The sequence below is a fragment of the Chiloscyllium punctatum genome, chromosome 19 (genome assembly GCF_047496795.1).
Source record: "Chiloscyllium punctatum isolate Juve2018m chromosome 19, sChiPun1.3, whole genome shotgun sequence".
Taxonomy (NCBI): Eukaryota; Metazoa; Chordata; class Chondrichthyes; order Orectolobiformes; family Hemiscylliidae; genus Chiloscyllium; species Chiloscyllium punctatum.
In genome coordinates this window covers 78,954,795-79,098,973 of record NC_092757.1, presented here as the reverse complement: position 1 = coordinate 79,098,973, position 144,179 = coordinate 78,954,795, and the positions used below count along the sequence as shown (strand labels likewise).

The window sequence follows — 144,179 nt, the reverse complement described above, 5'->3', positions numbered from 1 at the left end:
GAGGGTACACTGGGGAGCTCTGATCAGCAGCCTCAAGGGAGAGGATACAATTAGAAGATCCTTTATCCGGACATCCAAAAATCAAAAATCTCCGAAATCCTAAAGTTTTTTTTATGAAGTTTTTTTCTTATTAACAAGGTTGTTTGGCGAACAAACAGTTAACCCAAGTCGACACCCACTCAATGTGTGTCACTCAGATGTGACATGGGCCGTGGCCAAGCACCGACAGGCCTGGGGTTTCTCTGTGAGCACCCCCACTTCGGCACCCACTAGATGAGTGTCACTCAGATGTGATGTGGGGGGTGTAGCCAAGCACATTTTTACTTAGAAGTCAGCTCCTCCGGTAAAATTTTTCAAAATTTCACCATTAAACTGTCACTATTCTGAAAACCGAAAAATTCTAAATTCCGAAAAACAGCTGGTCCTGAGCATTTCGGATAAAGGATCTTCTATCTGTAGCTCAGTAACATCATTTCAGTCTGACATCCTAGGATCAGCAAATTCTCTTACGCAAGACTGTATGACAGTCTGCTCAAGACATCAAGTGACAGGGTCAACCCTGAGACCCACAGAAAGTGCAACATCTTGGTTGTTCCTGTCCTCTAAGGAAGTCTTAGACAACAGCACAATGGACAAGTTGGACCAGCTGTTATCTCTGAACCAAGTCCCTTGAGTCCTTTGAAAAGAATAAAACTCCTGGAAGCAATGGCTTACTGGCCAAGTTGTATTCACGTCAATGCAACTTGATTGCCAGGACCTGCTGGAGGTATATGACAACATGCTCCTGGCAAGGAGCATATTTAAATCCATGAGGAAAGTTACCATGACTCTCATCTACAAGTGGAAGGGGGAGAGGGAGGAAATTTGAAATCGGCGACCAATTTCAGTGTTGAATATAGATTACAAAATTCTGTTTGAAATCTTCTCCAACCAGGTCAGGTCTGCTCTGGAGTCAGTCTTTCACCCTAACCAAATATATTCCTGAAGAAGGGCTTATGCCCGAAATGTCGATTCTTCTGCTCCTTTGATGCTGCCTGACCTGCTGCGCTTTTCCAGCAACACATTTTTCAGCAAATATATACTGTACCAGGCAGGAATATCTGAGAGTCTCATGCTCCTCAGGGATATGATTGCTTACATGTAATACAGGAGGTTGAACCCCTGCCTCATCTGCCTAGAACAGAAAAGCCTTTGGCAAATATTGCACACCTACATGTGGGATATGCTGTCTAAAATGCCCATTTTCTGTTGCCTTGTTCATGTGTTACATAGAGGCTTTTTCTGAGTTCGTTAAGAAGGAGGTGAGCCTGAGAGAGCAGACTGTTCCTGGCAGTTGAGACCTGCAAATCATAGACTTTCATACGTGGATGACATTGCCGTTTTCTGCTCTGATCCATTGTCAATGCACAGACTTGTAAAGGTCTGCAACCAGTTTGAACTGGCTTTGGGAGTCAAAATGAATTGAGGCAAGAATGAAGCCATGTTCTTTGGGAACTGGGCCGACCAATCCTTTAAGTGCTGTGAATATGCAGGGTGTGCACCAAAACTTGGAAGGAACATATCGCTAATGTGAGGAAGAGATTGGGCAGATGGGAGTATCATTCCCTCTCCATTGTGGGTAAAAACCTGGTAATCAGGTTTGAGGTTCTCTCAGTGTTGTAAGTGGTGGGGGTCTACCCCATTCCCCAAACTTGCACCACTGCAGTCACCCAAGACATCTTCCACTTCATCTGTATATCAAAGATGGATATGTCTGCGGGGACAGCTGGTACAAAGCTCTGGATAAGGGCCCTGGGGGAATGGGAGTTCACCCAATGCCGCACTCATCCTGATGGTCAATACTGTGTGCGGCTACATCAAGCAACCACCAAGTGTCACTATGTAATAAGGTTCCTGTTCCCCTTGTTCCTGATGTTATGAAGGATTGGCCTGGCCTTATGGCCTCAAAATTCTCCCAAGTAACTGGACCCTTAGTGGAAATATTTGCAAAGAGAAATCTCTTTGACCATAAGTCCATCTGGAGTGGTCAACACATAATGTCATTGAAACCCTTCAGAAAAGGAAAAGGTTGACCCTGTCACACGATTTCTTGAACAGACTGTCAAAGCCATTTGGCAGAATGCCTCATTGCCAGAACTTTCCACCAAGAACCAAGACATCACTTGGCTGGTAGTGAAAAGGACACTGTCAGAACTTTCACTTGAGCCTGGACACTGTGCGCCACTGCATGCTGCTCACAAAGTGGCTGTCAAACATCTCCTTTTGGAATGTGCCTTTGGAAAGAAGATCCGGAGAGAGTTTTTTTTGCGAAGGGTCATCTCGAGTAGCTCCGTAACACAGGACACTGTGTTCTATGTGCAGTTCCCAGGACACACAGTGAGACAAACATTGAATGCACCTGGAGGACCATCAACTTGGTGAAAGGTGCTCTTTAAACTGCCTGAAACATTTTAGTCTTCTAGTGTAAAGAGTTGACTTCAACCAAGTGTTGCACTCTGACACATTCCAGGATTACTTGCTGAGGGATGCACGAAAGCTTGAGCCAGCTGCTGCCAAGGCGCAGGGGGGAAAGACCATTGTCGAAGATCTCTCTCTGCAAAAGTACAATGAGGTTCTATTCAGATGTCAGACTTTCTTGTTGCCTCAAATTGTATGTAAGTAGTATCCTGTATGAGTACGAAGTGCCTTTGTTTGCAACCACCAGGAATGTCAATTTCAATGTTTTGTTTTCTGTTTGTGTTATCTTAAAGACTGCACAGAACTGTTGTATTGCTGTGTGTTTGTGTCCATAAAGATTTTTTAATGAATAATATATATTTTTGCAATAATAAAATAAATCTATTTCTTCATGGGTCTTCTGAATAACACAGGATAGTATGATCCTAATTTGACCTGCAAATTGTATTAAAGTAATTTTGGGTGTTTACAGAGTTTTTCTAAAAGCCTGAGCTGACTAAAAATGCATCATTGGTTTGCACCCTAAATTGCTATACTGTGTAGTGATTTCAAGTTGAAAAATGGAAACTGATACTGAATGAGACTGTTGCAGTTAGAGGTGATGCCACCTTCACTACAATAAGCAAAAGTTGCAGCTCAAGTTATGTCCTATCACTATTAGCTTCATGATAGCTACAAAGTAAATTTACCACAGTTATTTCAAATATTTAGTTTTGTTTTAATAATGTGATTCTAACAGTTAAGCTCTCAAAGTCTATAAATCTGACCATTTTGACAATGTGTGAATTGCAAATCATCGTCATTAATTTAAAAGACGCCAGTGTCCTTGATATTGATGTCAAGATAACGATGAGACTAATGCCACTATTAGTTATAATCAACTATTGTAGCAACTTTAGCTGAGGGACAATTAAACCTAAAAACCAACAAGTTATAGTCCAAGTTTAATTACTTCAATATTAATTTCATAATTATTGAAATTACTGACCACAATTATTTGCATTATGCAGTATAAAGTTGCTGTATTTACACAATAGCGTTAATTGCTGTCGACTAATCTCCTGTGTGCCAAAATTGAATTTAAAATATGGAGTTTCATTTCTTCAGCTCTTAATTGAAGAGATTTCAAAAACATGAATTTTAATATTTTTCCATTTCATTTGTACCTTTTTAATCTCTTTTTCTTTCTTTTCCTTGATTTGTTTCTGTTCTCTCCATCAAATTTGACTCAGATGCATTGAAGCCAATTGTAGTACCTCAGATCTTTCTGTACCTGAGAGCTAAATTAACTGGTATTGGGTATAAACATGGTCTGTACAACACAGAAATGATGATTTTGCCCTGAAGCGCTAACTCACTTACCCTAGTCTTTGTGCTGTCCAGTCCAGTATACAGACCACTTCAGAGATTTGACAAGTCCTAGCTGTGTCTCTAGTCATTTGAAGGTGCTCACTAGCTTGAGGGGATTCATTCTTTAGCTTTCTGTTTCATTGCTGCCTTTCTGTCCAGGTATTTAAACCTGAGTGCTGGAATACTATTCACTATTCATTCGCTACGAGAAAACAAAATAAATTCAAATAAATAATCTTTAAGGATTGTGCATTAAAATTCAGATCTCTCTGAACCTTTGCAGCACAACACATGAATAAGCAAGAAAAATAGGCACAATATTACATCTGAGGAGTTTAAATTCCATTGAGATAGTGAGAACATGGTCACACCATCAATCCTCAGAATACCTAGCTTCTCAAGATTGCCTCAAACCTTTAGAAATGTATTTCAATGTAGACTATCTGCAGAGCTGTCAGAAAGACTGCAGAAATGATATCTCAACAATCTTTTGGTGAATTTGAAACCTCTGGATCAAAACCCTGCTTAAAAGATGTAAAGTGCCCAAATATTCCTCTCATTGCATTTTACTTGGAAAAGATATATTCTCACCACTTGAAAAGACATCAAAGTATACTTTCTGCATCAGAGTGATGATATTGTTTGCGTGATACTTTATGGGAATGGAAATGGAAATAAATTTGATTCTCATGTAGACAGAGTAGGAGAGTAGAAAAAAACTTCTTTGGGGATTACAGCTGACAGTTTGTTCATTCTTTATGGTGTTCACAATATTAAGATTTCATTCAGAGACTGCTGTTCCAGATTTGACTCTTCCATAGAGACGGGGACAGACTGGACTGGATTTGACTATTATAGTTGTTTATATTGTAAAGCCCATCACGGTGGGCGGCACGTTGGCTCAGTTGTTAGCACTGCTGCATCACTGCATCAGGGACCTGGGTTTGATTCCAGCCGCAGGTGACTGTGTGGAATTTCCACCTTCTCCCCATGTCTGCGTGGGTTTCCTCCGGGTGCTCCGGTTTCATCCCACAGCCCAAACAAATGTACAGGTTAGGTGAATTGGCCATGCTAAATTGCTCATAGTGTTCAGGAATATGTAGGTAGGGGGTATTAGTCAGGGGTAAATGTGAAATAGTAGGGGAATGGGTCTGGGTGTGTTACTCTTCGGAGGGTCAGTGGGAACTTGTTGGGCCAGATGGCCTGTTTCTGCACTGTAGGGATTCTATGATTTCTATGATCACCACCATCATTGTTTATTTATCCATGGTGGGTCAATCACTCCAGAACTATAGGAAGAGTGCCCTCGTTTGGGAGAAATAGTCAAAATGAGCACCCAACGGCCCTTTCAGGTGGACTTAAAAAACCTATGATGCATTTTTGACGAAGAGCTTGTGGTAAGGGTATGCTCACTCATTACACTGTATGAGGTGCTGCTCATGATGAAGATTCCTGTCACCATTTGTAGGAAACTACAATTGTTTTCATTGGTAGAGAAAAACCACTTCCTTGTCCAACAAGAAGAGTCTCTTGTAGTTAAGATTTATTTTATTGCACGTTAACTGAATTACAGGCTACAATGATACATTATATATATTTACAGATATTTTAAAGAGGATCAGATGTTAGGAAAGCTTTTTGCAGAACACCTTTGTTCTGCCTGCACTTCAACACACCACTCTGTTCCCAAGTCAATATCTCTGTGTCAGGCTTGCTGCAAGCTGCAGTGAAGCTCAGTGTAAGCTGGAAGAACAACACTTCATCATCTGCTTGGGGACCCTGCAGACTTCTCGACTTATAAGTTCAATATCCTTAGGGCTTGAATTCTCCTATGTCATAGCCCCCATCCCAGCACACCAGGCCTAGTTATAGCACAGTGTGCTGTTACTCATTGCTAGCCACTAACTATCTCCAATAATAGCTATTCACCCTCCGAACCAGATCGTTATCCAATCCCTTGTTGGTCCAACTTGTTCCTCTCTCTCTTTGGGCTCCACATATCATTTACTCCTTACCCCATCCCCCCCACCCTATCTTCTGCATGAAAACTAGCTACCATCAGTTCTGAGGAAAGGTCATCAGACCCAAAACATTCACTGTGATTTCTCTTCACAAATGCTGCCAGACTTGCTGAGCTTTTCCACCAATTTCTGTTTTGTTAGATCTCCCTCCTTTGAAATCCTTAGCTGTTGAGCTTGCAAGTCCATATGGAACGATCATGTTGTTTGATGCTTATGATGTTTCTCAGTATTAACCCTTTCAGATCTGAATAGAATAGCTGGTGAGTTATCCCTGATGTCCTGCTCAATTTTTAACATTTAATCAACATCATATATAAACTCCAAACTAGCCTACTTCCACCAACTTCATTTAACTCTACCAACAGTTCCTTCTATGCTCTTCCACCACCCACATTTATCCAGTTTCCCCTTAACTGCACCTCTGTAATTTACCATCCATTATCATATTTCCATTTATGGCAACTTGCTAGGTATATATTGGCTATCCTGTTAACACAGTGACTACAATTTTAAAAGTATTTAATTGACTGTAAAGTGCTTTTGGGGCATCCTGAGGCTATAAAAGACACAACACAGATGAAAGCTTTCGGTTTTTAAAAATATAACCAGATTTTGTTTTTCATGAAGACATGAAATAACCCACAACTTTGCAGATATGTCATATTGTCTAATTTTAACCTTCACCTTGTGGGTAATTATTAAAATTATTTCACCCAGCTATGATTTATCCTGAAACAATTGTGCTTTTACAATGTTTATAAATATTTGTACAAAAAGTAATTGAGGTAAATAACAAAGGTGCAGTTAAGGGGAAACTGGATAAATGTGGGTGGTGGAAGAGCATAGAAGGAAATGTTGGTAGAGTTAAATGAAGTTGGTGGAAGTAGGCTAGTTTGGAGTTTAAGCAATGGAACAGATCAGTAGGACTGAATGGTCTGTTTCTGTGCTATTAATTCTGTGTGGAAGACACAGTCACTGCTCTCTAGCTGTGTAATCTTGTTTGTTTCTCCCAGTGTAAATGTTAATTTTATTTATTTCATGGCTGTGCATAGTTAATGTTATTGCGCATCATCTGTGTAACCTTGTTTGCCTCTTTTTAATCTTTTTGTCTTGTAAGTGGTCATTTATCAGCAAGTGTACACTGTCTTGTCTAGCCCATGACTTAAGCTAATAATTTTGTCAGTGGTATAACTTTTATCACTATATATATATCAATGCTGATGAATTTTAATAAGATTTCCAGATTTCCAGAATACACCCGAACAAATAAGGCAATTCGCCAACCAATTTAGCTAGGTTATTTTGAATCATACTCCACTAAATGATACATAGAAATTAATTATGCAGTGTAAATACAGTGTGCAATCTATGTATAAAACCACAATTCTAATGTGACACTGAACTATATCACCTCACTTATCCATTCTGACAATGCAGTGACATTTAACTGTGCCAATGCTGTCTGAGCAGTTATACAATGGTCTCTTAAACCACCATATTGTGTTATGATGAAAGCTAATGCTGCCTGTTTTAGGAACTAATTGGTGAGAATTTTTCTGGGGCAGTACATTGGCAGTTTAAATATACTATACTGTATAGTTGTCATACTAACTATTCCTGCCTACTCTGAAACTCAGAAGTCTGCTGTTTATGTACAGGCCAACACGTGTCAAAAATGAATTGAGTTTTAGATTGTAACACAAAACACTAATGTTTCTGAATGCAATACAGTTGACGGATTAAATGTAACAATTTCATAAATCTTTGATATTAAAAACGGTTTATAAATTCTGTGAAAACAATGCCCGGCATCATTATTGCCTTGAACATACTTTTATAGTGTGCATGGTGCAATGAAGGGTGAGCCATTAAGATGACAAACCTCCACAGCCCAAGATTATGATGTCAATTATTCTTCCTTGCTGCTGTCGCTGATGTTGCCTAACTTGGTCCAGACTGAGAATTAGAACTTGGAATCCTCCTGATCTGCCTTAGATGGTGGATAGCTGGGACTTTCTTCCCTGGAGTGTGGGAGATTGAGTGGTGACCATATAGAGGTTTATAAAATCATGAAGGGCTTAGATAAGGTGAATGGCCAAGATTATTTTCCCCAGGATGGGTGAGTTCAAAACTAGGGGGCATGTTTTTAAGGTGAGGGGAGAAAGATTTAAAAGAGACCCGAAGACAACCTTTCTCACAGAGTGTGGTTCGTATGTGGAATGAACTGCTAGAGAAAGTGGTAGATGCACGTACAGTTACAACATTTAAAAATCATTTAGACTGGTACATGAACAGAAAAGGTTTAGAGGGATATAGACAAAACTCAGACAAGTAGGACCAGTTTAGTTTGGGAAATCTGGTGGGCGTGACTCTATGACGATGCCTTTATCCCCAAACCTTTAGTTCAGCCACATATTCTTTGTATTTTTTTGAAAAAAAGGTAATAATATACTTCAAACTTTTGATTGGATTTTTCATGCCCCATATACCTAGGTAAAATGAAAAGTTTTGATTTTGTTTGCAATATAGGTAAATCATATCATACAAAGTACGTAAGGGTATGAGAACGGAGTGAGAAATATAATGTTATGACTGCAGAGGAGGTGCAGAAAGAGTGAGATCAACATTAAATTTAAAACAGTATGAAAATTCTCAAAAGGTTTATTTCTGTAAATTACAGCAGTACTCTTGACATTGCTTGATTGCATTTTGAGACTTAATGTGCCATTTGAAATCTTAGTCAGAAGTAATTATAAGGAACAATGCTTTGGTATGTTCAAAGATGGGCTGATAAACAAGTAAATTTAGCAACAATCTGGCCTTGGGCATTTATTTTTGTTGAGAACAGATGCCTGATATAGTGTGACTTATATGTATTAAATGTAATTCAACCCATTCTTTATTGTATGAGTAACTCTTTGAGTACTAGTTTCTCTCTCCATTTCTAAGAAACATGAATTTTGGGTAATTCAATAGTTTTAAAAGTAAGTACCTGTGAATTTTTAATATAAAGCAAATTAGAAATTGAATTATTGCAACACTAGCCTCGCCCAGAGTTTGTAATTGTTGTTCTTTGAACATAGTTGGGAAGAGGCAAAAAGAAAATAACTTTATACAGTGCCTTCTATCACAAAGTGATTCACAGCCAATATTCGCCAAGCAGACACTCCACTGCCAGCTCCAAAACGGTTTACCTAATTACTGGTCTAAGACTGTCCAAAGCAGAGGAGAAGCATCCAGAAAGGCATCAAGCACCTTGAAAAAGGAAACAGTGGAAGCCAATTGGAAACAGCATCAGGCACATGCTGCCACACCACCTCACCACCCACCTCTTCTGCCCCAAGTGTAACAGAGCCTGCGGAAGCTGGATTGATCTGTACAGCCACCTATGGACTCACCCTGGGAGTGGAAGAGAATCATCCTGGTCAGCGACGGACAGTCGATGATGATGATGATGATGATGATTCGCCCAGCAAACTCCCATAAACATCTGTCTTGGTTATGTTGATTTGAGGGAGAAATGTTAACAAAGATCTCAGGAAAACTGCTCTGCTCTTTCTTCTACTAATGCCATGGGATCTTCCACATCCACCTAACAGGGAGTGTGGGATTACATTTTTAACATCTTATCCTAAAGCGAGCATTCTGAGAGTACCTACAAGAAGACCAACAACAAACCAAAGCTCAACTCTAAATGGTTATCATTCCATAAGTGACATATCAAACAGAATACAGCAATGGCAAGTTTCAGGCAGGTACCATTTACAGAATATGACATAGAGTCATAGAGATGTACAGTATAGAAACAGACCCTTTGGTCCAACCCATCCATGCCAACCAGATATCCTAACCCAATCTAGTCCCACCTGCCAGCACCCGGCCCATATCCCTCCAAACCCTTCCTATTCATATACACATCCAAATGCCTCTTAATGTTACAATTGTACCAGCCTCCACCACATCCTCTGGCAGCTCATTCCATACACGTACTACCCTCTGCGTGAAAAAGTTGCCCCTTAGGTCTCTTTTATATCTTTCCCCTCTCACCCTAAACCTATGCCCTCTAGTTCTGGACTCCCCGACCCCAGGGAAAAGACTTTGTCTATTTATTCTGTTCATGCCCCTCATAATTTTGTAAAGCTCTGTAAGGTCACCCCTCAGCCTCCGATGCTCCAGGGAAAACAGCCCCAGCCTGTTCAGCCTCTCCCTGTAGCTCAGATCCTCCAATCCTGGCAACATACTTGTAACTCTTTTCTGAACCCTTTCAAGTTTCACAACATCTTTCTGATAGGAAGGAGACCAGAATTGCACACAATATTCCAACAGTGGCCTAACCAATATCCTGTACAGCCACAACATGACCTCCCAACTCCTATACTCAATACTCTGACCAACAAAGGAAAGCATACCAAACGCCGCCTTCACTATCCTATCTAGCTCCAAGGAGCTATGAACCTGCATTTAGACGTATTTTGGGAAGTCATCCAACTCCTCCCCATCAGGAATTGTACATGAGGATTGGTTTTCTTCTTGTTTTAGAAACTGCAATGACTTAATATCTTGCTTATAAAATACTACTTGGAACATATGACTTCAGCCCTAACCTTTAACAAAGAATGGCTTTGTAAGTGGTTATTACATTCAATGATTCGAACAATGGCCGAAATAATTTGGGTGTGTGATAGTCAAAATTGTTTAACTATGGAATTATAGTACATAATGAGGCCATTTGGCCTGACAGATTGCATTTGCTCAAAGATCAGCCTGACCATGGCAACACGACGCCTGGAGGAAGAGTGACTCATCTTCCGCCTAGGAACCCTCCAACAACAAGTGACAAATGCAGATTTCTCCAGCTTCCTCATTTCTCCTCCCCCCACCTTATCTCAGTCCCAACCTTCGGACTCAGCACGGCCTTCTTGACCTGCAATCTTCTTCCTGACCTCTCCGCCCCCACCCCCTCTCCGGCCTATCACCCTCACCGCAATCTCCTTCCACCTATCACATTCCCAACGTCCCTCCCCCAAGTCCCTCCTCCCTATCTTTTATCTTAGCCTGCTTGGCACACCTTCCTCATTCCTGAAGAAGGGCTTATGCCCAAAACGTCGATTCACCTGCTCCTTGGATGCTGCCTGACTTGCTGTGCTTTTCCAGCAACACATTTTTCAGCTCTGATCTCCAGCATCTGCAGTCCTCACATTCTTCTGAGTGTAGTTGTTTTCTGGAAAGGAAAATATTGTTTAATTGATTTATTAGAGTTTTAAGAAAGTAACAAGCAAGGTGGATAAAGAGGAACCTGCAATAGTGGTTTAGTTTGGATTTCAAAAAGGCACTGATAAGCAGTCTCTACTAATATTTGTAACTGCAGGCAACTTGCATATGCACAATTCCAGATGTACTACATTATTTCAGTGATAGCATACACATGCTCCCCTGTTCACAGCCAGATCTCCCATCTCTCTGTTCACAGCAGCATACTGCTTCAATCTGAACTCATTTAAATGCGCATGCGCGCAGTATCAGTGGAAATTGTCTCTTTGATAAGGTGCTGCATTGGAGGTTACTGCACATGATAAGGACATATCATGTAGAAGTAATGTATTAGCATGGGTACTTTATTGGTGAGCTACAGGAGGCAATGTAGGGATAACTGCACATTTTGTAGGTTGACTAATTAATTAAATGCAACAAGGATTAGTGCTGAAGCCTCAACTATTTATAATTTCCAGCACTGACTTGGATGTAGCAATTAAATGTACAGTTGCTAATTTTGCCAATGCCATCAAATTAGCTAGCAAACTGTTGTATGAGCAAGTTGTATGAGCATTTAAAGAGTTTTTGAAGGGATATAGATAAGAAATTTTAGCAAAATTTGGTATATGGTGTATATTATGGACCAGGCCAGACCCCTCAAAACATTTCAAGAAAATCCCAGACCCTAATTTTGCTAGTTGTTTTAAGCAGGTAAAAAGCAGATATTCCAGGAGTAATGCAGCTGGTCAAACCACTTAGTTTTAAAGAAAACAATTTATTTACAAGATTACCAAATGAAACACAAACAAAAGAGAACGAAATATAGAATAACTGAACCTATCCGAAAACCCAGCAGATTATCCCAATGTAATGATGCTGTTCCAAATACTTGGAACAATCACCATAAACACCCCTTTGCAAAAAAGGAAAAGTCAAACACAGGGTCTTACAGGAGAGAGGGAGGATCAGCATGGACCTGCTTCTTTGGGTCCAGCAGCTTCACAGCGATTGACGACTTTCAATGAACAGCCAGACTACTCAAACCAAACCAGAGAAAAACTAAGCTGGGAGAACTAGCCACTCCCCTTTCATTGTACAAGTGGGTTTTTTTAAACTTGAAAGCCTTCTGCCTGAGGCAGTATCTGTTAGCTATCATCAAACTGACCCTAAAACCCTTCAAACCTAGACCTCTTTTACGACCTATCTGGAAAAAAAAGCCAAGGACAGCATAACCTCGTTAAAGGAGCAGCATCGTTGCACCTTCCCCCTTAAAAATAAATGAACCTTCAATATTTTAAAGCCTCTTAAATTGTTAGTACACTACAACACACGTATACATTACATTGACTATGATTATGCAAAGATGCATTACTGCATTTCGTTTCAGTCTGTTTTACTTCTGCCACTAAATGCCTCTGTTTCTCATTCAAGTCTCGACAATACGTCGACAATCACATTTTCTCATCCTGATCATGCTGTAACAAGAAGCTCCATCTAAACAGTCTGGCATTGTTGTCCTTAAATTTCTCCACAAAGATCAATGGGTTATGATCAGTGTACATAGGAACCTCGAATTTCCGAATATTAATTATCTGAATTTTGAATTATCCAAAGGGGATCTCAAGGTCCAGACACTGTCACTAAATGACTGACCTCCTGCCACCTCTCCCCCCACACTTTCCCTGGAGTTCTACACAGTAGTGTACCCTAAACCCCCCTTCGCAGATAATTGAATGCTGTACAGGTTTGAGCAACTGAATGATTAGATTACTTACAGTGTGGAAACAGGCCCTTCGGCCCAACAAGTCCACACCACCCCGCCGAAGCGTACCCACCCATACCCCTACATCTTCATCGACATCGACCCCTTACCTAACACTATGGGCAATTTAGCATGGCCAATTCACCTGACCTGCACATCTTTGGACTGTGGAAGGAAACTGGAGCACCCGGAGGAAACCCACGCAGACACGGGGAGAACGTGCAAACTCCACACAGTCAGTCGCCTGAGACGGGAATTGAACCCGGGTCTCCGGCGCTGTGAGGCAGCAGTGCTAACCACCGTGCCGCCCACCTCTCTTCATCATTGTCCTCTACAGGGCAGAGGTGGAACCTGTCAAAACGTTGTGTGTGTGTGTGTGTGTGTGCGCGCGCTGTTTGGAGACTTACCCCACAAAGGCAGCAGTAGTCTTACTGTTGGTGTTCAGTCCGACTGCCTCACAGGGTGGGGGCGTGCAGGGTTGGGGTCCGGATTGTGGGGCGGGCAGGGACTGGGTCTCATGCACAGTGTTCTTTTGCCTAGTCTCCTGAATGGGGAGTAGACTTCACAGACAACTCCGACCGCCAGAGGAAATCAATTAACCGAATAATCAATTATCTGAACGAAATAGTGCCCGACCATCTCGAAGTTCCTTTGTTTGTGATTGTCTCAGATACATTATTGGTAACATAAACATTGAAATATTGTAACGCCAACACTAAGCTCAAAGTCTCCTTCTCAATTGTCAAATATTTCTGCTGATGAATGTTCAATATCCTGGAGGAATATCCCATAGGTCTTCCTATCTTGTCATTTTCCTGTAAGGGCATAGCACCAACACCCACAACACTTCCATTGATAGCCACCTTGAATGGCTTTGTGTAATTAGGTGTGGCTAATACTGGGGCAGTGATTAACACAGCTTTCAGGCTGTCAAATGCTTTCTGACAGTCCACTATCCACGGAAATTTCTTGCCTTTAGCAATTCAGTGAGTGGAGCAGTCACACTGCTAACAATTGGTATGAATTTTCAATAAAATCCGTTCAATCCCAGGAATCATAGTACTGTTGTTTTTGTCGATGATATGGAAAACTCCCTAATTACCTTTATTTTTGCCTCCCATGGGGCCATTTGTCTGTGTCCAATAACATGGCCCAGGCAGGTGACTTGGGCTTTGGCAAATTCACTTTTAGCAAGGTTTATCAACAAGCCTGCCTTCTGAAATCAATCAAACAAGTCTGATAAATGTTGTAAATGTACCTTCCAGATGTGTCTAAAAATCACCAGTTCATTTACATATACGACACAATTGGATAATCAGCAATGACCTTATTGGTTAGTCTCTGAACTGGAGTTGGCATGTTTTTCATACCAAATGACATGACTTTAAACTGATAGACTCCATTCGGTGTTATGAAAGCCAAAATTGCCTTCGCTCTTTCTGACAAAGGTAACTGTCAGTATCCTCTGAGCAAGTCCAACTTAGAAATATAAGTTGCTTGTCCCATCTTTTCAACAGTTTTCCAAACGCGAATTTGGATATGCATCAGTCTTTGTAAGTGCATTGACTTCGCGATGGTCCACACATAACCGTTGGGTACCATCTGGTTTTGGCACCATTACCATGGGTGAGCTCTAATCACTGTAACTCATTTCAATTATGTCAGCTTGGAGCTTGTGTTCAATCTCTTTTTGAACCTAAGTCAACTTTAGAGGGTTATGTCCACAAGGATATTACTTAATTGGAACAGCATCTCCTATATCTATGTCATACATAATTAGACTAGTACCTCCCAGCTTATTTCCATATATCTCCCCATTCAATAGTAATAACTCAGTTTTGCTCTGGGAGGTAACTCAATAATTTATCCCAATTTTTGACAGCTTCCTCATTGTCCAATTTAATTTGAGGAACATCAAATTCAGAATTCTCTGAACTTGGTTCTTCACTTTATGTTGTAACCAATAACACAGTCTCCTTTGGCTTTCCTTTCCTGTCAAAATACCTTTTGAGCATATTCACATGACATATTTTGTAAGATTTCTTTCTGTCTGGAGTCATTATCAAATAGTTCACCTCACTCCATTTCCTTTCAACTTGATAAGGTCCACTAAACCTCACTTTTAAAGGTTTACTGGAAGTAACACTAACAACTTGTCCCCGATAGCAAAATTGTGAGTTTTTGATTTCTTGTCTGCTTCCTGTTTCCATGATATACTGTAATGCTTTTTAAATGCTATCTAGCCAAATTCCCTGCTCTATTTAATCGTTCCCTAAAATTTGACACATAGTCCAAATATATGGTCTCTGAATAATGACTTACCAATTTCTCTTTAATCAATTTTAGTATTCCTCTCACTTTGTGCCCAAAAAACTAATTCAAATGGACTGAATTTGGTTGATCATTTGGTGCATCTGTAATCACAAAAAGTGCAAACGGAATTCCCTTATCCTAATCATTTGGATAATCTTGACTGTAAGCCCTCAACATGGTCTTTAATGTCTGATATCAACTTCTAGCACTCTCTGTGATTCTGGATGGTATGCAGTAGGTTTGAATTGTTTTATGCCTAAGCTGTCCATAACTTCCTTGCATAATTTTGATGTGAAGTTTGACCCTTGATCTGAATGTAACTCTGTGGGTAGTCCGTATCTAGTGAAAGATTTTGAGTAATTCCTCTCTAATCCTTTTAGCTGTAATATGGTATAATGGAATGACCTCTGGAAATCTAGTGAACACATCTATTATTGTTAACAAATACTGATTCCCACTTCTTGTTTGAGGTAGGGGACCTAGGCGATCAATTAAGACTCGAATAAAAGTTTCCTCAAATGCAGAAATAGGTATTAAAGGTGCGAGGCTTATTACTGCCTGTGGTTTTTCAATTACTGATATGTATGGCTGGTAAAATTCAACTACATCCTTGTGCAGTCCAAGCAACTAAAAATGTTTTTATATCTTAGCTTGTGTTTTTCTCACTCCTAAATGACTGTGTGCTACCGCAACACCTCCTTTCTATAACCCAGTGACAATACGACTTAGATTAGATTAGATTAGATTACTTACAGTGTGGAAACAGGCCCTTCGGCCCAACAAGTCCACACCGCCCCGCCGAAGCGTAACCCACCCATACCCCTACATCTACATCTACCCCTTACCTAACACTACGGGCAATTTAGCATGGCCAATTCACCTGACCGGCACATCTTTGGACTGTGGGAGGAAACCGGAGCACCCGGAGGAAACCCACGCAGACACGGGGAGAACGTGCAAACTCCACACAGTCAGTCGCCCGAGGCTGAACTTGATGAACCTCTGCCCATTTTTCATCTGCTTGAATATGTGATGGTTTCTAGTTCCTCCTTAAGACATCATTTTTAAGATAGTAGCATTTGGGGATACATTTGGATTCTTGTTCCTTGTATGCCTTTTGATACAATTACTTTTAAGTTTTCATTTTATCTTTCTCAGTTAATTTATCTGAGTTAAAGATGTCTGCTGTGTCATCTATCTGCTCCAGGCTTGTGTCAACCATTTGCTCAAACAGAGTCTCTGCTAATTCCACTTCAACTTCCTTACCTATATTCTTTGATCTCTCCTGTTTCAACTAGTGACTTTGTGACCTTGTTACCACACAGTCAGAAAAATCCGGGATATGTGCCCTGCAATAGTTCAGTTGCCTGGGTTTTCACTGGCATTTCAAACACAGTAGGCAGCATTCCTGCCTGTGAACCAGCTATATCATTGGCAGGACAAAGTGAATTCCTGGAGCTGAGAATTGGTCCAGTATTCATGCCAAGACTTCTCCAGTCTTCACTGGATACTCTAACCTCACTTTACATAATTGAGTGCTTCTTGACTCCCTGTGAATTCCCGTTACTAGCACTTTTTGTGGCAATAGTCCTTTGGAGATATATATCTCACCTTTCAACATCACAGTTTGAGAAGATCGTGTATCTCTTAATATTGTAATCTCTTTACCTGCTGCTCATGGCCTATGCAAGTAAACTTTACCTTCACAGGTTTATGGTTTAAGAAGATCTGGTACTTCCTCCTTAACCAACCTCTGACCAGGTTGTACATTCTGGTGCAGCTTTCTAGTCTCCACTGTGCTTTACGTTACCACGCCAACAAAAATCACTGCTTATCCTGTTTTCCTATATCTGGCTTCCCAGTGCTTTTCCTAGTCCACCAACATTGTGATTTCATGTGACCTACTTTATTGCAGTGAAAACACCAGAGCTTTTTAATTTCTCTTTCCCCTTCAAGTGTTTCCTTTTTACCATGTAGTAGGTTATCCATATAGTCTTCACTGAGATCTACCTTTCCCTTTTCATGTGAAGATTTTCCTTTTCCCCAATTTCTATACCTCACAGATTGAAATTGATTTTGAAAGCCAAACTTTGATTTATGGACCACCTCATAATCATCAGCCATTTCAGCTGTAAATCTTGCCATTTTAACTCTCTACTCTTCCACATGAGTTCTCACTACGTCAAGAAGTGAATTTTTGTACTCCTGCAAAATAATTGTCTCTAGGAGCGTCACAGGTTTGCTCTGTTTTTAATGCTCTTACCCACCTATCAAAATTACCTTGTTTGATCCTTTCAAACTCAATGTAGGTTTGACCATGGTCCCTTCTTAGATTCCTGAAACGTTGTCTGTAGGCTTTTGACACAAGCTTATGTGTACTTAAGATGGCTTTCTTCACCTCCTCATATGTCCCAGATACCTCCTCTGATAGTGCTGCAAATACCTCACTAGCTCTACTTACAAGTTTTGTTTAGATCAACAAAACCCACATGGTCACTGGCCACTGCATTTGTTTAGCCACCTTTTCAAGTGAGATGAAAAAGACTTCGACATCTTTCTCATAAAATTTAGGCAATGCTTGAATATATTTAAACAGTTTCTCACCTATGGCTACCATGGGTTTGCTCATCCTCACTGTCTTCCTCACGAAGCTTACCTTCAGCCTTCATCATCATCCTTTTAAGCTAACTTTCTTGTCTAAGTGCCAATTTCTGAAGTTCAAACTCCCTTTCTTTCTTTCCTCTCTCTACTTTTCTCTCTCTTCTCTCTCTATGTTTAATTGTAATTCAAACTTTCATTTCTGTTGCCCTTTCCTTGTCTTTTGCCTCTAACTCAAGCAGCTTCATTTTCAATTGAACTTTAGCCATCTCTAAACATTCTGATGGCACTTCCAGCAAATTTAAATGCTAAGCTATTGCTGTAATTATCTCCCTCCTTTCTTCATGGCAGGAGGCAGCTCCAAGTCCAGCTTGTCTGCTAATTCAAGCAGCTTGGCCATAATCACCTTTTGAAAAACTCCCAAAGTCACTTCTTCCACACCCAGAAAACTCTTGGTGACTGAAAGAGCCATTGCTATCCCAAGCACTGTTTAAACCAACCAAACCAAACACCAACTCCTATCACTTGCTGCCTTCGAGTCCAGCAACCCTAATCCCAATTTGGAACTATAGAACAAATCCTGCAAAGAGCCCCAAATCTGTTATAGACCAAGCCAGACCCCCTCAAAACATTTCAATAAAGTAGGCCAGACCCTAACTTTGCTAGTTATTTTAAGCAGGTGTATAGCAAATATTCCAGGAGTGATGCAGCTGATCAAACCACTTAATTTGAAATGAAAGAGTTTATTTACAAGATTACCAAATGAAACACAACCAAAAGAGATCAAAATATAGAGTAACAACCTATCCGTCAACCCAACAGATTAATTATGTTGTTCCAAATACTTGCAACAATCACCATAAACACCCCTTTGCAAAAAAAGAAAAATCAAACACAGGTTCTTATAGGAAAGATGTCAGAGAGAGGGTGGATCAGCATGGACCTGCCTCTTTGGGTCCAGCAGTTTCACAATGATTGACTTCTTTCAGTGAACAGTCAGATTGCTAAATCCAAACCAAACCAAACCAGAGAAAAGCTGAGCTGGGAGAACGAGCCACTCCCCTTTCAGTGTACAAGTTTTCTTTTAAAACTTGAAAGCCTTTTGCTTGAGGAGGTATCTGTTAGCTATAATGTTCAGGGATGTGCAGGTTAGGTGCATTAGTTAAAGGTAAATGGAAGGGAATGGGTCTGGGTGGGTTACTGTTCGGAGGATCGGTGAGGACTTGTTGGGCCAAATGGCCTGTTTTCACACTGTAAGGATTCTATGAACCTATGATTCTAGATAATCAAACTGGCTCTAAAACCCTTCAAACCTAGAACTTTTGGAATTGCGGGTTTTATGATCTTGCTGAAAAAAAAATGCCAAGGCAACATAACCTCGTTAAAGGAGCAGCATTGTCACACGTATAATGTGAATAAGTATGAACGAGTCAATTTTGACAGGAAGCATAGAAAACAATATGATATTTAAATAGAGAGAGATTGCAAAACACAGAGGGGTCTGGGTGTCCTGACACATGAATTACAAAGGTGAATGTGTAGGTGCAAGCAGAGACTAAGAAAGCAAATGGAATGGTGGTGTTGTAAGGGGAATGGAATATAAAGTAAATAAGTTTTTCCACAGCTGTAAAGGGTTTTCCTGAGGACAATTCTGGAGTACTGTGTACAATGCTAGTTTCCTTATTTGAAAAAGGATACAATTACAATAGCAGAATTTCAGAGGCAGTTCACGACTCATTCCTGGGATGGGGGAGTTTTGAAAAATGATGAACAGGTTGGACTTGTACTCATTAAAAACTGGAAGAATGAAAGGTGATCTTATTAAACGTGTATTTCTATGGGGATTTGATGGAATGGATTCTAGGAGAATATTTCTACCTGTAAGAAAAAGGAGACAAGGTTTAAGAATGAGAGGTCTTCCTTTGTTTTCTCTTAAAGGGTAATTATAGAATATCCTTCCCCAGAAAGTAGTGGTAGCTCGGTCACTGAGTTAATTTAAAGGTGAATTAGCTGAAGTCTTTTTTTGACAAGGGTGTCAAAGGTTACTGGGGTGTGGTAGATGGGAGTTGTGACCATAACAGCTCAGCTATGATCTTATCATGCTTGAAAAGCCATATGGCCTATATTCCTCATGAGGCCATTTGATTTGACCCAAAATTGACCAACCATTTTCTTCACTAGGAGGTTTTGTGTTACAGTTGCTATCATGGTTCTGTTCATTTTATGGATATAGCTTCTGTGGTGCAATAAATTTTGCATACTACTCTTTCTCTTCTGGAGCTAGATTCCAATTTGGACCAATTGGATAAAGTCTCTGTGCATAATCTTATAAGGCCCTGAAGGAAGTGGGCTATGGCAAAAGAGGTTGCAGAATTATGGAAGAGTTTTACAAGGCCTATTTCGATGTTGGGAACAACTCGCACCTTTTAACTAGTTTACGTGCATAGAGATGAGCTTCTCACTAGTGGATTATTACACGTTAAGGACCTTATTATTTGCAAATTTCCCCCCATTAATATTTAGCTTCCTATCTTACCACCCTCATGAGCAAACCAGACGCTGAGAATTCTTAACCTGGAAGTCAGAGTAAGTACGTGATGACTTCAGCTCGCCATTTACTCCATAGGACCTCTATGTTGGACACTAGTCATCATCACCTCATGGAAAGCTCCATGGGCATTGGCCGCATGTTCCCCATGTCCATGAGCATCCAACATGTGCAGGCCTCTAAGAATCCTCATTCACATCTCCAATCCATTTACAGTACACATCTGCACATCAATGCTGCACCTCAGATGGCATCAGCAACTATCATTAAAATGCTGCAGCAAAACAATTTGCATTCAGGGATACACCCAGATCTTGGACTAGATCAGGCTGTATCTGCAGTCAATCATTTTGCACACACTCATTCTGAGCCTACCTGGATGCTCATAATGTCCCTGCCATGCCTTTGGGAGGTCAAGATGTTGCAGGTAATAGTAGAACATGAGCCTTGCTGGGAAGTGGGTGCAGAAGCAGAGACAAAGTGAGTATAAGGTATTGGAGAGTAAATGGTGGCACTTAAGCTAATGGAGTAGAGAAAGTAGTTGACCTTCTAGATTGCTATACATACCTCCATATAGCTGACATTGCACTGACCTGGGGCAACCTTGCACCTGGCTGGCATGCTATGTATGGTGTCCTGAGCTCTGGGTGCACAGTAGCCTTTTAAAGATGGCATCAGGGCCTGGGATGACTTTAATTCTGTGAGATCTTTGGCTGAGGCGACTTGTTCTGGGAATGGTGCTTGGGAGAATGGAGCTATAATTGGGCCAGAGGGGAGCCATGGGGCAGATTAGTTCCTTAATTAAATGGGTTTAGTCAGATACAGCGAGAGATCTCGCAAGATGTCACTGTGAGAAACCATCCCAAATACATGACGAAATTGACACTTAGTCAGGTTCGGTCCATTGCCTTGATCAGCTATGAGGTCTCCTAATGAAATTAATTCTGGTATTCAATTGTACAGGGCTCATTATTTGCTTCAAATGATCAGTTCTGGTGATGTGTGTGTAAGAAATAACATTCATCCTGCTGGCTACCTGTGTATTGATTTATTTCAAACTTTCAGTATGTGTATATTTTTACATTAATTGCTTAGTGAATCAGAAATTTGGTTTGCAGAAACCAGCCTGATGATTGTATGTAGAAATGTGCATTTGTATTTGTATTTGAGTGCAATATTGTAATAGACTTTGTTTTCGATTGTACCTAGCTCTTGTATTTGAATGTGTTTAAAGTGGAAAGTAAAGCACACATGGCCCTTAATGAATTGCTAAATTCCTCTTACAGAAAACAGAAGTGTAAAGTCTCACTCTTTAACCTCAACTCTAATCAGCAGGTTCCTTCCAGCTTTGATATTTTCCCGAGTTTTATTTAGATGCCTTTAGTAGATCTTGAAAGGGTTCAGAAAAGATTTACAAGGATGTTGCCAGGGTTGGAGGATTTGAGCAACAGGGAGAGGTTGAATAGGCTGGGGTTGTTTTCCCTGGAGCGCGGATACTGAGGGTGACCTTCTAGAAATTTATAAAATCATGGGCATGGATAGAGTAAATAGACAAGGTCATTTACCTGGGAGGAGGAGTCCAGAACTAGAGGGCATAGGTATAGGGTGAGAGGGGAAAAATTTAAAGGGACCTAAGGGGCAACTTTTTCACACAGAAGGCGGTGCATGTATGGAATGAGCTGCCAGAGGAAGTAGCGGAGGCTGTACAATTAGAACATTTAAAAGACATCGGATGGGTATAAGAATAGGAAGGGTTGAAAGGGATGTGGGCCAAGTGCTGGCAAAAGGGACTTCATTAGGTTAGGGTATCAGGTTGGCATGGACGAGTTGGACTGAAGGGTCTGTTTCTGTGCTGTACATTTGTATGACTCTATCTGACAGTAAGGACTACATATTCAAATCTCAGTCTCTCTTGAGTTAAAAGTTTTCTGATTCTTATTGTTATCCAGGATCTGCTGCTGATCCCAGTATGTATGAGAGTGGGATAAGTTGAAGCATGGTCTTGACTTGTCTGTCATTACCCAAGAGTGGAACAGCCCACTGACATGTGCAGTCAAAGCTCATACATGTAATGGCAAATATTTATACAGGTTTCTGATGCTTGTTTCCCTTCTAATATGGAGTTGCCATTCTCAGATTGGAGGAGATTAATTGTACTAGGACAGAAAAAATGTGAAGATAGCACACAGTCTTTAAATGTTATTACTTTTTGACTGTCTTGTATCCATATAATTGCTATAGATCCACAGATTAAAGTACTTTTCATTCTATTGTACTCAGAAACAAATGTAGTTGGAATTGTATCACAGAATTTCATTTTATAGCATGGACTTGTTGAAGAAGTTACAGAATTTAAAAATGCCTGTAGCTTAATTTTACCTTCTAATCTGCTTCACTTTACTTTTAGTGTAGCAGAGACCAAACCAACGGTTGCTTAACAGTGAGACAATAAACCATTATTTGTAACTACAAGTTTGAATGTTTCATAGTGCGAATAAATTCTTCCACTTCAACTAAATGCATCAACACATTTAAGATATCAATATCAATTGTTAAAATTCAGTTTGATTCTGTGGGCCTCAACTCTTTGATCATTTACAAAGTGCTGGACAACATTGTTGTGAGATAAATAAGAAATTCTTCATATGCTGACAGACGCTGCGTTGCCTCAGATTTCATATCTGATTACAGTATTGTATTCAAACAAGATTATCCTGTTTCATATGGTCTCAGACAGAATTGATGTGGTTCCTTGCTGTCAGTGATCAGTATTTCTTGTGTGGAGTTTGCTTGTTTTCTTTATCCTCAGAATGATTGCTCAAATTTAAGTAGTTTCAGCAACAAGCTTTAATTTAAATAATTTCAGAAGAGATCTTTTTCATGAGTGTTTTTTTAAAGAAACAGGTTATTTATTATCCCACACGTTTCCTGGTGTTTAATAATGCAACATCTCACTCACTTGACTGACACACACCACCATCTGCCAACAGATTAAATATGTATGAAAAAAGAAACAATTCTATTACAATTTCTCTTTCATGGCAGGCGTGAAGTTTCTTGGATGTGTTGATGCTTTTAGTTGAAGTGAAGGTCTTTTGCAACAGAGGATTCACAATGGGCTGCAAGCTCCTTGTAGTCAGATTTCCAAGAGGTTGTTTCTCAAGTGAACTTCAATTCAAGACAGGTTAAGGAGAGTGTTTCTCCCACTTTCAAAATATGGCTGATTACTACCTTGGCTGCATAGTCAATTTGCAGCTTATTTGTGGGCTGTCTTGTGAATTTCTAAAGAACTGTGTTTCCAAGCACCTTTTGTTCTGTTTTAAAAGCGTACTGAAAGCATGGCTGGCTTATTATGTGACCTCCATCAATTCAGTCCTTTTTCTAAATAAATTGAATAATTTGGTTGATTCTGCATTCTTTATAGTGTTTCAAATTCTTAAATTGTGAAAGCCAGTCAGGGTCTTTGTATATAAATGACTCATTCAGTTTGAAATTGCCCTCTTCAGGAAAAGATATTGAGTCAACATGAGTCTGGATGTTTCTTTTTATTTCCTTTGGAGATACAGGAATGTTTCAATCCACAACAGAAGTTGACTAATCTGAGGCAGCCATATTTTTGCAGCTTTCTTATAGCTTGTTTTTAAAATATAAAAATTAGTTTGAAGTTTAGTGTGTATTAGGGCATGACAATACTTATTTCTGGATTAGTGGTGCTGGAAGAGCATAGCAGTTCAGGCAGCATCCAAGGAGCTTCGAAATCAAACCTTGCTATATAAAATAAAACTTTCCAAAGCTGCTTTTCCTTGCTTGTCAAGTTTAAGGAGGAAATGTCAACCAGCATTTGCTCTGATTCGAATATTGCCATAAACACAGACATGCAAATCTTCAATGATCACTTGGCACAGATATATAGGGCCTTTGGTTGAACATCTCATTTTAAGGACAAGATCTGATGTACAGCACTCCTGTGTTACAGACCTGGTGCTGCTGGTTGGTTTTATGAACTGAGTAATTTTCAAACCATAATGTTCTGACCCAGAGATGGTGGAGCAAACTCTCCTGTAGGAGCAGAATATTTAATGGATAGGTCAATGAAAATTGAGTTTTCTGACCTCATGCCAGCAGACTCTACATAACTAACAAGTACAGGATGCTGATGATTTATTTAGCGTCTTAATTTATGGGATATATTCCAGGTTATACACAATTGGAAATGAAAATTAATGATTTGTGTAAGGCCAAGAAAATTACAAGTTAATTTCCATACAAAACTCCGGAAGGAATCCAGGTGATGAATGCCAACTAAAATATGGGTTCAGTGAATCTACATACAGAAAATATTTTTATCTGAATACAATGTAGAAACATGTGTTGCTTAAGGGTTAATATCTGCCTGATGCCAATAATGAAAAGAAATATAAAGCATAGCTTTATTGTGAAAATGTTGATTACCTTAAGTTACAATGATTCATATTGATTAAGAGCAGAACTACTGCATCTATCAATGCGTTTCTAGAATCATATCTGGTAAGCATAAGGCAATTTTTCAGATTATTTTTACAATAGAAGGCAAAAGCCTCAGGTTTAACACATCTTGTTGGATCTGGGCAGGATTGGTCTTTGGATGGTCAGTCAAGACTCAATGGGTCGAATGGCCTCAATCTGCACTTTTGGCATGCAATGATTCTACCATTAGATCATTGTTTAAAGAGAAACAATGTGCAAGGGTTTGGGGTAAAGGCAGTAGAATGGCACTAAGTTATGATGCTCATTTGGAGAACCAGTGCAGACACAATGGGCTGAATAGCCTCCTACTTTTGTGATTACATAATTAACACAATCTTTCCTCCCGTCTAATACTCATTTTACACCTAATTTGATTTTAATTAACCTTGTTCCTTTTCTACTGTTCCACAGTTTATTTAACAGAGAAAGAGAGCTTTTGACCCTGTTTTTCAAAAAGGTCCAAATTGTCCCACTGAACCTTGCCACATCATTGTCAGCCCATATGTGCAGCAATTTGTGACGCAAAAATGTTTTGAGTTGAAGAGTGTTGAGATAAAATTCATTTCACATAGAAACTATGTGTAGCAGTAGGCTATTTGGCCCTTAAAGCCTGCTCCACCATTCAGTACAATCATGGCTGATCTTCTATCTTCATGCCATATTCCTATTTTCTCTCCTTACTCCCTGATTCCCTTAACATTTAAAAATCTAGCTATCTCTTTTTATGAATAGATTCAGTGATCTGACCTTTACAGCTTTATGGTACAAATTTCCATGGGTTCACTTAACCTTCGAATGAAAAAACTCAGTCTCATATCCTGACACTGTGATTTCTGGTCTTGACTCCCTAACCAGGAAAATATCCTTCCTACATCCAGCATTCCCTCTAATTTTCTTACCAGCTATGGGGGAGTGTGAGGCCTGTGCATAGCAGTTACTTGGAGAATTGATGTCCCAATGCCAATTGTCCTGTACATGTGCACAACCACACAGTTTACAGGGAATGTTGCCTGTTCCTAGTTTGTGCAGCCCTGTTAGACTTGTATGCATTTCAATGAGATCCCCTCTCATCCTTCTAAACTCTAATGAATGGGAGCCCAGCCAAACCAATCTTTCCTCATAGGACAATTTTTCCATCCCCAGCATCAACCAAATAAACCTCCATTGCATTCCCTCTTTGGCAAGTATATATTTTCTTAGATAGGGAGTCCTGAACTGCACCAATACTCCAGGTGTGGTCTCACCAAGGCTTGCAGTCGATATTTCTCCTTCTGAACTCAAATCCTCTTGCAATGAAGCACACTGTATCATTTGGTTTCCTACTTGCTAGCTGCACCTGCCTGTCTACTTTAATTGTCTGGTGTAAGAGGACAACCAAATCCCTTTGTCCATCCACCTTTCCCAATGTATCACAATCTAAGTATCACAATCTATTTGCCGTACTGAAGTGTATAACTTCACATTTTGCCATATTATGCCATGTTTACAGGGCCTGTCATGAGCTATGCCCCACTCTGAAAAGCACATTAGCCCAAGATTCCCTCTATGGAAATGGACTGTCCTCATGAGACGATTTACCTAGACTCTCCAGGTACAATTCCTCCAAATGCAACAATAGAAGCTGATGTTTTGGATTGTGCTAGATAACGGCATGAAGAACACTCAATAACCAGTTAAAAGAAAAGGAGGTCTTGATTTGATTTGACTTATTACTGTCACATGTACTGAGATACAGCAAAAGTGTTATCTTATGTGCTTTACAGGCATATCGTACCATACAAGTGCATTAAGGTAACAGAACAGAGTGCAGAATACAATAACTGAATACAAACAAAATTAGTTATAATGAACTCACTCCTCCATGATAGTTACATAATGATCTTGTGTATAAGACACATCAGAACAAATCTTGCATCATGCATAAATTGACGCTATGTGCTCCGGCATGGGACAAACAGCCAGGTGACCCTAGAAACCTGAAGTGTTATACTGATCAAAGACTTTACTAAAATACAGTGATCAAAGAGTGCATTGAATTAAGGCATGCTATTAAGTGCCAATGTTTTGTTTCCATTAGTGAGTGTTTCCTTCTGCCTTAGACATAGTCTTAGTAATAGACTATTAAATATGTTTTCAGCAATAGTGTTAGAATTGTCTGAAAAGATATTGGGCTGTATTTTGTAAAATAAGGTAATGTAAACATTTTTCCAAATGCTCCTAATGGAATGATCTTTTGAAACACAAAGTAAAAATAGATTGATAGATTGTCCAGTGAAGCTGTGACTCCCTAATATAAAGAAGATTCTATTAGATTGCGTCAATTGGAGGCAGTGAGGCACTTTTACATTTATAGGACTGTGGCTTACAAGACACCCAAGATATTTGTTTGCACTCTGTAGGATAAATAAATTTGCCCCTCCTCCTGCAGAGGTCATTGCAGATTTATAAATGTACTGTTAAATTAAGGCAGCCGGTTTCAGGAAGGTAAAGCTGGAGATTCAGGCATCCTGCAATTTCATTGATCTCAATCTCTACTTTACATATGGCCCATGAAATTGGCACAAGACTTTAAGAGAGGCAGAACATTTGTGCAGAAGTAATTCTCTCTAGAGAAAAGGAATATAGAGTTCTTGCATTGTGTGTGAGTTGGTGCATATTTTAATGTCCCTGCTGTACTTTTCCAAGTATGATTCTCCTTTATTGATTCTTTTGCATCCTCTTCAATAGTCATAAGTGTAAGAGACGACCATTCAGTCCAATGTGTCTTTATCAACTGTTTGAAAGAACTATGCAATTAGACTTATCTCTCACACCCCTACAAATATCTCTTGAAACTTACCATCGAAGCTGCTATTACCACCTTTCAGGCAGTTTAAATGAGGCAATTAAAATCTTGTTTCCTTCAATTTTTCTAATATAGAGTTTCTCTGCATAGGACATAGTGCAGTATAGCACAGGACCAGGCTCTTTGGCCCACCATGTTTGTGCTGACTATAATGCTATTCTAAACTAATCCCAGCTGCCTGCACATGGCCCAAGCCTATCCATTGTCTGCCTGTTCATGTGTCTATCTAAATGCTCTTAAACTTTGCTGTTGTATTGCTTCTATCATCTCTCAGGCAGTGAATTCCAGACATCTATCATCCTCTGTGTGAAAAGCATTCCTCACACATCTCCTTTAAACTTTACCCCCTCTCACCTTAAATCTATACCCCCTATAATTTGACATTTCCACCCTGGGAAAAAGACTCCGACTCGCCATCCTATCCACTCCTCATAATCTTATATACTTTTATCAAGGACATGAAATAGCTTTGTCAAATAGAGTTAAGGAGAATTCAAAGGGTTTTTACAAATACTTTAAGGACAAAAGGGTAACTGGAGAGAGAATAGGGCCCCTCAAAGATCAGCAAGGTGGCCTTTGTGTGGAACCACAGGGGATGAGGGAGATACTAAACAATTATTTAGCATCAGTGTTTATTGTGGAAAAGGACATGGAAGATGTACTGTACTCACTTTATACCCATGACTGCGTTGCCAAATACCAGACTAATTCCATTTACAGGTTTGCTGATGACACTACCAAACCTCAGATGGTGACGAAACAGATGATAGATGGGAGGTAGAAGACCTGGAAAAATAGTGCACTGAGAACAACCTAGCTCTTAATGCCGGCAAAACCAAGGAACTCATTATTGATTTTCGGCGGGATGTTACTCATGCCCCCTACACATTAACAGCACAGAGATGGAACGAGTGGAGAGTGTCAAGTTCCTGGGAGTGGTCATCCACAACAAGCTTTCTTGGACTCTTCATGTGGATGCACTGGTTCCAAAGGCCCAACAACATGTTTTCTTCCTCAGGCAGCTGAGGAAATTTGGCATGACAGCGAAAACCCTTGCCGATTTTTATAGGTGCACCACCGACAGCATTCTGTCTGGATGTATCACTACCTCAAATGGCAACTGTACCATTCAAGATCGGACACGGTTACAGAGAGTGGTGAACTTGGCCTGGACAATCACAAAGGCCAACCTCCCATCTATAGAATCCATCTACCAGGCACGCTGTCAAGGAAAGGCCGCTAGCATTCTCAAAGATCCATCCCAGCCTGACAATGGTTTTTTTGCAACCTCTACCATCAGGAGAAGGTACAGAAGCCTGAACACATGCACCAGCCAGTTTCGAAACAGTTTCTACCCTACTGTTGTTAGAATACTGAATGGACTCACAAACTCTTAACATTCTCCTGTACCTGTGTTTTTGTTTTTGCTGCTGTTTACCTATCATTTACTTATCTATGCTACTTAACTCTGTGATCTGCCTGTATTGCTCACAAGACAAAGCTTTTCACTGTGTCCCGGTATACATGACAATAAATTCAATTCAATTCAATGTATAGAAAATAGATGGTGACATCTTGGAAAATGTCCATATTACGGAGGAGGAAGTGCTGGATGTCTTGAAAGTCATAAAAGTGGATTAATCCCAGAACCTGATCAGGTGTACCTTAGAATTCTGTGGGAATCTAGCAAAGTGATTCCTGGGCCTCTTACTGAGATACATGTATCATCGATAGTCACAGGTGAGGTACCGGAAGACTGGAGCTTGGCTAACGTGGTGCCACTGTTTAAGAAAAGTGGTAGAGTTAAGCCAGGGAACTATGGACCAGTGAGCCAGACCTCGGTAGTAGGCAAGTTGTTGGAGGGAACCCTGAGGGACAGGATGTACATGTATTTGGAAAGGCAAGGACTGATTAGGGATGGTCAACATGGCATTGTGCGTGGGGAATCATGTCTCACAAATTTGAGTTTTTTGAAGAATTAACAAAGAGGATTGATGACGGTAGAGCGGTAGACGTGATCTATATGGACTCCAGAAGGCATTCAACAAGCTTTCCCATGGGAGACTGGTTAGCAAGGTTAGATCTCATGGAATATAGGAAGAACTAGCCATTTGGGTACAGAACTGGTTCAAAGGTAGAAGACAGTGGGTGGACGTGGAGGGTTGATTTTCAGACTGGAGGCCTGTGACCAGTGGAGTGCCACAAGAATCGGTGCTGGGTCCACTACTTCTCATCATTTATATAAATGATTCGGATGTGAGCTTAAGAGGTATAGTTAGTAAGTTTGCAGATGACACCAACATTGGAGGTGTAGTGGACAATGAAGAAGGTTACCTCAGATTACAACAGGATCTTAATCAGATGGACCAATGGGCTGAGAAGTGGCAGATGGAGATTAATTTAGATAAATGCGAGGTGCTGCATTTTGTATTGTATGCAGGACTCATACACTTAATGGTAAGGTCCGAGGGAGTATTGCTGAACAAAGAGACCTTGGAGTGCAGGTTCATAGCTCCTTGAAAGTGGAGTCGCAGGTAGGTCAAATAGTGAGAAGGCATTTGGTATGCTTTCTTTTATTGGTCGGAGTATTGAGTACAGGAGTTGGGAGGTCATGTTGCGGCTGTACAGGACATTGGTTAGGCCACTTTTGGAACATTGCTTGCAATTCTGGTCTCCTTCCTATAGGAAAGATGTTGTGAAACTTGAAAGGGTTCAGAAAAGATTTACAAGGATGTTGCCAGGGTTGGAGGATTTGAGCTATAGGGAGAGGTTGAAGAGGCTGGGACTGTTTTTCCTGGAGTGATGGAGGCTGAGGGGTGACTTTCTGCCCACCCCCCAACCCCCCTCTCATTTATCTATCCAACCTGCAGGCACCCTGCCTCTATTCCTGATGAAGGGCTTTTGCCCGAAACGTCGATTTTTCTGCTCCTCGAATGCTGCCTGACCTGCTGTGCTTTTCCAGCACCACTCTAATCTAGACTTTGTTAAAACTGTGTTTATGGAATATGACAACACTTTCACTGCATGGATTGGAGGCAGTTTGAGAAAGCTGCCGGCCACTGTCTTCTCAAGAGAAACCTGATGAAAAATGTCTACATCTGGAGAATTAATTAGGAAAATTAGTGGTGATCCTGCATCAATTCCAGCAGGGAGAGGGGAAATATTATCCATTTGAAACAGAAAATTTTAGATCTACTCATCAGCACAGGCAAGAGCAGGAAAGGTGAAAACAAGCTAGTATTTCACGTACATCACAAATTGTCAGAGATTAGAAGGAGACCGTTCAGCTCATTAAGGGACTTTATCTCATAAGACATGGTAGCAGAATAGGCTATTCAGCTTATCAAGTCTGTTCTGCCATTCAATGAGATTATGGTGCTCTGATCAGTTCTCAACTTCCACTTTCCCACCTTTTCCCAATAATCCTTGATTCCTTTACTGAGCAAAATTTTGTCGATCTCAGCTTGAATATATTTAATGACAGAGCCTGAATGGTTGTGTGAATCCACAGATTCATCACCCTCTGAGGGAAGACTTTCCTCAACTCTCTCTTAAATGTACAACCCTTTCAGATAATTATTAATTATCTTATTATGGCACATTGCTGGAGCAGGTGGGATTTGAACCTAGGTTGTCTTGCCCAGAGGTAGGGACATTATGACTCTGTCAAAAGTCCCACATTTGAGGTATTTTTATATTTATTGGAGTGTGATGTACAAGAGACCCAAGATCTTTGTTTGCACTCTGCTGGATAAATAGAACTAAACCTTATCATTTCATACACCACTCTGAAACAGCAAAATAACCAGAGCCACTCTCTTCCCACACCCCTGCGCATTCTTCCTGCACAGATAAAATAATATGACATTATACAGAATGGAAACAGACCCTTCAGTCCAACTCGTCCATGCCAACCAGATACAATAAAACTGATATCGTCCCATTTGCTAGCATTTGGCCCATGTCCCTCTAAACCCTTCCTATTTATGTACAGATCCATATGCCTTTTAAATATTGTAATTGTACCAGCCTCCATCACCTCTGGCAGCTTGTTCCATACACACACACACACCATCCTCTGCGTGAAAAACTTGCCCCTCAGATTCCTTTAAAATCTTTCCCCTCTCCACTTAAACCTATGCCCTCTAGTTTAGGATTCTGCTACCCTGGGGGAAAGAACTTATCTGTTCACCCTATCCATGCCCTTCACGGTGTAATAAACCTCTATAAGGTCGCCCCTCAACCTGCAATGCCCCAGGGAAAACAGCCCCAGCCTATTCAGCCTCTCCCCATAGCTAAAGCCCTCCAATCCTGGCAAAATCCTTATAAATCTTTTCTAAAGACTTGCAAGTTTAAAAACACATTTCCTATAGCAGGGAGACCAGAATTGAATGCAGTATTCTAAAAGTGGCCTAGGCAGAAGTGGGTACAGCAGATGCTGGAAATCAGAGTCTAGATTAGAGAGGTGCTAGAAAAGCACAGCAGGTCAGGCAGCATCCGAGGAGCAGGAAAATCGATGTTTCGAGTAGGAAAATCAGGAATGCCCGAAACCAATGCAACATGATGTTCCGACTCTATACTCAATGCAATGACCAATGAAGGCAAATGTGTCAAATGCCTTCTTCATCAACCTGTCCACCTTCGACTCTACTTTTAAGGAACTATACACCTGCTACCCTTGGTCTGATTGGCAACACTACCCTTAGTCTACTGTTAACTGTATAAGCCCTGCCCTGATTTGCCTTTCCAAAATGTAGCACCTCAACCAATGGCCCATCTGATCAAGGTCCTATTATATTCTGACATAACCTTCGTCACTGTCCACTAAACAACCAATTTTGGTGTCATCTGCCAACTTTACTAACCATACCTCCTATATTCACATCCAAATCATTTATATCAATTACATTATGAAGTGTGTGTCAAATTTTGTTTGGTAATTGATCCTGCAAAGCATCTTGAGGTACAAGGTATGGTGGCTCAGTGGTTAGCACTGCTGCCTCAAGTGCCAGGGACCTGAGTTTGATTTCAGCCTTGGGTGACTGTCTGTGTGGAGTTTGCCTGGGTTTCTGCTAGGTGCTCTGGTTTCCTCCTTCAATCCAAAGATAGGCAGGTTAGATGGGTTAGATGAGAAATACAGAGTGATAGGATTAGGGTTTGGGTCTGTGTAGGATGATCTTCAGAGGTCAGTGTAGACTTGATGAGCTGAATGGTCTCTTTCTGCACTGTGGGGCTTCTATGATTTAAGAAACTATAATGTGTTCTGATCTGCAGTATTTTCTGTTTGTCTCAAAATTGGCAGTATTATGATTTTATATCATCTATCAATGTCGATGGGCTTAGCTTTCACCAATCTTTTCCATGATAGGCTTACACAAAAGGCACTTTAAAAGTTGCTCAGAAGGCCCTGGTGGTGTAGCAGAATAATCCATCGCCTTTAACCACTATTTGTTTTTTTGTTCAGATGTGAAGCTGAAAACACTCTTTAATAAAGCCCCAAGAAAGCATTTTCAAATTGCATGATTGTTGTGATTGAGAGTTCAGTTTTGTAATATTGTAACTCACTGCTTACCGAGGATGACGGTAGTAACAATGGTCAATGATTTCAAAACGAATTTGAATGGGTCCTTGCAGCGTGTGGGAAATGGGATTGAAATGCTCTAGAGAGACAGTATAAACATGATGGGCCAAATGACCTCTTTCTGTGCCCTATCGCTTTATGAGTGTTAGTTTTTTTTTCACAATACCGATTAAATTGAACTTCAGTTTTAACAAATGTTGAGAGGTTCAAAGGATCAAAGTCAGGTTAAATGTCTATCTTAATCTTAGCAAATCGGACTCCAAAATTAAAACCTGAGCGATGCGGACACATACTGCACTAAAAAAAAGCCGCCACCGTGGCAAATAATACACGTGTGCTTTGTAATTCCTGAGGACGCTGTTGACATATTTAAAACGGGTTTAGAAAAAGATCTCCACCCTTTCAGTAAACGCCTCGATTATTAACACTTCATTTTAAACCACTTATCTGTGAAAGGCGGTTCATTGTGTCCCTTGAATAGTGTTTGATTAGACCCACTATCCACCTCTTCTCAGTTCAGTAGCACCATTTCCAGTGGAGTGGCTGCACATTAATAACTCCGGGGAGGTGTGTACGTGAGGAAGTTTAATAAAAAAAAGAACAAACGCGATGCTGGATCGGAGTCCGTTTTGCATCTTTTATGAGGTGCTAACTGTGTGTACCTACCTACTTTAAAAATGTATGATCTGCGCCAGGAGCTACACAGAGTAAGTGCTGTTCGAACAAAACGTTCAGTGTTAAATCCAGATCATTAATCACATGTACTCCGTTTTTATTTAAACCTTCATTGTAAGATCCCAGTATTCAGCCTACCACGTGTGGTTATCTAACGAGCAATAGACATTAAGATACATGTATTGAAAAGATTTTAATTTGTCTTCAAGCTGTTTATCTCGAATTAATTATTGTTTAAGCCTTGTAAAGACAATTAGTCTTTTAAAGGATATTGCCTTTATCCTTGCAGAGAAAGAATGCCGCCTTGTGGCCAGTTCGCGACAGTGTACCTTGTGAAGAAAACATTCTAGTTCAATGATTAAAGGTCTTGTGGTGCAGTTGCATTGTCTCCACCTCTGGGCCAGAAGATCTGGGTTGACAACCCACCTACTCCCAGAGGTAAGGCAGAGCATGCCTGTACAGTTTGATTTGAAATACATACAATGGTTGCTTTTGCACCAATTATAAACCATAGAGCTTTGTGCAGTCATGTGGTGAAATAATTACAATAATTACTTTTTTTCTGTCAAATCGTCAAAATATGTAATACTTTTCTTCATTATCTGGTGACCCATTAAAAACTGACAGTGTGCAGACAATTCAGCACCAAGGAATAAGAAACAGCAAAATTGGAATCATACTTTAACCTGAAAATTACATTCTGGGGTTAGGCTCACAATCATTAGATTAATGTGGATAGCTATTATACTAGTCCAGTTTTCTGATCCGGGCCTCAAGCAGTTGAAGAAGTCTATACCAGAGTGTCTGCAGTTTGTTTACCAAGTTTCCTTTTAAACATTAAGTAAGACCCAATGGGCCCCATATTTACCTCCTTATTTAAACAATCACTGTCACATCTTGGAGTATAAGTCTTATTATTACTTTAAACATCAAGTGGTTTGAAAGAATTAAAATTAATTTGACATAAAAATGTTCAAGCAGTCTGTGTTGAGATAATTTTTGACTAGCATTATTGGACTTGAGGTAACTTGTACAGCTGGTGCAGAAGTGTACTGGGTTAATGATGATACTCATTAATCTTCTGATTAAAAAGCCAATCCTATAAATAAAGGATGTAAGTACACAGCTAGTTGATCACTCTCTGTAATCTAGAAAGGATCTATGATTTATAAATAACCTGGTATCTTTTGGATTTCACAGATAATTAATTAAGCTCTGATGTACACTTGCTGAAAATGCAAAGGGAAACAAGGCAGCCACCTTGTATACAGTAAGATCTACAAACCACAATGTTATCTAATGTGACTGAGTTTGTAGCACCCTTGTCTACATTAAATCTTTGTGAGTTCCAGTCCCATTCCAGTGGCTAATCTACTCTAATAGTTTAATAGAGTATTTTAAGATGTGCTGCCTTTCAGTTGAGTTTTTAAAACAGTTGCCCCCTTTGATGTGAAAAAGTCCTCTTGGCAATATTTCAAAGAGGCGCAGGGATGTTGTTACTGTTGTCTAGGTCAGTATGTGCTCAAGTAGACTATCGAGCCATTATCTAGCCATTATCATTTTGTTGCTTGTGGAATCCTTGTTGCCCAGCTACTGCCTGCTGCGTTCCCAACATTGCAACAGTGACAGTGCTTTGCAATGTACTTAACAAATGCAAGATACTGTGGAATCTGAAAGGAAAACAAAATGTTGGAAGTAGTCAGGGCAGGCAGCATCTGAGAAGAGACAAATAGTAAATATTTCAGGTTGATGACTTTTGTTCACAACTAGAAAAAGTACTGAGGCAGTAAAGGGTTTGGCGGGTGGGGAGGAGAACAGAAATGACCTGATAAGAATGGGAGGGGGTAGATTAGATTAGATTACTTACAGTGTGGAAACAGGCCCGTCAGCCCAACAAGTCCACACCGACCCTCTGAAGCGCAACCCACCCATACCCCTACATTTACCCCTTACCTAATACTATGGGCAATTTAGCATGGCCAATTCACCTGACCTGCACATTTTTGGACTGTGGGAGGAAACCGGAGCACCCGGAGGAAACCCACGCAGACACAGGGAGAATGTGCAAACTCCACACAGTCAGTCGCCTGAGGCGGGAATTGAACCCAGGTTTCTGGCGCTGTGAGGCAGCAGTGCTAACCACTGTGCCACAGTGCCGCCCTCTAGATTTAGGGTAGAAGAGATTTAATAACAAAAATTGATTTGCTTCAAGTACAGTACTTGAATTTTGATTTAAAGAAAGATATGTAGAGTTATAGAGATGTACAGCATGGAAACAGACCCTTCAGTCCAACCTGTCCATGCCGACCAGATATCCCAACCCAATCTAGTCCCACCTGCCAGCACCCGGCCCATATCCCTCCAAACCCTTCCTATTCATATACCCATCCAAGTTCCTTTTAAATGTTGCAATTGTACCAGCCTCCACCACTTCCTCTGACAGCTCATTCCATACACGTACCACACTCTGCGTGAAAAAGTTGCCCCAGAGGTCTCTTTTATATCTTTCCTCTCTCACCCTAAACCTATGCCCTCTAGTTCTGGACTCCTCGATGCCAGGGAAAAAACTTTGTTTATTTATCCTATCCATACCACTCATAATTTTGCAAACCTCTATAAGGTCACCCCTCAGCCTCCGACGCTCCAGGGAAAACAGCCCCAGCCTGTTCAGCCTCTCCCTATAGCTCAAATCCTCCAACCCTGGCAACATCCTTGTAAATCTTTTCTGAACCCTTTCAAGTTTCACAACATCTTTCCGATAGGAAGGAGACCAGAATTGCATGCAATATTCCAACAGTGGCCTAAGCAATGTCCTGTACAGCTGCAACATGATCTCCCAACTCCTGTACTCAATACTCTGACCAATAAAGGAAAGCATACCAAACTCCTTCCTCACTATCCTATCTACCTTTGACTCCACTTTAAAGGAGCTATGAACCTGCACTCCAAGGTCTCTTTGTTCAGCAACACTCCCTAGGACCTTACCATTAAGTGTATCAGTCCTGCTAAGATTTGCTTTCCCAAAATGCAGCACCTCGCATTTATCTGAATTAAACTCCACCTGCCACTTCTCAGCCCATTGGCCCATCTGGTCCAGATCCTGTTGTAATCTGAGGTAACCCTCTACGCTGTCCACTACACCTCCAATTTTGGTGTCATCTGCAAACTTACTAACTGTACCTCTTATGCTTGCATCCAAATCATTTATGTAAATGACAAAAAGTAGAGGACCCAGCACCGATCCTTGTGGCACTCCACTGGTCACAGGCCTCCAGTCTGAAAAACAACCTTCCACCACCACCCTCTGTCTTCTACTTTTGAGCCAGTTCTGTATCCTTGTTTCTAAAGCTTTTTGTCTTGTCCCCATCAGGAAAGGTGCAAGAGTGACAAATTTCACATAATCACATCATATTATAATATTGGAGAAATGATGCACTTATTACTGTACTCTAATTATCTGAGGTATTACCTTGGAGAAAGCAACATAAAATGAAAGGCTTCTGGGTAACTCAGAAAAGGCAGAGCTTGAAAATATTCCTTTTCTTGGCAGAGCTCACATCATATATATATAAGATATGTTACTTCTAGCAAGTGTAAACCAGCCAGATTTTGAGTTTGACTGGTTTAGTTTTGGGTAGTATTCAGGATTGTTCAGCAAGTATTTTCCAATCATCAAATCCATCTACAGTAGGAATGCTGCGCACCCTGATAAAGAGCTTATGCTTGAAACATCGATTCTCCTACTCCTCGGATGCTGCCTGATTGGCTGTGCTTGTCCAGCATCACACTGTTTGACTATGATCTGTGCTGTGCTAATTTGCAACACCAGCAGGAACATGCTATTAATATGAACAGTTAGTTGTTGAGACATACAGCACATATATGTGGTGTGGCTTCCACACTGACATTCATACACTTTGTGCTCATTTGTGTGTTGGGCAAGATGTACCTTCAGTAGCATTTTATTCATAGAGCCTTTCGTTCCCTGGTGCTTTCTTCATGGTAATATTTCAGCCAACTGGAATCTACTTGTCAACCTATCAGCACTGTCCTTTTTTTCCTTATTATGGTGATTATTTGAGACTTGGTATTTGTCCTGCTGCCTGCAAACTAAAATACTCTGGTAGCTCTTATTTCTCTTTTCAGTAGGAAAAAAGATGATGATACGAGGCAAATGATGAAATGGGACACATGAAGAACTGATGGGTGTCTCTACCTGAATCATTAGACAACGCTTTCTCTGCTTTACAGTTTTCAAAAGGAGATACTGAACAACTTGGCACTCCCTCAGTATTGCCCTAAATATTCCATTTAGAGGAAGAGACTCAAACATCATAAGGCCAAAACCTTCTGACTCAACAGCAAGTGACAAAGTGAAGACTGCATCCAGTCCATGACTGCAAATGTGATCCTTCACCGACTTCCTATCATTTCTCACCTAAACACACAGATTTTATTCATTGATTCTTGAAGAAGAAACTATTGTGGGATTAAGGGAAAGAGTAGAGGAAGTGGGGTGACTTTGTTTTCTTTTTCAAAAACGTCAATACAAACCTGACGGGCCAAATGGCCTCGTCGTGTATTGTTCTGTTGTGTGATTCATCAAAGCCAATGCACAGCCTCTAACTTAAGCGCTCTAGTAGGAGATGAATCTATTATGCTTTAGATCATACTTTAGAGTATTACGCTGGAATTTATACAAGCAGCTCCAATTGCCCATGAACCGACCTCAGGAATTTACAAGTCCAGGCCATTGCTCATGGAAGCAAACACGAGCTGTTTTGAACATGTTAGACAGACAAACGAAGAGACATCACGATGAAGTAATGAGCAACGCAGTACTAGGTCCCCTGGTGACTCCACATCAGTAACAGAAAGAAAACCGCATACGAGTAACACACAAAGAAAATGCAGGAGAGTTTTTTTTAAAAAGCAGGAAATGCTCAGCGGGTCAGGCAGCATCTGTGGAATTGTTTGTACCTTACTAATAAAGCTGCTACGTAAACCGTTGTCTAGATGGTATAATTTTCAAAATATGATTGGGGTAACTGTAGCAACAGCCACAATCGGATGATAACATTCCTGATTATTATCTGATGAAACCCAATTTCCAGCCACGCCCTGTGCAGTGAATGGTTGTTGAACAGTCCTACCCTATCACGCAGTGCTCCAGATTTACATAAGAAGTTTCTGCCTTGTTTAATTGTACTCGGCCTTTTCGAATTTAAAGTGAGCCTGTTTGAAAACGTGAAACGCTCGGGTTTTCCCTTTCAGTACAGCTCGATACACTACATTCTGGATTAGTGGTGCTGGAAGAGCACAGCAGTTCAGGCAGCAGCGAAATTTTTACCTCGATACACTGCATACCGAGGTTCTAGTCTGAACGGTTTTCACTGACTCGGCTGTAATCAAAAATACCCCCTCCCTTCACTACCCTCAAATAGAGAGTTGGCTCCCAGTTGGATGGCAATATTTATGCTGTAGAGCTTTACTGTTTCCGATACCTTAAAGTGCTGAGTTGGAATAATACAAATTAGCAAATCACATCGCTCCCTCAGAGGATAAGAAAGAATTTTGAACAAAAAAACACACGCACAGCGGTCCCTTGATTCACCCTGGTCAGCACACTGGATCTGGAGTCTCTCTCCAGTTTACCAGCCGAAGGGACTGAATAGATATATCCGGTTAATGTACAGTAGTTCTGTTTCTTTAAAACAATATAAGGAGATTTAGGTTAACGAGTTGGCACTCAGCACTGTTCACAAAGGAATGGCTTATTAGAAAGAATCTTTTAACCTTCGTTAGTCACTGTCTGTTCCTAACTGAGCAGGGTGAAAGTTCGGATCACAGCTGCCGTTTCCTCTCTCGCTTGCTCAATGTGGCAGGATATTCCTGGACAAGAAAGAGACTGTTTTTGTGCGCATTTAACTCCGGAACAAAGCCCCCGGCTGTCCTCTTGCTGACTAGACGAGTGTACAGATATATAGTTCTAATCCTTACACCACTTCCTCAACAGTGGATCTATCATGTATACAGCTCTGACTATTGTGAGTGCGTGAAGAGCAACTGAGGATGAGAAACTTGGGAAGGGACGTGTTTCTGATGAAGAAATGATGTATATCCCTCATACTTCCTCACGTTAAAATCTTGATTATATAATTCCAGTCTCATTTTTATATGGAGCAATATTGCAACCGTTTGAATTATATAAGATTGCAACCGTTTTGAATTATATAAGATTTCAGGTGGTTCTAATGGATTTATAATAATTAATTTTAAAAATAATGAATTAATTCGGCCGGAAGGTTTGTGGAAGACTTGAAGTACATTGTGGTCGGAACTGTCACTAGGACCCAGGGCAGCAGTGGTGTTGGTGAATCTCCTCCCCTCTTAACACGTGAACCTTCCCCAGGAAAATCACCTCCAAACATCAACACAGCAGTGAGCTTCCTTCATTCAGAGGCAGCCAGACCGAGGGGGCAGATCTCTGAAGTTGCCAGTGAGACTCTTCGTGACTGGAGCTCAGGCTGTAGCCTCCCGGCCGGATGCAGTGACCTCAGCTTGGCTCAGAGACATTGTTTAGGGATTTGGTTTTGTTTTCAGTGAATGCGAACTAGCCGTCGGCGCACTTTTTTCCACATCGCCTCGTCTCTTTCAAGCCATCATGCCGGGCTACGACTACAAGTTTCTGGAGAAGCCCAAGCGACGCTTTCAGTGTCCCCTGTGCAACAAGCCGATGAGGGAACCCGTGCAAGTCTCGACCTGTGGTCATCGCTTCTGTGACACCTGCCTCCAGGAGTTTCTCAGGTAAAAACAAAAACTCGGGGGGAAACTCCCGAAAACCGGGCAGTCAGCAATCAGCATTCACAATCCTCATCTTAATCTGTCGTAGGTTCAGTTCCCTGTGTCTCTAATACCTTAGGTGACAATAAAGCTAATTCAATTCAATTCAATTTAATTCAGGTATGTAAACTAATTTATATTTATAGAGAGGAGGGTGTGTGTATATAAAGCAAAGTTATATAGAAACGTACACCTTTTTATATCCAGAAAGAGAGAAAGGTGTGTGTACGCAGCGATCAGGATATATACTGTATAATCTATATGAAGATAGATGTACATAAAACACACAGTTAATTAACTAAAGGTAAATACTTAATAGAAAAGGGAGATGATAGGTCTTTGTTAGTTATTCCAGAATACAGGCACTAGCTACCGGACAGAAAGTCTAGTCCTGACGACTTCGTCTGGAGGTCTGGTTAAATCCAGAGTTGGATTTTCAAGTGCTCTGTCCGTTTATAATCCCACCGATGCTCGCTGAGAGAAACACTGGATCTGTCAGCGATTCATTGCATAGAAACGCAGCGCTCAGATAGACCATTCGGTGCCCACCGGTCTTTCCACGCCACTCAACTTGATTCTAAAGTGGAATCTGTAAAAGTGGGAAAGTGAGGACTGCAGATGCTGGAGATCAGAGCTGAAAATGTGTTGCTGGAAAAGCGCAGCGGGTCAGGCAGCATCCAAGGAGCAGGAGAATCGACGTTTCGGGCATGAGCCCGAAGAAGGGATGCTGCCTGACCCGCTGCGCTTTTCCAGCAACACATTTTCAGCTCTGTAAAAGTGGGGTCCACCAATAGCAGCGGGGGGTTGAATCTACACAGATTTTGTTTCTGCATCATTGACGGTTTTGATTTGCCCTTCACCAGAGTTCTGCCATTTTTAAAAAAGAAACAACAATAATATTTGAGGTTGGAGACGGTGGTGCTTTCCCTTTTAAGAGTGTGAGTGGGGCCCGGTGCTGGGATTATGAAGAGGGAATATCCCAGTCTCTCCGGCTCTGTCTGCAGGAACACTGCACTGTACTGTTCACCACCTTCCTGCAAATAGTACATCCTGCAACTCCTCCAGGACCTGTCCCTTCGCTTGGACCTGGAACTGTGGAAAACGATAAATGGCAGTCTGCAGTTTGCACGGAAACTTGGCCCAAATAAGCCGTTCATCTTCAAAGGGAAACACACCACAAACATGTGCAACCTTAATTTTATTTGGAGTCCAGATTTTTAAAAAAATCTTAGGTTTCAACTGGGTTTTGTTCTCTAATGAATCTGACTGTACATTATTAGCAACAAGAACTGTGTCCCTTATTGTCCAACTCGGGCCGGTCTTAGCATAAATGTCAATCACTGGAAAATAATTGATGGAGATTACAGTCTCTTTTTTATAAAAGAAAACCTGCCACTATACTGCCCATTTCCTTTTTAATTGTTCTGAACGCTGTCGAAATTGTTAATGATTCGCCCTGGGGCTAAACTCCAACCAGATTCGCTACTGGCGCCTGAGTCCATTGACACATCTCCCCGTGAACCCCCGTCATATCATCTTCACATCAGAGACTGTCGCCTGGTCCAGGTTCCTGAAAAAAAAGCCTTACACACGTTCTGCTTGCGTGTGTGTGTGCCCATTTATAACCGCGACTGGCTTTCATCAATTATGTACAGTGCACAGCTTTGTGCATCAAGGCTGTCCAATTGCTTGCGTGTCTCTGGGTGTCTGTCTCTCTTTCTCCTCTCTTTTCCTCCACCTCTGGCTGGCTGTTTGTCTTTCTTTGGATGCCTCTCCTTCTCCCCCCCCCCCACCCCGTGCTTAGCCTTCCCTCCATCCCTCTTCCCCCCCCCCCCCAGGCTACCACCCCCCTGGGTGTCTCTCCCTATGTCTCTTCTCCCTCTGACTCTGTCCCTGGCTCTCTGCCTGTATATTTGTGAATGGCATTACTTAGTGCCTGATAGGAAAATCAGTTGTGAGCTTTGGCAGCACAGATTTCTGCTAGTTCCATGGTCTACTGGTATGTTTTCTGGCTTAAAATCTTAATCATTAAAATCCAGTATTCTTATGATTTGATTCTGATGTATCTTTTCTGTTGTTAATTTACTTATGGAAGAATGTGAGGGAGAAAGTTAAATTGGCAATTATACTTTTCTTCAGAAAAACGTACTGCTACATTTTTTTCCCCAGATTTAGTGGATGAAGTTTCCTGTTGATAATCCTTGCCCTTAGTTTTTATCAGAAATGTATGAACAGCAAACGCAGAGCTGTCTCCTCAAGTAGCTGGCTTTGATGTAAATTATGTTCTGTACATAAAAGCAACAGAAATGGGCCGTCAATCTCGTCAGGCAGAGAAGTGAAGTGCTTGGAACAAATTAATCCTCTGAACAATGACTTTCTTTTGCTTCCTCCAGCATGCCGTTGAATAGTTATCGACAGTTTTTAAAATACAGCTTAAAGGATCTCAAACATTAACTCTTGCCTGTCCCCCTCACTCTGCCGGTCTAAATAGCTGTCAAAATCCAGCCGCCATTTCCGTCAAATTGCATCAACTTGTGAATGGGAAGGGAAAGAGAAGGTTTCACTTCGGTTGCTCTGAAACCAGATGTTTTTCTTCTTCATGAATGTAATGGAAATTAAATTGTATTCATAAAAATGGCAGGTTTCAAAGTCCTTCATTTATACAGTTTCAAACACCATTCATTATGCAGAAGTGCACTCATTTCCAATTTTGTTTGGTTCAATTTCCCTATATTATAACAGTGGCAACACTTCATAAAGTACTTTTTTGTCTGTAGAGTACTTTGAGATGTCTTGTGGTCATAAAAAATGCGAAATAAATGTAATTTTTTTTTAACTGCCCCATCTTCAGGGATGTAGATCTAAACTGAGTACAATTTCTTGAAGATGCTAGGGATCTGAAATAAAGGAAAAGCAGAAAGCATAGGAGAAACTCAGCAGATCTGTCAGTGTCCGTGGACAGAGAATCCCAATTAACCATTTTATGACTTTCTGGTCTGAACTATCAGTTTTAATGGTCTGATTCTCTATTACGAATAATGTCTTTCTGTTCAAAATATTGTTTGGCGTAGAAGTGCCCTTTAGATTCATGCAGTTTATATGAAAAATAAATGTCTATTCAATAGTTTTTTTCCCTAAAAAAAGTGGAATTTCTGGACTAATGATGAGGATTTTGTTTGGAGGACTTGCTTTCTGTATGTAGTGAGGCTTTCAAGTGAATTGCGAACACAGTCTTTGCAAAGTTGCGACACACTGGTAGCTTGGGCATGTCAAAATATCTGAACAGTCACTCCACGGGAAAGAGTGAGTGCCACAGTTTAAGAAGACTAGCTGGATTATGAAAGGACATCATTCATTTGTTCATTGCATTTATAGAAGGGATAGCATGGAGGCAGGGAAGGGGAAGGAGTGGTGGTGACAAATGTTGTACTCCATTCACGTCCCATCTCTCACTATCAGACAAAAGCAACGTGGAGTGGGAGTGGAGCCAGTATTCAGTCAAGGAAGTGAAGGAAATTGAAGCAAGCGGCTTCAGTGCAATTTGACTGGAATCAGCCATTCTTCTCTTTGTCTAATGTTCTGTTATACTGGAATCTGTGCAACTGCTGCTGGCCTGGCTCCTAAGGCAGTAATTAATAAATAGCTTGGATAAAGTGAAGGATGAAATAAGTTTTAGTTTTGGAGCCAGTGGCAGCTTATAAATGGTGATGCATTTATATTTATTTATTATGAGCTAATGGGTTAAAATAAATACTTTCTAGTCTGGATATCTCAGTTCGAGCTTTGACCTGTAAATGTCAAGTTACAAGCCACTGCTTTCACAGAAGGTGCCTGCAGCTACAAGCAGCTGTTTGTCTATACTCTCCAAGGATTAAAAGCTTTCCATAGTCAATATGCGCACCCGCTTATCTCTGCAACTAACAAATTTAAATTTATACTTTTTTTTGACCAGAGTAGTCGATGGTATGTGGAAAAAATATTGACCTGCTATTAATGATGGTTTGAGGCTGATTACCCATCACCTCCCAATGATTTACAGTACGTCAGCAATCAGTTCAAATTCAATTTAAAAAGAAACATATTCTGACCCTCTTTGTAAGTGCACAGACTTAATTGATGGTCTTGCTGGTACATAGCCAGCTAAAATGGGGTGACATTTGCAGTACTGACAAGAAGTCAATCGGACACTTTCCGATGGTTTATTGGTTGTTTTTTAATTGAAGCCTTGCTGGGCTGGAGGAAAGTTTTATAAATTGCATATGGGTATATGACTTTATTTTTGATCGTTAGCTGTGACTTCTGAAGGCAACACCAAATGTGACTTTTAAGTCTTTGATCTGATGGATCTCCCTTTGGACTGTTGGGCAAATGGCAAATCATTTTGTTCAGTAAGCCTGAGGATTTCCATCAAAATGTAGCCCTTGTGCCTTCAGCATATTTGTGGTGAGAGCATGCTTGCAATCAAAGGCCAAATTGTTACATATTCAGCAATATACTACTGGGCACGCTCAATTTGTGTTAAACGCTGAGTTCTCACAGGGACATCTCCAAAGTTTTTATGCGTTTGATTTTATATTGAGCTGAGACCCAGGCATGCTCAAATACCTGCCTGCATCCACTAGTAATATTGCTTTATTTTAGAAAGGCAAACAGCTTGGAAGGCCCATCGTTTAAGTAAATCTTTGTGGCAAATCCCAGCAAGGCTGCAGCTGGTAGTGCAAGTCCTTGGCTTCGGGAGCTGGTATCAGTGTCCGGGATATTGGCTCTGTACAAAAGTAGCTTCTCTTTAGTGAGACAAATTCTCCCAATGCCATGACTAATTGGATCATTAGCATTTCAGTAAAATTTAGCTGCTATGTGTGAAACTTTGGTGTCTGCTTGTTGTGATAAACACCCAGCGAGATAATTATAGATCTGGTCCTTGCGAAACTTGATTAGTATCTGGAGAGAGTATTTTGAGCTGTGTAACATTAGAGTACATTTCCAGTAGTTGCAGGCTGTGAATGCTGGTGAGAGCAATTTGAAATGATAGCTAAGGATGATCATGGATCATTTTCGCTGAAATATAGGATTCAATGAGCTTTTTCCTGAAATGCATTGATACCAATTCATTATGTATGCCTCATGACAATATTTCTCTTTCAGTGCTGAATGCAGTGAGGAGCATAATTATTAGGTACCAGTTCAAGATTCTTGCATGTAAATGTATATATGAAGTTACTCGTTTATTGAGTCATAGTGATGAGCTTGCCTAGTCATTATCAGGAGTTAAGTGTGACCAAATGTATACTCCAACTTGATGGTTACTGCAGATAGAAGAAGTTTTTATAAGCCAACCATCTACCTTCACGAGTCTGGTGCAGTCTGAGTTGTGAGGAAGAAGGTGCTGTGTAAGTGTTAATAGAGACAGGGAGATAATGCCCAGAATGTATTGAGAAATTCAGGCTTAATAGAGAGGGGTCATAGTGATGTATAGCATGGAAGCGGATCCTTCGGTCCAACTCATCCATGCTGAACAGAGATCCTAATCTCTTCCCATTTGCTAGCACTCGGCTCATATTCCTCTAAACCCTTCCTATTCATATACTCCTCCAGATGCCTCTTAAATGCTGTAATTGCACCAGCCTCCACCACTTCCTCTGGCAGCTCATTCCAACCAACCCAACCACCCCGTAGCTCAACACTTCAACTCCCCCTCCCACTCCACCAAGGACATGCAGGTCCTTGGACTCCTCCATCGCCAGACCATAGCAACACGACGGTTGGAGGAAGAGTGCCTCATCTTCCGCCTAGGAACCCTCCAACCACAAGGGATGAACTCAGATTTCTCCAGTTTCCTCATTTCCCCTCCCCCCACCTTGTCTCAGTCAAATCCCTCAAACTCAGCAGCGCCTTCCTAACCTGCAATCTTCTTCCTGACCTCTCCGCCCCCACCTTACTCCGGCCTATCACCCTCACCTTGACCTCCTTCCACCTATCGCATTTCCAACGCCCCTCCCCCAAGTCCCTCCTCCCTACCTTTTATCTTAGCCTGCTGGACACACTTTCCTCATTCCTGAAGAAGGGCTCATGCCCAAAACGTCGATTCTCCTGTTCCTTGGATGCTGCCTGACCTGCTGCGCTTTTCCAGCAACACATTTTCATTCCAAAAAATACCACCCTCTCTGTGAAAAAAAGTTGCCCCTTAGATCCCTTTTATATTTTTCCCCTCTCACCCTAAACCTATGCCCTCTAGTGCTGGACTCCCCCACCCCTATCTATGCCCCTCGTGATTTTATAAACCTCTATAAGGTTACCCCTCAGCCTCCGATGCTCCACAGAAAACAGCTGCAGCCAACCAGCCTCTCCCTATAGCTCAAATCCTCCAACCCTGGCAACGTCCTTGTAAATCTTTTCTGAAACCTTTCAAGTTTCACAACATCCTTCCAAGTGGAAGGAGACCAGAATTGCACACAATATTCCAACAGTGGCCGAACCAATGTTGCGGCTGTACAGGACATGACCTCCCAACTCCTGTACTCAGTACTCTTACTTAATAGAGGAAAGCATACCAAATGCCACCGTCACTATCCTATCTACTTGCGACTCTACTTTCAAGGAACTATGAACTTGCACTCCAAGGTCTCTTTGTTCAGCAACAGGAAGTTCCCCAGGACCTTACCATTAAGTGGATAAGTCCTGCTCTGATTTGCTTTCCAAAATGCAACCCCTCATTTATCTAAATTAAACTCCATCTGTCACTTCTCAGCTCATTGGCCCATCTGATCAAGATCCCATGGTACTCTGAGGTAACCTTGAAGAAGTAACAAAGAGGCTTGATGAGAGCAGAGTGGTAAACGTGATCTGTGTGGACTTCAGTAAGGCATTCGACAAGGTTCCTCATGAGACACTGCTTAGCAAGGTTAGAACTCATGGAATACAGGGAGAACTAGCTATTTGGATACAGAACTGGCTTGATGGTAGAAGACAGAGGGTGGTGGTGGAGGTTGCTTTTCAGACTGGAGGCCTGTGACCAGTGGAGTGTTACAAGGATCAGTGCTGGGTCTACTACTTTTCGTCATTTACATAAATGACTTGGATGTGAACATAGGAGGTATAGTTCGTAAGTTTGCAGATGACATCAATATTGGAGGTGTAGTGAACAGCGAAGGTGGGTACTTCGGAGTACAACGGGATCTTGATCAGATGGGCCAGTGGGCTGAGGCGTGGCAGATAGAGTTTAATTTAGATAAATGCAAGGTTCTGCATTTTGGAAAAGCAAATCAGAGCAGGACTTATACACCTTGGTGACGATTTTGTTATATGTTGAATTGTTTTTGTGGTTATTGCTGATCTGAGGGTATCCATTGTTTTGCATGTTGCAAATCTAACCTCAGAAATGTAACCTGTTTCATAAATAATCATCCATAAAGTGTGAAAACACTGTAAAATTGGCTTTGTGATGTAATGTCTATTCTAACCATTTCTGTCAGCAATAGTTGTAATATTCCATGAACAAGTCCAGATAAGAATTCTACTGAGAGCTGTAGTGCCTTGGTTGGGCAATCTGTTTTAATTGGTGTACATTCAATGGTGTTCAGTAGGTTTGCCATTTATGTTCTATTTCAAAAAGCCGAGTGAGGGATAGTATTGGGGCCAATCTTAGTAATGCATCTATTTAGACTGAAACACTAGTTTCTTATATGCACTCAAGTGAAACTTCTAATTAAACACCATTGATAACTCAATGTGGAAAGTTAAGCGTGCATGACACACTTTGTCTAGTCTGTAAGGATACGTTTTTAAAATAATATTGCGAAAGTCTGAGTAAAAACATTTGGGCAGGTGTTAGTGTGTGGTTCAGTCTGTAAAGCGACACTGTGCCAGTGAAAGCAAAATACTAAAAGCATCAGATTTGGACATGAGCCAAAACATCGAGAGGATCTGCATTAGTGTTGCTGTTGACGCATGGTTTTGGTTTAGTTTAGTTTCTATCAATCTAAAAGTCACTGAAGGACAAGCTTGTTCTTGCAGGAGGTTTGCCTCCAGTCAGCTGGCCCCTGTGCTTCCTTAGCTCATTCAAGTGTGACATTCCTTTTAATTGGTGTTTATAGATTTTACCATCAATTAAAAAAAATCATAGCAATTTACCCGCCATCATATGTATTTACATTCAAGCTTTCAAATCAACTAACAATTTGTGTGGCATGTTTTCACACAAACCATCCTAAAACATTTACAGGAGTGTTATCAAACAAAATGTGACACTGAGCTATTTGTAATATTAGGGATAGTAACCTAAAGGTTGTTTAAAAAGGTGGGTTTTAAGGTGTGTCTTAAAGGGAAAGAAATTGATAGAGGGCTAATGGTTTAGGGAAGGAATTCCTGTGTTCAGGCTCAGGCTGTTGCACATACAGGCACCAATTCTAGAGCAATGAAAGTTGAAAGTGTACAGAAAGCAAGTGTGTTTTACTTGATTTTTACATCGAGCAGGAGTTAAACCAAGGAGCTCACTGCATAAACTGGAGAACACCAATGGAAAAAGTCACTAGCTTTTTTTTTCTTCCATGTATAGCTTTATTTACACTTTTTTACAAGCAGGGCAAGATCACATTCATCACTCTGGGTTCAAGCTCAGAAGGAAGGAAGTTAAAGGTAGCAAAGACCAGGTGCCAGAACTGATGTTATTATTGACTGACATTAATATTGCTGGGCACTAAACTCTGTCAGCCCACGAGGTATTGGATTGGCCTATACATTAATGCAAAGCTGATTGGACAGGGTTCAAGAGCAGACAAGGAACCTGCCCTTTTTTTAGTAGATCACTGTTAGTGGATGAGAAGTAGGGCTGTGTTTTAGCATGGATCAACAACTTTCAGTCGAGCAGTAGTTTATCCCCTTCGCAGTTAAGAAAAAATGTGGCCTCACTTTGGGGCAATTATAACCTAATTGGATACATTCTGACATTATGATTTGGGGACAGGAAGGTGTTTGGTGTGTGGGAGTTTGGCCTTTAAATGCTACGATGGCTAATATTGGCTTTACTGTATAAGTTCCTTTCTTTCACCCCCTGTAATGAATGCTGAATGTTTCCTTGTTTCTCTACAATTGGTGCACTGTCCTGTGGCAATCTAACACGGCAGAGGGTATGAGGTTTTAATCTGCTGATTAAACATTCAAATGAGGGCCTTTTAAATGTAATAAAAGCAAGATTCTAACTGTGAAGTCTGCTCAGAAGTGTTGGTGTAGGTTAAACTTTTTACAATATTCGCTACTGTAAATGCACTGTATTCTGACTGATGGCAGACTTTTGCCATCACAACTGATTGAAAGCTTATTTAGCAGTGTATTTTTAATTGAAATGCTTATTTAGCTTGTGGGAGCTGTGCAGCCTGTAGTTATTAATGGTGTTTAACCCACTGGCTCATTTGTCATCCGAGTCACTGTGCTGGTGGATGTGTCTGTTTGTGAGGCATTAACTTCTGCATGAAGCTGTGAGCTTTGAAGTTTTGTGGTCTTATTGAGAGCAGTGCTCAGTGCTGTGAAGGGAGTTGTTTTTGACTGGAAGCAAGATCTGTCCTGTCACTACAGAGACAAGTCCAGAATGGTGGGTGGGTTCGTCATGCCAATCATTGTTCAGAAATTTCAACTCCCTTTTTTTTAAAAGAAATACTCTTGCCTGCCTTGGCATTCTCAAGTACACTTTACTAATCTATAACCGGGCCTGAAGTATGAGTTTGCCAACTCTGTCTCTTCTCCCATGACCCCTTCTCCTTTTTTGTTACAGAATATTAGCCTGTAAATCTCACTTTATGTTGATTACATTCACAACTGTGTTTGTTTTGCAGAGGTCTTCTTTGAGATAGCTGGGGCTTGAGCCATTACTGGTTTCTGCAGGTTGGATTGATAAGCAATTGATTGCTTGTTGCTGTTATGAAATTAGATTCCTCTTTTCAGAGACTTAATTGGAATTTAAGACTGACACCATCCAACAACTAGAACTTGTGTTAATGATAGCACCTTTGACCAATAACCGTCCTCCCATCATGCTCCACAAGAGTATTTTACAATAAAATTAGAATCCAATGCATTTAAAAATGGGAATGAGAATTGTGGGTGATAAAACATTGAGAGAACATGAGCCATGATCTCGTTGAATGGCCTACTCCTCCTCTGTTCTGGGTTCCAATTTTGGTTCACTGGGAACTGGTGTAGGTCAATGAACATAAGAATGATAAATGTTCAGGAACCTGGTGTGAATCAGGCCACTGGAAGAGTTTGGATGATCACGCTTGTGAAAGGTAGAATATGGGAGACCAGTCAGTGGTATGTTAGGACAGTCAAGGCTGTAGGTGTTGAAGGTTTAATGAAAATTTTGGCATTAGACAAGCTGAAGTCGGAGCACAGTTACAAAGGTGGTAATGGGTGGTCTGAGTGATTGTGTGGTCAGAAGCTCATCTTTGGGTGAGAAAGGACCCCTAAGTTGCAAATGAGCATGTTCAATCTCAGACTGTTGCCTGGGAGAAGGAAGACGTTGGTTGCTAGAGGGCAGCATCTTGGACCTGACGCCAAAAACAATGGCTTCAGTCTTCCCAATATTGATTGGAGAAAATGTCTATTCAGTAGTTGTTGGATGTCAGATAAGCAGTCTGATAATATAACACTAGTGTGAGAAAGTTGTGACAGGTGTCGAGGTCTAGCAGAGTGCACAGCAAAACAACCACCCTCTGCTTTCAAATGATATCATTTCAGATGTAGATGAAAAATAGGAAGAAGCTGAATATTAGATGCCTGTGTGGAGGGGAGGGTGGTCACAGCAAAGATAATGAAGGAGAAGCTATTACTAATGATACTCTGACGAGAGTTGAATCAGGCAAGAGCCATCCCATCCAGCTAACAACAGAGTAACATTGTAGGAGACAGGTGGGTCAAAAGCTGCAGGCAGGATAAAATGGACTATAGAATATGTTGACCCTTGGCATAACCACATGGGATATAGTTTGTGATTTTTGGTAAGAACTGTTTTGGTACTGTGGTAGGGAGAACCTTGATTGGACAGATTCAAACAGAGACCAAGGAGGATGTAATCTCCTGGCAATGTGCCAGGACAAGTAAACTTTTGAAAGAAACACTCGATGAATGACACATTTGTGTGACCACCTTGATTGTTGGGCACTTCCATCTGTTTAGCAAACTGTAAAGTGTGGTCTTGCACTGTGTTTTTAGATGATATATCAAAGACAAAGAGGGAACTTCGCCAGATTTCTTTTTAACCCTCCTGTCCGTCAAATTCAGTCTCCAGGTTTCATCTCGTCGATGTTTGATCGGGGCTGTATTGGGTTAGAGGTCTGGACAAATGAGGTAGTTGTCCTACCTGGACTTGCTTTGCAGCAAGTGATGTCCAGGTGAGCTGCACTAAGGAATCTCATTCTCCAGCACCCCAGCATGTTGTTTCCAGGCAGCCTCAGTCACAGCGTGATAGGCCCAGCCAACTGTTTTTCTCCTTATGGTGGGTAGTGGCGGTGACCATTTGTTCTCCGTAAGTGGGCTGCAACATGAGCCCTACTCGAGATGTTTTATTTCAATATCATGAGGGATGGTCTTTGTTTATGAGCCCCTCGGGCCTTTTATTTTAACAGCACATTGACCTTTTGAGAGTTGTCTGCCATTCAAATCAATGTCAGTGTTTTATTATAGGATTAGAGGTGTTAATGGGTATCCAGTTTAAAGGGATTGTCTGCAAAAGCTTAGTGCCTACATCGTCTTCAGGTTTTACTGAAAGAATGCATGAAGGAAACAATTTACTCATCGGGAGGATTTAATTTTCAGGAAAATTTAACATGTTATTAACAATTGTTTTACCAAACAGAGTGAGACACCCTAAGATCTGGCGAAGGGTCGCTGGACCTGAAACATGAACTTGGACTCTCTCTCTCCACAGATGCTGCTGCACCTGCAGAATTTCTCCAGCAATTTCAGTTGCTGTCTAGGAACATCTCCAGTTCAATTCCTAACCTGGTTAGTTGTTTGTAATTGGGGATGGTAATGAGAGTTTGGCCACACTGCCCCCAGTGAGTTGAGGGGAGAACCAGTGAAGAATTAGTGGGGTGGGATGGTATTGAAACTGGGATGCAGCCATGTCCTGCAGCTGTTAAAGAGCATATCCCCAACTGCTGGAGCACGCAACTTAGCTCAGTGCTCCCTGTGTACCTGGAACCGTAGGAACAGGAAGAGTTGATACATTACAGGGCAGCTGGCAGAAAACTAGTGATTGGAGGAAAGAATAGAAGCTGTCGGTGCTCTGATTAATTATCTCTATTACATTTTTAAGTTTATTTGGAAAGGAAATACAGTAAGCTTGAAAGAGATTCATGAAAAGTGATGTGTTGGTAGGTGATGACTTCTGGCACCAATTTGTCTAACTTTTTGTCTTAAAAAGCTGTTTTAGTTGACAGTGTGATCAACCAATAAGGTTTTTTTTTTGGATGTGGGCATGTCTGGCTAGGCCAGCATTTATTGCCCATTCCTAATTGCCCAGAGGGCAGTTAAGAGGCAACCAAACGTCGCTGTGGGTCTGGTGTCACATGTAGGACAGACCAGGTAAGGATGGCAGTTTCCTTCCCTAAAGGACAGTAGTGGACCAGGTGGGTTTTTGTGACAGTCAATAGAAGTTACACCCTTAATTGCAGATTCTTTATTGAAAAATCAAATTCAACCATCTACCAGGGTGGGGCTTGAACCCGGGTCTCCAGCACTTTAGCTGAATGTCTGGATTAGTAGTCTAGCATTGCCTCCCTAAAGGTTGAGTGGGACTTTGTCGCCATGCGCAAGTTGATGAATATCCCATTTTTGTTTTAAAACAAGAAAAAAGTGACTTTTCCAGGCTATTTATATTAAAATTTGATTGTAGCATTGTATAATCATAACAGCTTTACTCCCTGCTTAGGATGAAGGTCAGGAGAGTTTTGAATGCTCACAAGTGCCTGAAAAACTTCAAGTGCAGTCGGGAATGTGATTATATACAAAGACAAGACATGGGTGCAAGAGTGCTTTTGCTTTGAAGTTTTGCTTTGGACTTTGTTAAAATTCATTTTAAACTTTAAGAGGGAGTGCTAGTTGCTTTTGTGTTTGAATGATCCAGTGTATTAGAGGATTGCTTAAGCTGCAGACATTATTGTAATATGTTCAATAGTCTACCTGAACAGAATAAGTCATTGATTGATTAATAATTATCAAAGGTAAAATTAAATAGGCCAGCCCATATGGATATTGAAACAAATTGCAGGCTAGTAAAGGTTTTAAAAAGTGGCAGTAAAGTGTTACAACCAGCTTTTACTTGTTCTTTTAAAATTGGAGCATTGCCTTACATCTTCACTGAAACAACAGCTGCAGTAAAAGTACACTCTTTTACAATTTGGTGCCTTTATTGTTGTTGACCTTGAATGTTAGTCATCCTCTAGTTAAGCACCACAATCTACCCCATGTGAATGCAGGCTTGTATTTCCTAAAGGGAGTTGGTGGGTGGTGGGGGTATTTGAGAGGAATCCAGTAAAACCTTCCAATTTTTCTTATTTCAGGAGAGCTGCAGTTTTCAAAAGTGCCTTCTGGCCTGGTTTATTTTATTGCTCTGTACTGAGGTAACTCAGAAGGCATCTTGTCAGTTTCTGTTGTTGTTGAATCACATCTTTGAACTCAACAGCCATTTGCCTCGCTGGTGCACCATTGGTTTCTTCCTGTCTGTGAACTACTGTTGAGGCCAGTTATCTCATCGAGTAGTTGCTTCCTTTCTCTGATAATTGTACAGCAGAAATTATGGTCTTTAGGAGTATATTTCAGATCTATAATCTTGAAGTGTTGCAGCTGCATAATCATAATGTATTTTGGTATTTTTGTAACACTACAGCATCTATTATATGCAGTTGCAAGTGGAAATGAATGAATAGGGTCGTTCATTTTATTGCAATTAGCCCACTTCTATTTGGTGAGGCCTGGCCCTGCCATGAGACTTTGTGCCCCACTACTATAGCTTTGTGAGTGTTATCATTTCCGAATGGGGCTGTGGGCCAGCCCTGTTAGAGGGTTAAGCGTTTCCTCTTGTGGAAGAGAGTCATTCTCTGTTCTGGAGAGTGTGATGCACCATATTTGCAGGCGGTTGAATCCTTAAAGGAGTGACTGAAAACAGGCATTTTAAGAGATTACATTTTTTTTCTCTCAAAGTTCTGCATTCCAACCTTGAATGTCATAGTGTCATTTCACTTTCTAAGCTATTTTCAATTCTGCCAATGCGCCTAATAGACCCTGAGTACCTGATTTGGAGCATTATCTGTCATGCCTTTGTGCTGACTGCTACATTCATCGCTGATTTTAGTTTCAATGTTCTTACCAGAATTTGAACCCTTAATTTCAGCTTTTAAAATGTTGATATATTCTCAGGAGTTAAACAAGTCATGGACTATGTCTTTTACTCTTTCAAATTGAAGTGAACTGGAGAATGTGGAGCCAAGAACAGTGTAAACAGAGCCTCTCTGCTGCCTGCTCACAAGTGGATAAGTGATACTATATACTGTCTGCTCCTAATAATACCAACTGTTTTTGTGCCAAACAAAAGTCAAGCTCTCCAATAAGTACAATTAAACAATGCAAGAAACGCAAGAAACTGGAGACTTAATTCATTCTTTAAAAAAACCTTCTACTTATTGGATCAGAGCTTCTGAATGGGGGTTTAACCCTTTCTGCACCCCGCTGACTACCTTTGCTGTATATTTCATGTAGTTTAGGACATTCTGCGCTAGCTATAGAGTATGATGTAATTATGGTGAGGTGTTCTTTAGGGTGGATACCTGATCTGACATCCCTCCTTTAAAGCTTGAGAGCTGTTCCACACACAAAATAGGCTCTTGAAAGTTTAATGCAGTAATATGAATGCAGAAGTACACTTTGTTTTGTTTAAAATTGATTTATTTCATGTTCTTGTTCACCGCCTTGGATGGCTATGTCTCCTTCTGAGTGTTGTGTTAGAGAGGGGAGCAGTGTGCAGGAGTAGACAAGAACCCCATTTATGCTCTTGGCTGATCCAGTAATCCAGTGCCTGATTATTGGGGCAGTCTACATCAGCTAATTGGATCCAGGCTGCCACTGTTGTTAACGATACAACCCAGAGTTCAGATTCTTCCAAATTGTTCACATGGGATGTGAATGTCACTGGATAGGCCAGCATTTATTGTCTATTCATTGTTGCCAGTGAGAAGATGGTGGTGAACTGCTACCTTGAACCCTTAATTGCTCATGATAGCTCTGCAAGCCAGTACCTTGATGAATAGAGTTCTGCAGTACTAACCATGGGAATTGAATTGTAAACTTCTGATATTGTGTAATGCAGGCCATTTGGCATATCTCGTCCATGTCACCCTCCGAAGAGCAGCCCACCCAGACCCCACTCCCGATGCTATTTCTGTAACCTTGTAATCCCAATGGCTAATCCACTTAAGCGGCATATCTCTGGACTCTATTGGCAACTTTCTATGGCCAGTTCACCTAAACTGCACATCTTTGATCTGTGGGAGGAAACCATGGCACCCAGAGGAATCCCACAGAGGGAGAATGTGCAAACTCCACACAGACATTCGCTTGAGGATAAAATCGAACCTGGGTTCCTGGAGCTGTGAGGCAGCAGTGCTAATCACTGAACCACTGCCACCCTATTGATGCTGTAATTGAGGCTGCACAAACTAGAGCAATGGTAACTAAAGGCCTCTATAAGCCTATGGCTTTTGTCAACTTGTAGCTGAGCTTTTGGTCAGGAGCAAAGAAACAAAAGGATGGTGGAGAAACTATACTCCGTACTGAGCAAACAGAATCTCTACCTGTGTATTATTCAGTATTGAGGTATGGAGATTTTTCTTAACAAAAGGTGATTTGAAAGTAGTATACTGCAGTTGCAGGGAATCCAAAATCTTAAAAAAAACATGTTCAGCACTGTGACCTCACAACTAGGTATTGCTAGAAATGTAACTGGTTTTGACCAAGCGAAAGGGGAAAAGCTGGAAAGAAGGTGGGCGGGGGAAGCGGTCAATTGAAGTCCCCCATGACAATTACCCTCTTTTTCTCACTCCTATCGAGAATCATCTTTGCTACCCTTTCCTCTACATCTCTGGAACTATTCGGAGGCCGACGGAAAACTCCCAACAGGGTGACCTCTCCTTTCCTGTTTCTAACCTCAGCTCATACTACCTCAGTTGACGAGTCCCTAAACATCCTTTCTGCAACTGTAATACTGTCCTTGACCAACAATGCGGTGTAAGGCCAAAGGAGTGGTACTGAGATGAGTGAAGAAACAAAAGGTGTTTCTCGAGGAGATGTGAATGACAGACGTCATTAATACCTGTCATTTGAAAAAGTAAAGAAAATAAGAGGGAGTTGAAAAACACAAAATGGAGACAGAGGTCAGCATTGAATTGTCAACAGGAATAAAGGGATGGTAGCTAAATTTGCAGGTGGTTGAAAACATAATATTTATTTCTGAAAAGCTGAGTACAACAGAAGCATGGATTTCTCAGGCCAGACCGATAGGTCAGTAGTTTTACATCTTTTATGGAGATGGACACTTGTTTTAAAAATTCCCTTCTTTAACCAGACAGCAGGTGTGGCTGACAAAGAGGCTGCTGGCAAAGTTCTGAGTTGGTGGCACGTTTTTAAAATGTGGGCAGCTGCAAAGAAGCCTGATGAGCAGGTTCACTTCTCGAGTGTGGAGATGGCAGTTGTTACCAGTGCAGGCTGGCATGTGCCAATGAAAGGCCACAAGAGTAACTGGGGTCAGAAAATGTTGAGACTGTTCTGTTGCATGTTCTCTGCTGTGACATATTCTACACGTGCTTCCATCTACATTGATAATGGCTGGTATACTTTTTTTTACAATAAGCAGTTGCAGTATGATAGATTTCCCTGTGAGGAAGCTATGAACAAACAAATGAATTTGATTTCATTTTTGAACATCACGCTATTTCCTGCAGTCATGCTGCACTGGGAAATTAATTACACTTCCCAATGGAATTTGGGAATAGGCAATAAATGCTGGTTTTGCCAACAATGCTTTCATCCCATGAACTAAATGTATTCTGATTAGTATGTAGGGAAGCACTGTGTTGATATATTTGTTTTTCAGAGTATTTATTTGAAAAACTATTATTATTGCAAGTTATCTATGCTTATTGATCCAATAAAACATTGTTGGTTGGGGAGGTGGCTATGTGCAGCTGGCATTTTTGTTCATCGCCAAGTTGTAGCTGAATTAGACACAATGTACCTTGAACCCAGTCTCTAAGCACTCACTCATTGTGCATAAGTCAAGAAAGTTCTATGTGCAAACTTTCATACTTTCTCTTTCTTGGGCAAACAAATAGGGTGTACTTAAAGGTGAGTCATCAAAATCTGTAAATTCCTGAATGTATGTAGGCGAACTGAAGCAATAATGTACCTTTTAATAATAATGTTAATATAGGTGGGATAACAATAAGTAATATTGAACTAGGCAGCATGGACTGAGAAGATGTAGGAGGGCTGAAATCCTCACTTTCCCTCTGAATTTTCATACTAAGTAATCTTTGAAGTTCAGAGATTTTCCTGCTTGTAGTAGTTTGAATTTTAGGACAATCTGCTCTGATGCCGTTCAGGCATTGACATAGATGATTGCATATTTAATTTGAAGGTATATTTAAGTTCAGAAGTGTGACACTTTTGATGGATAGGTTAAAACTAAACTGCTGCATGTGTACAAATGTAAGCTTGATTTCAAGAGTTTTCACAAATTTGGAATTTCTGTAGTGTGTGCAATGTTGCCTGATTTCACGTTGACTATGGTAACATTGTTGTTGACCTTGATGCTTCGGATCTAGCTCCTTGGGTGCCAGCATTTCAACTGGTGTCAAGTGTTCCTTTCTCAACCATGGACCCAGGATAACAGCAAGCTATTGTAAACCTGCAGATCAGCACTATTGGTGCTGATTCTCTCTTCCCATGTCACCCATCCTCACCTATAAAAACAGGAATTGCTGGAAAAGCTCAGCAGCTCTGGCAGCATCTGTGGAGAGAAATTAGAGTTAATGTTTCGTGTTGAGTGACCCCTCCTCAAACCCGTACCTCACCTGCTGTCTTGTCTGAAACATGGGACAAAGGCCCACAGGGGAAGTCTTGGGTTTGCAAACTCTGCTCAAGGAAGTGGAGGGTACTGTTAATGACAAGACTTTGTGACAGCTGAGATCCACTGTCTGTTTTCTGCCTCCCTAATTTATATTTTTTATATCACTGTTGATTTGAAAATAAATCCCTGCATGAGGAATAATAATCAACTTAGAGTTAAACTTTTTCACTTGAAGTGCCTCTGTATGCTTTCTTTAAGTACACAGGTAGGCAAGAAAGTTGAGTGGGGTCAGAAAATTCACTGAAGGGCAGTTCAGGTTAACCTAACCTTTTGCATTACTTGGAAAGCAAGCCTGCAAATCCATTCCAATTGTACCTGCCCATTAACGCCTCTCTCACACCCAGTGTCTGCCTTGTCATTGCTTTGTTAGCATATGTGCGTGACATTTTCATTTTTTAAGGTTAGATTAGTTTATTGTATTCATCTGTTTGATTACTCAATGCACTAATCATTTCTTCATGTTTAGCAGCTTGTGGCTTTTTATTTTAACAGCTGAAGGGCGCCACTAACTATTGTTGTAATTCTTTACTGGTAGAACCAGCAGATGCTGCTTGCAATTTAATCCCACCCCAAACCCTGTGCCAAGCCCTCAGTAAGATTATTGCAAATCTGAAATATCATTTCTGCTAAGTTGTCTAATGCATCTTTTGCAGAGAAACTAGCTTGGGGTTTATTGCCTGGATTTTAAGTAAACAAGTAAAGCCCCAAAACAAGAAGAGTTGGAACTGCTGGCAGTCTTGAGGGATGAAATGCTCCTGAGGCTAAAATGAAACAATGAGCTAATATTGTTGACCAACACAATAACAACGCATATTCCGGCTGTATCTGATCAGCATGGGCATTACGTTCCTTCTCTTCGGTGCTGCAGGCGGTGGGGATGAGGGAGACTGGTGGCAAGATTATTGAACTCACCTTGTCGGCTTTCTCACGTAATATTTCAGAAATTGAGAGTAATGGCAAGTTATTACTTTTAAATTCTGGTACTTCAATTTTTTTTAAATTATGTCTCCCGCTGAGTAAGAAATGGATTGAAGCATGAGGAGATGTTTTTAATGATGAGATTCTAGATTGTTTACAGCTTCTCTTTTGAAGTCCCAAGTGGGGTATGTGCTTACAGAGCACTGTTAGGCAATGAATTTAGATTATAAAATGATTAAATTCAGAGTTTGTGTTCCTTTGCTACGAAATCACTGATGGCTGACAGCAGTTGCGTTTCCAGTTTGATTGCATGGTGTCATTGATTTCAGTGAAAAATGGGAATGCTGTGAGCTGCAAAATTACATTCTTTACTATTTAGATTTGGTTTTGTTTTCTTCAAAAGCCTACTTTGCTACCTTAACCCAGTCCAGTATGGATTCCTTATCCAGTATCCTTCAACACAACTCCACATTGTGTGCACTTTCCTTTTCTTGTCTGAAAGCAACAATGCCATCTGTTGCTGACTAGTTATCAGTATATTTATTTTTGATACTGGCAAGTTATGGTCAGGAGTGGGTGGCATTGTGGATACCCAGTTTAGTATAACCCAGCTCTCAGTGATAGCTATGCATAAAGGTGAGTGTTAAGGAGAGTGAACCCTAGCTGAATCTATTTACGTTCTGTCATGTCCTACAGTAGTTAACTCAACTTCAGCGTGCAGCAGCTGAAGTTAGCTAGCTAAACATGGATGGAATCTTTTTAAAATTAAATACTACTTGTTTGGAGTGACTCAATCCTACAGGCAGGAACCCTTAAGGCATTTAAGAACTATATAGATGAACACCTGAAATGCTACAGCATACAAGGCCAGGTGGCTGGTGAATAGGCATTATAATAGATGGATGTTTGCAGACACAATGGGCCAAAGGGCCAATGTCAGTGCTATAAAACTCTGATTCAATGGGTCTTGCATTATGAGGTGGGAGATGTGCAAGTACCACATTTGAATGATCTACTTTATGTAAATCAATAATCTGAGTGACAGGAAGGACATTACCATTCATTGGCAGACCTGCCACCTTGCGCCAGAAGATTGCGGTTCAAGTCTTGCTCTAGGTACCCATGTTGTAAAGGCTCATGATCTCCTGTATGACTTGCAGTTTATGGATAAAATGTGACTTTCAAGCTACATCTGTCCTCTGGGATGAATGGAAGGGATTGCATGAGACTATTTGAGGAATGGTAAAGGAGTTCTCCAGACCAACTATCCTTGTACACCATCGTTAAGAGCTAACTGTCTCGTCAGTTCTCTCTTTTGCTGTGTATAAAGGAGTTGCACTGTTGTTCTAACTGACTACTGTGACCATGTGTTAAGTAGTTATTGGCTGTCAACTGCTTTCTGGATTCCTCAGAAATGAGTATAATTGTCTTTATTCTGAACAGCATAAAAATGAAACTGCTGCACAAATTAGTCAGCTATGAGTTTAAATATTTGAGGTTTAAGAAGATAAACCATTTCAAAAAAAAAGAGCTGCTTTCGGTTAAGCAGATACCCTATATTAAAGCTTGTGACAACTTACTTCTTTTGAAAATAATAGTGGTGGAAATAACTTGGCTAATAGCATAAGACCGAACTAATCTGAATTTCAGAATAAACTATCTTTATCAAATGAGGTGATTGCTTTCAATCCAGGCATACTTGCCTGTCCCACAGAGCTGTGGGTTGATTGAGTGTTCAGAGTACTGCAGGCTCCAGCAAACAGCACTCATTCTCTGAAGGATTAAGGGCAGAAAGAACATATCTGATGATTGACTTAAAGCTTACTCTTTGTTCAGTGAATCTCTCTTGAGTGGGGCAGGTTAGACTTCAATCTAATATGCCTATAGTGCCGGTTAACCTAGTTAAGCTTGGCTACTCCCATTCATGAGGATTGGGGATGTCAAATACATCCCATTATAAAGTTGGCTGACAGTTCTGTCGTTACAGTTGACAGATATGTGCAATGACATGGGACCATCTGGTTATCTGGGGGCAAACCACTTCCTGTCATTTGCAATTTGCTTCACCTCCTAAAAGACTGATAGGATTAATCAAGAGCTAATTTTTTTTTAAAAGTCTGAACTGATATGGTCAAGGTCCATTTACAAAAAAACAATTGGCAGCAGTTTTCTTGTGTCCATCAATGTCGATTCCAGCAGTTCAACTGTGACTGTTGTTAATGAGAGTCTCAACAGAATAAAAGTTTATGCCTATCTTATCTGTATGTGTGGATGTGTGTTTACCATATTATGATATCAAGTCCATGGGCAGAAATTGAGAATGGAAGTGTCGACTAATTTCCTTCCTTACCCAGTGTTAGAAATCCCATTTGTGCTGCCAGTGTTGTTGCCCCTACTGAGATCAGATAAACCAACCCTGGCAAGAGATTGGAACTAGTTATGGATCTAGTCACTTTCCTACACAGGCTTCGCAAAGGTTTTGAGGCTAGAATGTTATCACAACCACTCTGTGAGAGCTGAGGTTGGGCCTCTTGAGTGTGGGGAGACAGGCAGACTGTGAAAATGGAGTTGGGGGTTGGGGGGTGGGGAGGTGTCAGCCTGTTGGTGTGGGAGAGCAGTTGGCATAATTTAGAGATTGTTACAGCATGGAGATTGTTACAGGCTTTGGGCTTATGACCCCAGAATTCAACCTTGGGAATCCCAGAACCTCATTCTGGGAATTTCTGCGCTACTCCTTGCCCTGCCAGACACCTCTTTCTGACCTGATTCATCAGGAGGGGTAATTTGACAGTAGAGGCAACACATCAAAACTAGGCCTGCTTTCGATTTCATAATTGAAGCAGAGTGCCTGCACTGTGACCATGGCTTGTCATTACTGGTGTGGGCTTGTAATCTTTTGCCATTTTTCCACCACTACTTTTAAACGTGAGCTGTGATGACCTGTCTCTGATTTCACCTGAGATTTTTTTTGAAGTGCATTTTCCTCATTCCAAAATAAAATTATGCTCATTCTTTTGTTCATCCTTCCATACCCATTGCAGCAAATGCTAATCTCTTATTTTTAATCGAATGCATTGGTCAGATCAAAAAACTGATCAGATGCACTCAAGTCAAATCAGGTCTATGAGGAAGTAGACTGACTGACTGTTTTTAGCTTAGTGATTAGGTGTTAGGTCAACAAGTATGGATCTGATAAGTTCTGAGGTTAGATAAGTCTAGTTGAGATTTTCTTTAAAGAAAACCTTCCATTTAGATAGCACCTTTTATAAGCTAAAGGGTGACCCAATGTACCTTACAGCCACCTAAATATAATTGGTGGGGGCGTCAGCAAGAGGACGATGTAGTGATCTTCCTTAAAGATAACACATCCAGCAGGTGAAACTTTAATAAAAAGCTTCTCCTTATTTTTAACCAGTGTTACATTTCATATAGTCCTGAATGATTCACCATGTGATTATGGAATGAGTGCCTGATGGTATTTGATACCCAATCTACCGTGGAGACTGTTGATGCATTTTTATAAAGTCTAGGCCAAGCCAGTAGATCAGGTGTGTCATTGTAGTTGAGGATCCCTCGACTCTGCATCCTTGGGTTTTGTTAGACCTGGTGACATTACTAACTTCTTACCAGGCTGAGTAAATTAAGAGATTACTTGTGCAGTTTACTTATCAAAGGAGACCATTGGTTGGTACCATCATTTGGGTGAATGGCTACTTTCCCTCATTTTTGTTACCAACAAAATTGGCATTCTTGACATTTCTTGTATTCAAATCTTCCCCCACCAGTAATGAAAAAATATAAATAGTCCCTTTTTTTTAATGGAGAAATTTTAGGTCCACTGCTGAACTTTAGGTTGTTTGGAGAATGGAGGCAGATGTGGAAACCACTTTTTGAATTTTAAGATGATGAATTAACTTCTGGAAGCCAGTTGTAACTGTTATCTGACTGTTAGTTTTTACTGCAGGACAGAAGCAGTGGGTGCAAGTTCAGTTTCTATTCTGAGGGTGTCAGTTCAGGCCCCATATATAAAAAGGGTGAATATACCTCCTGCTGACACATTTGAACAGAGGGTTGGTGTCATAAATGTGCATCTGCACAGCACCAAAACCAGGTGTTGTGCTTATGTTGACACTCCCCTTTCCACTCACCAGCCCACTCCCTCTTCCCCATGCCAGCCAACTTTTTGCTCTGTTCTCTGCTTCCTTGCTGTGGTCTTCCCTGTCCTTGGCGTGTACAAGGTACATTCCAGCACTTGCAGTTGTACTTTGTAATTCTCACACTCTTTTAACACTAGCTGCACACCTACACATTTCAAAGGCTGGTGAGCAGGAGTGGATTGGTGTCCTCAAAGCATTTTCACAATGATAATCTCCAATGTAGTCATGTTAGTACAGCGTTTCTGGTGGATTGTGGAGCATTGCAACTGCAAGTGCAGTGAATGCTCAACTGTATTGGCACTAATACAGCCAAATAATAAACTAGTTATTATTCAAATGTATTACCTCTCAGCAAATTAGCTAAATGTATGACAATGCCCAGGCCGATGTCTGACCTTTGCCTCCTACGCTATCTCAACAAAGGTAAACATAAACTCAAGGAGCAGCACTCCATCTTTCCATTAAGCATTTCACAGCAGTAGATGTGATGTTGAGTTCAACAATTTCAGCTCATAACCTATGGCACAGAAAGTGCTGGAGAAACTCCGGTCTGGCAGCACCTGTGGAGAGAGAAACAAGAGTTAACGTTTCAGCAATAATATGACTATACCTTGTAGCCCTTGTTCATATCCCCTGCTCTCCAGACCTGCCATCTGTTTGTTTAATTATGTCATCCCTCCCAGCCCCCACCCATGGGCTCATACTTGTTTAAAACCCATTGCATTATCAATGTTTGCCCACACTGATCTGAAATGTTAACTTTTGTGTTCATCTCTCCAGTAGACGCTGCCAGACCTACCGAACTTTTTCCAGCATTTACTATTTCCTTTTCAGTTATTCATGGGAATGTTGAGTGTTCCTTGTTAGTCCTGATCCTTGATCTTTCGCATTTGAGACATATAATACCTGGGATGAAGAATGGATGAAGAACTCATTATGTATTAAAAAGATGAATTTTATAAGACTTCTCACATAGACATCATGGCAGTATGCTTTTTATTGTACAGGATCCCTTGACATTTTAGCGCGACTTTATTTGCAGCGTGACTTTATTTGCACCATTCTTTTATAAATATGCATGTTTATATGTTTGGAATTGAATTGGTTTTTTTATGACTATTGTCATATTACCTTCACAATGATTCTTTTTGAAAACATGTGAAATATGGCAAATATTCTTCCTTCAATGACAACATCATTATCATCACCCTGAAGGCATTGAGAGCAAGCTAATTCCACAAAGTAGACATGGCTCAGATCCCATATTTTATTGCAGAAATTTAACATGCAGGTTCTGGTGTGATATTGAGGGGTGAGCAGTTTTGAGCGCATGTGTAATAAGCTTTATATGTGTCTTCAAAGTAATTTTTAAAAAAGATTCTCCATCCTGATCCTTCCCAATTGCAATAAGAACTATAGTCTTTGAAATGTCTCTCAGAGCTGTTTCCTCCACTGTCCCATTGGATATGCTGTTTTTGTTTACACTGCATAAGGAGGTTACGCTGCAGCTGTACAGAATGCTGGTGAGGCCACACCTGGAGTACTGTGTACAGTTTGGTCTCTTTACTTGCGAAAGGATGTACTGGTACTGGAGAGGGTGCAGAGGAAGTTCACTATATTGATTCCGGAGTTGACAGGGTTGACTTACGAGGGCGGATTGAGTAGACTGGGACTATACTCGTTGGTATTTAGAAGAATGGGAGGTGGGAATCATACAGAAACATATAAAATTATGAAAAGAATAGATAAGATAGAAGCAGGGAGGTTGTTTCCTTTGGCTGGTGAAACAAGAACTAGGGGGCATAGCCTCAAAATAAGGAGGGAGCAGATTTAGGACTGATTTGAGGCAGAAATACTTTACCCAAAGGGTTGTGAATCTGTGGAATTCCCTCTCCAGTGAAGCAGTTGAGGCTACCTTGTTGAATGTTTTTAAGGCAAAGATGGATTTTTGAACAGTAAGGGAATTTAAGGGTTTTGGGAGTGGGCAGGTAACTGGAGCTGAGCCCATAAAAAGATCAGCCATGATCTTATTGAATGGTGGAGCAGGCCCAAAGGGCCAAATGACCTAATCCTGCTATTTACGTTCAACATTCTTTGCATTAACAACCTTTTATTGCAATTGGTCCAACGTTTGCCTTTCACCAGCATGAATCTGTCCTTTTCTGTTTCCATGACTGACTTTGAAGCAAAACTGTGGATTCACCTCTTTCACTGTCTACTAATTATCTGATCTAATCATCGACAACAGAAGTCACAGAAGCTCGAGATAACTAAGAGACAGCAATTGCTTCTGCTATAATAGACAGAGACATGGGCCTATTTAAAAGATTAGCATAGTATTCTTTTAAAAAGTGGCAAAGTCAGAGGTTGATAATCAGATAATGTCTGTCACTAAGTTTTACTGGCACTGAGACTTTTAATATTGTCTTTTGGACTTTCTGTTGAAATTCTCATTTCTATAAATACTTTTCAGGTTTCATTTCAGCAGATTCCCATTGCAAATATTATGTAGCTGCTATTGATTAAAAATTGTGAATTTCAAATCGAGCGCAGCAAAGTCTGTTACTGCTCAGCCTGCTGACCAGTTTAGCCTGGCAGTCTTCACTTAATGGAGCAAATATTTGCACAGCAGGAGGTCAAACTCTTGTTTTAATCAAATAATAGCTGGGCACATGCTTGAACTTTCCAACTACTGACCATTAGCCTTCAGAGGCCAGTGAACCATGATCTAAATCATAGGTGCATGCAGAGTAAAGTTGCTGATGCAAAGTTGACTAAAATGGACGGGGGCAATATCTAATGAAGAGTCATCTAGACTCCGAATGATAGCTTGCTCTGTCTCCATGTTTGACCCACTGTGATCTTCAGCATTTGTTGTTTTTCAGCACAGAGTCCGGTATTTGTAATAATTTTGTTCCCAATGTATTTGCTTTAGATTAAAGGACAGCCTAATAAATTAATGTTGTGATTATTAATTGGTCCTCTTACTTTTACTGAAGTCTGTCAGTTTGAAGCCTGATGCTGTGTTTGAAATAAGAATTCTGATCCTCCTGGGAGAGATTTAACCACTGCACTTTTCTTATACTGCAACTTCTTAACTGCAGTACTGTTCATCATCAGAATACGACCCTTATCTCAAGATATTGTGGTTAGGTTTATTTTCATGAATATGGTTGCTTTTGTGACCTCAACAGAAGCCTCAAAGTGTGTAATGTTTGGCCAAGTCAAAAGAATTTGCAAAATTTTGGCCTTTCAGGGTCTGCATTTAAATTAGGTTTTAAGAATCTAGTGCTACATCCTAATGTTCTTTTTTGAAAAAAATGTTGGCAGTCTCCTCCACTTTGCACTGAGCTTGCTCAATTTTAATGAGACTCTTGTCTAAGGTACAAATGGGAATAGAAGAACTAGGGCAAGATCGAAATCTGTCGTCCGTCCCATGAGCCTTCAAAGTTCACGTGCTGACCTCTGCTACCAGGGTAACCATTAATCCAATAGGTGCAAGTTAACCCAGGTGACATTGGGACTTGTTTTTCCCTGTGGCTTAATAGATTAAGGCCTGAATCACAGTGGTACTTACAGTACTCTGCTGTAGCTTAACTGAACCATCAGTCTCCCTTATAAATGTCGATTTAATCATGTGTAACATTGGATTAGGTTTGTCTTTAAACTGAGGCTTCTCATTCATTTGATATTCAAGGCTTGCTGGGAGTCTCTCATTTTGTGTGAACAACTGAATTGAATTCGGATCCAAATTGAATTTGTGTCATCCTTGACATGGCCTACGGCTATTGTTTGTGTAAATCCTGTTTATGCAGAGAGGTCAAGGCAGGTCAGTTATCCAAAGAGATACTTCAGATGGCTGCTTAATGTGAGTAGAAGACCTTAAGAATACCATTTTCTTGTGACCTATTTCAAAGTAAGACCCAAATTTAATTTTCCTGAATCACCTTTGACTGTTAATGTTGAAAGGATGTTTACATTCTTCCATCCTTCCCATTGTGCTAGCTTTATGTTCTGCTCTATTAAATGACCCGATTTAAAGCTGAATTGTGGGGCAGTGGTAGTGTCCCTACCCTGGCCAAGAGGCTGGGGTTCAGGTCCCACTTGCTCCAGAGGTGAGTAGTAATATCTTTGAACAGATCGATTATAAAAATAAGTTAAAGCAGAATTTATTGGCATTGGAACTGCAAGGGCCACGCTCATTATCCTGTGACATCACTGTAATAAATGCCATGGGCAATGGTTGGTATCAAAGAATTGGAACAACTCAAAGGATTTATCTTCAAATGTTTCCAAATCCGTTCAGTTAAAATCCTGGGAATTGTGATGTGGATTGGTGAAGTAAATGCTGTCTTCAGCGTTTGCATGCACATTGATGTTAACAATGCAGACTTCCTGTCACACAGGTGGCAAGGGATCTGCTGGAATTATTAATTAGTTGTGATGTTGTATATCTAATAGAACAAAAAAAGTAGAAACCATTTTTATTCATTTTTTTGCATTCTTCATATAGGCAACCTGGATTTGGGTGGTGTTCTCACAGCAAACTAGTAAAGCTGGGTGTGAATGGGAAGGTCTCTTGCATTTTGAGTAGCCTGGACAGTTCATTACTTAAGTATGGAGAGTTGAGCAATTCTGAATCATAGATTGTTGATAGGCTCAACTCTGGTTTTATACTTATTTTTAAACCAACTTGTTTAGAGATGCTATGACATATCTCTGGAGCAAGATGGAGTTTGAATCTGGGCTTTTGGGCTTCGATATAGCGGCTCTGTTGCTAACCCTGTCAACATGTTATATGTTAGAGATAAGAGCTAAGGTGTCGGTATGTGTGTTTCACTGGGAACATCTCACAGTTGCACCTGATGAGCAGGAACCAGTATGGGCAGTCTAACCAGGGTCTGTTATATATTTCGAGGAGAAAGTGAGGACTGCAGATGCTGGAGATCAGAGCTGAAAATGTGTTGCTGGTAAAGCGCAGCAGGTCAGGCAGCATCCGAGGAGCAGGAGAATCGACGTTTCGGGCATGAGCCCTTCATCAGGAATGAGGAAAGTGTGTCCAGCAGGCTAAGATAAAAGGGAGGAGGGACTTGGGGGAGGGGCATTGGAAATGCGATAGGTGGAAGGAGGTCAAGGTGAGGGTGATAGGCCGGAGTGGGGGTGGGGCGGAGAGGTCAGAAAGAAGATTGCAGGTTAGGAAGGGGGCGCTGATTTCGTGGGATTTGACTGAGACAAGGTGGGGGGAGGGGAAATGAGGAAACTGGAGAAATCTGAGTTCATCCCTTGTGGTTGGAGGGTTCCTAGGTGGAAGATGAGGCGCTCTTCCTCCAACCATCGCGTTGCTATGGTCTGGCGATGGAGGAGTCCAAGGACCTGCATGTCCTTGGTGGAGTGGGAGGGGGAGTTGAAGTGTTGAGCTATGGGGTGGTTGGGCTGGTTGGTCCGGGTGTCCCAGAGGTGTTCTCTGAAACATTCCGCATGTAGGCAGCCTGTCTCCCCAATATAGAGGAGGCCACGTCGGGTGCAGCGGATGCAATAAATGATGTGTGTGGAGGTACAGGTGAATTTGTGGCGGATATGGAAGGATCCCTTGGGGCCTTGGAGGGAAGTAAGGGGGGAGGTGTGGGTGCAAGTTTTGCATTTCTTGCAGTTGCAGGGGAAGGTGCCGGGAGTGGAGGTTGGGCTGGTGGGGGATGTGGACCTGACGAGGGAGTCACGGAGGGAGTGGTCTTTTCGGAACGCTGATAGGGGAGGGGAGGGAAATATATCCCTGGTGGTTGGGTCCGTTTGGAGGTGGTGGAAATGACGGCAGATGATACGCTGTATATGGAGGTTGGTGGGGTGGTAGGTGAGGACCAGTGGGGTTCTGTCCTGTTGGCGATTGGAGGGGCGGGGCTCAAGTGCAGAGGAGCGGGAAGTGGAGGAGATGCGGTGGAGGGCATCGTCGATCATGTCTGGGGGGAAGTTGTAGTATTTGAAGAAGGAGGCCATCTGGGTTGTACGGTATTGGAACTGGTCCTCCTGGGAGCAGATGCGGCGGAGACAAAGGAATTGGGAATATGGGACTCCCTTGTCAGGTCCACATACCCCACCAACCCAACCTCCACTCCCGGCACCTTCCCCCTGCAACTGCAAGAAATGCAAAACTTGCGCCCACACCTCCCCCCTCACTTCCCTCCAAGGCCCCAAGGGATACTGCCATATCCGCCACAAATTCACCTGCACCTCCACATACATCATTTATTGCATCCGCTGCACCCGATGTGACCTCCTCTATATTGGGGAGACAGGCCGCCTACTTGCGGAATGTTTCAGAGAACACCTCTGGGACACCCGGACCAACCAACCCAACCACCCTGTAGCTCAACACTTCAACTCCCCCTCCCACTCCACCAAGGACATGCAGGTCCTTGGACGACTCCATCGCCAGACCATAGCAACATGACGGTTGGAGGAAGAGTGCCTCATCTTCTGCCTAGGAACCCTCCAACCACAAGGGATGAACTCAGATTTCTCCAGTTTCCTCATTTCCCCTCCCCCCACCTTGTCTTAGTCAAATTCCTCGAAATCAGCACCGCCTTCCTAACCTGCAATCTTCTTCCTGACCTCTCCGCCCCACCCCCATTCCGGCCTATCACCCTCACCTTGACCTCCTTCCACCTATCTCATTTCCAATGCCCCTCCCCCAAGTCCCTCCTCCCTACCTTTTATCTTAGCCTGCTGGACACCCTTTCCTCATTCCTGAAGAAGGGCTGATGCCCGAAACGTCGATTCTCCTGCTCCTTGGATGCTGCCTGACCTGCTGCGCTTTTCCAGCAACACATTTTCAGCTCTGTTTTCTACTTGCCATTCTCATTTCTTCAGGCTTGCGATAGGATTATTCTAACGTCTCCAACTTTTAGCAACAGATCAGTTGGTCCCTGCTCCTGTAAAGTGGCTTCACTGTCACATAACAGTCCCTGTGTTAGCACCACAAGTTGACAGAATAAGGATCTTGCAAGGTATTCTGCAACACTAGAATTTGGATTCGCAGGGCAGATTACTTCCAGTAAAACTTGCTGAGTGGGCTCCTCACTGGGACATACTGAATACTAATCAGATGCAAATTATATTAAAAAAAACACGTTTTCTCAGTTGAGGGTCTTGTGTGGGAGGAATAAAATCTGTAGATGGTAAAACAGTGTTGTTCAAGGTCTCCTCTCTGCTGGGGGAAGGCGGTGGCATAGTGTCACTGGATCATTACTCAAAGATCTAAGTTAATAATCTGAGGCTGTGGGTTTTAATTCTACTCTTCCAGCTGGTGGAATTTATATCTCTGGATTTGAAAGCTAGTGTTGACCATGAAACTATCTTTGATTTTCATAAAAATCCATCCAGTTCACTTATATTCTTTTTCGAGAAGGAAATCTGCTGTCTTTCCCTGGTCTGGCCTAATGTTGACTCCAGACCTAACTGCAATGAGGTTGACTCTTCTCAGTTCTCTGAGATAATCTAGCAAGTTCCTTAGTTGAAGGGTAATTAAGGACAGGCAGCAAATCCTGGCCTTGTTAATGAATCCATGGTAGAACCAAAAAACACAATTAACTGGTTTAAGCTTTCTCCAGGTCTTTTGTGTTTTGGTCCACAGGAATTATTATGCTGACCGTTTTTCTCAATGTATCCTTCTCCTTCCAATTTCCTATCAGTAAAATCCCCTCGGCATTCAAATATAAATTTCTCCCAAAGTAACACAGTCGAGACTGGTGGGATTATGCTCGTTATATCTCGTTATGAGATTATGCCTCTCGATGCTAAAGCCACCGGTTTTGTACTAAATTGCCAGGAGACAAGTTAGCCCTGAGAGGATTGTATTAGATGATAATAGTCATCTGTCCCCTCGATGAAAACAATTTGCCATGCAACTAAAATTCTAACAAATGCAAGATGCAAAGTCAGTTGTCTCCCAGCCTTTAATTCTAGGTTTAGAGTGAAAGCAGAATAGTGGCTTCACATTGTCATTCTCTTCTATTTGGAGAGTCAGCATGCCTTATGGGACCAAGCCAAACTTAGTTGTGCAGTCCAATCTCTCCAGTGCAAGTTGGGCTGAGAAAATTTGTATTATTTACATAGTTTAAATGAATCATATTTTACTATGGGCTAGGCATAATTACTGAATGAGAAAGAAATCCATTTTAGACGGTAGACATACTTTTTGCTAAAATAACAGTCTAATTTGTAGGCTGTGTCCAGCAATGCTGCCTCATCACAGGAGAAAAGAACTTGCTCAAGAAGTAGCACAATTGAACTGTATATTGTTGAATACCATGTTGCTTTAAATTTAGCCAGGCAAAATGTGCAAACGATTCAGTGCTAAGCATTAGAATGCAGGGGTACTTGATAACTGTAATTAGTTTTATTGAAAATGTTGGAACACCATTTTGTGTGCATGCTCCAAAGGGTGAGTTTGCAATATTTTCTGTGGTGTCTGGATATGAGATAGAGCAAGTGGATGATAGAAACATTAGCTCCCTCCTGAAAAAAATGCTTCCTGACATTATTTAGACTGTTACTTTCATGGTGCACATGTTGTATTTATGATAATCAGGATTTCAGAGTGTTGGAAGAGCAATGAGAGATTTTTGTCATGGTTTCCATTAGAAGCTGAGGACAAACTCACCCCTCTCTTCAGAGATACCAATAAAAAAATTTACTATTTGAGTATCTTTATTTTAAATGTCTTTTTTTTAATCAAGTGCACACTTTCTGGTTTTGTGGATAACCGGAGTTTCAGAAGTCTCCATTTCAATGGACAAGTGTTCACAGCACCAAAACCATAACTGCCCCATCTAGTGCAAACTGGGATTATATATGGGGTCTCCACAGTGGTGTAGCAGTAGGTGCTTGTGGTTAGGACACCTGGCTTAGGAACAATGTCTGCTATGCCTCAGTTGGTAGCACGATTACCCCAAGTCAGTCGGTTGGGTTAAAATCACATGTCTGATGTAACTCGGACTGTCTGCCGCTCTGTTGAAGGTGCTGTCTTTCAAATGGGATGTTAATGTTCAGGCCCTGCCTACTCTCTTGGGCGAGTATAAAAGATCTCAAGGTACTATTTTGAAGAAAAGCCAATGACTAGCTTTAGGGTTGTGGCCAACATTTACCCCTCAAGCGCTACCACTAAAGTGAATGTCTGAGGATTATCAGATTATTGTTTCTGGGAGCTTGACATGTGCAAATTGATCCGACATTACAACAGTGACCAAATTTCAAATTGGTTTTAGTATGCTTTTAAGATATCCTGTGCATCAAAGGTGCTAAATGGATGCAAATCATTCATTCTTCCTGAAGGGGAAAGTATTATTCTTTTACTTTGTTGATCTGGAAGCGATTGGAACTATCCATTGGCTCAGCTTTGAACCATTAAGTATGTCACTATCAGCATGGTTTGTGCTGAGTTGGCTGGATGGCTGGTTTCTGGTGCACAGTGCCTTCAGTGTAGATTCAATTCCTGTACTGCTGAGGTGACCAGGAAGTTTCTGCCTTCTCAACCTCACTCCTTGTCTGAATCATGGTGATCCTTGGACTAAACTCACCACCAGTCATGTCATGTGCTCTCTCTAATGAGAGAGCAGTCCTGTGGTTCTCTGGGACTAAGCGGGCTTTGAGAAAGTGAGGATTGCAGATGCTGGAGGTCAGAATCAAGAGTGTGGTGCTGGAAAAGCACAGCAGGTCAGGCAGCATCTAAGGAGTGGGAGAATTGGGCTGATCCCTAATAAAGGGCTTCTGCCCAAAATGTCGATTCTCCTATTCCTAGGATACCACCTGACCTGCTGTGCTCTCCAGCACCACACTCTCAACTAGGAGGTGCTTTACCTATTAGCAAGTGCAAACCAGCATGTGTGGTCCTTTTTGAGAACCCTGCGATATAACAATCATGAGGTGCAAACAAACTTCAAAAAATCTCAACATAAGCAGCGCAACTAAGCACAACTCCAGCAAAAACAGTCCTTGAAGCTTGCACTCTGAATTGCAGAGCTCCCACTATATCCCTGGAAAGTCTACCTCAGCCTGGACTATTAGCAACAGCCGAGTGTTTGCAACCCTCTGGTGGGATAGAGAATTCCGAACGTCCAAGACCCAGGACTGCTTCAGTGAAAATGATCTGGCAGGAAATGTTCTGCTTGGATTTAAGCCACTAAATTTCCTGGGAATGGAATGAATAAAGATGGAAACCTAGAATGTCATTGGACCCCACCTGAATTGAATGTGTGCCCACACTTGGTCCCCCACAGTATAGTTTTGTAAAGATAGTCTGTCCGGTTTACTGCTGCTCCTAATTCATATATGTTCTTGGATGCTGGTATGAAAAATATCCTTTAGAGGTGAGCAGCAGGGATAAATCTATAGGTCAGTTTCCTCATTTGTTCATGATGGGCGGACTGTGGAGTTCAAATGAGGGACAGTAATCTGTGAGATCCTATTATTTGTAGCCTTAGACAAAATTAATTTAGCAAAACAAAAAGCAAGGTTCTATTGTGTAATAAAATCAAGAGTGTGGTGCTGGAAAAGCACAGCACATCAGGCAGCATCTGAGGACCTGGAAAATCAACATTTCGGGCAAAAGCCCTGCATCCACCGCCGCATTCTTGACTCTAATCTCCAGTGTTTGCAGTATTCCCTTTCACCTTTCCTGTATTGTGTAATAACTGTACATTTCATCAGGATTAGATTTTGTTTTACTTCTTCAGTTGTCCTTTTCTGTAGAGCAAGTTGGACTTTGGTCAATTGATACTTCAGGTTTTCTCTTTTTTTGTAAATGTTGACTGCTTCTGGGGTTCATAGGATCCCTCCAGTGTGGAAACAGACCCTTTGACCCAACAAGTCCACATTGACCCTCCAAAGAGTATCCCACCCAAACCTATTACTCTACATTTACCCCTGACTAATGCACATAATGTACACATCCCTGCACACTTTTTGGGCAATTTAGCATGGTCAATCCATCTGACCTGCACATCTTTGGATTGTGCAAGGAAACCGGAGCACCCGGAGGAAACCCATGCTGACACAGGGAGAATGTGGAAACTCCACACAGACAATCATTGGAGGCTATAATTGAACCTGGGTCCCTGGAGCTGTGAGGCACCAGTGCTAACCACTGAGTCATCGTGCAGTTCCTTGGTCATCTGTTTCTGTCCAGTTAAAAGTGCCTAACCAATTTGAAGTCAAGTCAGTGAGAGTGAGTAGACCACTTCATTGTAACAGAGTCTGATCCTGTTCTTTTCCCAACATCCCTAGACATGCACATCTTTTCAACAGACGTCACGGTGCAGCAAGCAGGAGTCAGACTTTCAGCTCCTCTTTTCTTTAACTTTGCTCATGGATTTAAGAAGTTGAGCAGTCCCCTAGCTACTCAGCTCATAAACCTTAAGGGTCACCTTGCTGTCAGAGAGTTGCCAGTACAGTTGCAAGACTGTTTGTACATAGGTCAGTGTCGGGCTATGTGGTTAGGAGTGTTAATCAATAACAAATGAGTGAGAGTGCACATAACAGACACTGCTTCTTTTCTTTTCCACCCCCAACTGTTGTGTGCCTGAGGGCAGAGAGCAAAGTCCCCGCTGCTTCTGATACAGAGTGCAGACTTTGGAAACCCACTCTTCTTTGATCCGGAGGTGTGCTTTGTTACAGGTACACATGCCTTTGTCAGGTTTATCTAAACAAAACAGAGGCTGTGAAAAGGAACATGTGCTGATTCAGTGCATTTTTGAACAATCTGGTTTCTCAAGTATACCCAGTTGGGCACCTCACCAGGTCAACAGAACGAAGAGGGCAAGCTGTTTTTCTGAGGGGGGAGAAAACCACTAACTTGTCAATTATTTCAAAGACCGAAGGTAAACCTATGATAAAGAGCCAGTGTGGACCACCAGAAATTATTCTCACTTGCAGATTAATTGTTTTAAAATTCATTCATGTGATATAGGACTTTGCTGGCTAAGCCTGCATCTATTGTCCACCCCTAATTGATTTAAGATTCAAGCTGGCCTGGCAGCAGACAGAAAAAGGGTTAGCATTTTGAATCCAATAAGACTTCAGTTCTGATAAAGAATTGTTGTAGACTGATATGAATTCTATTTCTCTCCTCTTAAATGCAATTAGACCTGGGGTTTTTTTTAAACAACCCTCTGGCTAATTGGGGGCAAGCAATAAACAATGCCCACGTTCCATGAATAAATGTTTCTCCAACACTTTGTTTTTGTTTCAGATTTCCAGTATCCTCAGTATTACATGTCATTTATAGTTGGCTACTGTTTTGCTATGGTATGGAGTCATATCTAGGCCAGGCCAGGCCAGGTGAGGATGGCAGATTTCCTTCCTTAAAGGTCATTAGTAAACCATAGGGGATTTTTAAAATGATTTGACTGTTGTTACACATAACTGTCATTTTTTTTTAACTCCAGATTCTCATTACATTTGAGTTTTAACAATCTGCCACAATAGTATTTGAATCTATTATTATTTCCAGAATACCACCCTGGGTTTATGGATTGCTATATCAGTCACATGAACACACTGCTTCCCCCTGCCCACGTTAGGCAAGTACTCCATCTGGCTGGTGGAGAGAATGTGCAGTTGTGTCAACCACTTCCAAACTCAGGGTACAATTCATTATCCAATTTAAAGAATACCTTTCTAAATAGTACAGTGACTGGACCTCCGAGATTCTGACCACGTGATTATCTCCAAATGTTGAAAAGCTCCTGATTTTGTTTCTGAATGTCATGTGTCCTGCAGCATCAAATATCCAGGATGAGACTGTCTAAATGTATTGAGGTTTGAGTTGGGGAAATTGCAGGCATGCTGTATAATTGAGATGTATCCCACAGTAATGGCCCTTAACATGCAGGCACCACTTCTCTTTACCTTCACAATGGTTTATCAGATTACAATTGTCAGATCCTTCTTTTCACCCACCGCCCCCCCCCCCACAACCACAGGACCTTAGTAACTCATATCCATGGAATATTTTGGTCATTTTATTACCCGTCTGCACATTCCCCAATAGGATGGCAATAGTGATCCAAGAGCACTCTCTACCTTCCCTCCCGTGAACTCATTTTATAAAGATTCCTGGGTGATATCAGTTAACAATAGTGTGATTGCATCAGTGATGATTTGGTACTGGAACTGGCAAGCTTTTCCATTGGTGTTGAGTGGGGTGTGGGGGGGGCTCACTCTTAAAGATTCCATCCCTACACCTTAACTGAGAAAGGGGAATTCCTGGCCCAAGGCCTGCAGTCGTATTATAATGTCCCTGGTCACCGTGCTACTGGTTTCTTGGATTGCCCATTGCGCTTTCATCAAAGTGCTTGTTGGTTCTGGCCTTCCTGTTGTTCTCCGGTATAAGTGACTTGACCTGCACTGGCCCAGTGCAGGAGGATTTCCTAGCCCTGAAAGCTTTTAATCACCTGAAGGATCTGATTTTTGGGTAAGTGAGATTGACCAATATTTCGAACGGACATTGTTCTGCAGCAGAAGGCCCCATCAGCACGACTTCACTAGAGAGAGAAAAACAGATGTATCTGAACTCAAATTTACATAACCTTCTGCTTTGTAAGTTGGGCAATGCAGGGTGTGCAACAAGTGGAATGGGAGACTGGTCAGAGATGTAGATTTGATTCACTAGAAATTTGTCGTATATATATAATTGCTTTAATTTCTGAAAAGAGCTGCAAGGTTCTGAAAACTGGATATAACACCCTGATGTAGAAGATAATGAACTGGGTTTGTCACCACCTTTGTTGGTTATTGAAGTGATGAGTAATGTGAGCCATGTACTGAAATAGCTTCTGGCACTTCTTTGAAGGTAATGTGCACATACTCCTTCAGCTGCTAAAGAATTTCCTTCAAATTTTGTTTTAGTCATAGAGTCATAGAGATGTACAGCATGGAAGCAGATCCTTCAGTCCAACCCGTCCATGCCGACTAGATATCCCAACCCAATCTAGTCCCACCTGCCAGCACCTGGCCCATATCCCTCCAAACCCTTCCTATTCATATACCCATCCAAATGCCTCTTATATGTTGGAATTGTACCAGCCTCCACCACATCCTCTGGCAGCTCATTCCATACACGTACCACCCTCTGTGTGAAAAAGTTGCCCCTTGGGTCTCTTTATATCTTTCCCCTCTCACCCTAAACCTATGCCCTCTAGTTCTGAACTTCCCGATCCTAGGGAAAAGACTTTGTCTATTTACCCTATCCATGCCCCTCATAATTTTGTAAACCTCTATAAGGTCACCCCTCAGCCTCCGATGCTCCAGGGAAAACAGCCCCAGCCTGTTCAGCCTCTCCCTATAGCTCAAATCCTCCAACCCTGGCAACATCCTTGTAAATCTTTTCTGAAGCCTTTCAAGTTTCACAACATCTTCCCGATAGTATGGAGACCAGAATTGCACGCAATATTCCAACAGTGGCCTGACCAATGTCCTGTACAGCTGCAATGTTTTGAAACATCAACATCAGTACGGGCTTTAAATGGGAATTGCATTTAGTTATTTAATGCTGGAGAAAGACATTTCATCGAAGTTTTTTGTCTCTCACTCATTGGGACGTGTCACAAGAATATCAGTTCATGGGGAAAACCAATATTTATACTGCGTGAGAGGAGAGTGCTGATTGGTTGGCAAGTGGACTCTGACTGGTAGGGCATTTGCCGTACCCATGTACAGAATGTGCCCATTATTGCTATTTGATCGTTCAAGGCCAGCCTTCATTATAACTTTAAACCAGACAGAGACTCTGATTTGGTCAAGAAAAAATAAACAGAAGATGGTTGCCACCTCTTCTGCTGAGTTGACACGGCACAGTTTGTAGACATGTTCTTTCGATCTGCAAAGAACAAGGCCATGTGTGTGAATATATGTAGCTTTCAGTATGCACAAGTGCAGCCCCCTGTAAGCCTGACTAACAATCTTAAATTGGTTGTTAGGTGAATTGGCTGGAAGATCACATCAAACAGTATGCCCTCTTGCCAAAAACAAAACAAATGCAGAAAATGCTGAAGAAACTCCACAGGTGTGGCAGCATTTGTGAAGAGAGAAACTGACTTAATGGTTTGGGTCTCATGATCCTCCTTCAGAACAAGCAAGCCACTGACTGTACCCCAATGAGTTCATGCCTCCTGGACTCATGACAGTGTATGTGATTCTGCAATTGGACAATGTTCGCTGGATGATCCTGAATATGCAAGGAATTGCACCATCAGTCATTTAGGATTGTCAGTTGGTGTGTCTTGTGTGTGCTAGAAACTGCATGTACTAATGCATAGGGCCCTGTCCCTTGCAGACAGAAAGAACATGTACACACACTCTGCCTGTTTCAACTCGATAGGATACAGATTCATTTCCCAGGGCAGGGTCCTGACCAATCAGAATCAATCTGCCAAATTTAAACAAAGCCAGTCAGTTGACTGTCAGTCAGCATTAATGGTACGTTCTTCACGACAGTGCATGTCCACTTGCTAACCAAAGCAGCACCCTCCTGTCTTGCATTATAACTATTAATTTTCCTCTTGAATTGGTATTCTTGCAAAAAGTCCTGAAGAGTACAAGACAAAAAGCTTGGACATCATGTCTTTACAACAACATTGAAGCTTTGTAACAAATGACTATTTGTAATTATTAACAAAGTATGTGCGTCCACTCACCTCCACCTTGCTGCTGCTTTTATTTAGTATCTTCTATACTAAACAGCTCCCTTGACTGCAAAGACAACATAGAGTGGATTAAAGCTATCTGAGTGGCCACTTGCTAAGAGGTGAAAGAGTATGGCTAGGATTGTTTCACTTCTAAAATAACTTTACTTACATTTGCACTGAACTTCCGTGGCCATTCCTTTTAGTTTTCTCTCCATCTCTTTCAGTGATGGGGAGGGAAGGCTGTGAGTGGGTGGAATTGAAGAGTAAAGACTCCCAAGTGTTGAAGAAGTAAATCCTTCAGTGGCAGAGAAAGAAGGGACTGTTGAGGGCTGCTTCAGGCCTCCGTACAAAATTGTCGCAACTCCTTCATTTATTCTAGCGCACACAGTGAAGGGGTGGGACACAAGTGTAGCCTTTTGTGTGGGTGTTAGGGGTGGGGGGAATGGTGGAGAAATCTAACCCATTGTATGGAGATGTGTCATGAAAGGTATCCCTCCTCTGGTTGCTTGGAGCAAACTTGCTTCGGTGATGCACTTTACTATTGAGCAAAAGTTAAAATAATAATTGGATGAATGGAACACTTTCGTCATTACATGGGTGTCACCACTTACTGCCTGCAAGCTTTACTTTTAAGTCTGCTGCTGGTCTGCAATGCAAATAATGTGATTGAGGTGTCACTGAAGGTAGCCCTGCACCAAGTACTGGCTTGATACCTCAGCATTGGACCAGCATTGTGGCAAATGGCTCCTTGGGGAAACTTGAAGCAGTTTCCCCAGTTGTGAAAGCCTTGTTTTATTGGATGTCGGTGAAGATAAGTTTCAATCTCTGGTCAGTAAAACCATTGGGTTCAAATTACTAACTTCGCGAATTGGATTGATTTACAACCTGACAGTGATTGCAAATGCATAACCTCTCACGTGTAACACAAATTTAGCATAAGCAAAGAGCCCGCTGTGTTTTTCTCATTGACGAATGGGTTGAATACTGTTTTTAAAAGCTGAAAGGTGACTTGCCATGAAAGAGCACACTGAGTATCAGCAGTTACCACTGGACCTTCCACAGGTCCCTTTTAAATGAATCCAACAGGGACTGGTATACCTCCTGTTCCAATGCCAGAGCTTATACAGTAGGTTACTCTGAGCTGGACATGCACTAAAACACCAGGAGAAGCCAATAACCTGGAAAGGAAGAGATAGTTTTTTTTGGAATGACAGGAGGAGGTGGAGGAAAGAGCAAGAATATCTTGGGCTGCAGATTCTCTTATTTTGTGCTAAATTCTATTTCTAAAACTGCAGGGAGAAAGAATCTTGAGAGAAAATATTGTATTTTGACAGCCAATTAATGTGATATTAGAAGCTTAGGAGCAACAAACTCCTGAGACGCTTTCTTAATGCCACTTGATCTAGCAGCTTCCCAGCTCAGCTGGAAGCTTCCATTGATGTCTTTTATCTCAGTGCTGGCATGCACAGCTTTTGGAGATCCCTCACTTTCATTGTCGGTGTAGAGTTCTACCCCTTCCCCCAATTCAAGTGTGCAGCACAGAGGTAGGGGCACTCGAGGAAGCTCTTACTTCATAGATTAAGGAGAGCGAAAGAGCACTGTAGATGTCTTTGAAGGTGAGCTCAAGGCCATTTGCTACAGCCTATACTGTCACACTGGGGAATGTTTTTTTTTTCTTCCCCCCCCCCCCCCCCCCCCAGCAGTTGGAGACCATCAAATGTTAAACCTCTACTTTGTGGTTGCATGCAAATTAATGCTGCAAACAAAAAGTATCTTGTAGAAGATTTGTGATGAAATAATTCTGAATTGCTTCATATTGTGAAACCTGTGTCCTCTCTCTCCTATCTCTGCTGCAGCCTCTTAAGATAAAAATCAAATTATAGTTAGTGCCAAGTAACTTAGTGTTTTAACATTTTATTCTAATCTGCTTTGTTCGTGTATTGTGTAGAACTTTAATTAGTCATGATATTTGAATTATAGTTTGGACGCATTGTACCATATAAAATTTGTTTAATGCATGCTGTGTTCTGTATGTATGCATGCATACTTCCAGAAGAGACTTTTGATTGAATAGGTAGTTGTATAAAAGGCCTTCAGATACTAATGCCATTGTTTAGTTTTTTTAGTTTGACTTGTGCTTCTCTCGCTCTCTCTCTCTTGTTCTGTGTTTGTCATTCTGACGGATGCCCTTTTCATACTTCATATGGCAATGGTTGAACTTGCCCCATGTGCCACCTAATTCTACTCATTGAATCTGACTTTCCACAGATGGTATCAAATGGCTATGAATCACTGAAAGAGATCCATCAATATACTTGCAAATTTTCCACAACCAAGCTTGGATTTCAGCACTTTCCAAAAAACGCTGTTGCTTGAATTCTAGTGATGAATTGGGTTGATCTCCAAGGATTCAACATTTTGTCCACTAGCTTTAGATTACTTACAGTGTGGAAACAGGCCCTTCGGCCCAACAAGTCCACATCGACTGGCTGAAGCGCACCCACCCAGACCTATCCCCCTACACCTAACACTACAGGCAATTTAGCATGGCCAATTCACCTAACCTGCACATTTTTGGACTGTGGGAGGAAACCGGAGCACCCGGAGGAAACCCACGCAGCTTCTGCAATGGCACTGCCTATTTCTCAGAAACAGCCCAGTGTCTATTTGCCAGCATCTGTGCTTGAGCTGTTGATTTTGGCAGCAGATTTTGCAGGCCTGCAGGTCTGCCATCACTGTAAGGACATACACAAACACACACTCTTAGATACTCACACACTCATGCAGACCCTCTGTCTCATACACACGCGCTCTCATATGCACACACATACATCACATATACTCTCACCCATGTGCGCATCCTCTCTCAGACTTATACACCATCACATTCCCATACACTTTACCAAGCTTGCATGTGCACTATCACATATTTTTCTCTCACTCTCTCTCACCCCTCACTCTCTCTCTCACCCCTCACTCTCTCTCTCACCCCTCACTCTCTCTCTCACCCCTCACTCTCTCTCTCACCCCTCACTCTCTCTCTCACCCCTCACTCTCTCTCTCACCCCTCACTCTCTCTCTCACCCCTCACTCTCTCTCTCACCCCTCACTCTCTCTCTCACCCCTCACTCTCTCTCTCTCAACTCTCTCTCTCTCTCTCTCTCTCTCTCTCTCTCTCTCTCTCTCTCTCTCTCTCTCTCTCTCTCTCTCTCTCTCTCTCCTCACCTCTCTCTCTCTCTCTCTCACCTCTCTCTCTCTCTCTCTCTCACCCCCTCTCTCTCTCTCTCTCTCTCTCTCACTCTCTCACTCTCTCACTCTCTCACTCTCTCACTCTCTCACTCTCTCACTCTCTCACTCTCTCACTCTCTCACTCTCTCACTCTCTCACTCTCTCACTCTCTCACTCTCACCCTCTCTCACTCCTGCACACACATCAGTTAATAGGGTGAATTTATACTTTTTTTTAGACTAGACTGGATTCCCTACAGTGGGAACAGGCCCTTTTGGCCCAGGAAGTTCACACCGACCCTCCGAAGAGTAACCCACCCAGACTCATCTCCTTCTGACTAATGCATCTAACACCACGGGCAATTTAGGATGACCAATTCACCTGACCTGCACATCTATGGACTGTGGGCAGAAATCGGAGCACCCAGAGGAAACCCGTGCAGACACAGGGAGAGTGTACACACTCCACACATTCAATTGCTCGAGACAAGAATCAAACCCGGGTCCTTGGTGCTGTGAGGCAACAGTTCTAACCACTGAGCCACCGTACCGTGTATTTGTGAAATTATATTTGCAGATAACTTCTATTTTTCCCAAAGAATGCACAACCTGCAGGCAGTTAGTCAATGTAATATTTTGTAAATTCCACTTTGGGAATATAACTAGTCTAATCTCACACCTTTTAAAGAATTGTCTGAGCTCAGATGTCACTTTGTTAATAAAACCTTAAGTTATCTTTGAGAATATGACTGAAAAGAAGTTCTGGAATTTATATATTAATGAACCCAAGCCAACAACCCATTCTAAAAGATGAAAGACTTAACAACGATCGAGGTTGTTTAATATACCATTTCAGTTGCATGACACTGTAATCTTTTGTTTTAAATTCTGTGTCTTACGATCCTGCTTCACAAGTACTGGATGAAGGAGCAACACTCTGAAATACAAAGCTTCCAAATAAACCTGTTGGAGTATAATCTAGTGTTGTGTGATTTTTAACTTTGTCCACTTTAGTCCAACACTGGCTCCTCCACATCATATAAGGAAGCTGTAATAAGTAACGTGAGCTCCGAGAACTGGGAACACTACTGTCACTGTGATAGCTGCTTTCCTCAACTTGAACCAAATGGCCAAAGTAAAGTGTTCAAGCTCTCTCTTATCTTGACCCCGTGCTGCTTTGAGTGTTGTTCCTGTTTTGGCACCGAGTTATTGTTCCATGTTCTCAAATAAACACTTGAGTGTCTCAGTCTTTCACGCTTTCCCCTTAAGTGTGTGAACTAGTCACTTAGAATGACACTTGCTGACCAAATGGTCTGCAAGTTATGGCTGGTTAATCACTGAAGAACTGAGTTTGCAAACTTACTGGCTTTGTTCACGAGGTTCACCCCTGCCTGTTTTTTTTCACTTTCACCGGTGCTAATTACCCATTTTTGTTTTTAACTTCCTTTTGTGAAAGACATAATAGTAAATTAGTGAAGCTGCTTCAGATGCTAGTTGGGACTTTTACTTTGAATAAGAGCCCACAAATGATCCTTCTGGTAACTGTAATGGCATTTTTATCCTGTTGTCTGGTTTTTACAATGCGATCTTAAAAACACCATTTGTTCTGGTCTAATGGTAAGTGTCTTCAATGGGGAGTATGGCAAATGTGAATCTTATAGTAGCAGGTGGGAGGGAAGATCATTGGTATTCCCTGTAAGTTGAGCTCTTGCACTCAGAGCAGCTCTCATTAAGTTGGATGCTGAGTGGGCTTCCTTCATAGTTTCATTCTGAACAAAATGTGCCTGAAGATGTGGGCAGAAACCTGGACCTGAATGGTATTTATGGACTGGTGATCCTTTTTAATCACCCCTAGTTGCTTAGCAATGGGAAAAGACATCAGCATTGTGCCCAGTACTGTTCCACATGTGATGAAAACTGATCTTAACTGACTCTTAACATAAAAACATTTTTAAATAAAAGTAATATGAGCTCATAGCTTCTTGATTTCAGTCACCCACCGTCTCCATATTTTTCCTCCTGTCAGTGTCAAATTAAATCTATCAATTACTTTTTTGAATATACTGAGAGAGCAACCAGGGTTTTCTGGGGTAGAGAATCTCAAAAACACTCAAACTTCTGAGGAAGTTCTCTTCATCACAACTAAATGGCTAGGACTGCTATTAGTCTTAGGATTTCCAGCCACTGTCTTGTATGTTTATTTTATTTCGCCTGTATGACTCTGACCCCATTCCTTTTTTTGGGGTGTAACTGTCTGAAACCACCCACGTGAAGCTTGCTACTATGCAGTGTCTTTCCTGCCCCAAAATGTTTTACAGCTATTGAACACTTTTCAAGTGTACTTTCTGTTTAGGCAGCAGGCAGTGTGTAAATAAGATGGCCCTAACACAGGAATTTGTTGTGTGTGCTGCCATCCTTATCTTCAAAGGTACGAGTTTTTTTAGGGATTACCGGGCATAGAGTGGATGAGGCAGGCATCTGGTCAAATGAGAGAAATCTTGAAGAGTAAAAACAAAGTAGTCCATACCATCTCTACAATTATTAACAAGTTATAAGAATTTAAGATTTTTGGAAAGATGTAATCTTCTTTGTCACAAGTTCTCACTTTACCTTACCATCTAAGTGCCCTTTGGTCACAGTGGGTGGTGTTTCTTGCACTCAATCATCAAACATTCACTCTTCCAGACTCTATATACAACAAAAACAAATGGCTAATTAATTCTAGTGGAGAATCAATGAGAGATAAATGCTGGCCCTCACCTTGGCGAAATTCCTGATATTTGAATTGTCTTTTTGCACTTAGTCGAAAGATGTGTTGTCAATTCAACATCTCATCTGCGAAAAAGTACCTTCAAGAATGCAGCACTTCCCCCTTTAGTACTGAGCTGAAATGTTTGTCTGAATTATATGCTCAGGACCTGGAAAAGGACTTGAACCTCTGATCTTCTGACCCGTTTGAGAGTGCTACCACTTGTGTTCCCTCTACTTTTTCCCTGCTAATACACACACCCACAAGTCCACGTGCTTGCACATCATTCGGTGAGAGTGGAACCTCTTCAGAGGTGACCACCCAGCATGGAGGAAGCTTTGACTATCAATTCAGTGATGTAAACCCAGATCTGTTTGCGATACAGCTGCTGTAGTGCATTATTGACCAGCACAAAGACATGTGGCCCTTCATTATCTGACTCTGATGTTGCTTTCCAGTGCAAAATATCATGCAGATTTAGCATTTTGAAAGCAATTCTGAATTGTAAATGCTCTGTGTTTAGTGTTAACAGGCATGCATCCAGCATCAGTGAGTAATCCTTCTCCAGTTGGCAGTGCTCCTTGTATGAAAGTGACTGACACTGCAGACCCAACAGTCTGCTGTGAAGTCCATCCATTTCAAAGTAATTACGAGAGGCCATCACTTTTCAATGCGTCGCCTCAGCCATATGTTGAGCGACAAGACCAGACTCTGAAGAAGGGTTACATCTGAAATGTTGACTTTTTTTAGATTAGATTACTTAGTGTGGAAACAGGCCCTTTGGCCCAACAAGTCCACACCGACCCGCTGAAGCGCAACCCACCCAGACCCATTCCCCTACATTTATCCCTCACCTAACACTACGGGCAATTTAGCATGGCCAATTCACCTGACTTGCACATTTTTGGACTGTGGGAGGAAACCGGAGCACCCAGAGGAAACCCACGCAGACATGGGGAGAATGTGCACACTCCACACAGTCAGTCTCCTGAGGCGGGAATTGAACCTGGGTCTCTGGCGCTGTGAGGTAGCAGTGCTAACCACTGTGCAACCGTGCCGCCCAAACTTCTTCACCTCCTGATGCTGCCTGTCTTACTGTGTTCTTCCAGCCTCCTGCTTGTCTACCTTGGATTCCAGCATCTGTAGGTTTTTTTTGTCTCATTATAACGTGAAGTCCCATGGTACAATAGCAATCGACACTTAACATAGAGTCAAATGGGTGGATAGAAGATGACACAACCTGTTGTTCTTGGAAGCCTATTTAGTCACTAAATGTGATGGAGCATTCGGTTTGATGATTTGAAACAAACAATCCTGTATGTGCTAGTGTACAGTACAGCCCTAAGAAATTCCTTGCAATGTCCGCTATTCCCAGATTTGGGAATATTGTGTAATCTGCTTTTTGGTCTTATGGAGTTCAGCTTGCATAACTCAGAATAGAGCAGGTCCCCGCTTTGAAGATGTAGGTAATTTCACTGAAGGGATAAAACTAGGCTAATCACAAAAAGCCATTTTGTCTGGAGATTTCATGTGTATATTTTTAGTTAAAATCAATTAATTTGTTCAATGTATTTGTGGAATATGATCTCATTTGAAGAATGAGTGCCTTTCACTCTTTTTAATGAGGTGCCTACTTTAAATTTGGGTCTAACTGTGTAGGACATTTATGCTGGTGGCTTCTGCTCTATTTGGCCCAGTGTTTCAGCCTGTCATGCCTAATCCTTATATTCTTTTCCTGCTTGTACTTAGCCAGATGCAAAGTTCTCGCTACTTTTTTGCCAGCGGCAGAACAGGATAGAAAGCGGGAGGAACGTACTTTCTTACAGCAGCTTTCATGACCACCTGGTATCGCAAAACATTTTACAAGCAGCGAAGTACAGTTTGTGAAATGCAGTCGCTTTGCAGTGTAGGGGCCATCAACTGAAGCAGGTAACATGTTAGAAATAAAGTTTAAAAATCACACAACACCAGTTACCCAACGAAGGAACAGCGCTCTGAAAGCTTGTACTTTCAAATAAACCTATTGGACTATAACCTGGCATTGTGTGATTTTTAACTTTGTCTGCCCCAATCCAACACTGGCACCTCCACATCATAGTAGGAATAGGTATTAGCTTGGGTTCCAAAACTTGCCACTTTTTAGTAATGGATTAAAACTCCTATGAGAGATTCATTTTCCATTAAAGTGGTGAATAGATGAAGGGAGAGCAGAATTATAACATTGTAATATTGGACTGCCTGAACCACAACAGGTAGTCTGTTGCTCAGTCTAAACAAATTTTGTGTCTTTTTATCCCTCTAATGATGTGGGTATGATGGCAAGGGTAGTAGTTTGTTGCTTGTTAGGCCTTTTCAGAGGGCACTTAAGAGTCGGGCTCATTGCTGTGGGTCTGGAGTCACATGTCAACCAGACCAGGTAAGGACAGCAGATTTCCCTGTTTAAAGACTAGGAAACATCAACATTTTATTCCCCGAAATCAATGATCTTTGAGCAATAGGGAGAAGCTGAATAGGTTGGGGCTTTTTTCTCTAGAGCACTGGAAGCTGAGGAGTGACCTTGCAGAAATTTATAAAAGTCATGAGGGGCACAGATATGGTGAATAGTCTTTTTGCCAGGGTAAGGGAATCCAAAACTAGAAGGCATAGGTCTAAAGTGAGAGGGGAAAATTTAAAAGGGACCAGAGGGGCAATATTTTCACAGGATGGTGTGTGTATGGAATGAGCTGCAGAGGGATTGGTGGAAGCTGGTACAATTACAATATTTAAAAGACATCTGGATGGGTATATGAATAGGAAGGGTTCAGAGAGATATGGGCCAATTGTTGGCAAATGGAACTAGGTTAATTTAAGATATTTGCTTGGCATGGACGAGTTGGACCGAAAGGTCTGTTTCCGTGTTGTACATCTATATGACTTTATTTTATGGTCACCATCAATGGGACTAGAATTATTTATTGAATGTGAGTTCCACCACTTGCAATGACTGGGGGGGTGGAACGGATTTGGAATAACTGTCCCCAGAGTATTACCCTTAACCTTCGGATTGCACATTGAGTGATGTTCTAAGAAAGCCAAGGATTAGTTCTATAATCCCTTCTGTTTGTCTTCCAAAACTAACTGGCTGTCTGTACATTGTGTGCTTGTGAACACCCTTGGGATGTTTTGCTGCATTAAAGGTGCTATTTATGCAATTGTTGTTGGGATGAACTTCAACAGGGAATTGAAGTCCCAAGTTCCTTTTCCAGAGCTGGAATTTTTTATTTCCCTTTCAAGTTGTGGTTTTCTGTTTTTCTATTCATGAATGGGGCATGAGTTTAAAATTAGTCCCATGCAATTTGGAAAACCATTCAGGATATGCCCTTTTTACATACCGTCCAGTTGAAATCTGTAATTTCCTTCCTCAAGATGCTGGGTTTGTTGGAACTTTCAAGATCCAAATGGGCAGAATTTTCTCTGGGTATCAAGGGAAATGCAGCTAAAATCAGGATGAATTTGAGGTGAAAATCAGCCACGGTCTAATCTGATAGTAAGGAACAGAAAAACTGCAGATGTTGAAATCTAAAGTAGACAGGCAGGAGGCTGGAAGAACATAGCAAACCAGGCAGCATCAAAAGAGGTGCAGAACGCGATGTTTCGGGTGTATACCTTCTGCATCTCTTTATGCTGCCTGGCTTGGTGTGTTCTTCCAGCCCCTGCCTAACTACTAATCTGATGGTAAATCAGGCTCAAGACACTGAGGGATTTCCCAATCCTTTGTTTCTTTTTAACAAACAAACCTCAGCTCATGCCTGCAACGATCTCTCTTTTTGCCTGTTCCATTGTCTGTTGGTCTGTGTTTCTTAAAAAAATAACAGTTCTATCTTTAAGAATGAAAAAGCAATAACTTTGTGCAAAGCAGTGCCTGTCACGACCAGGACCTGACTGAAAAGGGAGGAATAAACCCATTAGTTACTAAGTACAGTCGTTTAAGATTTCGAGCTGTTGTCACTTAACCCGTGAAGTGGGGTTGGGTTGCAGGGGATGTGAAAATGAAGCAGATACAAGGGCATTGGTGGCTTTGGCACTCTGCCCAGGGCTAGCAGCTTGCACTGAAATGTCTGTAAATGTGCATGACTGTTACACACTGGAAAGCATGTTTAAAAAAAAAATACATGCTCTTTTGCAAACTTGATGAAAAAAGGTATCCTTTTGTATTTGATTTTGCAGTCAAGGCAAAAGCTTTCTTTATTTAATCAGTGCTATTTTAATCCTGTTTCTAGGAAACAAGTCCCTGTGAACCAACTCCCTGCAGGTTAGTTTGTTATCCACTTCACCACTACCACCACCCCCCACATTAAATTATTTTGCCTAGAGTTTGTTGCAAACTCTCAGTTTTGCATTGAGTTTGATCATTATCTCTCTTGTTGTAGCCCTGATATACTGATAGGCAGGTTTTCCTTTATATTTGTGCATTTAAAGAATCCACTCCAACAATCCCATTACTGATGTTCTGTGTATCTATTGTTTTCATACATGCAGTGCAAACCAGGTCAGGGGATTTGGGCACGGTAGATATCTCCATAAGATCCATAAAATGTTGCAGTTGGACTTCAGCTCATGGGAAGATTTGCTGTCAGAGTTTTTTTCCTTACAGTCACCAACATACAGTAATAGCCAATGTCTGAAATCAGTGACGTGGTGGGCTATTGACTGCAAGAAACATCACAGCCTGTTCCCCACACTTACCCTTTTCAGCAGGAGACACTGGAAGACAAAAAACTGTGACGGTTTCAGAAAATGTGAAACTTAAAAACTGGAAAAGCCAGAAACCCTCAGTAGGTTAAGCAGAATCTGATAAGATGTGCTCAATATGGGCTCTTCATTAAGATTCCAAAGTCATGATGTATTAGAAAGGAACAATATAAGGGCAGGTTGAGTGAGTGGGTTTCGTGGAACAGAATTTAAAAAAAATAAATTAACCACAAAATAAATTCAGTGACTTGTAAAAGTGCTTGATGAATAACAGATGGTTAAATTGTAGATATAATGAGGGTATGAGGAGCAGAAGGCGCTTCCGAAGTGAGAATGTGAGATTAGCTGAAAGGGTGGAGGACAGGTAGAAAAAGATGCGTCAATAATTAGGAAAGTGGAATAGACTTTGGTAGCTCTGAACCTAGTTTAAAAGCAAAGGACATGAGTGCCAGCACAAGACCTCCCTGAATTGGAGTAAAAGAGAGGGTTAGTGCCTGGGGTGGGCAGCACTAGTGCCACAGATGTCCAGCTCAAAGTTTGTGAAATCGCTGATTGCTGGGTCTTAACCCTACCCTGGGACTGAGAGTCACCCATTGTCCAACTACATGTTGTAGGCAACAACCCAAAATCCTGCTGAGAATCAGTCAACTTTGTAGTTTAATAATGTAATGCAATATGCCAATTTCTGGGTCAAACACTAAGAAAGTAGTCTTCTCCCCCGAGAAGCTCGCTAATAATACAGATGAACAAAGAAAGGGATACAGTTGTCTCTACAGAAAGTTGACTGTCCCCTGTCGCTCTGCAATGACTGTAGTGGCTATCACTTTAATGTGTTCTAAACCCAGCCTGTGTAGGTCACTGCAAGAGTGCAGCTTTACAGCTTTGATCTGTCTGCCTGCTCTTCTAGATGCAATTCAGTGACAATTAGACAGGGTAAAAGTGCCCAGTTTTTATTCTGGACATATTTATAGCTTTACATCTTGACTTTCTGTACTGCCTGCTGCACAATTAGCTGGTTCCTGTATTCACCTTTAATTGGATTGTACACCTTCAGCCACTTAACCTCAATTGCTCGATGTTCTGATTTAGTAGGCTGAACAGAATGGGACAAAGCCTCCTCATGGCCCCTATTCACTTTCTTCCTTATTGCTGCATTAACCCTCTGTCTGTTTTGACATGTTTGTATGCAGATCTGCGCCATCGCACCTTTTGTAATTGTGCTGTTGGGACCCATTAATCTTCTGAAACTTTCTCTAATGTACTGTTGTTATCAATCATTTCTTGGCATTAGCTGTGTGCAGGTCCCTGTAGGCATGGGGGTGTTTCACAGAATCCACAAGTTGTAGGCTCTATTACTGAAGCAAACACTACTGATAATTGAGTAATGTGTCATCAAAACCGTAGCAATTCTTATTGTCGATTATTCTGATGCTCCATTTTCTGGATGTAGGTTGAACAAGCTTTCATGATTCTAGCTAGTTTCCAATAGTTTTAATTTTAAAAATATTTCAAGACTGAGTTTCGGAAGAGTAAAACCAACAAGCAAGAGGGTTTGCTTGGGTTGGTTGGGTGCTGTGTTTTCAACAGTAGAGTATTCTTTCAATTACTTTTTTCATGGTCTTTAGAAATCTTTCCCCAAAAAAAATCATTTGTGGTCTATGGGCATCAATGGAAATGCCAGTATTTGTTGTCTATCTCTGATGTCCCTGGAAAAATCACACTGAACATTACTACAAAGTTCATCACTGATTATCAGGCTTAAACCCAAGCCATTGCAAGCACTTTCCCTGGGAATAAGGATGATGTCTACTCAGGGTCATAAGTTTTTCTCCCTGGATTTCCATGTCACTGAAAGGGCCAATTCTTGTCTTAATCTACAGTTCTTTGGACTCCTGGGGCAAAGGGTTCCCCTCCTGTGGTGGGATCCTGAGTACAGGATTTGATTCCTTTTCTTCTATTCCTTGTTATCGTTCTGCCTCCACATCATGCTGCTTTGACTCAAAGCATGATGCAACCTCATGGATGAGTTGTTCGCATTTAGAATAAGTATTAGTAGCAAGTTTGCCCTAGTCATTAAGTGCCACACTTCAGAGTCACTCGGTAGCACTTCCTTTGTCCTTCCTGGAACGCTGACTTTTTTACTTTTTTAGAGATAAAAAAGAAGTTCTGGTAGGGGGTGGGGTGGGGTGGTGGGGTGGGGGGGTGGTGGTGGAGTTGAATTTTAGGTACCTGGACATTGTGTCTAGTCCATTGAGGTCTATTTTTGGATAGGTTTTGCCTGAAGGCTGTGAACCTGGCTTCAATAGGCCAGTAGTGTTTGTTCAGCAAGCTTCCTGTTGACTTTTGACAATGCAGTTGAGGTATTTGACTCATGAGGTTTCTCCAACAGTGTTCTGTGTTGCTGGTGCACAATCCCAGTCTCGCTGCAGTGCACAAGTGCTCTCTACACAAAGACCTGCAGAAGCTTTGTTGGCAACCTCTTCTTGGATAGCACTTTCCAAACTTATGAGCACTTTTATCTGGAAAGACAAGGGCAGTTTATGGGAACACCACCACCTGCAAGTTCCTTTCCAAGTTACTCACCAGCCTGACTTGGAAACATATTGCCATTCCTTCACTGTTGCTGTGTCAAAATCCTGGAACTCTCTCCCCAATGGCATGGACTGAAGTGTTCAAGGTCAACTAGCGATGATAACAAATGAATTGGCCCAGTGAGTGATGCCCATGTCCTATGAAGAACTCTTTTCTTTTAAAAAAAAGAATGCCATTTGTTGAAGACCAACTTGCTACTGTTAGCAAGTGTAAATTATCTTTGAACTGTCCATATTTCCACATACAAGCTGTTGAATTTGGCCCATTGAATGATCTGGATTGCAATGTACCTGGGTTGGCAAGCTTGTTCCCACTAAGACAACAGGCAGATGTTAGCCATAGAACCTCACTAAAGGTGTCTTTTTTTTTAGCTTAACTCTGTTTTGCCTTTTATGCAGCTTCCTGTAGAGAGTGAGCAAGTGGGAAAGTTGGAAGATTTGTTTAGATTAAACTATGGAGTGTTGTAAATAGATTTGGAATGAAGTCGTGCTAAACCTCTAACTCATCTCATAAAAGTAAAGGTAATTGACAGCATTTCTAAATGATAAGTGCTGACATTTGAGAGAAAGAGAATGTCAAATTCTCTAACTTTTTTTCTCAACACAGTTTAATTTGTTTTCTGCTCTCTCTCCAATGTTAAAACAGTGGGAGAAAATACACTTGGAAACTTTACAGATGGAGCATTTGTCCAGCATCCGAGCTATTTGTCCTTTGCCAGCCTCCGCTCCAGTGCAGGAGAAATGTTCCATCCGTAGTTAATGGCAAATTGACAAATATGAGTCTGTCAACATCCACGTGAGCTGACCTATCCTTTAAAGCACTGAAAGCAAGTGATGAACTTTATAGTAATCGGAGTTCCATGTGAAATTAGGATTTTAAATCCATTTGGGGGCTGTAGGTGTCATTGGCTGGACTATCCTCCTCGTCGTCATCCTCCTCCTCCTCTTCCTCCTCATGTTTATTTGTGTCCGAACTAATTCAGGGCATAAGGTGGATTATAAATGTTTACTTTATTAGACTGGAGATGGGTCTGTATCAGAAAGTAGTGATTCTGAGACCTTGAGGTGAATAAGGGACAAGATCCAGGTCTGTAATTGGATCAGTGTTACACAATGAGTCGGAAGAGCACCCAGCACTGGTTTACATAGGTGATGCAAAGGATGGCATTTGTGGGTGCTGCAGAGTAAAGGCCACATCATCATTGTGATACAGAAGGAAGCCATTAAGCCCATTGAGTCTGCTCTCTATGAAGCGAATCCAGTCATCCTATTCTCCCATTCAAATCCTTTTATATCTGCCTCTATAAATAAGCCGTCAGAAGAGTAATTAGAATATCTAACAAAATATCAAACTAAATGACATTTAACATTTTTAATGTTAATTGCAAGTCAAGTTAATTGCACTCAATTGCAGGTTATTTCTCAGTGTGCTCATAAGGTTCTGTGATTGGAGGTACATAATTTCCTTTTAATGTCCCCAATTTTCCAAGCTCAAAGCTGTTACCTCCCTGTTGAGATACAGCTGTATAGCTGGCAATAACTCTTAATGCTTCCCTTAAATGGTCAATCTCCAGCTATAAGAATGGGCAGTGAAGGTCCACAGATAAGTTGAATGTTGTGTCCCATTTATGAAATGTACAAGATTCTGACATTAATTAGTTAAACACAACTATCATCCAAACAGCCAAATTCTGTTATGGCAGAATCTGACTGTTTGTTTGGATGATAGTTATGTTTAAGTTATTAATGTCAGAGTCTATGGTATGGCAGAATCTTAGGCTCTGAGATTAGACTGCAAGTAAATTGTAATTATTGAAAAAGTTCTGGAAACTGCAACTGCATCCAATTAAGAGTCAAAGTATATTTTATTTCCTCTGCTCATGAGACTTTGAAGTGAAGAGTAGATTACAATTAATTTTGTTCTTGGATGTTGAACATATGAAACAAATGAAATAGGAACAGAAATAGGCCAATCAGCCCCATGAGTCTGCTCCATCATTCAATAAAATCATGGCTGGTCTGAATTCTATATTCCCAATACCCTGATAATATTTGATTTTCTTGTCTAATAAGAATCTAAAATTCAATAACTCTATTTTCACTGCCTTCTGAGGCAGAAAGTTCTCAAGTCACAACCCTTAGAGGGGGAGAAGTAAAATTCTCCTCATTTCAGTAAAAAAGTGACCCCTAATTTTTAATGTATCCTCTAGTGCTGGGCTTGCCTACAGGAGGAAACATCCCTTCCACATCCACCTGAGCAAGACATTTCAGGATCTTTTATATTTCAATCCCATCATCTTATTTACAACCTAGTTCTTCTACTCTCCAGTTAAGTGAGCCCAAGCTGGTCAACCTATCCTAACCTATACAATAACCTACTCATTCCAGGCATAAATCTCGTAAACCTCCTCTGAACCACTTCCAATGAATCTCTATCCTCCCTGAGATGCTGAGATCAAAATTGTGCAAAATTACCCTGTTACTGAAGGGTAACATCCTTATTTTTGTTCTCTGTTCTTCTTGAGGTACTTTTATAGAGCGAGAAGGTGGCTCAGTACATCTTTACAGTCATAGATTAATCATGTCATGATAAGAATGCTTTATTCTTTGATGGTTTCTCCATTCTCGAAACATTTAAACAATGGGCATTGTGTTTGTTGGGGGGCATGGTGCAGGTTGGCACTGCAAAGGTCACATTACACATCCACAAATAAGGTTCAGTGAACTGAGGAAACCTATCTGCTTTAAGGGCTTCTAAAAGGCATTCCTGCTCTCAATAAGTGTGTATTTGTGGCTGAACATTAATAAGTCAGTTTCTTCATAATTTCTTCAGTTCTGATGAAGAATCACAGAACTCTAAATGTTAACTCTGCTTTTTCCCCCACAGATGCTGCCAGACCTGTTGAGTTTCTCCAGCAATTTCTGTTTTTTGTTTCAGTTTCTTCAAATACTGGTGACATGATCTTCCTCCCTATGGGTTTAATGAAGAGATCCTCCCTCTCCCTCTTGGCCTGTAGGACATGAGCACATGCAGTGAGGCAATTTCAAAATTGGAATACGATCTGGAAGGGGTATGTCGAAAAAGCTCTTGTGGCGTTTGGAAGATTGAGCTATAAGCTGATCAATAGAATTTCCATAAACCCTGGTATTCAGTCACTTTGTAGATAAATGTGCATTTTCAAGCAGCATCAGTTGTATCCCTCCATACACTAGTTTCTGTATTGAGTTATTAATTTAGTGCTTGAACATAAATCCAACAACAAATAATAATGTCATTGGATATTGTGGAGGAAACTCTGGAATCCAAGCTGTGTTAGAGATTTGCACCAGAGCCACCTCAAAAGGTAACCTTTTTAATGGGTTAGTGAATTGGTACTAGAAGTGGGAACTGATTAAATAAATGCTAGCTGTGCTGTTGGCATGCATCCAACTCTCCAGGGCTGATGGACATTTGTGTGGGTAATTACATTGAATTTGTGGCTGGGAACAGTTGGTCCAGTCTACTCACTTCTCAGGTTTTTTTTCTGAAGAACGGCAAAGGTGATTGGGCCTGAAGATATCCAGAAATATAATGCGACATTCAATGTCTTGGGGGGAGGCTTCCCGAAACAAATGTCACAGATACAGGTGAAGTAATTAATAAGACTTCACTTGGGGGACAGTTACACTATTGTGTTCCTGTTATGGATGAGTGCTCTTACTTAGAGATTGCTGCAAAATAAATTTAGGAATATTCCATGTCTGCAGGGTAGGTATTCATAAAAATTATTCAATACAAATCTTCAGAATATTGAATACCTATTAGCTATTTGTTAGGGGCTTTAATTTACTTATAAAATTTTAGAAAGGATTTCTTTTAACTTTTTTTAATTTAAAAGTGTGTTAACTGAAACTCATAAATGAGGTATGATGAATCAGGAAGAACATCTAATTTAACAAGTGACAATCTATTATGTATTACAATGGTTATTAAACCCCCCTGTCTGTGCATGCTCATCACCGTCATTTATCAATGACTGTTCTCTGTCCAAAAGCTATTATTTTATTCCAACAGCTTTATTATTTTCCAATTGCATTGTCCGACTTCACACAGTGATGATAGGTGATCTGTCCACATTGATAGATTTTCATTGTTACCTTAAAGGGACTGAAGCATGGTTTCTTTTTTTAAAAAAAGTTAATGAAAATCATTTTCTTTGCTCCACTCTTCTCCGCGTGTGTGTGTGTGTGTGTGTGTGTGTGTGTGTTTTTCTATGTATTGTTCAGCTTCCTTAAGTTGTATGTTGTTGCATCTAATTAAAGAAATCCATTGCTGGCTGGTTATCGTTAATTTGTGCCTTGACACTTCCAGATCATGCGCATGCATTAATACTTTAAAGATTCGACAAAGTGATGATTATTGTGCCTGGAAATCCTATTCACACCTCCAAGCTGTAACGAGGCATCAAGACATTAATGAGAGAACTCCAGCAGCAATGTCTCATATTTCTCCTAAACCCAATTTCACATTCTCCATTTTTATTTTCTTGCTTTCCTGCTGCTGCCTCCACATGGAGGCATGGGTTCCATGTGTTCTCCAGTGCTTTGTCCATGTTCCTGTTCAGCAGAGATGAGGTGTGTCACAGGCATGTCTTCTCTTTGCCTGACCTTCACAAATGCATGTCCTCAGCAGGAGTGACTGACTACTGATCTTCAATAGGATGGGGAGAGAGCTCTCCCCACTGACATCAATCCAGCAGCCATGAGAACAAAGTAGTGTGATAAAGTACTGTTTTCCCTAATAGGGTCTAATTGGAATGATCATAACCATCACTTCATTGAATATGCAAAAACAGTTCACTTTTGACAATGTTTACCTTCCAGTGGCATGTTTACCTTCCAATGGCATGCACACTAAGCGTAATCTGTCAAATAGGTTGGTATCGCTCATAAAGTTGTCAAGTTAATTCAATTATAATTCAGTCATCGTAACGCATTGTCCTTTTTTCACTGTTTTTAAAAAAAAGCAACAAGTGCTTTTTGTAGTCAATGTTAAGAACATATATTCTCATGAGAATTGCATAATACAGAGACTGTTGCACAGTTTTGATAAAGGCCATCAAGCTGCATATCCTTATTTCTTACTTTCTAAGCAGGAATGAAGGGAAACTTAGCCTCAGGCTTTGTTTGGTACATTAGTTAATTTTTAGAGGTTTGTGCTCTGCCAGAGGTGTATGAATTGGCTATTTGTATATTCATTAATCATTGTTCTTTCATGTTTATGTACTTACATTAATTTGCAGTGGCTGCCTGTCTGCCCAGTGGGCTAACATTTGCTCATTCTGAAATTGATTCCAATTCTTTTTGATGATTGCCATCACTTTTTGATGTCAAGACATTGAACACAGTAATCTCAATGCAGTTTATTCTGCAACGGGAATTGGCTTTAACGCGATTGAAGAATTTAGACAGTTATTTGTAGACTGTGAACTTTCTTTACCTGTATTGGCTATAATGTGATTCTGGCCCCATTAATTTACATGGTGTGACTATTGCGCTGTTTTCTTACAATGCAAGATTACACAAGAACAGAACTTTTGCATTATATCAAAACCAACTATATATAGACTAAATGATTTTTCTAACTTCTGGGATATACCATTCACCACCTGAGCTCCATCTATCCTAACTTTTAATTAGTCAAACTTTTATTATGCAGTGTGATGTAAAATGGCCAGATAGAGTTATAAAAGGAGTATGTCTTTGGCACCAGTGTAATTCCCACATCTGTCCAAAGTCTATAATTAGGAGAAATAAACCAAAGAGGATGGCTTGGGCGAAATGCAGAATGCGTTCTGCATCCAAAAATACCTAAATAAAATGTGGCTGAAGGGACTAGTCCAAAGCAGTAGATAGCGTGCATATAAATACACAAAGTTAATCCACTGCATCCTGTTCTACTAAAATCTTGTCTGCCTTCAGTCCCCTCTCACATCTCTACAGTAAGTCTCTTAAATAACTTCTTCTGGTGTTTTAAAATGTTTAAAATGGCTGTCCTGAAATTTGCAGTAAACCTGTTGATGAATTATTGCAGCTAGATCCTAAATTCACAACAAAGGCAAGAGACAAATTTATATCTTGACTATTTTTGAGGATACCAGCTGTACTGAAGTTCACTAAAGGGGCAAAACATGTTTCATATACATTGCTGTGCTGCTAATGTGGCAGTTTAGTATGGATTTATTCAAAGATATGAAGTCTTTTAAATGACTGGAAGCACTGTCTGTTGTATGGCTTTGGCAATTTTCTGGATGCCTGGGAATATATAAAGCATCTCTGAAAAGCATGCTGATCGTTCCCATTAGCTGGATTACACAGCTGTTTATTGCCATCTTCAATTCCATTTTGCTTTGCACTGATGGTCTTCAAACACTACAATAGGAATCTAAATGGTGTTCTTTGGTGAGAGTCGTATCTCCACATTCTTTTCTCAATACTGTGGGAATCTGTACTGTCTCAAACTACAAAATGTGCTAAAACAAATTGAGAATATCTGACTGTTCCCAACAGCTCTGATTTTTCTCAAGCTAGCTTCAGGTTCTTGATCATTCCTTGTTTGCCCTTGTATGAGCTGCATTTTGCTTCAAAACATGTTTGTTGCAACAGAGCTGCGTTGTGATATCAAGGAAAAGAGAGGGGATGTTAATAGTGTGGCGTTCAGTGTGAATTTATGCCTTTTGTTCTCTCCTAGTCCCCACTGGAGCTACGTCAGAGCTGGGTTAAGTTTAAAATACTGCTTGCATTTAAATGACCCATTACAGCTCACTGTTAGGACCTGTACAGGCCTTTTGAGTGATGTGTTAGAAAATTCCATTTTCACCAAGAGCAGTGTATCCCAGTAAGGAGTTTGGAGTTTTGGATTGGCAATACCAATCATAATTTGGAGGCCCAAGATAATGCTCTGTGAATAAAAGTTCAAGTCCCATCATGGCAATTGATGGAATTTTAAATTCCATTAATAAATCTGAAATATAAAGCTGGTCGCAGTAATGGTGACCATGACAGCATTTATTTCTTCAAAAAAAAAGCAATCTGGTTCCCTAATGTCCTTTAGGGAAGGAGATCTGCCATCCTTACCTTGGTCTGGCCTACATGTGACTCCAGACCCACAGCAATGTGGCTGACTCTTAGCCACTCTCTGCAAAGGCCTGGGAAATCACTCCATTCAAGGACAATTGGGGCAACAGATGCTGCTTTTGCCAACAACTTACAAATCCTGTGATAGAATACCAGGGGTGGAGGGAGAAAAGGTTTTGGTCGGGGTCATTTGAGGATTGGAGAAGACTGAGCTGGAAGTAGGTTACAGGTCCGTATGCCTCCTATTTTGGCCAGTTTCATTCTATTTCATGCTTCAATTGGAGTACAAATTTGCAGTAGGGTGAGTGAGCTTTACGCCTTTCATTATAGCCTCAGCACAAGAGTGGCTAACTGCAGAAATGCTGTAGAAACACCGTTTGCAGACTGATGTGTTTTAAGGCTTGCAGTGAGGTACACTTTAGAGAACCTTGTTTGTGTACTTGGTATGGTAATATGACCATTTAGGACACCTCTTGACGTTTTGACTGGTTAACTGTCAAGGGCTAATCAATAAACAACATTATACTGAACCAACAGTTTATTTTAAGCAAAGGTAATTATGAGCCTAGGGCATCAATCTGCTGCTAAAACATGAAGTTCTTTTGTGGGTGCCTTGAATAAAAGAGTATTGTTATGAGTATGCGCTTAATCGAATAGGCTCCAATAAAAATTTCATTTGGAGGATGGTAGGGCAGAAGGGGGACCATGATGCTGAATAATAAAACCTTTAACAGCTACATAGAAAAGATGCTGATTACTGAAATTGGTGATAGCATGTGGAATTAAGTTTAATTGTCAATCCAGACGCTTGAAGCACTTGTCACGTCATTTGTAATGCTAACTGGAGACAGTCATTGACAATGCAGCAGTGTTTGGCTTCCAATTTGGATTTAAACCACAGCAAGAGCTGGAGAAGCGTGGAAACTATCTCATTTGTCAAGCCAAACACAAATGAATAAATATTGCACATGAACTAACTGCCGATTAGTAATTAGCAACAGATTGATGTTCAGTAAACCTTCAAGTGATTGCATTGAAGACCTAGTGATGGAGATTTAACACTACTGCCACACTAATCAACCCAAGTATCATGATGCCTTTCATTTAAACAAACTAGAAATTATATGCAATCAAATACATTGGATGGAGTTTAATTTAGATAAATGTGAGGTGCCGCATTTTGGAAAGGCAAATCAGGGCAGAACTTATACAGTTAATGGTAAGGTCCTGGCGAGTGTTGCTGAATAAAGTGACCTTGGATTTGCAGGTTCACAGTTCCTTGAAAGTGGAGTCTCCAGTAGGTGCGATAGTGAAAAAGGCATTTGGTATGCTTTTCTTTACAAATCAGACCATCGAATATAGGAGTTGGGGAGGTCATGTTGCAGCTGTACAGGATATTTGTTAGCCCATCACTGAAATACTGCATGTAATTCTGGTTTCTCTGCTATGGGAAGGATGTTGTGAAAGTTGACTGGGTTCAGGAAAGATTTACAGGGATATTGCCAGGGTTGGGGGGTATGAGCCATAGGAAGAGGCTGAATGGACTGGGCCTATTTTGCCTGAGCATCGGAAGAGGGGTGACCTTTACAGAGATTTATAAAATCATGAGCAGGTAAATAGACATGGTCTTTTCCCCAAGGTGGGAGAGTCCAAAACTGGAGGAGATAGGTTTTAGGTGAGAGGGGAAAGATTTAAAAGGGACCTAAGGGGCAACTTTTTCACGCAGAAGGTGGAACATGTATGGATTGACCTGGCAGAGGAAATGGTGGAGGCTGGTACAATCATAACATTTAAAGGGCATCTGAATGGGTATATGAATAGGTCATTGAGGGATATGGGCCAAATGCTGGCAAGTGGCACTAGATTGATTTAGGATATCAAGTTGGCATGGCAAGTTGGACACAGGGTCTGTTTCCGTTTCTCTTATGACTCTATATTCTTTGCATGTACATAACTTTTGTTTAGAAAGTGAGAGATTTTTTTTAGAAAATTATTTTCTTTTTAAAGGGAAATTGCTGTTTATGGAAAAGAAAGGCTAGGAGAAAATGCAGAGAGTGAGAGCAATTGAATAGCTGTCTCAAAGAGTCACCATTCACACAATAGCCTTACTTGCCTCCTTTGCTGCAATACTCATACCATGGCATCTTCCAGTGCAGGCAACCATTGGTTTCCAATGAACAAATTATCGATAAACACTGAAAGACCTGTGGATGTTGTAAATCAGAAACAAAAATAAATTGCTGGAAAAGCTCAGCAGGTCTGGCAGCATTTCAGCAACCTCGGCATTCTGAGGAAGAATCACTGGACCCGAAACATTTAACTTTCATTTCTCTCCACAGATGCTGCCAGACTGGCTGAGCTTTTAGTTGTGAATACATTATAAATGTATGGTGCTTTTAAAATCACAACCATGGGTGTTTCACAGGAGTTTCATAAAGCAAAATATGGCACTGACCTGGATGAGCTATTGGGTCAGATGACCAAAAACTTGATTCATTGTGCTTTCTTGACATGCAATGCATTCTGAGGAAGGGCCATTTAACACTAATTCCTGAAGAAGGGCTGATGCCCGAAATGTCGATTCTCCTGCTCCTTGGATGCTGCCTGATCTGCTGCGCTTTTCCAGCAACACATTTTCAGTTCTGATCTCCAGCATCTGCAGTCCTCACTTTCTCCATTTAACATTAACTCTTCTTTCTCTTAATAGACGTTGCCAGACCTGCTGAGTTCCTCCAGCACTTTCTGTTTTTGATGCACTCTGGATGTTGGCTGTTGAAATAATTGAAATCAGTCACAAAATAGTACCTTGGTTTGCTCCCACAATCTGATAAACTCTATCCAATTGACTCCTTGCTTTTGTGTGCTGCAGTTCAAGTTGTACCTTGTACTTGAACCTGTCTGCACTTCTAATTTTTTTTTCTTCCTATTGCTGAAGGCACAGATTCACAGTTGAAGTGTGATTTCATAGTCTGAGGGCCCCAGCTACCATTGCTGTGTTAAGTGATTAGTGCTGAGTGAACTGAAAAGGCCAAGAGACTGTTCTGGTGTGTTAGACTGAGTGTATGGGAGGGGTGGGTTAATTTTACAGCAGGCCTGAGTTAATCAATTGTTGGTATTCTCTCACTATAATTAACTACTTTCACAAAATGAAGCCACTTGGGATAATGGAAGGAGGTCATAGCTTACTGACAGCTGAAACAACACTTTTCTTTCCAATTCGGCGGAGCCCCATCTGTACTGGGGACGTAGACTCTGTTAATGAACAAGTTGCCTAAATTTGCTGATTCTGCACCAAGAGTATGTCAGCAAAAAGACTCGTACAAACCTATTCTGCCACTTGGGAAATTGAATGTCAACAGTTTTTTATTCAGTTGTCTGGAAGCACGGAATACATGTAATTTCTAATGCTGTTAATTTGTTTGTGTTCTGTTTGAACTGGTTTTGCAGTGAAATCCAGAGTCTTGTGGTGGTACACTGAGGTGTAACTGACCAGCACCTGAGTCACAACAACTGAGAGTTCAGCGGTTTGGCCCTTCCTCTTGAGTCAGTAGTTTCATTGTCCGCCGTGGCTCTGACCACCAGCACTGTCAATCTGTGAATCCGAAGGTTTTGTGAGCTGAAGTCCCACTTCAGAGAGGGAAGCAAATTCACTGCACTCTCTCTTTTGCTTGGTCCGATTTCACTAGCCCCCCCCCCCCCCCAATGATCCAAAGGTGCTGCTCAAAAGAGAGGGAATGGACCTGAGGGGCAACATGTACACACGCTCGTTGGTTCGTATGTGGAATGAATTGCCAGACGAAGTGGTAGATGCAGGTACAATTGCAATGTTTAAAAGACATTTGCACAGTTTACGTGAATAGGAAAGGTTTAGAAGGGTATGCGTCGAATCCAGACAGGTGGGATTAGTTTAGTTTGGGAAACTTGGTCGGCACGTTGAGTTGGACTGAAGGGTCTGGCTCTGTGCTATATGACTCGATCTCCGTGCCTTGGAGAGCACGTTAACATTCAACCAGTATCTCATTGCTGTTGGTTTGTCTCCTTTCTCAATGCTGCACCATTTTGGTAAAGTACAGTGAACTCCCTGTTATCTGGTATGTAATGAGGTTAGAGTTGCAGTAATGTGAGAAATACTTTATGAATGTCATAGATCATTGAAACAGTCTTGAATTCCAGCATAAGCGTGTTGCAATTTTTTAAAGCCCTTTTCCAGTTGTTCAAGTTTCCTTTTGCTGCTTCAAAGTCAGCGCATTTTGTCTTTAGACGTTGCATGGATGTCGTCTTGGGCAATTTAGTGGATTGATTGGTCAAAACGTTTGGATATAATGTGATCACAAAATTAAATTGCTGCTACAGTAATTGCACCTATATGAGGAAGGGCAATAGATAGGGCTGCTACTGGTGGCTGGGAGAATTACTGCGCAGCAGGTATACAACTGGGAACAGCAAGTTCAAATAGATGCTTTTGAAGAAACATTTATAAAAATGGTAACTTTTCTCTGAAACATTTGCTGGTTGCTTTCAAATTCCAGCAGGAAGTTGATTGTACATGGACTACAGAAGGCTTTAGGTCATCCTGGGTTTTTGCAAGATGTTGTGTCCCCTTTCCTGTGGACTCTACCTGCCAGGTTCCTCACACCTGTTAATCCTTTATGGGATGTGCATGACTTGAGAGCATGATGTGAGGAGAATTTTGGACTTGGCTGTCCTTGGAATTATCTCTCCAACAGTGTCACAGGAATGGAGTGTATGTCTGAAAGTAAGCAGTGGTAACTGATATCTGCTAATATTTCAGTCATTGGCAACCTCTTAACTGTTAATCTTAGGGAACTGTTATCGGCTGTTACAGTCAGTTTCCCTTCACCAGAGTCCACGTGCAGATCAAAGAAATGCATCTTTCTTATGCACTTAAGAATCACAAGCCGCTAATATTTGAAATTGTGAAAGACTGATCTTTTATTGTAGTCAGGTCCAGGAACTTGTATTTTTCATCTGCATTGGGGGCTTCCTAAAATGTCAAATAAAACCCATGTGCAACATGTTTCTGACTCTGTTTTCCTCTAACTGACTATTGTTCGTTGAGGTATTTTCAAGTCTTGCCGCCCTCTTCTGATTTGTTGTTGGATTTAATTGCCAGATGGATTCAATCTGCAGTGAACCCATGCCATGCTCGAGGCCTCTGCTTGTTTTTTTTTTCTTTCTCCCCTCCCCATATCATTTAGTTTCCTCCCCTTCAGTTCCACCCCGACCTAACCTGAGATAGGATTCCATGAGGATTCAGCTCCTGTTCTGTGTGCTCTACTAACTGCCTATTTTTCACATGTGAAGCTCAGCATGAAATTTTACAGAATCACTGTAAATCGCCATAAATCACAGAATCCGTTGCACCACTGGAGGGGGCCATTCGGCCCCTCGTGTCATCGTGCCTCTGAAGGAGTAATTCAACCAGTGCCAATCTCCTGCCTTTTCCCCATAAAGATCCAATTCTCCCTTGGAGGTTTCGATTGACTCTGCTTCCACCACCCCCTCTGGTAGCACCTTCAAGTTCTCAACCACTCACTGTGTGAAGAAGCTATTCCTCATGTCATGCTATTGCTTCTTTTGGTAATCACCTTAAATCTGTGCCCTTTTGTTGCCGATGCTCCACTATTGGGAATAATTTCTCTCTGGTCACTGTGTTCTGAATCCCTCAGGGTTTGGGCACCACTCTCAAAATCTCTTCAAGCCCCATCCTTTCCGGTATATCTGCATCTTTGAAGTTTCTCATCCCTGGAACCAGAGCTGGACACAGTACACTGGTTGAATTTGTGGACAGATTAATATAACTTCCTTGCTTTATTCTGTATGTCTCTATGAATAAATTTGCAGCCAAGCCTGACCCTCCTTGCCTACTATTTGCACATTGGTATCAACTGATATTTATTGAGCAGAGCATAGGGAAAATGAGGAAGGCTCACTTGACCTGAAACATTAACTCTTGATTTCTCTCCACAGATGCCACTAGACCTGCTGAGCTTGTCCAGCAATTTCTGTTGTTGTTTCTGATTTCCAGCAGCCTCTGTTCTTTGTTTTGTTTTGGGGGAAAATGCCTCCTGATAGGAGTTTCCCTCCTTTCTCCCAATTGTACCTGATCAATTTCAGTCTTCAGTTAGTGCCAACAGCATACATTAGAGTCTCAATAAGCTACCACCTTTGGGGGTAAGGCAAATAGGCAAATTGCAATTTATTTCTACTTCCAGGCAATATATGTTTGCAGCACAGTTGACAGAGGAGGCTTGTGAAGCTGCTAGAACATTCAGCTGCATGAAAGATTTACTGTTTCTCATCGGCCCAGTTAAACAGAACCGCTGTGTTTTAACAGTTCTTAAAAAGATTTGGCTCTGTGAACAAAACAAATGCTGATCGGTCTGAGGAAATAAAAGTACTGATTCTTTTAATCCTTATTTACTGAGATAGAATAAATAAAACTTAAATTTAAACATGCAAGTGTTTAACTCTGTACCAGCTCTGTTGACATCGCAGGAGTTTGCTGGGTAAAGGAATAAGTGTTGTTGGAAAACAGATAATGACTGAGTATAATCTGTAATTGTTAATGTTTTTAAATGTTGAATTACCAATATTTTACCTACCAGTCTATCTATTTTACTTATTTATCGTGGGTCTTGAATGCCAGCATTTGTTGCCCATCCTATTTACCCTTAAACTAAAAGGCCATGTCTTCATCATTTTAGAGGCTGGTTCAGAGTCAACCACTTTGCTGTGGAGGCAGAATTGTGGTAGGACAGACAATTTTAAGATGTCAGGTTTCCTTCCTATTAGGACTTTAAACAATTGGTTACCATTACTGAGACTACAAAACTAACTTGCAATAATTTTTACTTTTTTAAAAAACAAATTTGAGCTTCACTAGCTGCCAGTGTGAGAATTGAACCCATGTCCCCAGAAGATTCTTCTGGCTGTTTGGATCACTAGTCCAGTAACATTACCATTATATCATTGTCTCCAAAATGAAATAATCAAGTTAAAGTTGTACTCTTAAAAATGCACCAAATGTAGAATTTTGAGGCAGTACCCCAACAGGGAGAAAGTGAGGACTGCAGATGCTGGAGATCTGAATTTAAAAATGTGTTGCTGCGCTTTTCCAGCAACACATTTTTAAGCAGTACCCCAACACCCTTTGCTTGCAACTCTGTCCACCTTTTGCAGAATTGAAACAATTCCTTGTGCATTCTGAACTCTGCAATTGTTGCACATCATGGACTATTATTAATAACAACATCGCGGCTGAAAGTAAAAGAAAACTTGCTGATTCGGGCTTCCAATGTGCTATTGGAACTTCAGAAAAGTTGGCACCTGCACCTGCAGAGGGTCAGGATGGTTTAGTGTACCCTAGGAGGTTTTATCACCAATAACACCAGCCCCACCCAGTCCTCCTCTTCTCCCAAAACATGAGGACGTAAGAAATGGAGACCAGAGTGAGCCATTTGGCCCCCCCAAGCTGTCCTGATGTTTATAAATTCATGGTCAAAAAGCGTGGCGCTGGAAAAGCACAGCCGGTCAGGCCATATCTGAGGAGTAGGAGAGTCGTTACGGTTCGAACATAAGCATGATGAAGAGCTTATGCTCGAAGTGCCAACTTTCCTCCTCGGATGCTGCCTGAGCAGCTGTGCTTTTGCAATGCCACACTTTATTACTCTGATCTCCAGCATCTGCAGTCCTCACTTTCTCCTAGTCTATAAATTCATGGCTGATCTGACTTTCGCCTTGACTACACTTTTGTGTCAGCTGCTCGTTTCCCTTAAACCCTCCAATATTTCAAAAATCTGTCTACCTCCTCTTCCAGCGATCTAGCCTCCACAACTCTGGGGTGGAGAATTCCAGACAGCCACAATTATGAGCTAAGAAGTTCCTTTGCATCTCTGTTTTACATGAATGCCCCCATATTCTGCAAATGTTCGGAGGTGAATGGGGCAGTGCTGTGTGGGGAAGAACCTGCCCCATTTACTAGCTATGCCTCTGACTTTTCTGCTGATGGTGTTTCAATTCCTGCACAATCCTGGACGTTTTGACAACCCAAGAGGAAAATCTGACTGATTTTGTTTATGTGGAGTAAGGCTGTGTGCCCTGCAGCTCTACCTTTTATGTTCTGCCAGTCTGTGGGCTTCAGTGTGAAGATAAAACTGAATTTGATTTCTCATTTGGAAAGGATTTCTTGCTAAAGACTGTGTAAGAGATAGGAATTTCCTTTATTCCATCCACACCCCCTTTCTCCCCCCCCCCCCCCCAATAACAGGGTTTAGATTTGAGTGGACTTCAACAAAATGAGTGTCATTCTTTGGATAAAGTGCTTTAAGGCAGTGTATGAATGCAGTGTTATTATGTTAATGCTGGAGAGCCTGCCTTCATATGCCTCATTGGTGTTAATGGTGGTTTGCAAAGAAATGCATGAAGGCACAATACAGCTGTCCCGTTAACTACATGTTATGAGTGTTGTACACTGTGCGTTTACAGTTCTTCTCTTTTTTTTGTGTTTCAGTGAGGGCGTGTTTAAGTGTCCCGAAGACCAGCTCCCACTCGACTATGCGAAGGTAAATGACCACTGCAAATGCAAATTACCTTTTCCTCATAGAAACTTCTACTTTCCATTCACCAATTAGAGAATCTGAATTGCTAAGTGTAATTTTGCTGTAATTTATCTGCCTGTTCAGCACAGCTCCATGGTCTGTGAGGGCTCTTGTATTTGTGTTACCTCAGGGGTCCTGCTGTCTTTTGTCATCTTATTCTCCACGGCACTCAGCCACAGCTCTGGTAATTGTTGTAATGAGCATGCCTTCAGGCTGTTCGTCATCTTTACTCTTTATTGTGAGGCTTACAAAAAGCCTTTTCTTTGATGGTTGTCTTCCTGGTTGGCTATTGTGCTTTGTTGAATGAATAAAGCTGTTGCAGTTCTTCTCTCTGCTTTCACCACTCAGTTTTCTGTGATCCGAGGAACTGCTCTTCCTACATGCTTCTAGGTGGCAGGTTAGGGCTGCTATTTAGAGACACTGCAAAATGTCTGCAGTCCAACCCATGCACAGAAATGTTTCCAATGAGGAATGGTTATTAGAGAGCCAGCAGAGCCAATATTTACTTTCTGCTGCTTTTCCTATCCCTATTGGCACAGGACAATGAGAGCCATTATTACACCCTAACCCTGCACAGATTGAATCGGGCTCCTATTTGTTCCGTGGAGTCGCATCACACAGCTGATGTAGTTACCTGAATTTTACAACTTTATAGCTCTTTTTTAATTCCAATTTGGGCACTCATTTCCAATTCTTACATTCTGCCTTGGGCATTGTGCTTTGTTTTATTGTGAACAGAGTGGTTGTGAAGACAGGAGTTTAAAACAATGTAAATAAAGAAGGGGATGCTCTGATACTATAGCTATGGTCTGCGTTCTTCAGTCCTTCTAGAAATAAGTACAAATATAATGAAATAGACTGTACGACAAGTGCATGAGCAGTTTGTTAAAATAGTAGCTTTTTGCTAAATTTTTGACTGCTATAATAAATGAATACTAAGGTATTTGACCAGAAATTGAGAGAAGCTAAAGAACATTTTTTTAAAATATAGTTTTTCCTTAATGTAATGTGACATTTCTAGTAGTTCAAAGTTGTCCTGTCACATTCCATTAACTATAAAGCAACAGCTGCATTTCTTCAAGATTTTATGTATTACCCACAAAATCCATTGTGTTTAAAAATACTTAGAATTAGGTTTTATTGTCACGTGTACTCAAGTGCAGGGATACAGCAGTACATTTGAGAAGTTTACAATGTTTCAAGGTGCCATCTTAGGTACAATGTTCCTAGGGTAAAAAATTCTTGGGTAAAAAGTAGAAAAATAATAATCTAAGTTAAAAGTTCAACACTTCAGTTCTTGTCACTATAAAGTAATAAATAAGAAAAACAGTTGAAAGTTTGGAATTAGAGTCCTCCTTTCACCATAGAGCCATAGGCCTGCAGTCGCTCCACACCAGGCTTTTTCCAGGAACCCTCAATCTTCTCACTCACACAGACACACACACACAGACACACACATCCCTGCCCTCTGCATAGGCTGTCAGAGTCCCACTGTGGTGCCACGGGCTGTTAACAGGGCTTTAAACAACAATGCGTTTGACAATGGCATTTCGTTTTTATTCTGTATCTTGTGTTTAATCTGTTAAAATCCAACTAAATAGCATCTGACTTTCAGTTAAAGATCCAGGCTCTACAGATTCATCTGACTAGGGAAATGGGCACTTGTCTTGGCTGATTGCAAGGGATTGAAGATGCTGTTTACTTCTAAACTTGCTTTCACCCAGTGTTATGGTGCCAAAAGGGCCTGCGATTGAAATCACTTCTCATTCATTCTGTTAGTAGATTGAAAAATTAGCACAATGAATGCGGTTATTTGTCAATAGGTGCTTGAATGTACTTTGTGATATTGCTTCCCTTTTTCCATCTGAGCTGGCAATGAAATCCCAACGTGGGGCGAGGTGCTGGGAAATGCGTCTATTTTTATTTCGTACTATTTCTATTATTGCAGGTGTTATTTCTTCTCCTTTTTGTCCTCCCTTTACCTCTTTAATCTCTAGACATCAGAAGCATTTGTTCTAAGAGACAATTTTAAAGAAAAGTCTTTTCAGATTGAATATCTGAGGTTTACAGTGTTAAAACGTTTAGCTTCCCCACTCTGCTTTCTAAGCTGTAAATCTTTCTCTGTTTGCGAACTCTAGCCTTAGCTTTTCTGTAGACTTTGAAAAAAGTGAGGAATTAGGATTTTAATATTTCCTAATGTTTTAACCAGGTGCATCTCTTGCTGGACTCTGTCCACGGGTTGCATCTCTACTCTATTCAGCTTGCACTTGAGAATTTCAGTGAAAGCAAGAACCAACAATGGAACACTGAAACACTTAGCTGAGGTAAGCTTTCTTAAACACAGACTCCCAAATAAATACAAAATGCCATAACTGCTGAAACCTGTGATTTAGAATAGAATATACTGGAAGCACTCTCTGAAAAGATAAATAACAGAAGTTACTATTATCAATCAGTTTAGACCAGTGCTTTAGATCAAATGATCTTTCCATTGTAATCATTGATTATGTGCATCGTAGAATTTCTTAAAATTATTTGGTTAGTGTGAGCTGCCTTAAGACCATAAGATGTAGCAGCAGAAGTAGGCCATTCAACCCATTGAGTCTGCTTCACTATTTAATGCAATCTTGGATGATCTGATAACCCTCCAACTCCACTTTCCTGCATTTTCCCCAGAACTCTTGATTTACTGATTAAAAATCTGTATCTCAGCCTTTAATATACTTAACAACCCAGCCTTGACAGTCTTCTGTGGTAAAGAAGCCCACACATTCACCACTCTGACAGAAGGAAGCCCTCCATGTCTCTGTCTTAATTTCAGAGAGTTTAAGATTAAGAGTTCGCGTTTATGTCCTCTGACCCTAGACTTCCACAAAAGGAGAAAACCTTTCAGCATCAACCCTGTCAAACCTCCTTAGAAAATCTTTTTATGTCTTAGATGGGTCCTTGTTTTGGAGTTGAGTTAAAAAGGGCGTATTCACTTTTTTTTTTGCTGTGATTTCAAATGGAAAAGGCTGTATCTGGTTGAGTAAGACACCAGAATATTCCTCGTTTGATCTCTGTGTATACTGAGGCAGCTGTTACAAACCTGGGGCAGGAGGGTGGTGCTTCAACTGCCCTTGATGGTCCTGGAGAAAGGAGTAGATAGAGAAACATGAGTTCACAATTGAGCCCCTTCAGCTGGTTCTGTCATTCAGTCGGATGAAGGGCTTATGCTCAAAACATCAATTGTCAAACTCCTTGGATGCTGCCTGACCTCCTGTGCTTTTCCACTGCCTCTCTTTTCGACTTTGATGTCCAATATCTCAATCCTCATTTTTTCCCATTCAGTCGGATGGTCTAATCCTCCTTGACTAAAACAAAATGCAGCAATCCCACATTTGGAATTTCTAATTGCCAGCTTTTATAGCTTTTTGAGTGAAGAAAGTTCTGTACCTAGGTAATGGACATCTGGGAACCACAGTTGATACTTAATTTCTTTCTAGCCCCGAAGGTTATTTGCCCAATCTTTTTTTTAATATTCATTCTTAGGGTGTGGGCAACACTTGGAAGGCCAGTATTCATTAACTATCAGTAATTGTCCTTAAGTGGCCTAGCACATCAGTCTGAGTACAGGCAAGATTGAGCCCCATTGCTGTGAGTCTGGAGTCACATGCAGGTCAGACCAGTTAAGATTGGCAGATTTCATAGAATATAGAAAAGTGCAGCACAGAATAGGCCCTTTGGCCCACAATGTTGTGCCAAGGATTATTCCTAATCTAAAATAAAATAACCTAATCTACACATGTCTAGCAGTCACTTAAATGTCCCTAATGACTCTGCTTCCACCACCACTGCTGGCAACGCATTCCATGCATTCACAACTCTGTGTAAAGAACCTACCTCTGATATCTCCTCTATACCTTCCTCCTAATATCTTAAAACTATGACCCCTCATGCAGTCAATCCTGCCCTGGGGAAAAGTTTCTGGCTATTGATTCTATCCATGCCTCTCATTAACTTGTATACTTCGATCAGGTCACCTCTCTTCCTCCTTCTCTCCAGAGAGAAAAATCCGAGCTTATTCAACCTCTCTTCATAAGACAAGCCTTCCAGTCCAGGCAGCATCCTGGTAAACCTTCTTTGCACCCTCTCCAAAGCCTCTGTATTTTTCCTACAATAGGGGACCAGAACTGGATACAATATTCCAGATGTGGTCACACCAGGGACTTGTAGAGCTGTAGCAAAACCTCGTGGCTCTTAAATTCGATCCCCTGTTAATGAAAGCCAAAGCACCATATGCCTTCTTAACAACCCTATTCACTTGGGTGGCAACTTTGAGGGATATGTGCACTTGAACACCAAGATCTTTCTTTCCTCCACACTGCCAAGGATCCTGCCTTTAATTCTATATTCAGCATTCAAGTTTGACATTCCAAAATACATCAATTCGCATTTATCCAGTTGAACTCCATCTGCCATTTCCTGACCCAGCTCTGGAACCTGTCTATGTCGTGTTGCAGCCTGCAATAACCCTCAATACTATTAACGGCACTTCCAACCTTTGTGTCATCAGTAAATTTAATAATTCACCCCTCAACCTCCTCATCCAAGTCATTTATAAAAACTACAAAGAGCAGAGCCCTGTGGGACCCCACTCAACACTGTCCTCCAGGCAGAATACTTTCCATCTACAACCACTCTCTGCCTTCTGTCAGCCAACCAATTCTGAATCCATTTCTTTCCTTTACGTACAATTGGTGAAAAAAGTGGGTTTTCACAACAATCCAAAAGCTTCGCGATCACCAATGCCCAAACTAGTTTTTTTAATCCAGATTTATTTATTAAGTTAATTTTAAATTCCCTAACTTCAGTGGTGGGATTTGAACTTGTGTCTCTGGGGTACAGCCCAGTTCTCTGGATTCCTAGTCCAGTGGCATTGCCGCCTCCACCCAGTAGTGGTTGTCCAAGAAGCTTCTGTGACAAATGTATTGCTATTTTCAGTTGCCATGCAATCCATCTCTGAGATGAACATGCAATTGGCCATGAAACCATTTCCCAAATGTCTTTGTCTACTGCTGTCCAATGTTACAGTGTTGACAAATTGGCCATGATGGAGTGCAGAAACTGATCGGGAGGTAATATATCCTAGCTAGCAACTCTGCTCTCCCATGTGGAGCCATATAGTTTGCCAGTATACACTGTCCAAGCTTAAGTATGCATGTGTTTCAAATTGTGAGAGGTTTTTGATAGATAAGCAGGGGAACCTTTCCATTGGTGGGTGTGTCAGTAACGAAAGGATTTTAAGGCAATTGCAAAAGAGCCAATGAAGGGGATGAATTTTTTTATTTGTTCTGAGAGTTAGGATCTGGAATGTATTATTTCAGTTCCTAGCCTGTAACAGCAGCTGTGGATCATCCACTTCTGGCTCCAAGAAGGGAGAGCAGTCAGTGACGTTTCCTGCTGCTGATTGTGGGGCCCCCCGAAGTGAGAATGTGGAGTTCGGGTGAAGGCAAGGTTCCATCCAGCTTTGCTGACCCCAATAAGTCAACTTTCTGCTAAGAATTAATATCTAGCCTGGCAACATAGTGAGAAGTGCAAATTGGGGGTGGTTCCTGAAACACATTATCGCATTCGCTGGTAGCGTGGCTTCAGAAGAGGTGGAAATGGGCAATATGTTAGAAGTAATGAAGAACTGAATTTACTCACATATCTCACTGAACTCTTAGGTGCATGTAGTGATCTTTGAAAACCCTTCATGTGTCACTTCCCTCTCCTCGTGTGTGTGTGTGTGTGTGTGTGTGTGTGTGTGTGTCCCTGTCTTGACTTAGGATGAATAGGATAGTCTTGGTTTCCTTTTGTTTTTACATCCAATGCAACCTGTCCCCACATTTCCGTTCTGGCCCTGAATGCATTTGTTCTTCCGTCACTAGAGACAATAAGGTTTCGGTTAAGGTTCCAGTACATTTCAACAGGAAAAGCCACAGTCTGCTCAGTAAATGCTTTCTGGAGGCTTGGCTAAAGAAACTGCTGCAGCAGCAAATCACTACTGAGCCACAAATCGCAAGGAAATGGGACGAAAGCAAAGAATCAGTGTGTAAATGATGCGACTGTCTTTCCACATTGGATCTCTTGCGGAAAAAGCAGATTTTGCTAGTTGTTTCCATCATTGTTTGGCACAAAGTCTGATTTGTGTGAAAATGAAATCTGTCTGCTTATTCCCTTGATAGTGAGGCAAAAACATTTAAATTCTTCTCTTGTTGCTGTGGTGGGGATGAGTGGCTCCATGATGCTGGTGTGCAAGTTAATTGGAAACCCCATGCTGGGTCAAAATAATTGCCAAGGAGTGGGTTTCAATATTAAAAATCATTTCTTCATCTACCTTGGCTTTTCCCAATGGGCCTGTTAGTCAGCTGAGCATCAAGTGTATTGTTGATGGAGAGCTGCCCGTAGCTAACAGGCTACCCATCCTCTTTCATCTTCCCCTACACCACAAAACCAGCTCTTCAGATTTTATCTTTGTGAAAGGTGCTTTTTCTTTTTAATGTCAGGATGGCTCAAAGAATATCACAAAGCAATGACATACTTCCTTTTTGTGGATTTGTTATTTTTGTAATGTAGGGAATGGGATGCACAAACAGCAACAAAGATGGGTACAAAGTCAGTTATTCCCTCAAACTATTCTGCCAATCACTGAGAAATTAACTGCTCAGGTAATAACCAAACATTGCCCAATATTCCTTCATACTGGTGGTTGACGATAATATATCGACCTCCGGACTTAAATTTAACAACTGACTTTGCGTAAATTGCTGTTTGTGGAAGAGAGTATAAATTTCCACTGTCTCCGCCTAAAGAAACGTTTCCTATTTCACTGCTGAAGGCTTAAATATTTTGACAATGTTTTGTTATTCTAGTTACCCCAGCAAGGTTAAATGCTTTCTCCCAATCTATTCTATTGGTTTACCGTTCTAAACAATCAAATCACCCCTTAAACATCTAACTGATTCTAGATTATTTATTGTCTCAATCAAGTTTGATCCTTGGTGCTCATGCAAGTGAACAAGATGTCTCCCTTTGTGATCTTTTCTCTTCACTTGAAAGGCCAGATTGCCTTTGGTCGAATGTCTTATTCAAAGAGCAATTTCTGATTGTGTAGAGTCTGCCCAGAACTGTACTGTTAATCCAGTTTTAATGGTATTGTATGAGGGGTGTTGTGTCAAGCCCATTGTCGATATGTCTTTGAGAGATGTGCTCATGATATCATTGCATGTTAACTGAGGATATAAAATTTCCTACTCCATTTTCCCTCCAATCTCGTGCAACATGGTACTCTGCTGGAAACATGGTCCTGTGTTGTAAACTAGTGATGTAATATTAGCTCAGATACTTATGTGCCTGATGAATTGAATGTTTGTAGGTAATAGTTAGTTCTAATAGAGTCATAGAGATGTACAGCATGAAAACAGACGCTTAAGTCCAACCTGTCCACGCCGACCAGATATCCCAACCCAATCTAGTCCCACCTGCCGGCAGGTGATAAATCCCCAGGACCTGATCAGGTGTACCTGCGAACTCTGTGGGAAGCTAGAGAAGTAATTGCTGGGCTTCTTGCTGAGATATTTGTACATTGATAGTCACAGGTGAGGTGCAGGAAGATTGGAGGTTGGCTAACGTGGTGCCACTGTTTAAGAAGGGCGGTAAAGACAAGCCAGGGAACTATAGACCGGTGAGCCTGACTGCAGTGGTGGGCAAGTTGTTGGAGGGAATCCTGAGGGACAAGATGTACATGTATTGGGAAAGGCAAGGACAGATTAGGGATAGTCAACATGGCTTTGTGCATGGGAAATAGAGAAGGCATGTCAGAAAGGCAAGGTTACATTGATCATGGGAGACTTCAATATGCAGGTGGACTGGGTAAATAATGTTGCTAGTGGATCTAAAGAAAGGGAATTCATGGAATGCTTACAGGATGGCTTTTTGGAACAGCTTGTCATGGAGCCCACAAGAGAGCAGGCTATTCTGGACCTAGTGCTTTGCAATGAACCAGACTCTATAAAAGATCTTAAAGTAAGGGAACCCTTAGGAAGTAGCGACCATAATATGGTAGAGTTCAGTCTGGAGTTTGAAAGGGAGAAGGCAAAATCGGATGTAATGGTGTTACAGTTGAATAAAGGTAATTATGAGGGCATGAGAGAGGAACTGACTAAAATAGACTGGAAGCAGAGGCTAACCGGGAAGACAGTAGAGCAAAAATGGCAGGAGTTTGTAGGTATAATTTGAGGACACTGTACAGAGGTTCATTCCCAAGAAAAGAAAGATTAACCGGGGAGGGATTAGACAACCTTGGCTGACAAAGGAAGTCAGGAAATGTATTAAAGAAAAAGAGAGATCCTATAAAGTGGCTAAGAACAGTGGGAAATCAGAAGATTGGGAAGGATACAAAAGCAAACAGAGGATAACAAAGAGTATAATAAGAAATGAGAGGATCAAATATGAAGATAGGCTAGCCAGTAATATTAGAAATAATAGTAAAAGTTTCTTTCAGTACATAAGAAACAAACGACAGGCAAAAGTAGACATTGGGCCACTTCAAACTGATGCAGGAAGCATAGTGATGGGAGATAAGGAAATAGCAGGAGAACTTAACAAGTACTTTGCGTCAGTTTTCACAGTGGAAGACATGAGTAATATCCCAAAAATTAAAGGGTGTCACGGGGCTGAGTTGAGTATGGCTGCCATTACGAAAGAGATAGTGCTAGAAAAGTTAAAAAGTCTTAAAATTGATAAATCTCCTGGCCCCGATGGAATACACCCTAGAGTTCTGAGAGAGGTGGCTGAGGAAATAGCAGAGGCATTGGTTGAGATCTTTCAAGAGTCACTGGAGTCAGGAAAGGTCCCGGATGATTGGAAGATGGCTGTTGTAACCCCCTTGTTCAAGAAAGGATCAAGGCAAAAGATGGAAAATTATAGGCCAATCAGCTTAACCTCGGTTGTTGGTAAAATTCTAGAATCCATCATTAAGGATGAGGTTTCTAAATTCTTGGAAGAGCAGAGTCTGATTAGAACAAGTCAGCATGGATTTAGTAAAGGGAGGTCATGCCTGACAAACCTGTTGGAATTTTTTGAAGAGGTAACAAGTAGGTTAGACCAGGGAAACCCAGTGGATGTGGTCTATCTAGACTTTCAAAAGGCCTTTGATAAGGTGCCACACGGGAGGCTGCTGAGCAAGGTGAGGGCCCATGGTGTTCGAGGTGAGCTGCTGGGATGGATTGAGGATTGGCTGTCTAACAGAAGGCAGAGAGTTGGGATAAAAGGTTCTTTTTCAGAATGGCAGCCGGTGACGAGCGGTGTCCCGCAGGGTTCGGTGCTGGGGCCACAGCTGTTCGCATTATATATTAATGATTTGGATGAGGGAACCGGGGGCATTCTAGCGAAGTTTGCCGATGATATGAAGTGAGGTGGACAGGCAGGTAGTACTGAGGAAGTGGGGAGGCTACAGAAGGATCTAGACAGGTTGGGAGAGTGGTCCAGGAAATGGCTGATGGAATTTAATGTGAGCAAGTGCGAGGTCTTGCACTTTGGCAAAAAGAATAAAAGCATGGACTACTTTCTAAATGGTGAGAAAATTAATAAAGCCAAAGCACAAAGGGATCTGGGAGTGCTAGTCGAGGATACTCTAAAGGTAAACATGCAGGTTGAGTCCGTGATTAAGAAAGCGAATGCAATGTTGTCTCTTATCTCAAGAGGGTTGGAATATAAAAGCAGAGATGTACTACTAAGACTTTATAAAGCTCTGGTTAGGCCCCATTTGGAGTACTGTGTCCAGTTTTGGTCCCCACACCTCAGGAAGGACATACTGGCACTGGAACGTGTCCAGCGGAGATTCACATGGATGATCCCTGGAATGACAGGTCTAGCATATGAGGAACGGCTGAGGATACTGGGATTGTATTCGTTGGAGTTTAGAAGATTAAGGGGAGACTTAATAGAGACGTACAAAATAATACATGGCTTGGAAAAGGTGGATGCTAGGAAATTGTTTCCGTTAGACGTGGAGACTAGGACCCGTGGACACAGCCTTAGAATTAGAGGTGGTCATTTCAGAACAGAAATGCGGAGACATTTCTTCAGCCAGAGAGTGGTGGGCCTGTGGAATTCATTGCCGCAGAGTGCAGTGGAGGCCGGGACGCTAAATGTCTTCAAGGTAGAGATTGATAGATTCTTGTTGTCTCGGGGAATTAAGGGCTACGGGGAGAACGCTGGTAAGTGGAGCTGAAATGCGCATCAGCCATGATTGAATGGCGGAGTGGACTCGATGGGCCGAATGGCCTTACTTCCACTCCTATGTCTTATGGTCTTAAATCATGTCTCACAAACTTGAATGAGTTTTTTGAAGAATGATGGGAGGGCAGAGCAGTAGATGTGATCTATATGGACTTCAGTAAGGCGTTCGACAAGAATCCCCATGGGAGACTGATTAGCAAAGTTAGACCTCATGGAATAAAGGGAGAACTAGCCATTTGGATATAGAACTGGCTCAAAGGTAGAACAGAGGGTGGAGGGTTGTTTTTCAGACTGGAGGCCTGTGACCAGTGGAGTGCCACAAGGATCGGTGCTGGGCCGCCTTCTTTTTGACATTTACATAAATGATTTGGATGCGAGCATAAGAGGTACAGTTAGTAAGTTTGCAGATGACACCAAAATTGGAGGTGTACTGGACAGTGAAGAGGGTTACCTCAGATTACAACAGGATCTGGACCAGATGGGCCAATGGGCTGAGAAGTGGCAGGTGGAGTTTAATTCAGATGAATGCGAGGTGCTGCATTTTGGGAAAGCAAATTTTAGCAGGACTTATACACTTAATGGTTAGGTCCTAGGGAGTGTTGCTGAACAAAGAGACCTTGGAGTGCAGGTTCATAGCTCCTTGAAAGTGGAGTCACAGGTAGATAGGATAATGAAGAAGGCTTTTGGTATGCTTTCCTTTATTGGTCAGAGTATTGAGTACAGGAGTTGAGAGGTCATGTTGTGGCTGTACAGGGCATTGGTTAGGCCACTGTTGGAATATTGCTTGCAATTCTGGTCTCCATCCTATCGGAAAGATGTTGTGAAACTTGAAAGGGTTCAGAAAAGATTTACAAGGATGTTGCCAGGGTTGGAGGATTTGAGCTATAGGGAGAGGCTGAACAGGCTGGGGCTGTTTTCCCTGGAGCGTCGGAGGCTAGGGGGTAACCTTACAGAGGTTGAGGGGCATGGATAGGATAAATAGACAAAGTATTTTCCCTGGGATTGGGGAATCCAGAACTAGAGGGCATAGGTTTAGGGTGAGAGGGGAAAGATATAAAAGAGAGCTAAGTGGCAACTTTTTCAGAGGGTGGTATGTGTATGGAATGAGCTGCCAGAGGATGTGGTGGAGGCTGGTACAATTGCAACATTTAAGAGGCATTTGGATGGGTATATGAATAGGAATGGTATGGAGGGATATGTCTGTTTGATTCTTAAATGCCATGATATCCATTTCTACTTACTTATTTTCCTGGAGAAAACATGAATGTTGCCATATCAAATAAAACTCCCTGTAGAAAGCAGTCTCAACTAAGTGAAAGAATCCAAGCCTTTGCAGTGTGGTTAGCAACTACTTAATTCAGCAGCTGGGTTTTCATAGCTCATCCCAAGGAGACAGCAAGCTCATCAATGCACCATGCTAAATCATTTGAGCTAAAGTAGCTTTGTCAACTGTGAATCTTTAATATGCCTTAAGCCTGGAGTTTCCTGACTTGACGACAATGCTGAGTCAAATTGACCTGTTCCCTTAGACAACCAGCGCAAACCAACAACTCGTACCTTAGAGAGGCATAAGGTGGCCATTCAGCTCCTCAAGTCTGTTTTACTACCCACTTAAATCAAGTCTGATTGATTGATTTGCATTTGACTGACTTTCAATCCATATCCCACACTGCTCCTACCTGATAAAACCCGGTCATTTTCCATTTCTATAGCCATTTATGGGCAAGGAGGATCCATTCCCCTTGAAAAACCACAAGAACATGCTGTTTTCCAGGAAACACTGGGAAAGGTTCTTGATGTTTAGCTGTTCAGCATTGGTAATTCTTTTGTTGCCTCCTCAGCACCAAACCGCAGCCCCACGAACTCTCTCTGCGTTTGTCTGTGAATTGTCTATTGTACAGTCCTCATTTCTACCAGTGAAATGTTGGTCTTCATCAGATCCACTTCCCACAAACCTCCAAGAATTCAAATCACTAAACTCAATCATAAAAGTGCATTGTGAGTAGTTGAACTTTGGACAACACAGTATCTTTCAATAGTGGCCAAGTTAAGAAGCCTAAACAGCTGAGGAACCTACCACAAACACTATAAATAAAACCATCATCGTCCGCTTTAGAATTGAACACAAGCAGTATAACTAAACCCTTTTCCACTGCCAACAGTTCCTTTCAGATTTTTTTTATTTGATTCAGATGGAACTCCTCATTTTGGTCTGACCAGTCCTCCGCTTGACTCTAAATTACAGACCGCTTTATTCAAATGGATGTCAAAGCTCTGTATCTGGTCTGCTGCCCCAGCTTTCCAGTTACTATTCTGCTCTTTGAGTGAGTGACATCAGTTTTGATACTATTCTTGTGTGCTGGAAAGTGAGATGTACGCTTTGGAGTGTGTTGGATCAGTTACCTCATCCCTTCACAGCAGACCGATTTAGTGGAGTTCTGGGTCAGTTCCATGTGGCTGCATGGTGTAACATGTTCTTAACTCTTTATGGTGTTGAAGGCCTCTTGTGTTAAACTGATGCCTGTGTTTGTGAGGCAGTGGAGGCTTTTGATAGCTTTTCTTTCTCAAACATTGGCATAATTGCCTTTAACTGGGATAGAAAAATGCTATGTTCCTTCCTCTAACTTTGTTTTATTTTACCTTCCTTCTACCCTTAATGATGATTAAATCAAAGCTGGAAGTGCTTTCTATTCCTTCAAGTAAAGGCTATTAATCTTTGAGAACAAGTACCATTGTGAGGCTCAGAGATCTTCCCATTCTTTATCCCCCACAATATAATCAACATATTCCACCTCAATCAGCAGAATGCTATGCAGTCAAATGTTCTGCTGTTTGATCTCAGCAAGCACTGTGTGGCTACAGGCCAGAGGTGGGTGACTGTATCCCTCAAAGATGGCTCCACCTGCCTTGTGAGGCAGTGAGGGCTTGGTTTCTTCGGGAGTCAATTCTTGGGGTGGCATGGTAACTCAGCGGTTAGCACTGCTGCCTCACAGTGCCAGGGATTGGGTTTCAATTTCACCCTCTGGCAACTATGTGGAGTTTGCACATTCCTCCCATGCCTGGGGGGCTTCCTCTACGTGCTCCAGTTTCCTCTCTCAGTCCAGAGATGTTCAGGTTAGGTGGATTGGCCATTCCAAATTGCCCATAGTGTCCAGGGATGTATAGGTTAGATGGATTAACCATGGGAAATGCAGGGTGTCAGGGATAGGGTGAGGGGTGGCTGGGATGCTCTTCAGAGGGTTGGTGTGAATTCGATGGGTCAAATTTCCTGCATCCAAATTGTAGGGATTCTATTGTTCTAACCCACACATTTTGTGACTAAGCATTAAACAGATTTGATGTCGCAAAGATGCTGATGTTTGTTTTCAAAACACTGCCACTTTCTCATTTCTGTCCGGCTGCTGTTTTAGTTTAATCTCCAGTTAGTTTGTGCCAAGTGTATCTATAGTACAAATACTTGAATGTCAAAGAGTTCAAAGTGTACAATGAAGATGTTGCCTTCAGGTAACATGACAAACTTCAGAGTACAGAAGCTCAGATCTCGCACCAACTTTGAGCTATTGTAAATGCAGCTGTGTAGTGTAGCTGTCTTTATGTAAATAACACTGCCAGAGTAACAACCTTCGTATCCTGCTGAGTAAAACTCTGAGATGACATGGGTATTTATCTTGCTAACGTTTTGAACTTTGATCTTTGTTACCAGTGATTCTGTTCATTCATAATTGTGGGAGCTGTGAAATGTCTGAGACTGGAGAGAATGTGGTGTTCTGTCAGAGCAGCCTTGCATGAAGTTTTGCTTTTAGTCATTTACTGGATGTGAGCAATTCCTAATTGCTCTTGATAAGATGGTATTGAGCCACCTTTCTGAATACAACTGAATTGCTTATTAGGACAATTAAAAGTCAACTGCATTGCCATTGTGGGTGCTGATGAAGGGTTATGCCCGAAACGTCGACTGTCTCGCTCCTCAGATGCTGCCTAACCTGCTGTACTTTATCCAACGCCACACTTCATTGGCTCTGGAGTTGCATATGGGCCAGACTGGACAAAGACAGCAGATCTCCTTCTTTAATAAATGTTTTTAACAAACATTTGGATTTCCATCGTCACCACTGAAATTCATTTCCCCAGCTGTCATGATGAAATTTCAGTTGCAGCCACCAGATCATTAGCCGGGCCTAGCAGTATAATTACACAGTGCTGTCCCTCTTTTCATTGAGATAAAATTGATAGAGTTTGCACTTGATGCCTCAGTCATTAGCTAGGTGTACTGGAATGGTCAGGAGGCTTCTCTTGGGTGTTTGATTTTCCCTCCCCCTTGCTTTGGATTAAACACCCAACCAAGATCAATGAAAACGTTGCTTTGGCACAGGCCCCAACTCCTCAAGCCTTACAAGGCTTCAATTTGACCTGGTTCTCCTTCTGTCTGAATCTCACACACAACTGGTAATTTAGACCTGCTGTTCTGGCCATGTTACAATAATGTAAGGGATGATGTACTGACTTTACAAGATTACCTTGCAAGCAATAACAGTGCACAGCTTTAATTTGCATCAGGTTCAAATTTAAACCCACTTTTACATTGATTCAATTGAAGTCCTGTTTGCTACAAGGACCAAACCTTGGTGATTAAGCAACAGGGACAGAATTTAAATGATGTTGAATATGTTTGTATTCTAAAAGTGCAATGTGAATTTGGGTTTGGGTTACAAGTTCCAAGCATGCAGTATGCTATTATTTGCTGATCTTTCTCTCCTCTTCCCCTATTGATGCATCATTTATCAAGGCAGCGTTTGTTTTCCCTATTATAATGGCATTAAGGCAGATCATTTAGCTTGTGAATATCACCCTGAGCTGCTGAATTGGTTTTATGTTAAAATATCTGTGATTTCTAACGTATTAAATAAACAACGGCAATGGTTCATCTTCCAGTGTCAGGCTGAATTATTGCCTAGTTTCTTGAATCTAGCTGTAGACTGTGCTCTTTGTATTTCTTAAACAGTTATGTTTACTTTGTTAAGAGCAATTAATCTGTAATCTTCAGGCTGTCCTACACATTTTCATCAGCTGTTCAGTGACTATTAAAAAAAAACCCCAACAAATATCCATCATGTTTCTGACAGCTTTGCCTGCATTTTAATTCTGTGTGTCTCCTTGTATTGGTGGGAATGCCACTTAATTGCTTGTATAAGCCAACAAGTCAGTGGGTTCACTCAGTTGATGGTTTTAACTGGTGAGGCCACAGAGTGGTAGGTGGAAGCAGTGCCTCAGGCAGTACTGCAACATTTAGACCAGGAGATTGTGGGTTAGATTTCTGACCTATTCTGAATTAGGGTTCAGGATTAGATTAGATTAGATTAGATTAGATTTCCTACAGTGTGGAAACAGGCCCTTCGGCCCAACAAGGCCACACCAACCCTCCGAGCAACCGACCCAGACCTATTGCCCTACATTTACCCCTCACTTATGCAGCTAACACTATGGGCAATTTAGCATGGGAAGTTCACCTAACCTGCACATCTTTGGACTGTGGGAGAAAACCCATGCAGACACTGGGAGAATGTGCAAACTCCACACAGACAGTGGTATGTGAATTGGTGATGGGGCAAATAGCCTCCATGAGGCAACTGGCCTCCAGCTGATCTTTCTTTACTCAGTGATTCATGCTGGATCAAGCGGCTTTGTTGGACACTTGGCAAATGTTGGAACAGCTCCATAATGATAGCCCACTGGGCAGAAATGTTCTCCTCCCACTGGTTGTCTGAACTTTGTTTATGAAGTTTGGTACAAAGGTGTGTCCAACTGTGCTAGAACCCCTGAACAAAAAGCTAGCATCTTTAGGAGCCTGTTGCAGTGAGATTCTAAAAAACCAAGGTGGTTTTAATGTGTGCGCGGTATGGGGGGAGGGTGGGTGCGGGAAGGGGGGGTGCTCATTGTACTCTTGATTTCAACATTTTTGACAATGCAGAATGTGTATCAGTGGTTGACAGTTCCATTAGTAAGTGAGCCAATTTATCATTGACTTTGCCATGCTTGCATACACTCAAACCTACCAGATACCTAGGGTGGTGTTTGACTGTCCAGGTAATGAGTCTGGTGAAGAGATGAGTTAAGAGAAAGGAAATAAAAGTCACATTTCATATTGAAATTGCAGTCCTCCTTCAGCATCATTGCTCACTGCTCCTTCTTAGTCATGGTTGATTGTACATGAGCCATTTTGAGATACAATAACTCATTCCACTGTGGAGTGACAGTACAACTTTAATCCAGAGAGAGCTCACTATTAGTGCTTTGAACTTCTGACTAGCCTTGAAAGGGAACAAGAACTGTCTCTCAGTAAAACTCTACACAGGGTTGCCAACCCTTCAGAACTGGCCTGGACTCTCCAGCAATTGAAAATTTAATCTTTCTGTCTGTTGTAAAAATATTGGACATGTAAAATGCTATTTAAATTGGTGGTGTGGGGTGGCAGTGAGGATGGAATGTGGATTGGTTGGAGGGTGGGACTAGGCAGTGAAGGCAAGAGATCACGTGATGAATCCTTTTGGAATGTGTCCAACCAGTACTGAGAGGCTTACATGTGCAAGTTGGGATCAACCTGTCTCCAAACTAGAGGCTTACTTTCTTCCATTTGGGAGCAAAGATGAGGAGAGAAACATTTCGAGCAAAAACACGAAAAAGTTAAAACCTAAGTCAATGCTGTTAAAAGGACAATTCATAAAAAAGATGTCCACTGTCTGGTAGTGTCAAGATAAATTCCAAATGGCTCAAATTGAATATTGCAAGGCTTGCTCACAGCTCACTCATCATTGATTTTATGTTAAAAATCACACACCAGATTATAGTCCAACAGGTTTAATTGGAAGCACACTAGGTTTTGGAGCGACGCTCCTTCATCACCTTTTTAATTTTGTACACCCCAGTCCAACACCGGCATCGCTGAATCTTGATTTTATGTAGTTACTTTTAGAATTGCACATTTGGAGTCATAGTTAAATTGATATTGAGTGAGTCTGACAGACTTTAAGTTCTAAACTGAATTGGTTTACGTTTTGCAGGAAAGGAGGGAGGAGGCCATTTGCCCATTGAGTCTTTGTCAGCTCTTCAGAGCTGTCCACTTGGCCACGTTCACCTGCCCTTTACTCACCAGCTTCTAACTTGGTGAAGTACATCCCCTTTCTAGAAAGATATGAGTATGAATGAGATTTTAATGTCCTAACAACCCTCTTGTGTGTGCTAAAAGTATCATTTTGTAAACTCTGCCCCTTTGCTATTTTTATGATCTTAAACTTCTGTATTCCATCTGTTCTACATGCCTGAAGGAGAAACTGCAAATCATCTTCTGGCGCAAGAGGTGGTCTTGTACTTAAATTAAATTTAAGTCCTTCTGTACTTAGCATTTTACTTTTCTATTTCCCCATTATTCAGAAAATGACAATAAGCCTTTCTATTTTATGATGGATTTAAACCCCACCTGAACTCCATTGTACGGTTTTCCGGTGACTTTGCCAGTAATCCCTTATGTCTTTATTTGTTTAAAATTATTCTTTGTTGCCTTCTTGTTGCAAACAGCCTTATTTATTGCACCAGCTTTTAATACGATTCTTGCTTGGAGTTTATTGCTCCAAAATAGCAACTCAAGCACTGTATAATAAAGTTTATTATCATGGTCAAATTATAATGCAGTTTGTTCAAACCAATTGTTGTATAATTGGGGTTGTGGTGATTTTTAATGAGCACTTTTCCAAGTTAATTTATCACATGGGGAGTACCAAAAGAAATCACAAGTTGCAGGGAATCTTTCATCATTTAGGAATGATGGCAAAAAATGCAGTAGGCATCTCATTGACATACTGGATTAGTGGTGCTGGAAGAGCACAGCAGTTCAGGCAGCATCCAACGAGCAGCGAAATCAACGTTACCTTGTTTTTACCTTTTACCTTTTTTACCTATCTCATTGATATAGTTGAGATGTACAGCACCTTGAACCCATTTCAGCCAAGTGATCCTTGGTAGACACTGGGGGATTCCTACGTCTATCTTTGAGCACCTCACTATACAGGAAGTTGGTTTTCGTTGGGGTGGAGTATCAGCCACAGAACGTGCAGAAGGAGTTTGTGGGGGGCGCTGTGACTTATGTGGCTAAAAGGCAAGTCCAGCTTTCATGTAACAGATGGCTTGCACATGTACTGCACGTGGCCAGAGGATTTTGAAACCTTGGCACTGCAACAAAACTGCAACTATTTCATATAATTTGTGATCTCAATGAAACCATCACCCCTTGAAAAGCAGGCAAACAGTGAAATGACCTTGAAATTTACGTTTCTTCTGGGGTGTGGTTGTAACCTTCCAACTCTTAGTAAAATTGTCTGCTACTCAAATCTTTCCTCTTGAAACAATTCATTTTAAAATGTCTGTCAAAAGCAAAATAAAATCGTGTACTATGATTATACCATGCTGAAAGAGTCTTGTCCTTTAACCTGTTGGAACGCAACCAAAGATAAAGCACCATCCCTTTAAAGCTTCACAGGATTACTTCCATGTTTCAACTTAACTTCCATGTTTCATACTTTTTTAAAAAAGATTTTAAACATCAGAAAATATTAGACTTTTGTATTCAGCAGCTTTGCTGTATATAGTAACATTCTACAAATAGCACTTGAGGTAATTTCATGTTGTCTAAGGGGTTTATATTCCCAGAATATAGTAGAATCATTAATTTCCAATGATCATTACAGAACCATTAAAATCCACAATGGGAGGTGAGGTTTGTTCAGGTCTGCTGTGCATGGCACTGTTTCTGCCAATGCAGCACTCCCTCAGTGCTGCACTGAAGGGTCCTAGCTAGATTATCCTTTCTGTAAGTACTAGGGTGGAAGCTTTAGAGCCACTACTCTTTATATTTGGAAGTAAGAATACTGCCAACTGACCCAAAATAATTAATGCTTTTTATTTTTGTGTCTTGGTGCTGATCTTGAGAGTTGAAATGAGGAAGTGTTTGAAAATGGCTGTTACTTTCACCGTCGAGAGTGTGGAACTAGAAAAGCGCAGCAGGTCAGGCAGCATCCGAGGGGTGGGAGAATTGATGTTTCAGGCATAAGCCCTTCATCATCAGGAACATCACGTCTCCCACTCCTCAGATGCTGCTTGACCTCCTGTGCTTTTCCAACATCACTCTCTCGACTCTGATCTCCAACATCTGCAGCTCTCACTTTCTCCTCCCTATGTTACTTTCACCCTCTGACAATAAGTATTTCAGAACAGACAGGCCCAGAGTCAATCTCTAGTGAGTTAGTGCATCTCAGTCTGGGAAGTGATGGACCACCCTGGGCTAATTCTGCCACCAAATGATTTAAAAAAAAAATAATTTTAATAAGTCTTTGCTCAATTATTTGTAATTTTTGAATCTATTTGCTTGTTGAATTTATTATTAATAATCCATTCTTTGAGTCACCAGAAAAGTATTTTATTAATTGAGGTTAAGTTTTTAATGTACTTGCTTTGCAGATCTATCCTGATCCAGAGCTGGAAGCCCAGATCCTGGCTGTGCCTATTCGCTGCATTCACAGTGAGGAAGGCTGCAGATGGACAGGACAGATTAAACAGCTCCAGGTTAGTCTTTCAGCTGTACTGTGCTATATTGTGGAATGAACACTTAAGGCTAGGCTAACCCTCATACATATGATATTTATTGAATTTTAATTGAAGAAAATTTCAATGGGTTGTGTAATTATTTGTCCTTTGGTCTTCCATGGATTTGTTGACAAGGGCGCTATTTGTTACTCACCCCAGTCAGCCTTGAACAACATGGCTTGCGTGGCCATTTTAGAAGGCATTGAAATGTCAACTATATTACTTTGGACCTGGAGTCACAACGTAGTCCAGACCAAGTAAAGACAAGCGATTGCTTTCCCTAAAAGCCATTAAAGAACTAATTGCACTTTTATGGCAATGCTGTAGATCATAGTTTCATGGCTACCATTTACTGGGACTAGCTATCTATTCTGGAATATCATCAATGCTGAACAATTGAATACTTCTCCAATTTGACAAATTGTCAACAATTGTTTGTAGATTTCGCTGCAGAGAGAGTTCCTAGCCTCCATCTCAACAATGCATCTCAAATCCTCATGACCTGCATCCCACCTTGCTGTACTGTCTTCTACAATAATGGGCCTCGAATTATCATTTTATTTGGTGCTTGAGCCAAATAACATACCAGTAGGTGCTGGACTGAGACCAACAACTTGTAGTTGTTGCAGATCTATATTCCGTCAGTACTCTGGGAGTAATGTATTCCAATAATAAACATTGGGTATTGTTTTGGTATTTCAGTAAAATTGTTCTCAGTCCCTGCCAACTAACTATTGGGGAGATTCTTTTCAGGACTCAATGTCAATTTTCTCCCATCTTCCCCTCTGTCTGTGAGTTATGGTGGGCATGATATGCTGGGTGCTTTATGATCCGGTCACTATTATCTTTGTGTGAAGCATTGATGGTAAGCACAGTGGTGAGATGTAGGAACATGTTGACCTGAATGCAGCAATTACTAACTGCTAACCCAAAGGACCATGTGGGGAATCAACTGTGGACTGACCATTTCCTTTTTTTTTGTTTTGTTCTCTGGTTTGCATTTTGCAGATCCACCTTTCGACATGCCCGTTCAATGTGATCCCATGTCCAAATCGTTGCACAGTCAAGCTGAGCCGCAGGGACCTGGCTGAACATCTTCAGCACGACTGCCCAAAACGTCGAGTCAAGTGTGAATACTGTGGCAGTGACTTCACTGGAGAAGGTTACGAGGTGAGGACACTAGGTCAGCGTGGTGTGGAAAACACTGACAAACTGCGAGGCATAGCATCAACCACTCTGATTACACCATGATCACTTGTTAAAGCAGAAAGTACCTTGCATATACTTGGATAAAGAAAGAATTGTGCTTCTCAAATCCATATCAACTGAATGAGCATCTGCCATTAGTCATAAACTGTAGAAGTAAAGAACGCTCACTGAATCAAAAAACAGAATAATGAAATGTTATTTTAAACAAAAAAATGCAAAATTTTATGTTTTGCATGTCATGTGACTGTTAAGATCACATGGCTAATATCATTGCTTGTTTTTTTTCTGTATCAGGAATGCAAATGGCCACATCTGGATTCCAAATTAATCATGTAGATAACAGCTAACCTTTGGGAGAGCATTGACCCAGTCTGGCCTGAAGGAGAGACAATTTGTCTGCATTGAGATTCATTTTATAGCTATTGACTCATGGTAGCTCTACTCCACTCAGCTAGACAATCGAAGTATTTCACAAAACTCCTGCTAAAGTGCAAGCTGTTTCACTTTGTACATTCATTGCTTCTGATTGTGTGTTTGTATATGTGTATGTGAGAGAGAGGGAGGGTGGCGAGAGTGTGAGAGTGCACTATTGCTTCTTTTGAAAGCTAAATTCATAGTAAAGCATCTGTTGTCAAGCAGGACTAAGTGATTGTAACTGCTTGCCTTACTTGAAAACAGTGTGACTTTATAGATTAAGCTTTATAAACACTTGATCCAGCTATGTCCCTTTGGTGCTGTACATAACTCCATGTTCTTAGCCAGTGTTAAAGATACACTCAGTTATGACAGCAATGAGAGAAAGAAAGCTAAATGGAGCAGCCCATTGATCTCGATCTTTCTTTCATTTTCAGTACAGCCGTGAAACAAAGTGACCTTATTTTCTGCTTTCCGAATCTATTAAACTTCTTATGAAATGATTTTTTCTTTAGAAGAGGATATTTAACTTCAGTAGTTACATGTGGTCAGTATTTCCATTGATGGTAACCCTGCTATTTATGGCAAAATGACATTGACAATGAGATAACATTAGTGTGGTATTAATTTCTTTTGGCTCTGACCAGAGATAATGGTTGTATAATTTCCTGACCTAAACCAGATTTTCTCTGTTGAAGATATGCGATCGATCATTTTAAAGGAGCCTGAAGTGGCTGTGCCTCTTTGAAAGACTCCAGAAGATCTTTCCCTAGTTGTGTGCTTTGTGTAGCTGTACTGCCTGCTAATAACTAGAGATGGCTTACATCATATCAACTCAGGCCAGATAGCCAAGGTGAAAGGCCAGTGCCCAACCCTTTGGAGTATGGTATTCTATCTGATATGATCACTTGCACATTCTCTCTTGTTTAACTGCTTGAAATGGTATATGGCTGATTAACTGTTCAGGAAGTTGGCTAGAAACATGGATCATGACATGCTTGCCCTTTTACAGCTCACAAGCTAATCCGTAGCTCTGTTTGTTATTAATTGTGGAGATGGGGGGAAGGAAGTGTTGGAGAAACTCAGTTTTCTCTCTTTTTATTAATGCTTCAGAAATGAGATTGCACTCACATGGTTACTTTGTCCCACAGAATCACCAAGGGATTTGTCCTCAGGAGAGCGTGTACTGTGAAAACAAATGTGGGGCCAGGATGATGCGGCGCCTACTGTCACAACATTGCCTTACAGACTGTCCAAAGCGCACACAGCCCTGCAAATTCTGTGGCAAGGAGTTTGTGTTCGACACAATACAGGTTGGTTCCCTATCTCCCCTTGCCGCCTTTTTGTGAGACCAAAGAGTTGGGCTCAGATTCTGAAGGTGAATGACACAGACATGTCAAAGCACCCAAAATGCTTTCCCGGTTAATTGATGCTCTGTCTTCTGATGCGTGAAATCATTTTCTTTGTTTTACTCACTCATGGGATGTAGGTGGTGCTGGCTGGACCACCCATAGTTGTCCCTTAAGGTGGTGGGGACCTGATGCTTTGAACTGCTGCAGCGGTGGTGTGACCCACCATTGTGGTTCTCATAATCAGAGAGGGAATTCCAGGAATTTGATTCAGCCACTGTAAAGGAACAATGATATATTTCCAAGTGAAGATAGTGAGTGGCTTGGAGAGGAACTTGCAGTGGTGACATTCCCAATGTTTATTACCCATGTCCTCCTTCCAGATGGAGGTGGTCATGGGATTGGAAGGGGCTGTCTTGTCGATAGAAACAGCAGTATGCACTGAGTTTCGGTGCTGGAGGGAGTGGATGTTTATTGATGTGGTGCCAATAAATTAGGCTGCTTTGTCCTGGGTGGGGTAAATCTTCTTGAGTGCTGTTGGAACTACACCCATCCAGGCAAGTGGGGATTATTCCATCACGTTCCTGACTTGTGTCAGTGTGAAGTAGACACAGATCCCAAGATAAGAGCATGGATAGGACAAATAGACAAAGTCTCTTCCCTGGGGTGGGGGGAAAGTGAGGACTGCAGATCCTGGAGATCAGAGCTGAAAAATGTGTTGCTGGAAAAGCACAGTAGGTCAGGCAGCATCCAAGGAGTAGGAGAATTGACGTTTCGGGCATAAGCCCTTCTTCAGGAATGAGGAAGGTGTGCCAAGCAGGCTAAGATAAAAGATAGGGAGGAGGGACTTGTAGGAGGGGCATTGGGAATGCAATAGGTGGAAGGAGGTTAAGGTGAGGGTGATAGGTCGGAGAGGGGGTGGGGACGGAGAGGTCGGGAAGAAGATTGCAGATCAAGACGGCAGTGCTGAGTCCGAGGGTTGGGACTGAGATAAGGTGGGGGGAGGGGAAATGAGGAAGCTGGAGAAATCTGCATTCATCCCTTGTGGTTGGAGGGTTCCTAGGCAGAAGGTGAGGTGCTCTTCCTCTAGGCGTCATGTTGCCATGGTCTGGCGATGGAGGAGGCCAAGGACCTGTATGTCCTTGGCGGAGTGGGGGGGGGGGGGGGGGGGTTAAAGTGTTTCGCCATGGTTGGGTTGGTTGGTGCGGGTGTCCCAGAGGTGTTCTCTGAAATGTTCCGCAAGTAGGCAGCCTGTCTCCCCAATGTAGAGGAGGCCACATCGGGTGCAGCAGATGCAGTAAATGATGTGTGTGGAGGTGCAGGTGAATTTGTGACGGATATGGAAGGATCCCTTGGGGCCTTGGAGGGAAGTGAGGGGGGAGGTGTGGGCGCAAGAGTGGAGGAGATGCGGTGGAGAGCATCGTCAACCACATCTGAGGGGAAATTGCGGTCTTTGAAGAAGGAGGCCATCTGGGTTGTTCGGTATTGGAATTTGTCCTCCTGGGAGCAGATGCGGTGGAGGCGAAGAAATTGGGAATATAGGATGGCATTTTTACAGGGGGCAGGGTGGGAGGAGGTGTAATCTAGGTAGCTGTGTGAGTCGGTCGGTTTATAGTAAATATCCATGTTGAATCGGTCGCCCGAGATAGAAATGGAGGTGTCTAGGAAGGGGGGGGGCAGGAGTCTGAGACGATCCAGGTAAATTTGAGGTCGGGGCGGAAGGTGTTAGTAAAGTGGATGAACTATTCAACACTTTAACATCTCCTCCACGTCCCGCTCCTCCGCCCTTGAACCCCGCCCCTCCAATTGCCACAAGGACAGAACCCCACTGGTCCTCACCTACCACCCCACCAACCTCCAGATACATCATATCATCCTTCGTCATTTCCGCCACCTCCAAACAGACCCAACCACCAAGGATATATTTCCCTCCCCTCCCCTATCAGTATTCCGGAAAGACCACTCCCTCGTCAGGTCCACACCCCCCACCAACCCAACCTCCACTCCCAGCACCTTCCCCTGCAACCGCAAGAAATGAAAAACTTGCGCCCACACTTCCCCCCTCACTTCCCTCCAAGGCCCCAAGGGATCCTTCCATATCCGTCACAAATTCACCTGCACCTCCACACACATCAGTTACTGCATCCGCTGCACCCGATGTGGCCTCCTCTACATTGGGGAGACAGGCCGCCTACTTGCGGAACGTTTCAGAGAATACCTCTCGGACACCCGCACCAACCAACCCAACCGCCCCGTGGCTGAACACTTTAAATCCCCCTCCCATGCAGGTCCTTGGCCGCCTCCATCACCAGACCATGGCAACACACTGCCTGGAGCAAGAGCACCTCATCTTCCGCCTAGGAACCCGCCAACCACAAGGGATGAATGCACATTTCTCCAGCTTCCTCATTTCCCCTCCCCTCACCTTATCTCAGTCCCAACCCTCAGACTCAGCACCGCCTTCTTGACCTGCAATCTTTTTCCTGACCTTTCCGCCCCCACCCCCTCTCTGGCCTATCACCCTCACCTTAACCTCCTTCCACCTATCGCATTCCCATCCCCCTCCCCCCAAGTCACTCCTCCCTACCTTTTACCTTAGCCTGCTTGGCACACCCTCCTCATTCCTGAAGGAGGGCTTATGTCTGAAACGTCGATTCTCCTGCTCCTTGGGTGCTGCCTGACCTGCTGTGCTTTTCCAGCAACATATTTTTCATCTCTGGGGTGGGGGGAGTCCAGAACTAGAGGGCATAGGTTTAGGGTGAGAGGGGAAAGATATAATAGAGACCTAAGGGCAACTTTTTCACACAGAGGGTGGTACGTGTATGGAATGAGCTGCCAGAGGAAGTGGTGGAGGCGAGTACAATTGCAACATTTAAAAGGTATTCGGATGGGTATATGAATAGGAAGGGTTTGGAGGGATATGGGCCAGGTGTTGGCAGATGGGACTATCTGGTCGGCATGGATGTGTTGGACCGAAGCATCTGTTTCCGTGCTGTACATCTCTTTGACTGAGTCCAAGTCATTTAGAAAATGAAATGAAGAGTCTGGTTGAAGCTGGTATTGTATAACTCCGTAGGCAGTGCAGATCTAGGGCTGAATGCAGGTACAGCCAACAATCAGGAAAGCAAATGACTAGTTGACTTTTGTTCTGAGGGGATTGAAGTACACTAAGTTTTTTGCAGTTGGACAGAACTTTGAGACTGCATCAGGCATACAGTGTGTTAGTTCCCTTGTTTAAACAAAAATATACTTACATTGGAAGCAGTGCAGTGAATGTTTGCAAAGTTTGTTCCTGGCTTCTCCTATGATGGGAAGCAAAGTAAATTTGAGTCTAAATTCTCGTAGGTGTAGCAAAATGAGAAGCGATCTCATTCCAATCTTGTTTATTTTGAAGGGGCTTAGCAGACTCGACACTGAGACTGAGTTTCTACAGAGTGACGAACAAGGAGCACAGTTTCTAGATAGGGAAGCTGGTGGGGGAGGGGGGCATCATTTAGGACTGAGATGAAGTCTCATCACTCGAAAGGTTTAGAGTCTTTCACGTACTCCACCCTAGAGGTGGGGGGTGGTTGTGAGTACTCCATTATTGCTTGTGTCTTAGGCCTGGATACACAGAGCTTTGATCTTTCGGGGAAACTGGGGGATATGGGGAATGAGCAGGAAAATGATATGATCCTGGCTGAACTTTGGCATCAATGTTGAATGGCGGTGCAGGCTTTACAGTGCTGAGTGGTGTACTCATTCTTGTATTTCTTAACATGCTGTGGCAATATTAAACCCATTATGGTCACAGTATAAACAGTGAGATTTATTTCTAACTGATTCAGTCTGAGTCTTGTTCTCAATCTGTTTTAGAACCACCAATATCAATGTCCACGGTACCCAGTAGTTTGCCCCAACCAGTGTGGAGTATCAAACATTGCCAGGGAAGATCTCGCCACTCATCTGAGGGACAACTGCAATACTGCTATGGTACTATGCCCCTTTAAGGATGCTGGCTGCAAACACCGGGTAAGAACTGACATGAGCCCTTAGCTTCAGGAACTGCAAACACTTTGTTCTTCATTGACTACGGCAGGAGTTATGAAGAATATGTCTGATTTTGTGTTGGTGGGGAACCTCCTCTTTTTCTGTCACTGTGTGTGTGTCAGCTTTGACTCCCATGTATCCATGTGAGCAGAAGCTATTTCTAGACCAGTCGAATTTTTACACTACTCTTTTTGTTCATCTCGTTTTAATTATGGCAATTTCTGTTTGAAACCAGATGACTCTCCAACCGTCAATTACCCAAAACACATCAAAGAGATCCGATTACCGCTTTTATGTTTAAAAAAAAACCCATTCAGATTCATTTTCTGAGCTCATTAAGTTAAGCACTGTTAATGCAATAGAATTGAATGTTTTCGATTCCCTAACCCTGAGGTTAGCAATCCCACAATCCTGTGTCCCAATGCAGATGATTTCTATGGAGGCCTGGCTGGATTTTTCTCACAAACCAGCTGGAATGCCAGTTGTTTCAGATTTCTAGCATCCACCGTTCTTTTGTCATTTTCTTTTGGTTTAATGCCAGCTGGGATTGGTTCATAAAGGTGACCTGGGCAAGTTTTTGGGTGGCATTACATTGGGCAATGTGGCACCCTCCGTTTTGATTCAAGGTTGGCTGGCCAGGCTGTGGGTTTGTTGGGGTTTGTTAGGGTTTGGATGGGGATTGGAGTTGTGATAGCCAAACTGGTAAGGGGTGTTGAGATGATTTTGTCAAGGGATGGAAAGGAGTTATGGGCACAAAAGGGATTGACACTTGTGATGATGTGGTCTCCCTGGGTCTTTTTGCCAATTCGTCAGCTCATTCCACCCACAAGGGAGCTGTCCTGTGGCAGCAGATAATCTAAAGAGATGCACATTCCCTGACAATGAACCTTAGTTGCTGACTGACCATATATACTGGCTGGGTCTAATCTGATAAAGCTCCGCTATTACCCTTTGAATCCCAGTTGATCCTCCGGCCTAATGAATTCTAAGGAAAGGGGAACTTTGAGTCCTGAAGTCATTCCTATGTCCCCTTGCACTTTAATTAAATGCCTCTGCCAGGTTTAATTGAAAACTTTCACCTTTGTCAGCCCAAACTTCAAACACAAAGGGACACGGGCTATTTGATGGAAGTGACTGAACTCTGTCCTTTTCTGCTCTCCTAGTCCTTCAAACAAGAACAAGGAAGGGGGTTTTTAGGCTGACAAAAGCTTGATCTTCCTCAGTACCCCCATCCCCACCCTCTGGTGTCTGTGAGTACACTCTGGCCTTGTCTTTTCATTTGGGAGTAATTTCTTCCAGACACGCATTATCCCCAGAAGCTTTCTGCTTTCAATATGCTCACAAGCTGAAATGCTCTTCAACTCTGGGCTATGACATCGTCAAGGTTACACAGTCTGAAACTGTTAATTTATTTGGTGGAAATTTTATTCTTAAGTGCCGCTCAAGTGAACACGACCTGCAGTCAGTCATGTGTGTAATGGGGTTGTCAAAGTTCACAGCTGACTGCCCGAAAGGAAAGCCTTTTGATAATAAGTCTTGATAAACTGGAGGGGGGTGGGGGGGTACAGTGGTGGTTGGTGAAAGGTTGGGAAGGCTGAACAACTATATTTTATAAAATTATTAATAATCAAAGTGCCTTCTGAGCATGGAGCAGTGACATGGAGAATTGAGAATGTTCAAATTAAGACAGTGAAGGAAGCCATAGGTTGTGTTAGTGAATGCATCTCCATGTTAGCAGGATTGAAAAGGGAATGCTCCAATTAATATTGATTTCTCAGTCGGAGTTGTCAATCCAAGTATTGGATTTGAGCTGTATGCCATGGTGTTTTAACCAGTAGATGAATTACACATACATACAAAGAGGATTTTTTGTTTGTTTTTAAATGGCAACAAGGAGATGATAGTTACTTTATCTTTTCCAGAAGCTGAACAGGGAGGTTTGTCTAACGTAGAATTATTCACTATTTTATAAGTGAAGCTTTAAGTTTGAGATTCCCTGATGATTTTGTGAAGCAGGTATCCTACTCCATGCTGAACTGAACCAGACTCACTTTGTTTGACCCTGGTGCCAAGGTAACTCCTGAAGTTGATCAGTGAATCTTGTCAATGAACACTCCCTGTTGCTGCTGAGCTATGTGGCTTAAGCTGGCCTCAGGCCTTATCCTTTGCAGAGTGGTGCGCCCACTGTTAAGTAAATGAACTCTTCGTTGTCTAGACTCTCAGAAAATGTTTCTGTATGGTGATGTGGTACTGTACATTTTAGACCTAAGAACGTTAGAAATAGAAGCAGGAGGCTGTATGGTTTTTCTCACATGCTCACCATCTAGTAAGGTTATGACTGGTCTGACTATATTGCCTCAATTCTACTTTCCTGCCTATTCTTTCCCTTCCATCCCATTCCATTTCACACCAATCAGCTTAGGTTCCCTCCACCTTGAATATATTCAATGATCCAGCCTGCTTTGCCGTCTGGAAGAGAATGCCTGAAGATGACTGAATCCCTGATAGGAGCAGTTCCTCAAAGCTGTTTTAAACAAGAATCACCTTATTTTGAATCTCTGCTCCCTTGTTGCCCCCACATGGGGAAAAGAACCTCTAGGCCCCTCAGAATTGTTACAGGTTTCAATAAGATTACCTTCAAGAACTTGGAATAAGCCCAAACTTTCCATGTTAGTCAGCCACTTTTATTTGCAGGGATCAGCCCAGTGAACCTTCTCTGAACCCTTCCAATGCAGATATCCCATTCCCTCCCCGACTAAAGGCAATTTCTTGAAAAATATTTTTGGCCAATATTGGGGTCTGTGATTGAGCTGTTCACAACATATCGTGTCAACAGGAAATCGCTGGAAACGAGGGCAGAAGATTGGAGGGAAGGATGGTGGAATGATATTGGTTTTAATTACAAGTTTTGTCATTTTTGCATACAAAAGAAACTCTGCCTTTTGCAAGTTCAAACAAGAAGGTGAACTGCAAGAATGCTGGCCATGGATGTGCTGCTAAATGATCTTCTGTCTTCTCTTCCAGTGCCACAAGATTGCGATGAGCAGACACATTGATGAAAGTATGAAGGTTCACCTGAACATCATGTGTAATCTCGTGAATCGTCAGCGCCAGGATATCTTGGAGCTGAGGCGGGAAGTGGAGGAGCTGTCAGTCGGCAGTGACGGTGTCCTCATCTGGAAAATAACCGACTATGTGCGTAAGATGCAGGAGGCCAAACTGCGCAACAACTATGAGTTTTTTAGCCCTCCGTTTTATACCCACCGATATGGTTACAAGCTGCAAGTGTCAGCCTTTCTGAATGGAAATGGGAGTGGAGAGGGCACCCACTTGTCGGTCTATATCCGGGTACTGCCAGGTGAATATGACAACCTGCTTGAGTGGCCCTTCTCCTATAAGGTGACCTTCTCCATTATGGATCAGAGTGATCCGTCACTGTCAAAACCGCAGCACATCACCGAAACCTTCACCCCTGACCCCAACTGGAAGAACTTCCAGAAGCCCGTCAACTCCAGGAACTCCATGGATGAAAGCACACTTGGGTTTGGATATCCCAAATTCATTTCTCATGAAGAGATCAAGAAGAGGAATTACATCCGGGACAATTCAATCTTCATCAGAGCTTCTGTCGAGATCCCTCAAAAGATTCTAGCGTGAACGTGGACCAGAAGGAAATAGTCAATTTTACTCCTCCTTTAGCATCAGAAGCTTTGTTTTATAAACGTGCGTATATATTGTGATACAAATGAGTTGCTCAAGAACCAAAATTTCCGAGGTACTTTTGGGATTTCTCCACTGTGCACTATGAACATTGCCTACTGTGCATGCATACATTGGCATGATATTCAGATACTGGGTCTGCCCACATCAGGGAGACAAAGAATACCTCTAAGGATTTTTATTTTTAAACTGTATGTCTGTATTGATTTGCCCATGTTTCAGTGTCTGTGGTCACTGTATTGGAGCAGTCTGATTCTCATCTGGGAACATTGCGGGCTGCATGGTCCCAAGACATCATTCAGTCTGATCAATATTCCCATGTAATATAATTGGTTCGAAAACTTGAAACAAGTGGTAAAAGAAGAGATGGGAAGACAAAGGCGCATTTAGGTTCAGAAGACAACAATTTCAGACAGCTTATGCCCTGGTGTAATGAGGTGCAGATTCTAAAGAGTTTGGACAAGGTCAGTGTCCATTCACAGGAACTGGGTGCAAGTTCTTTCTCAATAAGTAATGGCCAACCAGACAGAGGATTAACTCCAGGCTGACTCCAGTGCTGCCAAAAGAGTTTGTAAGTCTTTGTCTATGTACTGTAATTTAAGCTGGTCAATGTTGGCCTCTCAGGTGATCAAATGTAACCCAGTCTTTAGTATTAACGAACATTAAACTGATTTTGGAGGTCCACTGTAGAAATAAAATGGGAGTAGTTGTAACCACCTTACAGTCAGCCTTTTGAAGCTGAGTGGGAGAGAAGCATGTGAGGGAGAGGGTAGGAGACACTTTTAATAAAATAATTCCATGAAAAGTGACATTTCGTTGGAAAATATTAGGCCTCCTTTATGTTGCTATTCTGGCCATTGCTAATTGTTGAGAAGTAATTGTTAAAATGCTTTTTAATAAACGAAGGCATGTGCAATAAGTAAATGCCAGGATTCAAAGATGTGAATAATCAAAAGTTGCTAATATATAACGGTAATGTCAAAAGTCTGTCTTTTTCCTTTATTTTTCTCTCTTCCTCTTTCTTCCTCCCTCCTTGTTGCTCTCTCCCAGAAGTTGGAATCTTTTGCTATGTTCGAACTTTACCAGGTGCAAACTGTTTCTATGTCAATGTCCATGTTCACTGATTTTGAAAACAGAAGAATTTTCTACAACTGTATATTTTAAATAAAACTACATCTAGGACTTTAACTGTTTTGTAGTAGAATAGAGACTTAAATGTTTTTTGTAAGAAACATCAATGAAAACCTGGAAAAATTTCAATGGCATGTTAATGTAATTCCATTTTATTGGTCAGTTAAATCCATTTGGAATTTTTGGAAGTAATCTTCTGCTTTACTTGATTCCTGTGTGTAATTTCCCTCTAAAGCTATTTATTTTTTAGCTCTGTTGTTGGTGTAGATGTGTTTGAAAGCCAGAACAAAAGATGATTCTCTGTACATTGTCCTTTTTCAAAATAAAATGTGTATTCATACAAAGCTTTGTTTTAGCTATTGTTCTTGCACGATTAATCAGTTATTTTGTACATTTTATGAAGAAAGAGTTGGTGCCAGGACTGAAAAAGACTATTGCGATTATGCAGCAACTTTCGTAACTGGAAATGTTCCAAAGTGCTTGACAGTCTGGGAAGTACTTTTCGAAATATAGTACTTGTTGTAATGCAACTATCAACCTGACAGCCAAATACCTAAACAACTTTGTGATGACCAGATACTTAAATGGTGTTAGTTGAGTGATTGAATATTGACCAGGATACGGGAAAAACACCACTCACTATCCTGTGAATGCAGCCACTGGGCTGCTTTGATATGTAGGAGGAGAAAGTGAGGACTGCAGATGTTGGAGATCAGAGCTGAAAAAGTGTTCATGGAAAAGTGCAGCAGGTCAGGCAGCATCCAAGGAACAGGAGAATCGACGTTTCGGGCATAAGCCCTTCTTCAGGATTCCTGAACGTCGATTCTCCTGCTCCTTGGATGCTGCCTGACCTGCTGCACTTTTCCAGCAATACATTTTCTGCTTTGATATGTAGTCAGGAGCCTCTGTTTAAGTGTCTTGTTCAAAAGGCATCATGCCCATTGGTATACACATTTATACATACATCGTTGGTATAGCACTTGTTCAACACTGCCCTAGGTTTTGGCCCCTAAATACATGCTCAAGTCTCCAGATTGGAACTTGGAAACAAGACATTAGACTTGAATGCCAACAATATATGAATCTGAACAGTTATCCTTCATGTTTGTGCAACTGTGGGGTTGCAACACCATTAATCCCAGTTGTGTCTTCTCATGATGTGCACTTTGCAGTAGAAATCTCTCAGCAGTCAGGTGTATTGACCCTGGCCGTTGCTTTATGCCTTCCATTTTAAAATATATAGCAGTAGATGAGTGATGCTGTTAATAAATAAAATTTCCTTTGACGGTTTTGAAAGTTTGATATTTTGACCTGATGTAAAAGTTGTCAGGTCTCGATAGAAAATGGCATTATTGGAACGGAAACATCCCTGGTGTGAAGGGTTAAATGGAGCAAGTTGCTGAGGATGTGGCAGGCTCTAGAACGTGGAGGGAGTGATTGATATTGACGACATGTTTTCCCCTGTCAATAAGCCTCTTAAAATGCAGACAGCATTCAGCCCAGTGAAACTGCCTGGAGATTTCAATATTGCATCTACTTCGGTTGAAAGTAATTCCTCTATGAATGACAAGGCAAGAACAGTCCACTGTTATATCCTCAGCACATCCAATAACTCCTGTCTCAAATCAATTAAGTTGCAGTGGTTTCTGCTTAATCCATTGCAATTCCATCTGGGCTGATTTGAATGATGCTTAATCCCAATGCACAGATGGTGGCTTGCATCACTCTGGCGATGCAAAGGTTAAAGAGGCTTTCTTTCTGCTGCAGGGTTTCACTGGTTTAAACAGGAAGGCCCACGTTTTCTATTATTGAATCGCCTTACTTCATTGACTGACAGTTAAATATCTTGACTTTCTCTGATCAGAATGGGTTGCTGACCTTTCTATTTCGAACGTCCCTGCAACACTGTGCATCTCAGCACCCAGTGTCTATGTGGCTGATCTTCTCATGTGAGACAACAATTTATTTATTTCATGTCTTAAGCAATAAAAGATGCTTCACCAGAGCACTATTGTAGAAAAAATACAGCAAGGCACAGCAGGAGATGTTAAATAGTCAAGCAAAAGCCCATGTCAAAGAAATTAGGTATTAGAGTGTGTTCAAAGGATGAAAATGAGGTACGAGTATATTCCAGAGTTTGGGACCTAAGCAATTAAGGGTAAAATGGTGGAGCTATTATCATTCTTATTGAATGAGAGGCTGGAATTAGAGGAGCACAGAGATTTCAGAAGAGTGTGGGGCTGAAGAGGGTTTCAGACAGGAAGAGCCAATTGGGGGAGGATTTCAAATCAAGGACACAAACGTCTTTTACTTAACTGGGAGCCGATGTAGGCCAGTGAGCATAGGTACAGGGGATCAGATCCAGTCTAAGTGAAAATATGGGCAACAGATGTTTAGGTGACCTCAAGTGTGGAGACGAATGTGAGGCACCAGCCAGCAGTGTGTTGGGAGAGGACACTCTGGAGGTAATAAGAATTGAATGTGTCAGCAACACGTTCTCTCCTCAACTAGTCTCTTTACCTGACACCTGGAAATTGTGTGAACCTACCTTGGGCTGTTGCATTTTTAATTTCCTCTCTCAAAATGGGATCAACAAGGAGAAAAAAGCCATTCAACCCATTGAAGATGATCTATAGCACTATCCTTCAATTTACGTTCCATTATAATAATTTATGCATTTAAATGAGGCGCTGTTTTAACATCACTGGAGTCCAACACTTCAACTTTTCAAATCCCTTCTCCGAATTCTGGCTTTTTACACTGTGATAATTGTCATTCTTCTCTGTACCCTCCTACGTTCCTTCTGTAAGTAACCAACATTTGACTGTCAGGAAATGAGTATCTATAGACAAAGTCTTTCTTTTCCCTGGGATCGGGGAGTCCAGAAATAGAGGGCATAGGTCTCTTTTATATCTTTCCCCTCTCACCTTAAACCTAAGGGGCAACTTTTTCACGCAGAGGGTGATACGTGTATGGAATGAACTGCCAGAGGATGTGGTGGAGGCTGGTACAATTACAACATTTAAAAGAGGCATTTGGATGGGTATATGAATAGGAAGGGGGTTTGGAGGGATATGGGCCGGGTGCTGGCAGGTGGGGCTAGATTGGGTTTGGATATCTGGTCGGCATAGACGGGTTGGACCGAAGAGTCTGTTTCCATGATGTACATCTCTATGACTCTATGATTCTATGACACGTCTGTTGTGATCCCTGTGAACTATTGCTCAGTGGCTGCTGCATGTTCTTTAGTGTAAAAATGCATGATGCAAAACTAGCAATGAATAATCCTTTGCTGTAGGATCTGTCATGTTTATGTAGTGTACTTATTTTCACATAACCATAATTTGGAGAGAATCGGTGGCTAGCGTACAATTATTTTAATATTTCAAATCGTGGTTATTTGCTGAAGGCTGTTCCCTGTACTTGGTCAAGGCAGAAACTGGTCTGCAACCATCCATCTGACCCCTTCACCTGCAGTCGGTCGGACAAACTTTTTCCCTTGCTTCACCCACCAGCAATAATTAAACTAGAGATCCTTCCAGATGATGTACCTTTTTGGATTTACATTGCCATCAGAGATTTAAATCAAAATCACTCCCTGTGATTCACTCTGCTCTGTTATAAAGTAGCCCATCAGCAGCTACATTAGTAATTGTGAAAGCTTGTTATATTAAGTAAGATCATCTCACGATGTAATGCAGTATGACACCAAGG

The 144,179-nt window shown here is 41.5% G+C and overlaps 1 protein-coding gene across 3 annotated transcripts; it reads left to right on the top strand.

Annotated features, from left to right (window-relative positions):
* The first annotated feature begins 33,721 nt into the window (after positions 1 to 33,721).
* Positions 33,722 to 140,809, top strand: LOC140491503 (TNF receptor-associated factor 4-like). Of its 3 annotated transcripts, none has more exons than XM_072589775.1 (7): positions 33,722 to 33,941; positions 108,627 to 108,678; positions 128,488 to 128,592; positions 129,622 to 129,783; positions 131,388 to 131,549; positions 135,441 to 135,596; positions 138,639 to 140,809. In XM_072589775.1, exons 1-7 carry the CDS (start codon positions 33,916 to 33,918, stop codon positions 139,269 to 139,271), a joined length of 1,296 nt encoding a protein of 431 aa, XP_072445876.1. In that variant the 5' UTR covers positions 33,722 to 33,915; the 3' UTR covers positions 139,272 to 140,809. The 3 variants fall into 3 exon arrangements, with proteins under 3 accessions (XP_072445876.1, XP_072445874.1, XP_072445875.1); XM_072589773.1 differs by lacking the exon at positions 33,722 to 33,941 and adding an exon at positions 39,005 to 40,716; XM_072589774.1 differs by lacking the exon at positions 33,722 to 33,941 and adding an exon at positions 67,797 to 67,870.
* The last annotated feature ends 3,370 nt before the right edge of the window (positions 140,810 to 144,179 follow it).

Coding starts and splice junctions, on each gene's coding strand:
- LOC140491503 (XM_072589773.1), top strand. CDS start 40,574: ATGCCGGGCTACGACTACAAGTTTCTGGAGAAGCCCAAGCGACGCTTT. Junction 129,784..131,387: donor TCACTGGAGAAGGTTACGAG/GTGAGGACACTA, acceptor TTTGTCCCACAG/AATCACCAAGGGATTTGTCC. Junction 131,550..135,440: donor TTGTGTTCGACACAATACAG/GTTGGTTCCCTA, acceptor AATCTGTTTTAG/AACCACCAATATCAATGTCC.